We start from the raw sequence: 144,179 nt of genomic DNA on the forward strand, positions 1-144,179 counted from the left end.
TGCCTTATTGTAGAACCGTTGGGATCTGAAATCGTCTTGCTACGGTAAGTGTTTTTGGATAGAAATTTTCTTTTACTCATCGCCATAATTTGTGTACTAGTTGGGTTCCTACTTGGTGAATTTTCTCCTACCTCTATCATCTCAGAGGACTGAGTTGTTAAGCTCTGAATTCCAGATTTTGTTGATTTAGCTTTTCTTGTATGACATAAATGTGAATTTGTAGTTAGGTTGAACTCGAATTAAATGGATATTGGTAAGTGACAGAGAAGAAGTTAAATATGAAGAGAAGAAGAGAATGAAAGCGGGTTGGATTAGACGATGAAAGAATATAGACAAAATGAAGAATGATGTGACGAAGTAATAGAATAACGAAGAAGATTAGAGAAAGAAATATAGACTGATGATAAAAGAAGGGGCCGAAGCAGATGGACTTATAAGAAGATGAGGGGGGGATGGTGGAAGAGGAAGATGATGATGGAAGAGGAAGAAGATGATAGAAGAGGAAGAAGATGATAGAAGAAGATGATGATTATGATGATAGAAGAGGAAGAGGGTGTTGGAAGAGGAAGAGGATTATAGAAGAGGAAGAGTGTGTTGGAATAAGAAGAGGATTATGGATTAGGAAGATGATGATAAAGGGGAAGAGGGCGTTGGAAGACGAGAATAATAGAATAGGAAGAGGATGATGGAATAGGAAGATTATAGAAGAGGAAGAGGGTTTGTAATCAGAAGAGGATGATGGAAGATTATTATGGACTAGGAAGAGGCTGATAAAAGAGGAAGAGGGGAATGGAAGAAGAAGAGGATTATGGATTAGGAAGAGTATGTTGGAAGAGGAAAGGGATTATGAAAGAGAATGATTATGCAAGCGAAAGAGATGATGGAAAAGAAAAAATTTGATGATAAAGAAGATAATGGTAAAGGACGATGAAAGCGTGTGGGAATGATGAAATAAAATAGGAATAGAAGAGAAAGAGGATAATGGAAAGAAGAGGATGGTGAAAGAGGAGTAGGATAGGGGTGGAGGAAGGGGTGAGAAAAGAAGAGGTAATGGAAGAGGAAAAGGTTGATGAAAGAGGGTGGTATGATGAAAGGATAGGAGATGATGAAAGAGGTACAGCATGATGGAAGAAGAAGAGATGATGCAATAGGAAGAGTGTGATGAAACCGCAAGAGGGAGTTCAAAGAGGAAGATTATGGAGAAGAAAGATATGATGTAAGAGGAAAAGGATGATGAAAAGGAGATAGTGGAAGGGGATGATGGAATGGAACAGGACGATCTAGGAGGGTGACAATACAAGATGGGGATGATGGAAAGGAAGGGAATGATGGAAGGGAGAGGATATGAAAGCAGAAGAGGATGGTGAAAGAGGGAGCCAAAGATGTGTGAGAGAAGATATTAAAAGAGTAAGAAGTGGATTAAGAAAAACAGAGTGGAGAAGGAGAAGATATAGATGGTGAGGAGTATGATAGAAAAGAAAGATAAGAAGAAAGAATATGAGTTTAAAAATAGAAGAGGGAAAAGATATTAAGGAAAGGTGAATTAAAAAGAAAAAGAGGAGAAAAGAAGAGGTAGAGGCGAAAGGAGAGGAGAGGAAGATGTGAATGAAGGAAGAAGACTGAGAAAAGAAGAAGAGGAAGAGGATGAGAATTAAAAGAACGTGAATAAGAAGAAATGAGAGAAAGAATAAGAAAAGGAAAAAGAAAAGATGATATCGTAAGGCACAGAAGAGAAAGAGGAGGAAGATGGGCTAAACAGTAATGGGGAGAGGAATAAAGGAAGATAAGAAAGGTACTTAGAAAAGGGAAGAAAATAACATTAGTAAGAGAATTAGAGGAAAGATGAAGAGGAAGAGTGTACCGGTACAGTTTGAAAATGAACATTTGGAATCGCTAGAAAAATTATTCATGGTTATTTAATGAGGACTGTTCCGGTAACTGTTGCATGTTAGAAACTTGTTTTCGGTTGTAAGTGATAAATTCCTCTCTCCGACTGGTTCCTTCAAATCTAATCGTTCGGCGAGAAATATCACGTCGGTCGCACGACAGGCTTTTATTTGAGACCGCACTTGAATTCCTGTAGTGATTGATTCTGTTTGTGTTGAACAAGACTAACAGCACTTGAGCGAGGATCCACCCAGAGTTTGGCGACTTGGAGAATTACGATGATGGCTTCACGACGTAAACTATCGAATTAGTGAAATTTATTAAAGGAGTGATGGACGGCCGGCCGCTGCGAGGGATGTGCCAGCAAGTATTTAATAACCGGTTTGCTTGCACTAATTTCCAGAGCCCTCCCACAGTAATTAGGGAGCTACTGTATAATTTCATCGGCCATGATTTTAACAAATGGCGATGAGGAAGAAGTCAAGCAGGCATTCTTCTGCTTACGAGCGGGAATTCGCGTCTCGACGTGGTGTAATTCGTCTTCTAATCGTAGGCTACTCGGCATTAGTTACTGTGTAACGGTACAGACGCCTTTCATGCAGTGCTCTCTGAATTCTAAAGCCCAGATTCCCTCCACTCTGCTAGAAAATTCCCGCTCAGGCACAAAAAATCCCTCCCTCTTACCAAAATTAAATAGTTAGAACAGGTTGTAATAACAGAATAACGTCAATTTAGTAATTATAGCAAATGCGAGAGACAGTGCATATTACTATGGTCTCGTTGCTCTTATTTCCGGCAGTCAATCACGTTGCACGTCGGCTACATTTAAACGTGTGCGTCTTGTGATTCGCTACTGATGACGTTATGCACTTCCTAAGGCTCGATAAATACTTAATATAATCACCCGCCATTTTCGCTCTTTCGTTGGCGTTCGCAGAAAGCATACGTTATTTGCCACCCAATTATTTGCTGAATTACAGTGCGTTTGATTTATTATCAAAGGAGATACGACATGATAATGTTTAACGGTGTGTCAAATAGATTCCTCGTCTGGTAGCTCGGCAACGAAGGAACAAAAATAGCGAACGGTACTACCTACCTAGACTTTATAGAGCATACCTGCACAAACAGCGCTCAACGAGCACGCGCGCTCCTTCGGAGCGGGAGAGCCGTGTTTTCCGCTCGCCGAAACGGAGAGGAAGATACATCAGAATGACACATTTGCTATAGGTATAGGAGAGGGAAACGACCACTCAGCTATCTAGTGGAGTGCAGTGTGTAGGCCTATTCTCAGTAACTGTTTCACGTTGCTTACCTACTGCTACAGTACAGTATGGAGGAATCTCAAAGACGGAACATAACATTTAACGATTTACAGCTCGAACTTATTGATCTTCAATGTGACCTAAGGGCTAAAGATCGTTTGAATAATACTACTAGCCTGGTTGAGTATTACAGCAATATTATTAGCAATAATGTCCACGACTACACAGGCTGGCTGTGAAAATGATTGCTATATTTGGCTCAACATTTATATTTGTGAGCAACTGTTTTCCATAATCAACTTTAATGAAGGCAGGCATCGAACATCTGTAACTGATGTTTCATTACGATCAGTAGGCTACTGTTCCTTTCAGCTGCCAACAGCATAAACCCTCGTTTTGATGTACCGATAAATAAAAATATAACAAAATGATATTGTACATTTAAGTAACTATAGAATTTCTATTATTTCTGTAAAATAAAGTTTTCTTTATTAATTAATAATAGTCCAAGATAGTTTTGCAAACACTGAACGGGCATTCATTTCATGAACCTCGTAATAGTACTTCCTTTTGTGTGTATTTTGTACGAGATCACTCCTCCTTGCAGTCCACCCTTATACAGAACACAGCTAATATCTGCATTCCGCTCATGAGCTGTGAGCCGGCTCGGAGAGCGCAAACCTTGTGCAGGCCTGTTATAGAGCCTTCACTTCCTAAGACGTAAGCAAAGAGGAGGAGTCACGCCGGGAATAACAGCGTCGCAACTATAGTTATAGTACAGACCGATACCGTGTAACGGTACAGACGCCTTTCATGCAGTGCTCTCTGAATTCTAAAGCCCAGATTCTCTGCTAGAAAATTCCCTCATTCCAAAGTTAAATATTTAGAACAGGTTGTAATAACAGAATAACGTCAATTTAGTAATTATAGCAAGTGCGAAAGACAGTGAATATCGCTATAGTTCCGTCGCTCTTATTTCCGGCAGCCAATCACGTGTGTGTCTTGTGTTTCGCTGCTGATGATGTTATGCACTTCCTAAGGTTCGATAAATACTTAATATAATCGCCTGTCATTTTGGCTCTTTCGTTGACGTTCGCAAAAAGCACACGAGGACATTATTTGCCGCTCAATTATTTTCTGAATTGCAGTGCGTTTGATTTATTATCATAGGAGCTACGACATGACAATGTTTAACGGTGCGGCAAATAGCGTCTGGTAGCTCGGCAACGAAAGAACAAAAATGGCGAACGATACTACCTCCGTAGGCTTTATAGAGGCTTCATTTCCTAAGGCGTAAGCAAAGAGGAGGAGTCACGCCGGAAATAACAGCGACGCGACTAAAAGAGAAGTAGAGCCCGATCGCAAACTCGTGGCACTTGCGCGAAAGACGAATTGGCATCCACTTACATGGACTCTCCCAGAGTCTTGGGGGAGGGGGGGTTGAACAGTATGCTCTATGAGTAAGCAGTCGCCCGCAGACACAGAACCCTAAATAAATAGAAATAATTTCACATACTAGTACAGTAGAGTTTCTAGTATTTTTTTTTCCGAAATATTGGAGTCTTAAGAGCATTCTGGGTGGTTCATTAAATTTATCGCTTCGCCTTATACAAAACATTTTTAATTCGCTAGAATTGAATTTGAGTTTATCGCCATTTTGTGTTTCTGATTAAAAAAATCGTTCAATAGTTTAAGGGATAACGTTGTACACGGACAGATAGACAGGTGGTCGGACTCGTAGCAGTAATGCTTAAAACGCATATTTTCGCGAACAATAGTTTTGTCAACAATAGTTTTTACAGTATCACGATATTCTGTCTGAGGAAGGAAAAGTTTTATCCTTGTGTTATTAGTCCTAAATTATTTAGAACTTATTTTGTGTAGGATGCTTCAGATAACACATAAATCACAAATGAAATAGTATAGGATTTCATGCAACAATGCATAAACAAATTTGCAAAGTCAATTGAGATATGTTTATCTCGAATGTTATTCCTACATACGAAAAATAAGCAAAATTCTTTCCCAGTTACTGTCGCCGTTCATTATATTCTCCTGCAAGTAAATGGACTGCATCAAGATGTTGCGGTTGACATTTTCTGTTGATGTGAAGGCTACTTAAGCTCGTGGAGGTCGTAAGTTCTTCCCGGAACTTGTTGATACAAATATGCCAACTGCAATCGTTACAATCCGCGTTGTAAAATGGACTTGGCAATGTTCCAAATGTGTCTTTACCTGCACTACAACAAAAATCCTGGCATATTCTACCAGAATTCACGTCCATTTTTATGAATACGTTGGAAAAGTTCATATTATCTATCTGAATTGTATACATTAAAGTTTAGATTTTAAAAAATTCAATAAGTCATTGTTTAAAACTATATTACGACATAACAGCTGGAAATTTCCACATATAGGATTTATAAAATAAAACCATCTGCCCTTCAATAAGGGTGACCACCAGGATCCAGAAAACAAATACATATATAAAAGTTTACAATGGAAATACACACAATTAATTTCAAAAGAAAATTAAAGTGAATCATATTACTTGAAATACAGATGAAACTACAAAATTTGAATTGGTTCCTTTAGAATTTCTCTAAGGATTTTCTCAACATTGTAAAATGTGAATCCCTTTGATTTTAAAAGGTTATAGGTGTATTTGGAGATGGTACCACGAACTCCAAAAAGAAGTCCGTGTACTGACCAACGATTAGCCATGATGTTATACTGCGTGCTAAAATAAGGAATGCAAGGTTCATAGATGATTCTCTATTCATGATCAGTAAGTTTAGGCTGTTGTGCGTCTCTTTCAAACCTGATAGTCAGGTCTAATATTTTTTCTGTGTCCTTTTTTCTATCAATGACAACAATACCTGCTCGTCTTGTTGAATCATCTTCAGAGATACAATGCACTTCTTCATGGACTTCTAATCTTTGTTGTCTTAGATGTCAGCAAGCATTGTCCTCACCCTGTGATGGCGGTTGTTCAAATAATAAATAACATATTTTCTTTTTTGTAATAAAGTATGAAGCAATACAATATTATTAGAACAAAGATTAGAGAGTAGAGTGTATAGAAGGTTTAGAGCACCGGTCATCAGCACAGTACACCCTCGGGCTAGCGTCTCTTACCTGCGGATATGACATTGCACTAGCGTGCAGCCGCAGCTGCTGTCGAGTATGCTGTCTCCCTATCCCTTCTGCAAGACGGAGCAAATTTTCATTGCACTCCTTGCATTTTACCCATTTCAGCGAGTGCTGGCGACAACTGGTTTAGAGAGTAAGGATTAAAAGTTGAGGAACTATAAGGAAAGAGAATATAAATGTAAATAATGTGGTGATGAAGCATATACAGAAGTGTGAGGGTCATCACTACATGTAGATAGGTGTAATAATTTTTGACAATAAATATTCATATTCATAACATTTTTTTCTTCTATAAATCATTCTGTGCCATTATTTCGCCACAGTTTACTCTTAGTTTGTAAATATTAAAGATCTTGCAAATATGAGTTATTTGGCTAACAAGCATACATTCTGATGGGAGGAGATAAAAAATATTTTTTAATCTTTCACCATGTTAATGTCAAAAGAAGTGCTTACACAAATTTTGACCACTCGACTGCAATTACGAGGGCCGTAAAAAGTAAGTTCGCAGGGGCCGTTAACAGAAAGAAAATACAATTTAATTGGAAAAAAATGTTTTTGGAACACACAGTAATTGTTGAGCTATTTTTCAACATATTCCCCACCGAAATTGAGACATTTGTCATATCTTGGGATCGACAGAGAGGTGCAGACGTCTGTGGTATGACAAATGTCTCAATTCCAGTGGAAGATATGTTGACAAATAACGCACGAATTGCTGTATCTGTTTCCATAAATCTTTCCATGCAATTGTTCTTTTTGAACGGCGTCGTAATTACGGTGGTGTGACCAAAATTTGTATAAGCATTTCTTTTGACATTATTTATTTATTTATTTATTTATTTATTTATTTATTTATTTATTTTGCTAATAATTGTAACATAAAATACAATATATATAGAGAAAAACTTTGGCTCGCCCCTGAAAGAGAAGAATTCGTGCTCAGGGACGGATTACTGAATTGAAATTAAGAAGTATATAATACAATTTGTCTTATGTCTACTACGAAATAAGGATATATAAATCTGAATTTACCAGTTTTCAGTTTCATAAAATCCATACATAACTTTTTTTATTTAATACTAGAACTATTAGAATTGACAAGATTACTAAATTATTACTATGATTAAATATTGTAGCAGTGTTGCATTTTGGTTCAAACAATCATAAAGAATTCGTACTTTTTGTTTCATAACTATGAGAATACAATTCAAAATTATTTAGATTTTTATGTCTGAATTTTATTAATACAATATAATAAATTTGTCTTATTTTAAGAGCATTAAAGTCTAAAAACTATTTTTGAGATGGAAAATCAATAGGTTTATGAAGTCATATTTTATGTATTTTCTTACGTAATAAATGAAGTGGATTAAAATTGGATTTAAATAAGCTACCCCATCCTATAATTCCATACATAATTACCGATTGAAATAAAGTTAAGTATATTGTGCGTAAGAAACTGATTGACAAGTAATTCCTTAATAAAACAAAATAATATATTATGTTACGTAATTTATTACAAAGGTAATTAATGTGTTGGTTCCATTTTAAATGATAGCCGAAAATTATGTCTAAATACTTAACTTCAGAGGACTCCTTAATAATCGGACATTTACACCGTATAAGGCAACAATCAGAATTATGTAATTTAATACTTAATATAGATGTAGGAGGTTTGTTACATTTTTCAGATAATGAGAATGAAATAATTGGTTTTATTTTCGTTGATAGAAAGATAATTTATGTCAAACCATTTTTTTTATTAATTTAAGTGATTATTTGTATTATTATATACATCATACCAGTTTTTCCACTAAAAAGTAAAACTGTATCATCTGCATAAGAATAATGAACACCATTGTATTGTTGTAAGTCAATTTTTAATAAGTCATTAATATATATTAAAAATAAAATAGGACCTAGAACTGTGCCTTGGGGAACACCTAAATTAATAATTAAGGTTCACTTGAATAATTGTCAATTTAAAAACATGATGGAAGAGAAAAATTTAACTTTTTATCTGTCCCCATCAGAATGTTTGCTTGTAAGAGGGAAGAATCTATTGTTTGAATCTGTTGAGATTGCTTCTGCTACCTATAGTCACGTTTTATCACTTATCTTACAAGTGAACGACTGAATGACTAACTCTGTTGTTGCAAGGGAGCATTCTTGTTCTGGAAGCTACTGGAATTATCCACGGGCTCGGAGTCCACACATGCGTAATGGGTTGAGGCTGAATTATCCCGCGCCGGTGCAAGTGCTCTCCATCTCTTTCGTTCTATGTGCGTTACGCACATCGTGTCGTGTGGCAACAGGTTTAAGTGTCAAATTCTATCATTCTTAGAGGGCTCAGTTGGCTTTCTTGTTAGAAAGATTCGGATTTAGATAGCCTGGATTCCAGTTCAAGTGTGAGTGGATTTTCATCTCATTATAACTTCCAGAACTGCTCCAGTGCCCAGCGATAAATTGAATACCGTATCTGTTTGTGGGTGAACATAAAGGCTGTGGTATCACGACTTCGAGAACGGACCCGGGATCCACTCAATCATCTAAAAATTGAGTACGTATCATCATCGGTGTTTTAAAGTATGATAATTGTAATAGTAGGCCAAATAGCTGAGCTATTAAAGAAGAAACTATGTAGTTTAGCTCAGTGTTCCGCAAACTTTTCTACTCTCGGCACACCCTAGACAGGCCTAGATTCAACACGGCACACCAAAATGTTAAGCCGCTCAAAAATATATGTGACTCTCCTAATATAATTACGTAATGTAATCAAATTTACTATTATTATTATTATTATTATTATTATTATTATTATTATTATTATTATTATTATTATTATTATAAAACAAAAATCCACTCTTGCATTTATTAACAATTTATGCATTTTTGTTCACTGTATAAAATACACATTTCTATTACTAATATTAAAGTAAATAACTCTATTCATACTTTCAAAGCGATGCTTGGGCCTGTTTAGCTGCACACAGGTGGCTGATCCGCGGTAGAATCGTTGACAGTGCAAGCCTAATTTCTTCGTCGATGGATTTGAGTTTCTCCCTCTTTAATGTTTTAATTTCAGTTAACGTCGAGAAGCCCAGTTCACACATACAGTATATTATGTAGTTGAAAATGGCAATAACATATTAACTGTCATCTCAGACATAGCCGGGTATTCTTTCCTTATTGGCAACCATAATGTTTCCAAAGGCACTTCGACAAGTTCTACTTTCAATGTTCTTATGTCGGAGGAGTGTAGTGTGCTCTGATCCCATTTCCTGACATAAAACAGAAAAAACAGCATATTCAGGGACCGCGATTTGATTAATTTCACGACTTTTACTATTTTGTCCATCAGAATATTCAGAGGAGATGGAAAAACAATGGCTTCGCGGTGAATGAGACAATGGTTAGGATATAGGCTACTTCACGTACTTTAGCCATGAATTCTTTCACTCGGCCTGTCATAGAAGCGACTCCATCTCTAAAACACTAATGCAATCCTTCCATGTTAATTCATTACGGACCACATATTTCTTCACCGGTTGCTCGCTCGGGCAGTTTGCACAAAAAAAATTGCAGTTACATCCCCATCAATGTACCGAATGTAGGAAAGAAGTTGTGCGTGCATGACCGCCAATATCGGTGGACTCGTCGATCTGAAGTGAGACTTCTGACTGCTCTTTATTTTATCCTTCATAATACCTTGGATGTCATTGGCCATGTCATTAATTGGGCGGTTAATTGTGTCAGCAGAGAGAGGAATTTAATTTTAATTAATTTTATTAATTTCTTACAATAATAGTTAAAAGTTCGCGTCACACCTTTCAACTTGTGAAGGCACACCGGTTGCGGAATACTGTTAGCTACCGTCCACTTGGATCGCTGTTACGTTCTGTACCCTACTTGTCATTGTTTTGTCCGTATAATTGCATGAATAATGAACACTTTTCGACAAAATGTTAAATACAGTCATACGCTTTTATGTCAGACATTGTGTTTATTGATTACTGCTGTAGAAATGTTTCATTTCATATATATATATATATATATATATATATATATATATATATATATATATACATAACAATATTGAAAAAAAAACCAACAGTGTCTGTCAATAGACTTGAATTTTTCGCAATTTCATTAATGTGAAAAATCACCGTCATTGGCAATTTTCTGCGCATAGTTATCAAAGTGAGACTGAATAAGGTAGTAACTGTTATGCCTAATATTTGTAATTTTTTACTTCATCGCAGTAATGACAATTAAATTTTTCCGTGAACTTCGAGCTATTAGTTATTTTCAGTTTTCGCTGAAGGATTGTAGTTCCTAAATAGGTCTATCCTCAAAACCGTGCGCTTAAAGTCGCAATGATGATATAAGCTCTGTGGAGTAGAATGAAAAAAGTGAAAATCCTGCCGAAGTATTTTATTAGGCCTATTTCTTAGATGTGAATAGTCTGTGACACCATAATTTCTAATACAGTTTTTATGTCCACTAACATAGGCTACAGTATTATAAATGCAACTTTTTTCTATTGTTAGTCTGTGCTTTTCGTAACTGTATTAATAGATAAAATTATTCTTTTGTGCATATATGTATGTGTGTATGCAATGTATGTATGTATTAGTGCATCGTATACGTTAATTAACTTATAAGGATATTTTATTTTTATTTATTTAGCTATTAAGAAAAGTGAGTACAATTCAAAAGTACACAACAAAAAATGTTTCTAGGCACTATCGTAAGAGCCAGGTTCGTGTACGGTTGGTCTTAGCCAATAATATAACATAACATTTACAAGGACAGTTTACTAAATACAGTAATTAACTTAATTCAGGCTGACAAGTAACACACAAAAGATAAAAGAAAGAGAAAAAGACATTTAATATGAATTGGCAATCAGACAGAAGTCAGTGACACACACATTTGTTAATATTAATCATCGTGAATAATTATGTTCATATTTTAAAATATTTCAAATTTGGAAAATGATTTATAATTCTGGGGCCGAAACGAGCACCTTGTTTAAGTGCTGCACTTGTATGACATTTAACCTGAATCAATGGGAAAGTAGACTTTTGTCTTCGAATATGATATTCTTTCGATTAGATTCATGTTTTGATTTCTGTGGTAATAAGTTAGTAAACTATATTTATAAATTTCTTCAATAGATAATACTTTAATATCTATATAAATTAAAATTTTTTGGAAGATCCATATTTTAGGTTAGAAAAAAATTATTAATCTTCTGTATTATAAAATTAATGGATTAAGTACAGATGATGCTACTCCACCACAATTTATTATATCATATTATATTAAAGATGTACTAAAGCTAAAAATATTATTCTCAGTGTCTCCTTAGTGATAAAATTTCGAAGTACTATGAATTTATAAATTGTCTTTCTTATACTTGTACACATGAAATCAATTTATTTCGATGAAAATGCTGATCTTTAATAATTCCTAAATATTTAACCTGAATGGAAGATTTTAGATGTGGGCAATTGCAATAATTATTTCTTAATTCATTACATGAAGTACTGTGTGTTATTAAGTGATAATTATTCATAGGTGGAGGTAAGCCTTTCATATATTTTAATCTTGTTTCTTTTTCTATTTCAGGTAAGTACATCTACCAGTCATCACCGAGACCATCTTCGTTATGGCATGTAAGTTATTTTTTTTCTTCATATTACGTATCGGATGATACCTGGTCAGTGTTAAGTTACTGCACTTAGGCATATCCATCAAGATCTCTTACTGTCAGCAAATTCACATTTAACCTGTTGTTAAGAATATTATGAATATTAGACGCCCTTCATTGAAGGATACTGCCGTTGGCAAATATTCATGACTTCCTTCCTTTGTTCATAATAATAAGGTTCATTAAGCATGACTGTCAATACTTATTTTCGTCTGAACGGGTCAGCCGGTAATTTTTGGCATGTCATGTCGATACACCTGTATATCGCGTTCGTTGTCCAATATATCGCAATATTAGAGGACACTAGTCTTATATAAGAGTATATCGTCGATATGTTGCGTAGTTTCAGCAAACATGATGAAATGTTCAAAACTATTTTTAAGGTGTGATGTGTGTATGTATGTATGTAAAAAGAATCGCAAAACTTTATTGATCAGAAAGAACTGGAGTAATCTGGAAATAAACCAGCTTCGAAAGGGTTAGTTGATTAATATTTTCGTATCCTAGCAACAAGCGTAATTTTAAAAAAAGCTGTATAGAATGGCTGTAAGAAATAAGATTGCAAGACGACTTATTATACTCTCTAGACAGAAATTGCTTTACAAGTTACTGTTCTTGTCATCTACTAATTCTGAAAAATTGACTGTTCAAGTCAGTCCAAGTATGCTGCTTATTTAGGCCTAATATTTTCATTATCTGACATAGGGATGAGCCAGCTTCAACTTTCTTGAATATAGCATTCTGTCGATTCTTTATAAAATGCTATTGTATACAGAGTATTTCAGTAAAAGCGTGCACAAAAAATTAAACAGGAACTAGGGGATGTTCTACAGAACATTTTGAGATAGGAAACTTGTGGTCTGCGAAGCAGCTTAAGGAGATATAGGCTTAAACATGTGTGGGAAGAGCCTGAAGACTAGCTAATCCATGATGCTTTTTTCTGTTTTCCTATCCTCCACAAAGTGGCTCTGTCTTTTCGCATTTACATTGTGACATGACAGAACATGCTATGAATCAACGACAGACTTTTTCACACCATTTAAAGAGTCGAACAGTACGATGGCGCAGTACCTGTACATCTGAATGCTACATTTCCTGGTCGCTCGATTGGAAGGGGAGGCCCTATTCCATGGCCTGCGATGTCACCCGATCTGAATCCACTTCAGTTCCTATGGGAATATCTAAAATCGCTTGTGTAGAGTATGAGACTGCAGCGGACACGGACATAGAATTAGTTGACAGGATTGTAGTAGTCTGTGATTCAAAACACGCCAGGGATATTTGAAAAAGCGCGGCAGAATCTCGTACGCCGATGTCATGCTTTCATTGAGATTGGTAGCCGTCTTTTTGAGTAACTGTTGTGAGGTATAAAATGGTACGTTAATTGAGGTTTGTTAATGGCATGATACTATAGAGTAATAACTGTAAGTAATGTAAAAACTAAATTTAAATAAATAAATGTAATATTAGCTGTAAATAATCCGGAAAACAGTAATAGTGATAGATATGTTTCCAATATCTCCTTAAACTGACTCCTGTGAGTCAAGGTTCCCTATGTCAAAATGTTCAGTAGGGCATCCGCTATGTCCTGTTTAATTTTCACTCGTTTTTACTGAAACAGCCTGTATAAGTATTACTATCGTTCTGATATCTGTTAACAGTGGCGCCAACTTTTGGAAAACATTACATGGGCTCAAACACTTGAGGTATAAGTTAAAATAAATAAACCTCATAAATAATGATGATAATAACATCGACCACCTCTGGTCTCTTAACAGAGGGCCCGGGTTGGATTCCCGGTCGGGTTGAATTTCCTGGTTGAGGTTTTTCAGGGTTTTTCCAGAACCGTACAGCAAATGCCAGGAAATTCGGGCCACAAAATCCCTGAAAATCACCGGCCTCATTCATCACAGAAATCATATTCATAACAAATCAGTAATCTTAATATATAAAATTGAATGTATGTATGTATCTCTTAATTCATGTAAGTGACGTTAAGTAAAGATTCATCTTTATGGGCGAGGAAAGCTTAGTAAAGACAATTCGTTTTGGTTGTGTATAGTTAGGTTTCCGAGATTTCCGAAAATTTAATAACCAGTTTAATTAAAAATAGAAGCAGGAAGGAAAACCCGGGCAACGCCGGGTGCATTCAGCTAGTGTATATATTGTTGTGAACTAGATGGCGATTGTATATATATATATATATATATATATATATATATATATATATATATATATATACAATCGCCATCTAGTTCACAACAATAGAACCAGTCTCAACAATAGTACACAGGCCTTCAGATTCAACCAAAAGATTAACTCGCGATATGACCAAAGATGTTAAAAGCGAGTGTAAATAACAGCGAGGGGAAAAATAGTAGTAGTAGTAGTAATAATAATAATAATAATAATAATAATAATAATAATAATAATAATAAACGACAAATAATTGAGTGAGCTCGGGCACCATGGGCCCATATAAGTTGGTACCACTGTCTGTTGTCACTGCATATCACGTGATGTCCAATTCTAAGAAACGCAAAGATTACAAAGTTCTAGAAATCACAGAGTGAAAAGATATTCCGATCGAAGTTGATATCGATTTAAAGAACGATAAATGTTTTCAGATCTTAATACGCTGTGCTGTGCATTGAACTTCGGCGTAGCTGAATGGTTAGAGCGCTTGGTACATAGAACCAAGCACCCGGGTTAGATCCCTGGCGCCGGAGCGAATTTTTCTCCTCTAATATTAATTTATTGAAAATGAGCTTTAAGTGTAGGTAGTCATAGAGCCTGACGACATCATTCTATTAATTACGAGTATATTAACTCACTTCTTTGAATAATGACTGACCTGCGCCTATACGTTTGAGTCTGCTGTTGGCTTGGGTTCTCACAACCACTACTTCCTCTTGTTAGAAAGGTGGCATGGCGGATAAGCACTGTAGTATTTGAAGTCCGCTGTCGGAAACACCAGTTTGCACTCTTCTTGTTGTACGCCATCTCCGTGCGATGACCCGTGCGATCACCGGCAGCAAAAAGAAACTAAAGAGATTTGTTACATAAATGATATCTGGTGTCACGTACAGCAATCGATCACTTGCTCGTAATAAGGTAGCTCTACATCAGCCTTGTGGCTTTCTTTTAAGGGCTTATTCAGTAATTGCATGTTTGGTTCGCGACGGATTATAATTTTCTCGCATTATAAATATCTGCGTATTACAGTAGTGACGCCTTGAATTAACACACACAACTAAAAAGAAGAAAGGAGTCTGACTTTTTAATACACGAGTTAATTAATTTGCTGTGTTTGTTGCATTGAATTTACGGAAGCACTCTTTTCAGAACTGAATTATTTTTAATTCGCAAACTTCCACCATTTTTCTATCTCCCTTTTATCTTCCTCTTCTCTTCCTCTTCTTTTCTTTGCCTCTCCACTTCATCTCTTCCCCTCGCCTTAATTCTCTTCTCGCTCTCATCCTATTTTTTCTTTGTCTCTTCCTCTTTCCTTCTTCCTTTTCGACTTCGTCTTCAACTCTTGTAATAAGACATTTAAACCTTTCCTGTCTTCACATAATTGGCCAATGTGTATAAGGAGATCCAGTAAATACGAAAGTCATGAGCAGACCATTCTTATAAATCTAATTTTTATTTGTTTATACAAACCAGGTACATCATCTTAATCTACAGACTTTTCTGTCACTTGTCAACATAGTCCCTATTTATTTGCACACATTTTTCCCACCGTTCTGTAAGTTTGAAAAATTCCTTGCGGAAGAAGTCCGTTCCAGCTTCCCGAAGACAATGATGCACTGCTTTCTGGATGTCCTCCAGCATCTCGTGATGTTGGTCTTGCAGCTGTTCCTTTACAGAACCCCAAAGACGATAGCCGGTGGTTGCCATAACCGGAGGTTTCCAAGTCGGGAGTGTAGGGAGCATGCGAAAGGGTTTCTCACCCAAATATCCTGATTTTCTCCATGGTGACAAGAGCATGAGAGCCAATGTGTTACAGATGATCCTCTTCCCAGATCGTTTCTCGCACAATGCAAGACGGTACTTCAAAAGTGTCTGAATATAGTGGACAGCATTTATGGTCTGTTCAGGTTCAAGAAATTCACCAGAATGCATCCAGAAGTCATCAACTATTTCCTTGTTGCGTTCAGTGGACACAGTTCGAGGGCATCTGCTAAGAGACTTATCTTGGATGCTAATTTTTTTTAAAGGCATGTTGGGTCCGATAAGTATAGTATAAATCAAATAGTGTAAGTTCTTACTGTCAATTACTTAACAATATTGCATACATTGAACCTTTATATAACTACATGAAGTAGTATTTAAAAGTTATGACAAACGTTTTCACCAATAATTTGGCATCTTCAGGTCACATTAAAAGAACATAATAACATAAAATGAACACTTCAGATATTCCAGTTAAACTCAATCGTTAAAAAATTAAAACTGATATAATAGGCAATCTGAGCAATACGCCATTAAAATACATGTAGCAGGAAGATGATACTATGAAATCGTGGGATAGGCTGATAACATTGTATTAACTAATAGGTGTACAGAACGAAGAAAGAAGACATAACAATCTTCAAGTTTATGCGGATGCAGTTCCTAAAATGATGAAAATATGCTACAGTATACAGGTCGCTCGTGTAATTATATAAAGGTTCAATGTATGCAATATTGTTAAGTAATTGACTGTAAGAACTTACACTATTTGATTGGATGCTCATGTTCCCATCTTAGAAATGTTTCACCCTCTCCTAAGACGCTGGCGCCAATGCAGACATCTTAGTATCCACGCTGAAATCTGAGGTGAATTTCAGCAGCAGATTTTTCCTGTTTAACAAGGAATTCAATGACAGCACGCTGTCGAAGCGAAACATCGTTGTTGGCCATTTTGCAAACATTGCCTGTGCTCACGTCATAGCTAATGACGCCACAATACGTCAACATAGTGTAAAGTCTGTAGATTACGATCATGCAGTCGTTTTTGTTACAGTGTTTGAATTGGAATTATAACAATCGGTTGCTCATGACTTTCAGTACGACCCTCTGTAAGTTATAAATTAAAATAGCGACTTACATTTTTTAATGAGGCGTCTGAAATTATCACCGCTAGACGGCAGTATTATCTATGCTCACACAAGCAAAAAAATTATACTTCTTTAAAGCTTTTTAACTTTAATTATTTAAATTATCTCAAAATCTTATTATTATTGGGTGGATAATGTAATATAAGAAATATAAAACCGTTAAGATTTGTCCAGTGATAATATAAGGATCTTCTACTGGTCGTGCTCCAATTCATGTTTATTTCGTCTTGAAATTTAGTTGGTTCTTATATGCTATGTTGAGTCTTCTTCTGTGGCTCTTCCAGCCATTCAGCTATAGTTACTATAGTTACTAGCTTCAGAAGCAAGTGATGTTATAATCGGTCATTTATACGGCCTGCTCCGTTTTTCTTGGAATCTTTGCTCCGGTGTAGACTTGTCTCTATACTTCGTTCCATAATGTCTGACAGGGACGTAAATAGTTGTAGGCTTATGTTGAAGTTGGGCGGTCTGAAGCGCTCTACTTCCAACTTCAAGACAGGTGTAGAATGATACCTCTGCCATTGGTTCATTGAAAATCATCCTTTTCCCTCTCTCTGCCGGCACTGTTTACACCTCCTGTCAGACATCATGCAACGAAGTATAGCCTCTTCTTAATCATTAACCGGGGGACAAGTGTGAAGACTGTGTGGTCTGTCACTATCTCGAACCATTGACCCACCGATAGCCGGTCGACCAATTTGATCATCTTGCTATTGGGTGGCAGCTCAGAAATTGTCTTCGGATTCTTTATCTGTCTATTTTGTTGGCGTGGTTTATTCAACTCACTCTGTGTTCATGCGCGTCTTATTTTATTAGAGCTCTATCTTCATTCTACTCGTATTATTTCTTGATTTATTTTATGATTCCATCTTGATGTACGTCCATAAATGTCTTATCAACTGAATTTCTACGTATTATAGCGCTGTGCTCGAGGTTGCGGGTTCGATCTCGGTCGAGGTCGATGGTAATTAAGTGTGCTTAAATGCCACAGGGTCATGTCAGTAGATTTACTGACATGTAAAATCTCCTGCGGTACAGAATTTCGGCACACCGGCGATGTTAATATAAACTCGGTAGTTGCGATCGTCATTAAATAAACCATAATTTAATTTAATCAAATATTGTAGCTTATACATAGTGGAAGGAAATGTATTGCATTATTTTACAAGAGTTACAGATCAGGTTATTACGGGAAAAGTTTTGCAAATGTTTTAGTGCTATTGATAAGCTATTGAGTCTTTCTAGAAACTTAAGTGCAACAGAGCATAAATAGCATTACATACTTCTTCACTTTATCGAAGGAAAGACTAAAGAGCATCATTAAAGGTAGATCAAATAAGAAAAAATAAGTGAAATATGAAATGATTAAATAAAAAAATTAATAGGCCTAGTAATTGAAGAAACAATGTTCAACGATAGAACGACGCAAGATACCCAGCGGATGTTAAGAAGGATGACGCATTATTGGAAAATCACGTATTTTTTATCATTAATAATTGTATAACTTTATATTTAACAATCTATAATAATTTGCATTATGATGTTAAGAATAAAGGTTGGTAATACTGTGATACGAATAATATTGTTATAATTCTTTTTGAGAATTTATTACAAGTTTACTGAGTGAGAGAAGGACCGGTTTTGTGCAGAAACTTGTCCACGAACATTCCCTTAATACGTTGACGCTAAAAAACCATCTTCCTCTCGCTGAATAAAATTGTCATAAATTCTCAAACAGAACTATCACAGTATTATTCATATCACAATTTACCAACCTTTACCCTATATCGGGCTTTAATTTGAAAACTTCCCAGTTTAAATATTTTATTTCAATTAAATTAAATTTAAACAAAAACACGTCAGCGGGGGGGGGGATTTAATACCGTACTAGTGTTTATTGCATTTTAGATTTCATCCGCCTCAGCCCCCCCCCCCCCATTCTCTTTTGAAATTTCTAACGACATCCTTGTACTTAAATTTGAAAGAATATTCAATTGTTCTTATATATCGTTCATTTTTTTCTCACATATTTTGTTTTCTATCGTCGCCTGGCAACCTGGATCATTGTTATTGTCAGTTGGTTGTGATGAAAACACAGCGATGGCCTAGATCTAATAGGGCCTACCACGTATGCGATTTTTTCCAAAATTTTCAGGAGAGATATGAAACTGTTTATTATTTACTAGCCGTACCCGTGCGCTCCGCTGCACCCGTTAGAAATAAATATAAAGTAATTACATAACTAAAATAGGACATTTGATCCAGGGAACATTCGTGTTTGATAGAAGGATAAATCGTTTAATATGTTACTTAATTTAAATTGCATCCAAATAATTAAAATGCGATTATTTTGATCCAGAGACCATTCATTTGGTGCAATGACAATTCCTTTAACATGTTTCTTAATTGTTATTACCAATTATTTTTGGAAAAGCGAAAATTAACAGAAAAATTTTGGTTCCAGATTTATTATTATGTTTATATTATATTATATTATATTATATTATATTATATTATATTATATTATATTATATTATATTATATTATATTATATTATATTATATTATATTATATTATATTATATTATATTATATTATATTATATTATATTATATTATATTATATTATATTATATTATATTATATTATATTATATTATATTATATTATATTATATTATATTATATTATATTATATTATATTATATTATATTATATTATATTATATTATATTATATTATATTATATTATATTATATTATATTATATTATATTATATTATATTATATTATATTATATTATATTATATTATATTATATTATATTATATTATATTATATTATATTATATTATGAAAAAGTGTGTTCATAACGGATGTACTCGAATTAGAAAGTTTGTAATTTGTTGTGGGAGCTCTTGAATCTCAGGAGGAACAACTTTTACAACAGCGCAACATAATATGCTTGGCTCATTACCCAATTTTTTTGCATTGCATTTATTGCATATGTATTTTAACACGATTCAACTGAGCGTAGTTAAAATTTGAATTATAAAATAATAGATTGCTAAGCTAACGTACTATTACTGCATACTAAATCAATGCACTCTCGTTGTTCGTTAATTCTCTGAGATAAAAATGAATATGTTCATAAACATTATTATAAGAAATACAGGAAATGAATATACAGAATAACCTATCAAGTTTTCTGTCCATAAGAAGCTATTTTAATCTTACCTGTCCTCAATTCACTCACAAGTTACTGTAATAACATTATAGCATTATGTCCATCCAGAGAAACTACACTTTCCAATGATGAAATAATAATTAATTATACAAATCGGTTAATTTAGCTTCCGATATTACCATACAAACACAGAAACATTGTCTGTAGGCTATGTTTCATAACTTTCGATTGATGTGTCCAAGGCCCCTTATAGACGAAGTCATTTGTTTTTTATTTCAATACACCGCCTTAGATGGCAGTTATTTTAATTTTAAAACTCATTTATCTCATTAAATATCAGTCCTATCAAAATTTTTCGGAGAATAAATCTTATCGGAAATCAGTTTTAAAGAAACTTTTGTTATGTAACATATTTCACAAAAATCAATAATAAGCGAGATATTTCGATTTATTTAATTCAGGTCCCCTTATAAGCCCCCTTTTAAATAACGTATTTTGAATGCCATATAGCCTATAATCTAAGTTACAACGAACTTAATTTATATTCCAATTTTCATCGAAATCGGTTCAGCCATTATCGCGTGAAAAGGTAACAAACATAGACAGACAGACAGACATACAAACAAAAATTTCAAAAAAGCGATTTTCGGTTTCAGGGTGGTTAATTATATATGTTAGGACCAATTATTTTTGGAAAATCGAAAATTACCAGAAAAATTTCGGCTACAGATTTATTATTAGTATATATTATTGTGCTTTTCAGTGGTTCAAATAGATAAAATGTGTAAATAATACATTCATTCATTCATTCATTTATTTTATTCCATAGATCTTACATGAGCAATGAAGCTTTAAGATGTGGAACATGTCAACATTTTACAATATTACAATTACAATTTTTACAAATTTTTATAGTTTTACAATTTAGTAATTTTCTACAATTTTTACAATTTTGTACAATTTTTTTACATTTTTTTACATTTTTTTACATTTTGGCGAGATGTAGTGAGATGAGATGAGGTCCGAGGATTCGCCAAAATATTACCCGGCATTTGCCTTTTCGGTGGGGGAAACCTCGGAAAAACCCAACCAGGTAATCAAATCAAAGGGGGTAATCAAATCAAAGGGGTTGATGTCAAGGACTCGCCATAGACCATCCGGCTTCAGTCCCACGGCTGGGGAAAACCTCCGAAGAAACCAAAGTCCAAAGGGGGGTCCAACCCAAGCCCGAACGCAGCTCCGGATCAGCAGCCCAGCGAGTCTGTCGACTGACCAACATCGATGGCTCTACTAAAAGTATACAATACATAGCCAATCAGATTATTAAATTTACAAACGCAAACGATCATTCATAAGTTGAGCTATATTATAATACAAAACAATTTAATTAAATTTAAGGCATAAACAATTCAACCAGTTGTGATATACAAAAATTGATAATACATATCATGCAAACTACTTCAAATTACAAACACAAACAATTTATCAGTAGAGCTATATAGATTACTATTCAATTTAAAGCATATACAATTCATCGGCCAAATCTATACAAATATATACAATACAAAGTAGCATACTTTCATTAAGCTATACAAATTTGTGCAATTAATATCAAGTAGATTAATTCAATTTATAATCATAAACAATTCATCAGTTGAGCTATACATATTACCATTCAATTTACAGTAGGTCTGTATACAATTCATCAGTAGAGCTACACTGACTAGTAATCATTTAAGAACATATACAATTCATCAGCCAAACTATACAAACATATACAATCAAATTAGTTCAATTTACAAACTTATTTTCGTTAAGCTATACAATTCATATGAAGTAGATTAATTCAATTTATAAGCTTAACAATTCATCAGTTGACCTATACAGTATACTATTCAATTTACAGTACATACAATTCATCAGTTATGCTAAACAAAAAATACAATACATAGTAAACAGATTAAGTCAATATAAAAACATATTTTAGTTGAGCTATATAAAATTGTACATGTCATTTAAGTAGAATAATTCAATTCACAAGCATAAACAATTCATCAGTTGTGTAGAGGGTATGAGTATGTAGAAATTTGGTTAATTCTTTTCTGAACCTTTTCTCGTTGTTCTTCAAATCTTTAAGATAATTAGGCAGTGCATTGAAGACTGTTATACATGAATAGCGAACTCCTTTTTTAAAACAGCTTAGACTAACAGAGGGTAGATGAAGATCTGATTTATGTCTTGTATTAAAATGATGAATGTCTTCATTAGTACTGAATTTATCTTGGTTCTTAATATACAGCATCATTAGGGAAAGAATGTATTCACAAGGTAAAGTCAAGATTTCTAAGTTTCGGAAAATATTTTTACATGAGGTCCTTTTATGCACACCGGCCATTATTCTTATAGCTTTCTTTTGTAAAACAAAAACGTGTTTAGCTTCAGACGAGTTACCCCAGAGTATTAATCCATATTTCATTACAGAGTGAAAATATGCAAAGTATGACATTTTAAGTAAGTTTATATCACCAATAGTAGATAAGGATCTTAATGCATAACAGGCAGAGCTCAATTTACGAGTAATACATTCTATATGCGTTTTCCAGTTCAAGTGATTATCCAATTCTAAACCAAGAAACTTTGTGCTTATAGATTCTTTGAGATGAGTTCCATTTAATCGAATACTGTAGGAAACCTGAGCACTATTGTGTGTACTAAATTTGACTGCACTGGTTTTATCAACATTAAGTGCTAGTTTATTTGCATGGAACCATTCATTCATTAGATTCAGCACTGTATTAGAAGTGTTTATAAAATGATCGTATTGTTTGCTTGAAATAATTACACTTGTATCATCTGCAAATAAAATTACATGGGATGAATTGTTTATGGTCAAGGCTAAATCATTAATATAAACTAGAAACAACAATGGACCTAAAATTGACCCCTGCGGAACACCATGTTTAATATTTCTAAATTCTGAATAAGTAACTTTATGACTATTTGGTACATTTATTTCTACTTTTTGTTTTCTATTTGATAAGTACGATGTAAACCAACCCAACATCTCATCTTTAATGCCATAAAACTTCAATTTTTTTTACTAATATACTATGGTCTACACAATCAAATGCTTTAGCCAAGTCACAAGTCTCTCCTGAAAATTTTGGAAAAATCACATACGTAGTATTAGATCAAGGTCATCGCATATTTTATTTTTGGTATTTTCCAAAATTTAGTTAATTAAATTTACTAAAGTCTATGTCGAAATTTCCCACATAGCATTGCCACAGAATCAAAATTATAGCATAAATAACGTAAATCCAAACTTTGGCTTAGGTTATATCCTCTAGGCCAGCGGTCATCAGCACAGAGCACCCTGGGGCTAGCGTCTCTTACCCGTGAAGAATACACTGCACTATGGTGCATTCGTAGCTGCTGGCGGGTATGCTTCCTACCTCTTCCTGCGTCACGACGGGGCACAACATGTTGCTCCGCTTACCCTTTACACATTTCAGCGAGTGCTGACGACCACTGCTCTAGGTCTCTCCTGTTTTAAATTTAAGAAGTAATAGGTTTATAATACACAACCATAATTCTTTCGTCGGCGGGAAAAGGCACATAAGTAAAAAAATAATAATTTTTCAGGAGACACTTTTTTTTAATTTACTCTTAACTGAATATAAGTATGATAATGAAATTCATGTATGTTAAAGTAAGACCCTTTTCAATTTAATATAATATAGAAGAAAATTTATTATTTAAAACATTAGAAAAAATATTAGACTTATGTAATCAGGTACAACAGAAAAATCGACCTTTTTTTTACTTATGTGCCTTTTCCCACCGACCAAAGAATTGTTCTTAATATCAGTTTGTGTTGCTACCTGAAATAGCCTGTAATCAACAATAGTCTTTGTAGTTTTATTCTCTTTAACTGTAATCAATAATAACAAGAGTTCAGGGGTCCACACCTGTGGAGTAAAGGTTAGCACGTTTAGCCGCGAAACCAGGTGGCCCGGGTTCGATTCCCGGTCGGGGCAAGTTATCTGGTTGAGGTTTTTTCCGGGGTTTTCCCTTAACCCAATATGAGCAAATGCTAGGTAACTTTCGGTGTTGGACCCCGGACTCATTTCACCGGCATTATCACCTTCATCTCATTCAGACGCTAAATAACCTAAGATGTTGATAAAGCGTCGTAAAATAACCTACTAAAAAAGGGGGGGTTCAGGTTGGTTAAACGACGCTAGAAAACAGATGTGAGCACAAATGAATGAGATGTATAAACAATAAATTATTTATTAATTTTTCAAATTTAACTATCATAATGTAGGGGTGCCATATTTTGAAATTTCAAAGGCAGGTGAGAGCTAAGAGAGTGAAACCTAAAGTGTAATTAACACTGGTATTAAATTTCCCCCTCAATATCTAAGTTGACGTTTTTTTTTTTGGTTTAAATTAAATTTAATTGAAATAATTAGTTTTTTTTAGAATGGGAAGTTTTGAAATGAGAGTCCTATGTAGAGTTTATTTTAACAGTGACTAAGTTTTAACTGTCTCAACAAGCCGAAATAGGTTCTCAAGTTTAATGTTGGAGAGAGGCCTAGATAAACCTTTCATGAAATTAAAAACAAACATTTTATTTGTGCCTACCTAACACGTAAGTTGTTGCCATAGCGTCGCTGAAAGAGACATGGCGTTGCGGAATGTACAGAGAGCATTGCTCTTGCAGAACGGTTTGTTTTCAGAGCAGAACGGTCTCTCCTCGTTCAGGCGTTAGATGCTCGGAACGGAAATACGTCTTAACTTGTCAGTTATTTGTAATTTGTTTTTTCGACGTGCATCTGTAGGTTAATACATCTTCCGGAAATGTTTATTAGCGCTGTATATTTAGAAGCAACGCGCGGAATGCATTAGGAACACATTTTATTGCAGGTGCGAACCGAGCAAACAGTACAATCTATCACGCAAGCCCAAGTGTCAGCTTCTCTAATTGTGTGAAATATTACTACACGCATTAACAGCGCTTAACTCATTTCCGTTAGCATCGTTTATCAATACCATTATCTTCTTTCAGTGTTTAGAATCTTTCATCTGTTCTGTCTTTATTAAAGATTTTGAATCGACACCAGGATTCGTAATTAGAGTGACTTACTGACTATGTGGTTAGCATGAAAGAAACCTCCGCTTGAGAAAATACAGAACAAATACACCAAATCTGTTAAAGGAGGATAAATTTCCTTTAAAATTATTTATCTAATTTTCTTCAATGGAACGGTGACAAGCTAAGTTATAGGGTAACAACTTACAAAACTCCGTTGCTCTGCGCATGCGTCAATCTTAAAGAGTGACACAATATACTATTCACTTCCTCCTGCCTAATTGTCAGCCAATAGTAGCGCATACTAATAGCAGTGATGCGTTAGATGATTTGTCAGTCTGTAGCGAGAGTGGTTCAGATTAATGGAGGAAAACACTAGACTCCGCCTCCAACACAGGGGTAAGCTTTAGTAACCTCCTACAACGGAGTTTTACCAGTTGTAGGCCTATAGATAAGTAGCCAACACTCCTTTGTCGAACCTGTGTTCTCTATAGATAGTTACTGGACGTACTACATACATACATACATACATACATAAGTACGTACATATATACATTATACACAAACTCAGCGTACATACTGTACATACGTACATGCATACATATACATCGTGGACTTTATGAATGGACATTGTAGGAACTTTATAAAATTTGTTACATCGGTAGATTTTGAAAAATTGTAAAGAAAAAATAAAACAATTTATACAAGTTCACTATATTACGGTATATACAGGACTCCTACAAAAGAATTTTCCGGTTTCGAACACACACAAATCATAGCGAGTTATATTCTTTGTTCTCTGACGTATTCGCCCACATTAATCATTTATTGATTTTGTTGAAGTTTGTTTTCATTGATCTTGGATCACTTTGACGCTCTTGTACGTTAGATGTTATATTATGTCTTAATCTGACTATCAACGAATTTATAGACCTTCCTGTTTCTTAGTTTATTATTCATTCATTCTTTCTTATTGTTCTGCCCAAGGGCAAGTCTTTCACTGCAAACCCAGCTTTCTCCAATCTTTTCTATTTTCCGCCTTCCTCTTAGTCTCCGCATATGATCCATCCTATCTTAATGTCGTCTATCATCATCTGATATCTTCTTCTGCCCGATCTCTTCTCCCGTTCACCATTCTTTTCATTGTATCCTTCAGTAAACAGTTTCTTCTCAGCCAGTGACCCAGCCAATTCCTTTACCTCTTCCTGATCAGTTTGAGCATCACTCTTTATCCACCCACTCTTTCCAACACAGCTTCGTTGGTTTATTCTAAGTGCATATTTGAATACTCTTCGGCTTGACTTGTGTGTAGACACGGTGATATTTTCATTACACGTGATAACCACCTCGTTAGGTATCTAGCTAAGGCAGCACATTAATAACAATAATAATAATAATAATAATAATAATAATAATAATAATAATAATAATAATAATAATTACAGCATAATCATAACCATAAGTGTTCATAGAACCGGAGTTTGAATTCCTAAATCAAAGATTGTTCTGAATAGATTCTCCTTAGGCTTTAATTTGACGCTATAAAATACTGTTTCAGTTTCATAGACTAGCTTCTGCTTCTCTGATTGCAGAGAAAGCGAGTTCCATAATGTGAATTCATTGCCGCGATAATAGAATGATAGACGAGAGTGGTAATTATTGGTTTTTGAATTCTTACGTGAACCAGAAATTACTGAAAGTTTGTCAGAAGTTGTCTAATGTAGAAAGTGGAATTTTTTTTTCCTGCTTTAAATCTACGATAGGGTATTCCACGCCAAAGAATTTTATTACCCTTTACAATCTGCCCTTGGTGGGGTTTCAACCAGCGAAAATAGAATGAAATGGCAAGGCCTTAAGCACTTGACTGCTGAGAACGGAAGCAGTAAAATTTGTCGTTAATATGTGTAGCATTGCTCTCGGACCAAAATAGTGAACAAGTATAAAAGATGAACACTGAAGAATATCATTCAGTCATTCATAGTTATCTGCCCGAGGGCAGGACTTTCACTGCAAATCCAGCATTCTCCAATATTTTCTATTTTCTTCCTTTCTCTTAATGTCGTCTGTCATTTGATATCTTTTTCTGCCCCGAACTCTTCTCCCTTCCATCATTCCTTCCAGTACATCCTTCAATAGGCAATTTCTTCTCGTTCAGTGACCCAGCCAATTCCATTTTCCCTTCCTGGTTAGTTTCAGCATCATTATTTTAAGAATATCATATAAATGATATAATATGATAACCTGTTAAACTTGTAGTAAGGTGAGTTGGGGTAAGTGCATTTCTGGGGCAAGTGCAGCGGTCCATATCTTTGTAGTTCATTTGAGATTCGTCCTGCTATCTTGGGGGATATTAATCTTACTCCCTGAACACCTTTAATTGCCGAAATACGCAACTTATCAGATAAAATTAATAAAATAAATTTGAAACATCCGTTTGTAGCTCAAAGACGTGAGAATAGGCACTTGCCCTTTGATTATGTTCTATCCATTATCACGGAAAGTTACAGCCTGGAGATGCTCTTGCCCCATATCACGGGGCAATTGCATACCCTCAACATTATAATGGTATTTATTGTTTCATAAAACATGCTTCAATCATTTACGCAACTGACAAGATGAAAATAAACAGAATTAACCACTTAATATACCAATAAAATCTTATTTTAAGATTACAAAGGGCTCGGGTGTTACTATGCACCAAAGTTGAACTTTCATATTTAGGGGATGCACGTACCCTAACTTACCTTACCGTCATTTCCCATAACTATGTCCTGGAACACAACTATGGTCCACGATACAATTATTCAAAGAACATTGTAGAAGTAACATAGGCTAGATCGTTCTTAGATAGTTGCAGTGACTTGACTTCAAACTACAGTACAGCAAAAATATAGATAAACGAGGTACTATATTATGGAGTACAAAATTTGAATGGACCATAGTTATGAGGAATGACGGTAGCCCACAGTATTTTGTTGTACCGGCAGTTTTCTCGGATTGCTTTTGATTTATGAAATCGCAGTCCTTTCATGTTTAAAGGCTGGTTCACAATAAACCGGGAACGGAAACGGCAACGAGAACGAGAACAATGTTAAAATAAACGTATTTAATAATATTTCTGTTCTCGTTGTCGTTTCCGTTCCCGGTTGATTGTGAACCAGCCTTAAATGCATAATATTTCATCGATCACATTTGGTTGTATAGCTTACGATACCAAATAATTAGCTATAACAAGGAAGCGAATGACTGAGTTCTGCAGAAATGCAGCCTTGCAAGTGCAGTGGATCGAAGTTCCGTCGTTGGGACGCACCAAGGCCGCCGAACGTTCAATTGTTCCCATATCGACCACATGGGAGTACGAGAAGTTGCCGGTAATCGCTGCCTTTAAGCTCTGTATAATTCAGTAAACCTCAAAGTGGTATTTATGCCAACCCGCGGGGGAGAAAAACTGGGCGGCCGCATCTGGAGCGAGCCTGCCGTGTATCAATCTGAACATCCAGCTCTTGCTCATCTTACGGAAGAAGGGTGGGGCTAATCAGTCTAATCCTTCTTCCTTCCATCCCCGCCTTGTCTCCTTTACTTCTCGGTCTCTTCATGCTTGTCTTCTCCTTTCCCTCGTCTCTTCTCTTTCTTTTCTTTCATTTATTCTCCTTTTCATATCATTATCTTCCTCTTGTAGGCCTACTTATTACCTCTGACTCTTTCACTTTGTCTTCTCTCTCTCTTTATTTCGTCTTCTTGTCGTCCTGTTTCATTATATGACTCTTCTCTCTTACCTTATTTTTCTATATTCTTTTTTTCGCTTTCGACAGTCTTTTTTTCTTTTTCTTCTGTCGTTTTCATCTGATACGATTCCTCTTTTATTCACTTTCATGTTTTTGTTTTGTCATCTTTTCTGCTTAATCCGCCTTGTTTTCTTCCATCTCTTTCATTCTATTTTGTCGCTCTTTGATTTTTCTTTCTTGTCATTCGGCATTTCGTTCCTGGATTCGCCTTCTGTTCTCCCGATTTCTCTTTTTCTTTCACTTGTCTATCTCTTCTATCCCTTTCTAAGTTTATTTTTCACATAAATACGTCTATGCTAAAGACTCATTCGAGAGAAAATGTTACCGTACTTACAAATGAAGGGTTCAGAACCATAGTGGGCCAAGCGCCATTTACTAAAACCGTAGAAAGCAAGGGTTAAAATGAAGTTATTACCATAATTCAATGGAAACATATAGCAAGTAATATAAAGTATAGGCTACACATTAAAACTAAATGATATGTCATGTTCATTAATCTATAGTACTCACTTAACTTTAACCATTGCTTTCTCCGTTTTTAATAAAAGGCGCTTGGCCCACTATGGCTCTGAACCCTTCAAATGGCTTTTTGAGGAGCCGGAGGTTCATTGCCGCCCTCACACAAGCCCGTAATCGGTCTCTATCCTGAGCAAGATTAATTCAGTCCCTACCATCATATCCCACCTCCCTTATATTTATTTTAATATTATCCTCCCTTCTACTACGTTTCGGCCTCCCCAAAGGTCTTCTTCCCCTCTTTCAACTATAGTATGCATTTCTGGATTCACCCATACGTGCTACATGTCCTGTCCATCTCAAATGTGTGGATTTAATTTTCCTAATGATGTCAGGTGAAGAATACAATGCGTGCAGTTCTGCGTTGTGTAACTTTCTTCATTCTCATGTAACTTCATCCCTCTTAGTCCCAAATATTTTCCTAAGGAGCTTATTTTCGTGAGAAAGTGTAAGACACGAAAATGTTTTATGGGCCAGCGCTGCGCCAATTTGAATGAATGAATGGAGAAACATTTGAAAGGTAGGCCTATTTGAAAACGCGTCCTTGCGAGGGAAATTGGACTGAGAAGAAGTGTGTATGTGAGTTCCAAGTCTGTTGGCTACTTGTCTCACTCCGATTTTCGTCGTTTCATTTGATGAAACATTAGAGAATTTTGAAAGGAGGAAGCCGAAAATGGACGAAGCACTAAATTCAACTGTCAATAAGATTGGTGTGGAGTCAGAGTGAATTTTATTGTAATGGCAGGCATAATAACTATCTCTTACCTCCATGTAGACCTAGGCCTACGTTAATTTGAGAACCAGTGCGCTCATTAGAACCAGATAAACCTATACATTTCTGAATAACGGCTATAATTATTATCCTACATGTAACTGACCTCACAAAAAACGATTTGCTGAAGTGCTGAAAAAACTAGCGATAATTTAAAGTCAGTAAGGAAATGGTAATAAAAACTGTTGTGTTAAATAAAAACATTATTATTATTATTATTATTATTATTATTATTATTATTATTATTATTATTATTATATGAAAAATGGTCACGGAATAAAAATACATCGTCGGTTTACAAGCAAAACACATTAAGTCAAAAATATTATTTCTGAGAAAAGCATATACAATATACTCGTACATACATAATGTAGGACTATGTGTATAAACTTAAAATTTTGAAAATTAAATACACATAAGGAGAAAGAACTTACTAAAAATATTATTTCGAGGATTTAGTTTTGTCAAAAACTTTCAAAACACCTTTTTCTCTTATATAATATCTTTTACTTCATGTGTTTTACTTGTAAGCCGACGATACAAAACTGTATATTCCCTATGCAAACTTTTATAACAGTTAAAATTTTGTTGCCGTGTAATATTACAGTGTGCAAATAAAAAGTACGTGTTGAATCGCGTTTAAACGCGTGTCATTAAGTATTAGAGATGGATATATATTTATGCAATGTACAAAATACGTGAGAAGCCCCTTTTCAGATACCAATTAGATTCTAGCTTGGGCAAATAGTTTGTAAATTACAAGCATATAATTGTACAAGGAAAGACGTTTGTAGTTTGGTTTGAGTGTTGCATCAGCCTATCTAGAGATATCATCGTGACTTTCCTTGATAACAAATTATTTCCTTAAATTGTAAAGAAAAACGTATGTACTATTTTCTATTCCTATTTCGCTTTTTCTGTTCGTCTTATTCTTCTCTTCTTTCCTTTTCTATTCTTCTTGTTTTTCTTCCCCTCTTTTTTCTGTTCTTTTTCCGCTTTATTCTTTAGCTCCCTTCTTTTTCAGTTTATCTTCTCTCGTTTTCCTTTCATCTTCACTGTCTCTTTTTGTTGTACTGCTTATTGCTCACCTCCCTTATTTCAATTCCTTCTTTTTATGGCTTTGTTCCTCTTCTTATCTACATTTTTACCACAGTCTACTATATACAGTCATGAAGCTCGAGTTGTGAGGATGCTAGAAACAATAGACTGTGCCGGTACTATTTCGCATTGTCTGTAATGAGGCGATAGTAGCGATCCTAGTGGTTAGCAACTATCTATGGATGCATATTTACTAGGTATTGAGCTTCGTGACTGTGTAATATACTAGACTGTGTTTTTACTCTATCGTCTTTTCTTTTTACCTGCTCTATTTTCTTTTTAACTCTTTCTTCTTTTCTTCCAATGCTTTTATTTTCACTTTCTCTTTGTTATCTTTCCGTTCTCTGCAGGTCCCTCTTTTCTTCTCTCCTCTTTCCAGAATTCCTCTCTTTTCTCCATATTTCCGTTACGTAGTATTGGGTCAGATATCTGTTGTGTCTATTATACTAAAAATTTTGTTTGTTAGCCATATTACTCTACTTTTCGATGTATATTTGGCATTTGATATTTATTTGTCAGCCAAATTTACAATTCATACTTACGATGAACCTTTACATTTCTGCTTTTCGATCCACCATCACTTTAAAATCGACCCACATACCATTCTTGTTCATTATTCATTGATTATTATTATTATTATTATTATTATTATTATTATTATTATTAATTTAGTGTTGTGCCAAAGGGCAGGTCTTTCGCTGCAAATCCAGCTTTCTCCAATTTTTCCTATTTTCTGCTTTCCTCTTCGTTTCCTCATATGATTCATATGTCTTAATGTCGTCTATGATCTGATATCTTCTTCTACCCCGAACTCTTCTCCCGTTCACCATTCCTACCAGTGCATTCTTCAGTAGGAAGTTTCTTCTCAACCATTGACCCAACCAATTCCTTTTTCTCTTCCTGGTTAGTTTCAGCATCATTCTTTCTTCACCCACTCTTTCCAACACAGTTTCATTTCTTATTCTGCCTGTCCACTTCACACGTTCCAGTCTTCTCCATGTCCACATTTCAAATACATTTCAAATACTTCACTTTTCTTCATTTCGTCGTAATGTTCATATTTCTGCCCTATACAATGCCACACTCCATACAAAGCACTTCACTAGTCTCTTCCTTAGTTCTTTTTCCAGAGATCCGCAAAAGATGCTCCTTATTCTGTTAAAAGTTTCCTTCGACATTGCTATCCTCCTTTTGACTTCCTGGCAGCAGCTCCTGTTACTGCTTATAGTACACCGAGGGTGCGAAAGATTTCTGATGGGGGGGGGGGGTAGAATCCTATATAGAGAATACCATACAGAAAATAATTATATTCCTCTTTCGATACGGCTCAACTCTTGGTCGCACTGAATTGCTTGTCTTGCATCTTGATCTTAATAATAATTATATCCATGAGCAGGCTTAAGATAAGATGTGTAATTCCTAAGTTATTGATTGTTGTCAGCTTGCTAGTGATGATAATACAGAAATATTATTTTCTTTGCTTACTTTATATTTTATAAAGTACATATACTCATATTAAAACAATTATATTTTGTGAGGGGGGGATAGAAGTTATCCCTGGCAGGGATGTTAATATGAATATATGAGAGGGGAAAACTTTCAAACAGGGGGGAAACCCCTCCTCCCCGTTAATTCGCATTCTGAGTACACCCAAAGTACATGAAGCTGTCCACTTGCTTTACTGCTTCATTTAGAATTCGCAAGTTTGTGTTCTGTATTCGTCTTCCCATGATGATGATGATGATGATTATTATTATTATTATTATTATTATTATTATTATTATTATTATTATTTTTATTATTATTATTATTATCATCATCATCATCATCATCATTCTAGCCATTCTTAGCACCAGCATTTTGTGTAATTATATATTTGTACGCCATTGTTTTGTGTTAATATATTCATTTACGAAGTATTTTCCGTTTAATTCCTATCCCTTCGTTATAAATGCAGTGCTGTCTATCCTCTTCTATTCTCTCTCCTAACTAAGCGACATTTCATACAATTGAGAGGATGCGAAGGCATTTCTTTCCCCTTCTACTTGCTCTGAGTCCGTCAGTGACAGACTGGTAGCTGTTACCTCTTATACCTGCACTCCCCAAGTTGTATACACAAGAAAATAAAATATTAAATAAAGTACATAAGTGGATATAAAATACATTGACACAGATGTTTGACAATTACATGTTAGAGTATATTTTTGTGTCGTTCTTACAATATTTTCAACTAATAATAATTAATCAAATTAAGGGATGTTAGTTTGTATTATGAAGTCGGGGGGAGTGACACAGTGAAGATTGTCTCTCTGTGTGTGCTTAGAGTAGCAACTAGCTGTGAAGAAAACATTTATCTTCTAATATCAGTAGGTTTTTAATGTGCCAGTTGATACAAACAACAATAAAATGAAATACAAACGCTTAGTATAGATTTTCGAAATATAGATTGAATGAAATAGCCTATGAATTTCCCGTGAAGGGCTATGGCCTCCTAAAAAGGATAGCTCTTTAGAGATCATGCGATGAGCTAATTCTCATGACGGTAGGTTCTGTTCTATATAGGTTTTGTTCATCGTTCGTGTGTGTACACTTGCACTCTCACTCGATATTTGCAAACTGTAGCGATCTCCATTCTTCTCGGGTTTTGGCTGTTCTGGACCACAGGTACCGGTACACATTTTCAATAATAAGAATTTTCACTATGTTCAAAGTCAATTAGTCGAACGTTAGTAAGATAGCCAGTAGCATCTTCCCCTTCACAGATGGTAAAGAGTGTGAGTAGAGGCGAAAGCCTATCAACCAAACTGAAATGGGGATTAGACTGTCTTCCTTTACCCTCGTTCCTGTTCAAGTATTACATATTATTTTCCTTAATTATTTGCACTATTTTTTCTCGATTCTCAAATCCCCTATTCGTATTCCTTTTTTTCCAGCTATTTTCCCTAATTTTTGTATACATTTTCATTTTCTCTGTTTTACAACACATACATCATTTATTATTTCCATAGTATTCTCTTCTATATTGATTTACATGCTTATCTCTGTTTCTCCGTTTCTGCTCCCTAATTCCCTCTTTTATTGCTTCTTATTGCTTATATCTTGTAAGAGTTGGAAGCGCTACAATATGAGTCAATACGAAGAACTATGTTCATCGCATTGTTCACTTACAAACTTATTTAATCTCCGTGACATGGAATTCCGGACTTGGCGAAGAGATGCCACGACGCGACGAGGATGTTATGCAGCCGTGTGGGCCGCTCATTGATGTGGCCGCGGCGCGGCTTGTCGGCTGATAACCGAAGGCCTCTGTTTCACAACGCGCCTTGTTATCGCCGCAGAGACATCCTTGAATTACGACAAATGTCTGCAGAAGGAAGAAAAGGCCGCCAGTATCTGCTTATGCAATAGTTTCCACACTCTGAGTCTAATTCCTCACTTCGTGTTTTCAAATATTCTCGCACGTGTCAATACCTTGTAACTAAAATTCATCACAGCAATAAATATATTTTACATCTTGATTACACTATATTTAACACTATATCACTTCGGAAAACGTATTAGTTGTCTTTCTTGTGTTACATTTTATATTACCTCGTTAACATGTTTCAGCCTGCTAATGGCCATCTTCAGAACTGGTTGTTGCTGATCTTGGTGCCTTTTGTTTTGTTTCCTGTGGGGGTGTGTTTGTGTAGTGTAATGTGGAGTCAAAGAGTGTGTGTGTTCTGAAATTGAGTTGTGTGTTGAGATTTTCATTTGGATGTGTTTTTGTCTGTCTGTATATTTCCAACCAAAAAGTCAGAAACTAAAGACACTAGAACAATACGAAATATATAGACGCACAAAAACATTCAAATGAAATTCTCAACACAATTCAATTTCAGAACACACTCCTTGACTCCACATTACACTACACAAACACACCCGCAAAAGAAACAAAACAAAAGGCGCCAGGACCAGCAACAACTAGTTCTGAAGATGGCCAATAGTAGGCTGAAACATGTTAACGATGTAATATAAAATTTAACACAAGAAAGACAAATAATACGTTTTCCCAAATATATTTTGTTTATAATGATACATATTATGTACATAATACATGAGATATTTCAAAGAAAAAATTTAAATACGAATTAGCTCGTTTTTTGTTTCCGTTTCGAGATAAAAATTGTTTTATGTGAAACATTTCATATCGTGTTTTGAGAAAGCCATTGATTTAGTTCCCAATATGCCCAGCTAATTTAAGAGAACAATGCATTACAATGACTATTACACTCTTACTACGTCATACTACTTTTGACCAATAAAACTGTACGAAAGGACGTATTTCAACCAATCATGGCTGCTTATCGCACAATTTTATCGCGTCCCTAGCATTTGTTTAATTTTATCGCGTCCCTAGCATTTGTTTAATTTTATCGCGTCCCTAGCATTTGTTTCTTTGTTTGCCAACATTTGAAACTGCGCTGGTCTGGACGTCAAAAAAAAATATATAGGCCTATATATATAATTACAAACCTCTCCAGTCGATGCAGAGCAGTTTCAAATATGACTCGCATTGGCATTCAAGAACAAGAATTAATCAAAATCACTGATCATACCTATGCATCTTCTGAAATCCGATTTACAAATAAATGAAGAGCATCATTCGGAAATCCTGAATAAGATGAATACACCATGTAGTCCTAAATCAACGAGTTCCACTTCTATTACGCACACGTCCAAAATAATATCAATTGAACCACCAACCACATTCAAATTTTAAAATTGTACATTCAATAATTATTCCTTTCAAAATTATTCATTCGGAAATCCTGAATAAGTTGAATACACCATGTAGGCCTAAATCAACGAGTTCCACTTCTATTACGCACACGTCCAATATAACATCAATTGAACCACCAACCACATTCAAATTTTAAAATTGTACATTCAATAATTATTCCTTTTAAAATTATTCATTCGGAAATCCTGAATAAGTTGAATACATCATGTAGGCCTAAATCACCGAGTTCCACTTCTATTATGCACACGTCCAATATAACATCAATTGAACCACCAACCACATTCAAATTTGAAAATTGTGCATTCAATAATTATTCCTTTTAAAATTATTCATGTTTATTTTTTTATGTCATCGTCGTTAAATAAAACTTTTCTAGCACTTGTGTATATTAGTTAGGTTATGTTATAGCTTCTGCTATATGATATTATGGATAGTCACGTATCAGAGACTGTTTAATATTAAGATTTATTGAAAATCATCTATCAAGTGACGTTGATTACTGGGATTCGGATAATTGAAGTGGAATGCAACTGTCTTAATAAAAATGAAACTGAATCAACAAAGCCTTCTTGACTAGTAACAGGCCACAGAGTAAAATGATGATTCCATAGTTGGCACAACTGATACCGGTAACAAGAAAACATCATCATAAAACACTGCTGCCATCTAGCGTAATGCTGAGATGGTACAATAATACATTTGAAGACAGTTGTATTTTCGTAAGCCAATTAATATTTTATTGTACACTTTGTTACTTCTAATCTTTATATAGCCTACTTTCTTCTAATCGTGTAATAGTCAATTAAATCCCACTCGAGTTTTGATTTATCGATAAAATCAAAACCTCTAGTGAGATTACTGTTGATAAATTATTGAAATAATTATAGTTTTATCCTTTAAATGTGCAGAAATTTGATCCGAACAAGTGTAACTCTTTGTTCAGCAAAGAAATTTTACAATGTTACATTTGCTCCGATTAGATTTCTGCATATTTACAGGAGAAAACTAAAATTCTTTTTATCATTTGTTATAATAACACACTGCTCTCCTAAATTGACTGAGCATATTCGGATTGAAATCAAAGGCTTTCCGAAAACACGCTATGAAATGTTTCGTATATAACAATTTTTATCTCGAAATGGACACAAAAACGAGCAAATTTGTATTAAACTTTTTGTTTGAAATATCTAAGAGAATAACGCTTTGAAATTGATGACATTGCTTACGATTCATTCTGTATATAATTTAATCTGCATAGTCCGAACGTCCATTTAATACCCAGGTGGTGTCAAAGAGGGTGCTTCTTTTCAAGATATATGTCAAGAGTTTGTTTAATGATTAGGCGTGTTCAGATGCCGCTCCAATACAAGAAGCGGTAACATATGACTACCAATTATGCATTAGAAATTGTAATTGACGTTAATATAATTATGTACTCCACGTGGAGTAAAAACCAATGTTGTCATATCAGGAGTTGATTGATGACGAAAAAGTTAGTAATTTTAATTTCAGTTTTAATTAAAATAATCTTATAGCTTTAAATTTATTCACTGTATATGGTGGTGGTAGAAGTCAATGTAGGCCTATTGATGTCGGTATAAAAATAATAAGTAGCCAAGAATGATCTTTGGAATGAAAATGTGACAACACTGCTTCGCATTATAGAGTACTGATTCGTACAAGAAGATATATCCAACAGAAAGTCTTCTACGACTCTCTCCCAGGGTTACCATATGCACGACTATAGTCGTACGCATACGACTCTTTTGACTAATTGTATGAGGTACGACTAATTGTATGTCGTACTCAATTTTGTACGACTATTTCACTGAAGGAAACAATTGCTTTGGAACTTATAATGTTAGTTTATAATTATTGAAATAAAATTGATGGTTAATTAGTCTCTTTTAGACAAGTTTTCTTCATTCAGTATGTCCTTGCCTAATCCGAAAGAAACATACTTTTAAGGGGAAAAAATGGTTTGAAACTCGATCTGGTAACTATGCTTGCCATGCAAGTCATAATTTGTCATCTTGAGCTCTAGGTTTCACGTATACGTCGCGGTTATATCAAAGTTATGTTTAATTTTATTAACTTCCTTGTTTGTTCGACAAAGGAAGTCTTTTATCATGAAATAGTATCGCAATAGATTAATAAGTCTAAACGCGCCGACATTATATAGGTGTCGAGTTTGAGCCGACTGTAGATAAATTAATTTGATATAATTTTCAGCCGCCGCTGAAAATTATATATCTGCCACCGCGCCGGCCAAAGATCAAATTTCTGCTGACTTTAAATAACCAAGCGTCATCGTGCACGCCTTACGGCGATAAAAATTTTGATGATGAAGAAATGGGTGGATATTTGTTTCAATCCTGAACGTCATTGTGGATGTGAACATTAATTAGTAGTAAATTCTTAAAATTTGGAACTGAAATTGACTGGTAGATATATAATATATAGGTTATTTTATGATTCTTTATCAATTGCGTTGGTTATCTGGCGTCAGTGACATGAAGGTGATAATACCAGCGAAATGACTCCAGCGCCGAAAGTTACCCAGCATTTGCTTTTAATGGGTTGAGGGAAAACCCCGAAAACAACCTCAACTTGTCTCAACCAGGATTTGAATCACAGCCCGCTCGTTTCACAGTCAGACATACTAACCATTATTACACAGTAGTGGACTATAATTTAGTGTTAGTTGGGAGGCCGGTGGGAAAAAGACCTTTAGGGAGACCGAGATGTAGATGAGAGGATAATATTAAAATGGATTTGAGGGAGGTGGGATATGATGATAGAGAATGGATTAATCTTGCTCAGGATAGGGACCAATGGCGGGCTTATGTGAGGGCTTATGTGAGGGCGGCAATGAACCTCCGGGGTTCCTTAAAAGCCAGTAAGTAAGTAAGTGTATGTATATATATATATATATATATATATATTAGGAAGCTGAGATTTGTACGACAATTTTATGCTGAAATGCGACAATTTTCATAAGTTGATACGGTTGCGATTCCTTTATCTTGCAACCTGCTCTCTCCCCTTAATAAAAAAAGACATCGTTTGTTGATATTTAAATATGAGTTTTGCCACGTATCTATCATAGCTTATTTTCATCTATAATGCCTCGACACTTACGCACTGTGTATTATTTAAGGAATGTTATTCCAATATATCTATTATAAAACAGAATCCGATTATTATCGTCGTATTCAAAAGGTTAACGTCGGCAATCCTTTGATACGCAAGTTTACACGGCTCACCGCGTGTTTCTTATTTTACTCGTGTGTTTCTTACTCGCCGAGCCAAATATTATTCTTTTGGATCAGTGGAGGGAGAGGTCGAGGTCAGAAATCAGGTCTTATCTTCACCTCAGAAGCGTGTCGCGTATCAGATGACTTGTAATAAACAAAAACAATCATCCAGTGTTGCAAGGAAGATGTGCGAGTGTTTATTGTACAGCAAACATTGACTCTTTGACATGAGTTCTCTCGGCAGAAGGTTATTCGCCAGCTTCTTCGCATGGTACAGCATCTGCCAAGGCCGGAATAAAATTGGCATAGTTTCACACTGGTGTGTCGCGAAATTTTGGAATTGAAAAATAAATTTTATACCATCCAGGAAGTCTCTTACAACGCATTTTTTATTTACAACGAAGTCTTTGATATGGTACATTTTATTTTCAGACAGACTTTACCAGTGAAACTTGAACACCTGCAACAACGCTCAGTTTAATTTTTCTGCCATTTTTCGAATGAAAGTGAACACCTCCAACAATGCTTAGTAATTCGTTTGCACTTCCCACTTCCCTACGCTTTTATTTCCGGCGTGACTCCGCCTCTTTGCTTACGTTTTAGAAAGTAAAGGCTCTATAAACTTTAGGTAGGTAGTATCGTTCGCCATTTTTGTTCATACGATGCCGAGCTACCATACGAGGAATCTATTTGCCACACCGTTAAACATTATCATGTTGTAGCTCCTATGATAATAAATCAAACGCAATGTAATTCAGCAAATAATTGAGCGGCAAATAACGTCTTCGTGTGCTTTCTGCGAACGCCAACGGAAGAGCTAAAATGGCGGGCGATTATATTAAGTATTTATCGAGCCTTAAGAAATGAACCAGCGAATCACAAGACGCACACGTTTAAATGTAGCCGACCTGCAACCCGATTGGCTGCCGGAAATTAGAGCGACAGAGTTTAGAATCGATAGAACATATTGGTCAGTTTCAGTATAAAATATACATGTAAATGGGTGATATTGCGATTATTTTATCAAAAGTGGTATATTTAGATCTTTTATGGACAAATTTTTAATTAAAAAACTCAGTCTGAAAAAATCCCGAGTGTCTTATATGCGGACATGTTTTGTCACATCAGTCGATGGTGCCGAATAATCTAAAAAGACATTTAGAACTGCCGTTTTCAACGTCATACTTGTGTGTGAATCAGCATTTTCTACCATGCAAATAGTGAACTCTAAAAAAAGTAACAGACTGCTGCATCTTGAAGATGATTTATGTGTCCTGTGAATCATAAGGCCACATATAGTGAAATTCTGTGCAACCCACCAAGCGCAAACTTCACATTAATTTAAATAGGCCTAATGTGTTTCCAAAAACAATAATAAAAATCTTTTATCGGACATCCAGAATAAACATGTTGAGATTTTTTGCATATACCTTTGGTTTTTTTTTTTCTAATGCCACTCAAGTTGCTGCCTTTTTTTTTTTTTTTTTTTTTTTTTTTAAGATTGCGTGTTAACATTGACCGACTTTTTACAACACTGGACACGTTCGACACTACATAGAAATTGTTATTAGTGCTCTTCTAGCTAACCGATCTTAGGGCCTATATCTTCTGTCACCCGACTATAACTGATTTTATGGATCATATATATTATTTTAATAATTGCTCATGGTCCATGTTCTTCTGGTTTATTTTGTTTGGCTAATATTTCTTATGAGGGTGTCCCTCACTCCAGTTTCTTTCTCCTACAATAATAGACACGTGTAGCACAAACTTGTAGCAGTAAGATTTGAAAATATGAAAACAAACAATTGAAAATGCTACTTGACAACTTCTATGAGAACGAGCTTAATATTTAAAATGTTAAAGCTGATTGTTGGTATTGTGAAGACATAACATTATATTTTTGTCGATCATTATTCATATTACACTAATAGTATTAAAGCACGATTATTAGCAGATTAAGCACCAAAATAAATTACTTTTATTTACTATTATTACTAAGTGTGTCATTGTTTCATATGTTTAAATTTAATACACATTACATTACAATAAATTAGGAAATTGAAAATGAACAAGAAATACTGCTTTAAAATGACAAAAAAGGCATTTATTATTGAATTAGTAAGAAACACCTTAAAAAGGCAAAATTGGCTCTGTCACTTTCATTTACCCCAAATCACATTTATATCTATGAAAATAATGATTTAGGCCTACTTCCAGTCAGTAAAAAAGCCATTTTGCCTAACATCCGGGCTCTAGTAATAATGTTGCATAAAGTGGTCATATGGTTATTGCGCTGTCTCACTCATCCTTCCTGGTAGGTTTGTGTAGGAAGACTGTCGTGAGGCACAGCGTAATGAAGTGGGCACCGCAAAATGTTTATCCCGCCCGAAGCGGCGCAAACAACAAGACACTTTGCTTCAGAGAGCGCGTCCCGGTTTACAGACAGGCGAATGTGCAAAGTTCTCTATTCGTTTCAGGGCGTGATCTCATAAGGATTCAGTGTAAGTGCCTCTCTGTTTGAATGCTTCTGCAGTATTTACAAAGCCAAAACCATGACGATAGCTACCTTTAGTTGGAACTTGTGCAAACACAGGAATCAAAACTCATTGCGATTCATTTTCTTTCAAAGACGGAGCCGTGACATTCAGTTAGTTGATGACTTCTCGTCAAAGGAATCCAGGATTTCATCCTGAGTAGGTCCTGAAATAGTTCTTGGTGACGAACTAATACTACAGAAATAAATGTTCGGAAGAAATTATAAAGATCATGCTGAGCGCGCTCAACGGTTCAATTTGGAGTATATAGAAACATTAATTGCCACGTCGAATAATTTATTATTATTATTATTATTATTATTATTACTACTACTACTACTACTACTGCTACTGCTGCTGCTGCTAAGAAGTATGGGTTTCTATAATTCTTCTGTACGTGCATGAATATTGATGTTTTTAGATCTTCTCCCTAGAACAGGGCTGGGCGTCGAGAGCGGATCCAGACTCTAAATGGGGATGCTTAATATTCATCCGTGACTAAATCAACGCTGCGCGGTTTTCGGTGGGGAAGAAAGGGGATGAAGAGAAATCATATGGCTCCCCGTGAGAGAGTAGAATCTGCTCTTGCTGCCCAGCCCTGCCCTAGAAGGATAAAATTATTAGGTTTTATCTCAATTTTAATCTTCTTAATCTTTAGATGAGAGTAACTATTTATTAGTTATCCATTTAATAATAATATTGTAAAAAATCTGATTCAATATTATGTGCCAACGAACTGTTAAACGCCAGGAATTGACACGTCTTAAATCATAGCCAGGAAGGGAAAGATGATATAAATAAATGTAAGGAAGTTGGCTACCCAATGGGGTTTGAAATATCTCGTCTTTTAATACAACAGAATTTCTCAAAAGAGTAGTGATTAATAGCTTAAATAACTTGTCCATAAGAAGTTTTCAATTTTGAAAAACTGCAAATTTCTCGACCAAGTATCGAGAGAAGAATTTAGAAAATTCCTGATTATATTCAAGAGGAAGGTTAAAAAAAGAAGCAAGATAAATCATATATTATTCACTGGCTCTTGATGACAGCAGTGAAATTACTGATACAGCAAAGATTGAGATTTTTATCCGCGGGATTGATCAAGATGTTAGTACAGGAACCACCTCTGGTTGTAGTTTTAATGCCAAGTATCTTTCCTCCGTATCCTTATTTCAAGACTGTCTGTCTCATGTAATCACTGCAGCTCGAGTTTTGGTCACCGCTGAATTAAGACTTTTCTGCATCAACTCATGGATAAACGTTTTGGAGCCACGAGTGGACTTTTATCATCGGAAAGACAATGAAGTATAGGGAAACCTATTTATCTCTTCGTTCATTTGCTAAGTGGAATGACGATGCAGCCAAAACGTAGTTCAGAATAAAGAAGTTCAACCATTTGTGAAGATGTTAGTAACCTACCAACCAACATTTTGTAATTGAATCTGTAATATTCCTAATCTCGAGTTCTGTGTGGTGTCTATCAGCAGGCCGTGATGCTATTTAATTTAGCGGCAAAGATATCTACAACTCCATAGCAACCGATAATTGACATGCCTACATGACGATATCTATCTATTGGAGATAATCTTTATTCTCTGTTCATATCGCATGCTTTATGTAAAAAACAACTACCTGACATGTCAAACATTCTACTGGATATCGCAAGTTTATTTTACGGTTTAAGAGTTTTTTCCTTATACTGTAAAATATTTCAATAATTTTTTCTCATTTTATCTACACACTTTTCCTATTCAAATACTTAACAAATGCCTCATACACATTTTCATATCTTCTTTTAGACTTTTCCGGTATTAAGAGGTTAGGTACAGCTTACAGCAGTAAAATTTTGTAAACATTCAAGTTTTTTCCTCCTTTACTGTATCTTATACAATAATGAAATTTAGTATGTGTAAAACACTGTCCTTCTGCTATATGAAAAAAAAAATATATATATATATATATATATATATATATTATATTTACGATTTAAAAAATATTTACTTCCCCCCCCCCCCAAATTCAGTTCACTGTGCAGTGATGAAGCGTTTCCCAAATAACTCAAAACTATCTAACATTCTGTGATGAAATTTTGTGTGTGTATTTATGCATTTTATATCTACAATGTGATGCAAAATCACTTCTCTACCTTTGATAGATTGATAAAAATAAATTCATTTAAACAGTGGTTAAGTATCAGTAGTTTCTTCTAACAAAAAATTTAGAAAAATATATATTTATTAAGGAATGTAGTGGACAGACCATGATATTGTAAACATGAGTTTCAGCAATAAAATAAAAGAGAGAGAACATGAAAAAGTTAACACGTTTATGAGTTGTGAGGGAAATGCTTCATCACTGCACAGTGAACTGCCACCATTTTGAATTTTGAAAAAAATAGATAAATAATTTTTTTAACTGTAATTTTTTTTTTCATATAGCAGAAGGACAGTGTTTTACACATACCAATTTTCATTTTGTACAAGATACTGTAATGGAGGAAAAAATGTTGAATATTTCCAAAAATTTTACTGCTGTAAGCTGTACCTAACCCCTTAACTTAGCGCAGTCAATCTCTTCATCCATTAAATTTAATTCTCAACTAATTCTTCTGCCATAATCATTAAATGATTACAAAACTTCTAATTAAACTCATATATTAATCTAATACAGATTTCATTACCAGAAACGATGTTTACATTGAAACAAAATAATTTACATGCTGCATTGGCAACTACGTTCAAACTTTCTTATAGCAGAAATTTGTATTTATCAAGCGAATTTGTGCAATATTCAGAATTAAAAACAATTTTTTAATGACGATCGTCCAAAAATAATATGCAATACACATCCAGTAAGTGCTTAACAGAATCTCGGAAACGGAAAAAAAAACTGTTTCCTTTATTCTGTTGTAAGAATATTGGTGTGGATTGGAATGAGAGGAGGCTGTTCAATAACATTTATATGAAACAACGAGTCAAAAGTCAGGATAGGAGAAGAAATATCAGAAGGAAGCATTGTGCTTCGAAGATTTAGTGAAGAATTGTTTTCAGAAATGGGAGGAGTGATAGAGGAAGAGGAATAATGTGTGTAAGATTTGCTGATGATATGGCGTTGTTAGCAGAAGAGGAGCTCATACTAAGGAATATGCTACTGGAGCTAAATGACAGCTGTGAGCAGTATGCAACGAAGATAAATTGCAAACAATGTGAAGACCATGGTCATAGCATGTGTAATAAACCTTAATGACGTCTAAAAAAAGTTACAAACAGAAACTATACACACAAGAAGAGAAAATCTGTTAGCGAACTGGTAATAAACTTACAGATTTTAAAAACATTCGGGTAAAAGCTCACTTCATTGGGTTACACGCAAATAATGGACCTAAACACTTTCCAGTCCTATTAGTAGGGCTGCCCTGGTCACAAGTTCTGATTGTTTTCCTGTAATTTAATTGAGCTTAATGAATGTTTCGTATCATGATAATTACTTCGAGACCTCAGGTCGAGAAATAATTATCTCATGACAAGAAATATGTGTTTAAAAGCGAAATTGAATTACAGGTGAAAACTATTTTGCTCGTGTGAAATTCGACAAGATAATTTCAGTGCGAACTCAGAAAACATAGCACGACTACAAAAAATTCATATTTTTCGTTAATGCGCTCTCTAGTGTCTAAATTGCAAATTCTTGTCGCAGAGGTTTGTCGGTTGATTTGATACCTTGAACAGTCTGTAGGTTACCTCAGGCCCGGTCCAGAATGCAACAGCTTACTTGATGTTTTACTTGCGCATACAAAACGTTAAACCGTAAAACTAAGCGATTTTTAGAGCGGAACGATGACTTAACACTGAGTTGGAGGCATTCAGTTCTAAAAATCTCTCAGTTTTACAGTCCACTCGCTCTTTCTTACTTGCAACGTTTTGCATGTGCAAGTAAAACGTCTAGTAAATTGTTGCGTTTGGACGGGTTTTATAGATGTAGGAATCCTTATGGTGCATATTTTCCGCATAGAGAGACAATCACCACTGCCAATCAGTGACGAAAGTATTTTAGTTGAACTTCCGAATAAATAAGATTAAAATAATTTTCCTGCGCCTTTGGTCTTCCTTTCTTAGACAATCAAAATCAGAAAAGTTCGAGATGGCCACTGTTTCCGATCTCTGATAACGAATTTGAATGACATCATGTGCGTCAGGAATCACACCGACAGGTGAATTGCTGCGGGAGGTGACAGACCAGTAGTGAGTGATCTCATAGTCAGAGTGCACGGCGACTCACAGCAGAAATTCCTAAGAAAATCGAGCCCTTTTGGGAGGTGTACATAACAACTCTTTCCGATGCCAAGTACAGTTACGTGAAAATCATAGGAGCTTGCAAAAAACGTGGTTTCGTTATTTCCAAGAAAGGCATCTTGTGTGTACGTAATACGACTGGCATAGATCTGATGGGATTAATTCCAGAGTGGAAAAAGCAAGCAAATTCATCTCCCGTCACAAGTCGCCGCACCCCACGAGATGATGCAAATTAATTCCATTCGAGCTTTACCAATCGTATTAAGTACACAGAAGATGCCTTTCTTGGAAATAACGAAACCTCGTTTATTGGAGGCTTCTTTTATTTTCACTTAACTCTACTTGGCATTGGAAAGGGTCGTAATGTACTCCTCCCAAAAACGCTCGATTTTCTTGGGAATTTCTGCTGTGAGTCATCGTGCACTCTATGAGATCACTCACTACTTGTCTGTCACCTCGCGCCACAGTTCAGCTGTCGTGTGACTCCTGATGCACATGATGTCATTCAAATTCGTTATCAGAGAACGGAAACAACCCTGTAGTAGGCTGCATGTGTCGATTGTTTTACAATAATAATAATAATAATAATAATAATAATAATAATAATAATAATAATAATAATAATAATTCGAGGCGTGACAGCCTATAGAAGACGAAGGTCGACCATGCGACTGTTGGTCTCACATTCACAAGTCTCAGTAGAGATATACGATCATTCATCCAGAGTGGCGGTAACGTTGTTGTCAGCATGATGATACACCAGCCGTTATAGCTGGTTTCCGTAACCGGATTTCGCTACCTATCGTAGCTCCCCAAATTCATTACGATGCAGGGTGGACTTTGGTCTCATACACTGATGGAAATTTAATAATAAAATTCCCTCACCATGAGGACTCGAACCAACGTTCATTCCGTAACGTGAGTCAAGGTATGATGTCTTAAACCACGACGCTTCGGCGCGGGACTGGATATGATGTAGGACTGTATAAAACAGCTCTATGGAAAGCCTAAAAACTATTCACGGAGTTTGTTTCATTACCAGAAATCCTTCTTTTCGTCAATTACATTATAAGCATGTTCCTTATTTCGGGAAGAATCTTATTAATCTTTTTATTTGTCGGGTTTCTGCTTAACAATATCAGATCTTCATCTTCACATTCTATTTCAACAGAAATTTTAATACTGTCACGAACGCAATGTCCATTTTGAGTGATCTCTTTTTTACAAACCATCTCCATCGGTTTACGAACTGTCTGTGCAGTTAAACAGAATCAGCAGTGTTGCCAACAGTACAAACATCTTCAAACTAAAATCGCAGTCATAAACAACAAAAATCATACGTTAAATAACTAGAATCAGTTTTTGTCGTAATTATCCAAGGTCTATGTACTTATATTAAATGTATTTAAAGTCATTTTGTAAGCCTGAAAATCAATCATTAGCAAGTCTTCACCTATAATTCTATATTATCACTAGTACCTGTCACTGGTTGAGTTGGTAGAGCTGTAGAAGTTAAAATTGCAGCGGGAGTCGGCGTAGTTTGTAATTTCTATGCGCGAATTGTTCCTATCGTTTTTAAAATAATCCGTGTAGGAAATTCATAATTGCGGCAGCACTGATTTTATTAATTATGCGAATTCCAAAAATTGCATTCGCCATGTCTGTACTAATTCTGCTTATATAACTTATTTTGTTTTAATATGATTTAACTGCCTGAAAATTCTCTCAACTTCTCAATTCGACCAAGGAAGATCCAATCTCGACATTAAAAAATCTGCTTCTGTAAATTGGATAATTAAATACCTCACATCAAAAGAACTGACAAAATTGATAAAGACAAACACTTAAAAAGAAAAAAACCTTAGATTTCAACTAGAACGCATTTTAAAAAGACTGGTTTCTCACTGACAACTAAATGGCTATTTTCCCAACTGAACTGTGCGCCGCGCACTTACTTGAAAACCCTTGATTAATGTGGATATTAATGTTTTGTCAGTAAATTGATGGAGTGAAGAAATTTCCATCTGAATTGATTATACTCACAGAAATTTATTAATATCTTTGACCGCCAATTCAATCAATCTTTTTCGTCAGCATTGCATCACCCACAGTCGATTTCATTGGCAGTAACTGCCTGCCAGTAATAACTCCAATCTTATCAGTGCTTATTTTCCAGGCAGTCTGAGGAGGGAACTCAGATTGTTTGCGCTTCCGAAAGCTGTTGTATGTTTGTATGTATTTATTCACACTGGAAATGGGTAAATACCCGGTGGCAGTGGTAACTAATTACACTCAATAATGACAATTAATAATAAATTCAACTAATAATAATAATAAATACTAAAAATAGTTACTAACTTACAAATGGCTTTTAAGCAATCCGCAGGTTCATTGCCGCCCTCACATAAGCCCACCATCGGTCTCTATCCTGTGCTAGATTAATCCAGCTCTATCATCATATCCCACCTCCCACAAATCCATTTTAATATTATCCTCCCATCTATGTCTCGGCCTCCCCAAAGGTATTTTTCCCTCTGGTCTCCCAACTAGCACTCTATATTATACTGTATACATTTCTAGATTCGCCCATACGTGCTACATGCCCTGTCCATCTCAAACGTCTGGATTTAATGTTCCTAATTATGTCAGGTGAAGAATACAATGCGTGCAGTTCTGCGTTGTGTAACTTTCTCCATTCTCCTGTAACTTCATCCCTCTTAGCCCCAAATATTTTCCTAAGAACCTTATTCTCAAACACCCTTAATCTCGGTTCCTCTCTCAAAGTGAACGTCCGAGTTTCACAACCATACAGAACAACCGGTAATATAATTGTTTTATAAATTCTAACTTTCATATTTTTTTGACAGCAGACTAGATGACAAAAGGTTCTGAACCGAATAATAACAGGCATATCCCATATAGACATTCAGCTATCAGTTAAAAAAATTACAGCGCGATTGATTATCATAGGAGCTACGACATGATAATTGTTAACGGAGCGGGAAATACCGTCCTCGTGTCCTAGCTGCACACGGCAACGGATGAACCAAAATGGCGGTCGATTATTATATTATACTAATCCAGAACCTTCGGTCTGTGGCTTACGTATATATGCCTACATGGATATAAAATAAAATATACTACTATATTACAGAAAGTACGTGTTGTATTTTACTACTTTCATTCACTGCTAGTTTTTCATAAATATTCAATCATAATTTTTAACTAGTTTTCAATTTCTTCATCAACTTACTCTAAATTATGTCGGGGCCGAAGTATCCTGCGTCAATAATGATGCCACATGAAATGCAAAAGGCTTTCAGTTCGCCAAGATGTCCAGAGTAGCTACCACATAACAGTTGGGCGCCGAGGAACCACCGACACCTTGTGTGTCCATTGCAAGGTTATAGTAGTTAATACACGCTGCATGGTTTTACTGCAAGGGAGCAGGTGCTCTCACATATTCTGTATCGCTTTAACCCCCTCGGGTTAAGAAGACCAGGCCTAAACACCCGCCTCGATTCTTTAACCCCCCCTCCTCTACAGGATGTAGTGGATATGCGTCTTCTTATTTTCCATTGTTTGAATGTTCAAACCCTTTTTCGAAACTCAAGTGGTAGCGTTTCCGGTTACAAATCCGGCGGAACCGGGTTCGATTCCAGGCGGGACTGTAGAGGTCTGTCCTCCTATAGTAAATCAGTGAATGTTCTTCTTTGGTGCTCATCTCACTACTTCTATTGTGAATCTCTAAAGTTGCTTTAGAAAACCTCATATGCATGAGCACGGTACGTATTATACATAGTTCAGTCCTTGTTTTGAAGATTGATGAGGATATTATTATTATTATTATTATTATTATTATTATTATTATTATTATTATTATTATTATTATTAATGTTGTTGTTGTTGTAACTGCCTACTGAAGGATGCACTGGAGGGAATGTGAACGGGAAAAGAGTTCGGGGTGGAAGAAGATATCAGATGATCGACGACATTAAGATGGATCATATGAGGAGAAAAAAAGGCAGAAAATAGGAAGGATTGGAGAAAGCTAGGTTTATAGTGAAAGACCTGCCGTTGGGCAGAAAACTAAATGAATGAGTTATTATTATTATTATTATTATTATTATTATTATTATTATTATAACCGTCTACTGAAGGATGCACTGGAAGGAATGTGAACGGGAGAAGAGTTCGGGGTAGAAGAAGATATCAGATGATGGACGACATTAAGATAAATGGATCATATAAAGAAACAAAAAAGAAGGCAGAAAATAGAAAAGATTGGAGAAAACTGCAGTGAAAGACCTGCCCTTGGGCACAAGACTAAATAAATGAATTATTATTATTATTATTATTATTATTATTATTATTATTATTATTATTATTATTATTATTATTATTATTATTATTATCATCATCATCATCTTCATCATCATCACATCACTATATTTGGATTTGAATCAATGGTTAATCCGTTCCCGTCTCAATTGTCTAATAGCCGTTTTAGACGTGTTCCTTGTCTTATTCCTTTAGGTTGGTAATATCCCTGATCACATATAACAGATTGATCAGCCTAAAGCTGCATGTATACGGTTCAGTTTTCCATGCGCGTACGCATGCAATCTGGAGAGAATATTGAAAGAACTTAATTGTAAGCGCACGTACAATTAATATGCATGCAGATTTTGTGTCTACATGGTGCGCCGTGTTGAACGTCATCTTCACAACGTGATATATGTATGTGTGTGTATATGTGTATTGAACGTCATCTTCACTACGTGATAAATGTATGTGTATACAGGGTGTTTAAGAAATACTTTGAGAAACCTTGGGGGCATGTTCCTCATACCAAAACAAGAAAAAAAGTTCATATAAACATATGTCCGAAAATGCTTAGTTTTTTAGTTATTAATGAAAGAACATAATGAAACATCTTTTAGATATTGTCAGCTTGGTAGCAAGTGTTGCAACTTTAATCAATTCAGAAACTTATAACAAATGTTCAAATTGTTCTCCTGTAGTAAACAAGTCTCCTTGGTAACATAGCCATCTAGGATAGGCCTACAATGGGTACATCAGCAGACTTGTATCGATAACATCATTCGATTATCTTAAGGAAATGAATATTATTATCGGTTACAAACTTAAGTTATTGGATTGGACCTCGGAACGCGTTGAACGTAAACTTTCCTCTATTAAATGCCATGCGAATATCAGATAATTCCATGGCAAATACTTGATCTCATCTCGCTGTCTAATATTCCTATGATGCTAAATAGTAAGTAAGTAATAAAGCGTCATTAAACAACCGATTGGCATTGACATAAAGGTGACGATTATAATGATGCCAAGAACGACGATGGTGTTGAGATTATGAGAATTCGAAGCAAAATTTCACTAAATTCCGTTCTACAACTATTGTTGTATAGTATAAATTAATGATGTGGACAACTTCTCAGTTTATGATAGTTTTCATACAGACAACTTTTTTTTTTTAAGCATTGGACTGTTTTTATTCGCCAAAAGAGTTTTGTTTGAAAGTACAGTACACTGGACATATTTTCGAAGGAGGTTGAAAAATAGTTTTCAAGTTTTGGTGCTATTTATGATTTATTGAACGTGGAGGAGAGTTTTATGTATAACTTTCGGTGGAACTTGCAGAATTTTCACAAGTAACTTTCTTATTTGTCAGCAGACTAGTAATAGAACTTGAGAAATTCTAAGGCTGTGGTCCGTTATTAGAGTAAAATCCGGAGAGTTTAATCACTACAATATTTGTGTTCGTAGTCATCATCACCTCCTCTACCACCACCAGCACCACCACCACCACCACCACCACCACCACCACCACAACAGCTTTCGTAGATAGTAGATATACTTTCATGCTAAAATTGTTATTGTCTTCTTTCCTTGTATCCCTGTATTTCTTCGTCTGTTCTCTTGTCCTTTCTCTGGGATCATAAACTTGGCCCACTGTTAAGTGAACGGCTGCAACGTTGACTTTCCGTGCCGGACAACGCTATTCATATCCAGGTGAAGTCAATTGCCATTTAACTTTATTTCGAACACCTTCACTCATTTCTTATGGCAGCATACATAAATAGATACGTACATGCATACATTCATTCATTCATTCATAGTATTCTGCTCAAGGGCAGGTCATTCACTGAAAACCCAGCATTCTCCAGTCTTTCCTATATTCTGCCTTCCTCTTAGTCTCCGCATATGATCCATATATCTTAATGTCGTCTATCATCTGATATCTTCTTCTGCCCCGAACTCTTCTCCGTTTCAACATTCCTTTCAGTGCATCCATCCTTCAGTAGGCAGTTTCTTCTCAACCAGTGACCCAGGCAATTCCTTTTCCTCTTTCTGATCAGTTTCAGCATCATTCTTTCTTCACTCACTTTTTCCAACACAGCTTCGTTTCTTACTCTGTCCATTTCACACGCTCCATCCTTCTCCATATCCACATTTCAGATGCTTCTATTCGCTTCTCTCCACTTCGTCGTAATGTCCAGGTTTCTGCCCCATACAAACTACATTCCACACAAAGCACTTCACTAGTCTCTTCCTTAGTTCTTTCTCCAGAGGTCCGCACAACATGCATACATACAGTTTCTCCATTAATCATAATGCTTATACTGTATTTTGATGTAACGTAATTCCGCCTGCCATGTTGTTCACGATAATGCTGATGATGTCAAAACCACCGGCGTAGCTCATGCGGTAGGCGCGTTTATCTGCTGTTTCGGAGTTCCTGGAGCATAGGTTCGATTCCCGCTAGAACTCTCTACCTGGTTGGGGTTTTCCCGATATTTACCCCAATTATAAACAAATGTCAAGTAATTTTTGGTGAATCCTTGGTCATGCCAAATGCTATGTCGCATTATTACTTTCATCGATGCTAAGTAACCTAGTAGTTGATACGGTGTCGTTGAATAATTGAGTAAAAGAAAAATGGCAGAGGATTCAGAGGATGTTGTTCTGATATATAGATTTTTGATGTATTGGTTTTTATTTAATGCAAATTATGTGTTGTATTATTAATTTATCAATGGTTATTTTTCTTTTATTTCTTCATTGAATATAAATCATGTCTGTACAAGTATTTACAATGAAATTACTGTGTTTATTGGAGAACCGTTCGTATAGATCTGTGATAAGAGAAATATAATTCATGAAAGAAGTAATTCCATTCCTTTAGTTTCTAGCAAATACTATCATTGCAAAAATCTGATCCGTTGCTGAGCACGTAACGTTACAATAGTGTGATGTGACTCGCCATTGTTAAGGAAGTAACGTAAAATGTCGAAATTTCGCAACATTTTATCCAGTAATTGACCTTCAGACATAAACTTTTCACTTTAAAAAATGTGAAAGTAAGGATACATCATTGGAAATTAAAAGTATCCTTTGTTGGAATATGAAAGAAAATAAGCCATTGCCAGGAGAGACCAGATATGTCAAATGACAATCTGGTGGTATTGGAATATATATTACGAATATGAGTTCTACTGTGTAGATCTGAAAAGTGTTCTTTGTGACGTAGTACAGTGTAGTAATTGCCATTAGAACCGAAGTCCACATGTTCAGATCACATCGAGAGCGTGGAATTTTAAGGATAATAAAAATCCTTGGTATACCTTCCACTGGAAGGGAAGTAAAGTTGGAGGTACGTTAAAGTACTTAAAAGAATCCTGTATTTGTATAAGATAGGTACAAGCAAAAATTTTTATAATTTCGGTCAGTATATGGAATCATTGCCCATCCAACGTCGCGAGCTATGCTAGGTAGCAAAATCCTGTTTTGTAAATCAGGTATAACGGCTGAAACGATCACCGTGCTGACCACACGCTACCTTTGTTTTGGTTGGATGATCGTTCACCTCTGCTGAGGCGTTTGAGTCCGGCAGTCGGCTGATCGGCCTTGGGCCTTCACGTGCTAATGCGTCACGGGTTATTATTATTATTATTATTATTATTATTATTATTATTATTATTATTATTATTATACAGTTTGGGACTCGAAGCTCCAAGCCCTTAAATCCCATATCAGCATCAGAAACACATATTACCCCCAACACTTGACCCCATCCTATTCTGCACTATTGCAGAGCTATTATAGTTGAAATGAGGGGGTGGTGGAGTGTGTTGAAGGAGTAGGAAAGGGAAAAGAGAGTGTTCCGAGAAAACCTCTCTTCAACATCTGCTTTGCCCACCACAGATATCATCACGACCTGCCCTTTGATCGAACCCGGACACATGAATGGAAAACCAGTACGGTATCGCTGAGCTCATTGACAGGGCCCAAGGCTAGAGAAGAACAAGACTTATAGCTGTGTATTGAATTGTGTAAGCGGTGTAGGTTGCATATTTCACTCTATGTTTCATTGATAGAAACGAAGAAACAAACATTATTAAAGTAGACACACAGGTTTCCAAGAATAATTCTGCCATAGCTCAGTCTGCTGTCTGCTAATCGCCAAACTTAACCAGGCTTCGATGTCGGATAAGTCCTGTGAGAATTGTGATGGACAAAGGTACTATGAGATAGGTTGTCACTAAAACTATTCCCGAATAAAATGTTGAATCGGTATCAATCTACGCTACAGTTCCGATTACACGTTTCTCCTTAATGTATTATTATACACCTGTAGTTCAAAGGGTAGGCTACGATAAATGAAGGGTTCAGAGCCATAGTGGGCCAAGCTCCATTTAATAAAAACCGGAGAAAGTAAGGGTTAAAGGTAAGTGAATACCATTGCTTAATGAAGATTGACATATAATTTAGTTTTAATGTGCATACTTTATATTACTTGCTATATGTTTCCATTGAATTATGGTAATAACTTAATTTTAACCCTTATTTTCTACGTCTTTATTATATGGCGCTTGGCCCACTATGGTTCTGAACCCTTCAAATAAGAGACTACCATTTATCAGTAGTAGGCCTATCACCGACCGCGGTGTGACCAAATGATTCAGGCGCGCGCGCTGCTTTAATGTCTACAAAGTCTAAAGGTAACAATGTTGCCAAACATCCATTATTTAAAGTGATTTTTTAAATAATTTTTTTCTTTATCCTTGTTTGACTTCCTCCTTTCTAGGTTTTATATGCCATTGCCCGTAGGGTGTCGATAAATTCTTTTGGATCACACGCGAGACATGGACATTGAAGGAACGACGCAGGGACCACTCCTAGAGACAACACGAACTCATGAGGAGCTTGGTATCAAAGTTGAATAACTCCATTTTTGCTTTATTTTATATAGGAGAGACGAATAACTACCGGGTCATCATTTTATTTTTACTAACATTTCTAATATTAACCTGATTATACATTTGGATGTACGGTTGAGAATCAAACACTGTTTGCTACCCCCTTCCACGACTGGAGTTGGAGGGAAGAAACGTAATTCATATATTTACGTAAACTAGGAAATATTAACGATTTTCAGTTTAATAATTTTCATTAGGTTTTTGTTTAATGAAAATACAGTACAGTATTAACAATAAGTCTTTTTACTCACGAACTGAGCTATCGATGACGACGTATTCATTATGCATTGTATATTATACTGCCTACAGCACATTAACGTACAATATAGAGTGAATTTAAATTGAAAAATAATCATAATATGGATGTTGAAACACATTTTTGAAAATGGCGACAGTTTATTTCGATACAGGCTTCAGTTCTTTAATGCATATTGTCGCACTATAGACTATTGTACCTAATTCCAATTTTCAGTATCGTCCTTCATACCTGTAACTCATGTTGAAATATTTCTGTACCTACTATAAATTCAGTCTTCACTTCTGCCCGATCCGAAAAGATATAATTACTTAGATATACTATCTACTGTCCGTCCAAGTGGTTTTGTCTCAGGGTCGTACAAAGGAGGGGGGGCAGATCAATTATTAATTAACTTACCTACCGAGGCTCTTTTTTTAAGTTATTTTAAACAGCTGTATAATGTTACGTGGACGTCCAATTCATAATAGAAAAATATGTTTTCGGAAAAGAGCTAAGGCAGCCCACCCACCAGCCTTTACAGAGGGACGAGCAGAAGCGGGTGGGGGAAACTGAGATTCGACGTAAGCGAACGGACATGCAGTACCTGTGCGAAAATATGATTCAATATTGAATACCCTTTCTTCACTGGAAAACGCGACCATATTTCTGGGACTTACTATACTCACTCATTAATGTTTTCTATGACCGTAAGGCGACTTTGACTGCATATACGGCCTTGGTTCTGTGTGGAGGGCGATTGAAATTCATTAGTAGAACGTGTGGGAGTGTAGTACATTATAAATCTCAGGTACAATAAAAATTTAAGTAAAAATAAAATGATGTTCCAGTAGATCCTTGGAAACCAGTGTCACCGTTATACGTACATTTTTTTTTAATTGGGTTAGTTTACGACGCTGTATCAATATCGTTATACGTACATTTTTAAAACAATCTCATGAGTCATAGAAATATTTTTTCAGTCTCAAAATGTGATTAAAATTAATATTCAGGTCGAAATTTGAGTTTAAAAAGTGGAGTTGTCCATCTCTGAAACTAAGTCATGGATTTGTCTGTTTTTGAAACCAAACGAAGTCATATTTAAAATGAAATTATCTACTTTTGAATCTATGTCTCTCCTAAGTCCGGTTTCAAAGCAAATTTAAGTAAAACAGTACTTATTTATCCACAAACCGATTATATAAACAATCAGCCATGTTGGATTCGCGATGCGTGATTGGTAAAGGTGGTACGAATGTGGGCTTCTTATTGGTTACTGAAAGAATTGTCCTAATTTGAAACCAAGCCGCAGTGGAGTTGTCTACATTTTGATTCTAAAGCGCACAATTAACTGCTATTTTCGATCTGTTCTGTCCATTTTTGGAACTAAACAGTTCCAGAATCAGTACACAAAATTCTATGAGAAACAATCTATCTCGAAATCACAAAAACATGGAGTTGTCTAACTTTGATACTATGCTCCTCACCTATACGATATATTTGTCATCGGCACATTATTCTCCTATAATGGTGGCCACATTACATCATTTACATTCACACTGAACATTTTTCTGCTGTGTGTGTTTTATATATTATACGTTGGTCTACACTACACCCGCAATGAAATGATGATGATTGTTGGAGATTTGTTGGGATGTCATAAGGTAACCGAAGAAACCCTCTGTGTTACCTAGACCACGAGCATGCCCAATCGGGGATACGGCGGATATTGAACCTCGGTCCACAGGATCATATGTCCAGAACTCTAGCCAGTAGACCACCGTGGCTGATCGCTCATATATTTTTTTCACTTATGTAGGCTATATTAATTAATTTTACCTCTATTCGTTCTATTTTCAAGGGTAATCACTAATCAGCACTAATTTAAGGCGTATTAGACAAACTTACATTTGGACGAATAATAGACCAACCGACAATTTATATAGGCTGTTTATATTTGCACACTTTTATGATCCAGTCTGCTGTCAAAAAATCTGAAAGTTAGAATTTATAAAACTGTTATATTACCGGTTGTTCTTTATGGTTGTGAAACTTGGACTCTCACTTTGAGAGAGGAACATAGGTTAAGAGTGTTTGAGAATAAGGTGCTTAGGAAAATATTTGGGGCTAAGAGGGATGAAGTTACAGGAGAATGGAGAAAGTTACACAACACAGAACTGCACGCATTGTATTCTTCACCTGACATAATTAGGAACATTAAATCGAGGCGTTTGAGATGGGCAGGGCATGTAGCACGTAAGGGCGAATCCAGAAATGCATATAGAGTGTTAGTTGGGAGGCCGGAGGGGAAAAGACCTTTAGGGAGGCCGAGACGTAGATGGGAAGATAATATTGAAATGGATTTGAGGGAGATGGGATATGATGATAGAGAATGGATTAATCTTGCTCAGGATAGGGACCAATGGCGGGCTTATGTGAGGGCGGGAATGAACCTGCGGTTTCCTTAAAAGCCAGTAAGTAAGTATATATATATTTGCACATCTGTTGATGGCAGGCTAATTATTTAACTCTGAAAAATGAAGAATGCTATATCTGAATTTTGCTGCTATTTTTAAGCAAAAATTCGTCTATTGCATGAAGTTCATTTTTTTATTTTGCTTTTAAATATTAATTAAACTGCTGGTCTCTTATTAAAAATCGGTTAGCCTTTTTTGGTATTATTTGTGCTTTTTTTTTTTGTAATAGTATGAATGTCATAATACGTCTTGCATAAAATGTTTTATAAAAATACATTTATTTCAATGGCCAATATCTTGAAACAGGTTTTTGGCGCTTAGTCTCTTATTGAGTAACTCCGTCCGTTTAGGCCTACTGTTAGTGATCGATATGCAACATCAGAGAAAAGCTGCAGTGAGATGCATTAAATCTGCAAGCCTGTTGAGTTTAATGGACCTCAATTCATGAGTCACCAGACTTCCCGTGAAGGTAATCGGGTAACTGCATCTCGGAGAAAGTAGCAGAGCGTTCCACTGCAAAGTGACTGTGCATTTTGTTGCTTTTAACGCAAATGCGAAGCTTTTGTGCAGCGGGCTCCACGATGGGAACCAGTAATTGTGTTCTTCTAAACCGATCCACTCCGAGGATTGAATGAAAGGGGTTGGGATGTGATGAAGTTGGTGCCGTTTCATAAAATTGAGTCATGTGAGATTTTTTTTTTTTATGGAGTTGTCGTCGGAAAACCAGTTTCCATGACCGTAGCATTTCCCCGACTTTGCCTCGTCGGTTGTTACAAATGCAAATTGACTTGATATCTAAACAGAGTTATTTATACCCCATTTTCGAGGTGTAACATTTTCAATAACTGTTAAAATAACGAACATTGGAAGTTAGAGAGGGAAAATGTGTAGTGTGAAATGGAATTTACAGACGTTCCAGCACCAGCTTGAGTGAAAGATACGAGTCTGTATGTCGTGTTTAAAACAAATCATCGCCATGGTATGCCGTTAACCAAAATATCGTCATAATGTCCAGCATCATATCCTTGTTCTTCTTATTATTATTCAAGGATTGATTCTAAAATCGCCTGCGCCTCCAAATATTTTAAACTAGGCATCTCTTTTTGAGGTTATTACATTTTTCCTTTTAGTCTAGCCTACACATTTTTGTTTATCTGATCGCTTTGTACAGTAGTGGCAAAAAAACCAGATTTCAGAGCTGATTTCAGAGCCTTCTTCACTCCAGAGAGTGATAGACTGGTAACTAGGACTTTCGTGGTTTGAATCCTGCCTGGGAAGGAAACTTTTTTTTTGTTCCTTATTCAAGTTTATTCCCAATACTTTTCGATTGCAGCGATATTTTACCAGAACATGAATTTTACCAGCTTATTTCTAATGGCTTTCGAAATGGGCTACGTCAGCAGTCGAAACTACAAGAATTTCAATAGATTACTCGCTATCTTGTGAATGCGCAGTGGCTCATTTCGGGGATTTTGATTATTCCGTCGGTCCGGTTTTTTTTTTGCCACTACTGTACATAATTTTCCCTTTTGATCTACACATGTTTATCTGATCGCTTTGTACTTAATATATCCGTTATTGCTGAAAGATAATTTATTGTTCTAATCAAGAATTTAAACTAGGCGATCTTAACCTATCGGTTGCGTGGTTTTCAGGATGGATCGCTCTAGCTTCCCGAAAAAAAAATCAAATATAAACACGTTAATTAAATACTTAATTTAAAACTATGAGAACTACATTTTTATGATCAATAATAAGAGTAATAGCCAATATTCAGCTCCAGGTTTTTTGGTGAATCTTTTTCAAATTTATTGAATCTTTATTTGCAACACTAAAGTTCCATTGTGAATGATTAATTCATCATTAAATATTATTTGGAATAACCTAGTCCCCCAATAAGATTCTGTCGCCCTGTGACACTATAACATATTAAAGAAACGAAAGAGCTACAGGAGAAAGATAATATCGACAAACAAAAGACGAGATAAAAACGTTTAAATAACTCTAATCAGTGGAAATACGGCATATGTGAAACTCGTTTGATATAATTAATTGATGGGAAAATATTTCAGTATTCTAACAAACATAAAATATAACGAAATATGGCAAATTTTTAGAGCAAAATTCTGTAATTTAAACACACAAAAACTTTGGATTCAATGAATGTGAGACATTACAACATGGAATCAGCGCCCTTCATCTCTAGTCTGGAATGATTAAATACAGATTCTATATCGAATTGAAATAAAAATTTGACAAATCAGAGGTAATTAGAGTAATTTATTGGCTTAAATGTTGCCTAGTCCAAGCCAAGTTGGATAAAATATACAAGAGAGAGAATTTTATGCGAGTAAGAAATTCTTGGACTTCCAAGTTGACAGATGTTTTCAACAGAGCCTTAGAAACTTAAAAAATGCGGGCAATTATGATCTTAAACGTTATGAACAGTCCAAATTTCAACAGTCCAAGTAAAGAAAATTGTAAAAATTGATGTTTTTAATTTTGTCCACAAATAAGGACATTCTATCCCAGAGTGCGACGGTGTAAATGCGCCTGAACAATGTTGTCAACATGTTTCCAACATTTCTTTGATGTTAATTGCTCACTGACTGCAATAGTATAATAATTATTTTACGATACAAGTTGGGAAATGCTTTTTACAAAATCGATTAATTTTTTTTCAAATTCCGAGATTTTGTAATGCACTAAACAAACGTGTAAGCCTATTGTACAGTATTTTTTGCACGATAGTATATTTTCAAAATCATATTTTTAAAAATCTTACTCCTAATTTACAGTTCGAACGTTACACTATGAACAGCTGAGCGATGTTGGCAGTCTTACCAACGTACAAACTTCGCCATTAACTTCATTGTGTAGGAGTAAAAATGATACAGGTAGGCCTACTTGTAATATTTCGTGTTCAATTGGAATAATTTTTATTTCTTTTTGTTAAGTGAAGTTTGAATTGTTTTAATAATATAAAGTTCAGTACTTTTGAAATGCTGTGATTTGTTTCGTATAATGTATTATTAATTAATTCTGCCTTTTGCGTATGAATTTTACATGCACTGTAACATACATAGAAGGCAGTGGTTTGCATTACAAAACTAGAGCAGTTATTTGTAATATTTCAACATACTTATCTAGGTTGGCAACTCTGAATTCAGTAAAAACAAATTTTAATCGTGGCGGCCGTTTGCTGTAACGATGAGAAAAACACTATCGTACAAAAACTATTTTTTGTTGTCTATAGTTACAACTACTTTTTCACATTTTTCTTGATCTGTTGTGAACAATGTTACGTCGGTGTAAATGCACATGTAGAGTACCTATCTGAACAAGAGTTTGTTACTCCCGCACCATGCGGCGCCACGCGTCTGCAAAATTGAAGCTGCCAGCAGTTAACACGGTAGCAAAAGTACTGAAATATGATTTACTTACAAGATTTAATATCAAGGTCGGATTCCGACTACACCCAAATTGCTTCCCACTCAACTCCACACGTTCTCTGTTCTTTTCTGCCTTGATGTATCCTCCTTTACTTCCTAACCTGAGGTACACGAGACATACCATGGGCGTACTTATGCAACTTAAGGTCAGCTCGACGCGACGACAGGACTCCATGTAATACAACTCGGAACACCATATTGATAACGGACATACAGGGTCTTCCATATACTCATATAACACTTCCTTCACACTGTGAGCTCAATAATATTTTCTGTCTTAGGACTCGCCCAATTACCACGAAATCCCATTCTACGATAGAACTGAATCAGGGATTGCAGAAACAGCACATGTCACTATTTGTGGCGAACTGAGTTTATTCGAGTTTCATGGACTGTTGATATAGGGCTATCATTCCATGCAGAAACCACATATGTCAGTATAGCCGTCTCACAATTGGAGACCTGTGAAATCCTGGAAGCGCGCAGAAACAATTCATGTCAAAGACATGTGCCGACACATTGGTTCTGATTTCAGACGGCAGACATCTACGACACAAGGATACAAAAATTGATCCCACGGAATGACAAATGTCTCAATTCTGGTGGTGAATACGTTGAAAAATAACACAATTGCTATAATGTTCCAATGAAACTTTCCATGAAATTCTATTCTCTTTCTGTAAACGGCCCCAGGGAAAGTTATTTTTTACGGCCTTCGTAATTGCGCTCGAGTGGCCAAAATTTATGTAAGCACTTCTTTTGACATTAATTAAAATGATGGAAGAGAAAAGATTAATTTTTTTATCTGTCCCCATGAGAATGATTGCTTGTAAGTACAAAGGAGAATAATATCATATTTACCTTCTTCATTGGCATATCCAGAAAAAATCGTGCCAATTCAAAGGGAGAAGCTTGACGATATACGCAAACTAATGCGTTACATACCACATGAATATCAAGATTTTACAATAATATTCTTCAATGGCCTATTGTGGAAAAATAAGTTCATTTATATGCTGAACGTATGTATCAAGTACGCAGTATGCCTATGCATATATAATATCCCTAGTTTGACAAATAAACTTTTGTTGAAATGAAATTATTATAGTACAATTTTCATTCCTTGCAGAAACAGCACATGTCAAGGTAATATATATTGGTTTATTTCATTAACAATTCATTAGATTCCAATAAATTTGGTATAAAGCATCTATTAGGTTTCTGTCTGAAGAAGCCAGTACTATAACCTGTAATACCGTTTTTTGTCTACTGAAAAATTTAGTTTTCATGACATGTGCTGTTTCTGCAATCCCCGATTCAAACTGTAGTTCCTAAAATTTGTTTAGCGGGGAAAATATTTATAAAAAATTTATCAATCAATACAAATGCATCCTATCTGTGTCATAAGAGATATTAAAAGTGTCTTCTTTCTGCTTTAGAACACTTTTAACGTCTCCGAAGATTGTTGTGAAATACTAGATTAAGTTCTCCTTCCGAAATATTTGAAATTATTTATCGGATATTTTCTTCCACATCTTACATAACTTAAAACAACTGAAACGACTAGTAAAATATATAATACGTTGCACAACAACTACGCACGAATGAGTAATCCCTTCAGTAGCTACAAAGAGACTGACATGAATTGCACGCATGCAACGTCCGCGAAAATGCTCTTGATTTTTGACACGTATGACACGTACTGTGCGGGGCAACGTTTCTGTACATTCCGTGCGTCGTATACGGAGGTCTGTATATCCGTGCTCAAGATGCGTTTATAAGTCGTGTTGGTAGGCCTACATTCCACCTTAGCCGTTGATTACATCGCTGCCGGCTTATCAAAGTGTGATTATCAAACTTGGGAAACGACTGATTTTAAACTTTCTAGCGTTGTTAGCCCCCAAAATTTGTTTATGTCTTGTAAAGGGGCGTGGCGGAGAAAGTTTTGGCTGAGCTTTGAACCCCGTTAAAACATTTCACCTGCTCCCGCAGGCAGAGACACTGCAGCAGGATTCCATAGCGGTCGGTTTTTACCTCTCAGATTAAGTCTCAACGATTTGTCCTTTCGTGATAAAACAGTTGTAATCCCATTCACAGATTTTAATAAACCGAGGGACAATTTCCACCAACACTTCCAAAGGAAATAATCACTTTTTTTTTTTAATTAATGACTCTCGACCTTTCACTGTGGTCAGCCCCACGGCGATTTAAAACATGGCCGTGTACACACAGTATCTGACCCGCCTACTCTCTCTCTCTTTCTCTCTCCCTCTCTCTCGCCAATAAACTGCCCTCACCCACGTCTGTTCACCGATCCGTCCACTCCAGTTTTATATTAGAATAAGACTTTTCGTACTTGGCATTGTAGTCCAACCGTCGGCATGAACATTTCAGATCTTTTTAATGAACTAAAAGCGTATATAATGTCTCTGAGAGCGTTATAGGCTATACAAATATGTCAGTTTGTAGAATCAAATTTTCTTACAGTCAATAAAGCGACTGATGACCAGGTTTCGGATTTTAGGTGCTAAAAATTGGGAAAATATTTATTTTTTATATGTTAAAAATCAGAAAAATATGTGACAAAAAGAAGAATAATTATATTTCAATTGTTTTATGTGAATATAAACAATATGCAGTATAAATTATGCTGTCCTGCCAACTGCTGAAGAATTTCAGTACACAATGCGTTTCATCCTCAAGTTGTCCATCACAAATAATGAATTATCGCGGAACACTGTCTTGTACTAGGAAAAAGAGCGCCCTGGCCATTGTGAAACAACATGCATTCCCTAGAGACATGTTTATGATTTGAAACGTAAACAGAAAGAGCTGATATTTACGAAATTATAGTTGTTTCCTGAATCAGCGTTATGATAACTTACAAGGCACTCCTAAATGGGGTAAAATTGCCTATTCCCGTGATATCCCTAATCCCGTGATACTTTTAAAAAATTGAATGTCAGTCAAAGCTTTGCCGTTCGACCATAGCGCCAGACATCTTTCTCGAAAGACTACATCATTCGCCTACTTTTGAGACATGGGTGAACTTCCTAGCAAGATACCCAATCCTGTGACATTCAGTGAAGAAAACGTATCACGGAGTTAGTCAACTTTACCCTACATCAATGTTTATCTGTGTTAGGGTACAGTTTTTTAGTGGTGACAGCTCTTATCGCTTGTGGTGAGAGAGCAGACTGCAGTTCCAAAGATAGACAATTCCGAGAAACAGTTGCCAGCTGTCACGTCTAAGGAATTGCACTGATCATTTGGTTGATGATTAATCTGGAATGGGGGTTTTGTCGAAAATTATTTGATGAAAACTTAATTTTATGTGTTTTATGTGAATATTTAAAGATACGTATTTACATAAAATGTGTTTTTATATGAAATAAAATTTAAAATATATGCTCAGGTGATCTTCTCCAAAACACAATTACGAGTTTCTGTTACAGTCCAAATAAAGCATTTATTAACCTAAAAAACCTGGCCCACTTACAACCATCACATACCTAGGATGCACAAGGGCTAAAGCAAACCTATGGGTCCAGCCCTCGTAAAACCTAGCCAACTATAGAAACAAAAACGTTACAGATTGTAAATTAAAATCGATAAAATAAGGAATAAATATTCAGCTGTTTATGTATAACAGTAAAACATCATGTATAGTTTCCTTATTCCATACTATCATTGTATTCGGAATATTTATTCAGACATCTCTGTAAGTTGGACACATTGTGGAAAAATCAGCTTTGAGTGGTTTTACTGGTATAATATTGCTAAATAGCTTATTATTATTATTATTATTATTATTATTATTATTATTATTCCAGAATAACAGAGAGGATTTTGGAATTGAACGGGTCACACCAGTTGCTTGTCTTTGCAGATGACATGAATATGTTAGGAGAAAATCCACAAACGATTAGGGAAACAGAGGAATTTTACTTGAAGCAACCAAAGTGATAGTTTTGGAAGTAAATCCTGAAAAGACAAAGTATACGATTACGTTTCATGACCAGAACATAGTATGAAATGGAAATATGAAAATAGGAAATTTATCATTTGAAAAGGTGAAATAATTCAAATATCTTAGAGCAACAGTAACTAATATAAATGGCAATCGGGAGGAAATTAAACGCAGAAAAAATATGGGAAATGCCTGTTATTATTCGTGAGAGAAGCTTTTATCATCCACTCTGCTCTCAAAAAAGCTCAAAGTTAGAATCTATAAAACAGTTATATTACCGGTTGTTCTGTATGGCTGTGAAACTTGGACTTTCACTTTGAGAGAGGAACAGAGGTTAAGGATGTTTGAGAATAAGGTGCTTAGAAAAATATTTGGGGCTAAGAGGAATGAAGTTACAGGAGAATGGAGACAGTTACACAACGCAGAACTGCATGCATTGTATTCTTCACCGGACATAATTAGGAACATTAAATTCAGACGTTTGAAAGGGCAGGGCGTGTAGCACGTATGGGCGAATCCAGAAATACATATGAGTGTTGTATTGTATTATATTGTATTGTATTTATTAACATTCCATGGTATTCATACATTGCTTCACAGCTAGAATATGTAACAAGTCAAAAAAACTTAATACTATTATAGAGTCTTATTTTATAGTCACAGTGTAGATGAAATATATACAGACGAGATTTACAATATAGTCTACTAGTACAACACATAGCTTTATTGAATGTCATGAAGCGTTATTGAATGTCATGAATTCACCTATAGAATAGAAGGCGTGAGAAATTAGGTACTTATTTAATTTGGCCCTAAATAGTTTTATGTTTTGAGTTTCATTTTTATATCGATAGGGAAGCTATTAAAATGTTTACTGCCATATAACGCACTCCTTTTTGATAGGACGATAGACTTGCCAATGGAATATGAAAGTCATTTTTTTTTGTTAGTTTAGGATGCCGGAGGGGAAAAAAACCTTTGGGGAGACCGAGATGTAGATGAGAAGATAATATTAAAATGGATTTGAGGGAGGTGGCATATGATGATAGAGACTGGATTAATCTTGCACAGGATAGGGTCGAATGGCGGGCTTATGTGAGGGCGGCAATGAACCTGCGGGTTCCTTAAAAGCCATGTGTAAGTAAATTATTATTATTATTATTATTATTATTATTATTATTATTATTATTATTATCATCATCATCATCACCACCACCACCATCGTAGTTCGGAACTGTCTGCTAGTCTAAACTTGAACTTTATGTTACTATCCTTGTGGTGCCATGTTGTTAATAACGGATGAAAATTACTGTAAGAGCAACCGCATTATACTGGTCAGTGGTTAAGAACTTCACTGCAGTGAACATAAAAGCATGTGGATTGTAGAAGTATAATTTATCTACATGTTGGTACCTGCACAATGCAAATTTGAAGGAACGGCTCGCTTGCTTTGACATGTGGTTTTCAGGACGGAAGCTGTTGTACATTGTGTGGGCCGCGTGCACCGGCTGGCACGCGGGACCTTGCTCATCTCCATGGACACCGGCGATCCTTGATTTTCATATGTCGAATGTTATGGTTAGCCTCTCTGCCTTTAACAATGGTGACTCGAGTCCGAGCAACGTTTAGATCACGGTGAAATTTGTGGTGAACAAAGAGGGTTATGATGTGTTTTTCTCGGCGTTCTACTGTTTTCCCTTATCATTGCAACACCATTCTATAGTCGTTTTTCTGCGGGGCCCCGAGTCATTGCTCGAGAGCAAAATAATACGGTAATAGTCTGCAAAGTTGAAGAAGTTGTAGGCTATTTACACATTATGTTCAAGCCTAATAAAAATAATTACTTCGTGGATTTGTTTGCTGTTGCAACCTGATTGATTGAGGTGAAATGTCAGTATCATTGAAAGACGTAATCGAAACTAAAACTCAATCAGTGAGTCCCCATGTTTGTTCCTGTGAATTACAGCAATTAACACAAAAAATCTGCATTATTTTGAGGAACACATCGGGAATGTAACTGCAATTCTGGTGTTTCAATGTTTTATTTTCGTTTCAGTTTACAAATGCAGTCTATAGCAGGTATTTCCAACTGCTGGCTCTGTAACGTCACATGTCTCTGCTCTCGAGCACCTTGAAAGGTGAAGCATAGCTATAAGAGCAAAGTAGGAAAAGTGACTGTGGAAGAGTTGCAGATGTTTAAATAGCGGAGACACAACATTACCTTCCCTCCCGTGCTCTACTAGCTCTGCTCCGAGAGGGGAAACGCTTTCCGACGTCACAGGTTGGCCAGTTTTAAATGACGAAGAGCATGCAATATCTTTTCTCTTGACATCAAGCAACATTCCGAAATTAGTCAAGCTCACAACAAATTTTCACTTTGGTACACTCAAAGGGTATCGGGGTCTAGGGCATTTCGTAATTGGAAATTTCGTTACCGTTATAGTTTGTCACCTATTTTTCGTCATTAGTTTTTTGGTCATCAAATGCATTTTGTCATCGAAGATGTTTCGCCATCATATAAATGTTGTCATCTTTTGTATTTGAGAGGATTCGTCACCGAAATAATACAGAAAAAAAAATTACATTTAGGCAAAATGGCAAAATCGACTCTCCATCCTTTAAATTTGCTCCAAAAAAGAATTGTCAAAATTTGTCTATATAAACCTTTTGATTACCCAACAAAATTAATTTTTCAGGAATTTGGTGTATCAAATCTAGAACAAATTTATAAACAAACATTGCTGATTTACTTCAATAAAAACCACAATAAATTTAAATTAGATCCTCACGAATACCATACGAGACAAAATCACAGTTTCTTTTCAAATACTCCGAAATGCCACACAACGGCTGGATTAAAACACAGCAGAAGTTTTGGACCCAAAATGTATAATATTAGAGCTTACCCTGAGCTAAGTACACTTAACACACAGATTTAAGAAACAAATCAGATTAATTATTTAATTGTTTAAGCTAATTGAGTTAAAACTTGATACTCTAATATTTATGTACTTTTGTATTTTCTATTTGTATATAGATCCTATTATTACATCCTGTATTATTTTACCATTTATTAATGTTATTGTGCTCAGTGAACTCTCTTAATTTTGTGATATATTTTGTATAACTGATCTGAACTGCGCCCGAGCACGAGCTTTTGCTCTTACGGGCTGCAATGCCTAATGTAACTCAAGTGTAAATAAAAAAACGCTGTTTTTATTATGAGTCCAAAACCATCACTATTTAATTTTAATACTCTGTATTAACATGGATTTTGAAATTGCATACATTAATCCTGTTTTTGTGGAATTTAAACCAAAATTTCCACTGAAGTTGTGACCTATGGCACGTAGGTAACCAAGGATGTTATCTTCTGTTCTGTAGGCTTCATACCTATGGACAATTCGTGCAGTTCTGAATTAAGGACCTGCATTTCTTTTTTTCTGGGTGGAGACTGACCTGCTTCTAATTTCTCAATATCCTGGTGTATCCTAACAGTCTCCTCCTGTAGCAACTGAAGGACGTGGTAAAAGGAGGGATGTGCTTTGCCCATTAAAGTATTGAGACGTCTGTGTCACGCTTCGCAAGTATTTGTTGTTCTGGGCAGGGCTTTCCTTGTACGAATGTAACAATTTCATGTATTTGGAGGGAACATGGGCTGCTGTCTATCTCTGCCACGTCTACGACACATGACATAGTTATCCTCAAAGTAATCGAAGATTGGGGTTAGCTCATCCATATCATTTTCTTGGAGAATATCGAAGTCGTGAACTACATCAATCGCTGGTACAAAGTCCACTGCAACCAGGGAATGAAACTGGCTTCTTAGTTCGGTGTGTTCTTCTTCAAGATATTCTCCTGATAGTTCCTCTATTTGAATTAGTCTCCATAATGTTTGACCTAAATGGAAGAAGGGGAAAAATTGTGGTAACGAATAGTGATGAGTAAGGCTAGCATTTTGATGAAATTGCATCTTTTTTCTAGCAAGCCAGAAACATTGCTACTTTAGTACTTATGTGGTATGTGATAAATTGAGTGTTTTAAGACATATTTGTTAGGGCATTTTTTGCCTGTTTCAACTCATAAGAGCATTTTTTGTTTTATTCGGTCATTTTTTAGGCATTTTCATTTAATTTTGGCCATAAATCCCCATTATTAATGTAAAATAATGTTTATTTCCTTCGATATTTTCTCTACATATTTTATCCATTAATACCCAATATTTTGTATAATATTTTAATCGTTTTTCTACACAAATATTGTCATTTTAACGTAGTATATCCCATGTAATGGATCAGTTCAACTACCCCTTCAATATAGACTCCTCTATACCTGCTAGTTTCGGATAAGAGTGGCCTTGTGGTAGACTTCATGGGAACTACATCAGGTAAAATAATTAATTAAAGTATACTACTTAGAAAAAATTATGTAAAATTAAATAAACTTGAATGTTGGTACTAGAATTTAATTTAATTACTAGTCTAAATATTAAGCAGCACAAAACCTCTTTTACTACTAAGCCAATTTTAGGATGTAAGATCAATTTTCAGGGAATTTTTAAGGGCATTTTTGAAAGATTTTAGGTCATAAATGCATTGTTTTTAGGACATTTTTTCATGTTTCATAGGTCATCAAAATCCTAGCCCTTGTGATGAGGAAATTAAATTGATGACAAAATTCGGTGGTGACAGAAGTGATTAGGTGGTGACAAAATGTTGCAGTGGCAAAATGTAATATATAACGAAATCACCGGGTGACGAAAAATCGGTGACGAAAATTCCGGATCCGAGTCTATCGCACGTGTCTGTTATACTTTAATAAGGCGTAATTACAAAACTTGCTATTACAAATCAAACGAGTAATCGCTAAGATTTGTAGCTGCTCTCGATGCCGAGATATCACTAAGAGAGCTTGCGCGTCACTACTAATTTATACGCAAATTCGGCGCTCTCAAGCCTATAACGAGGGAAAGTGACATCATTGGGCGTGGTCGCGCAAGTTACATTGGTTTATGGCCTAACTACTATTAACAATAGCATTAATTGTCTGTGGCTCTTTATCTTACATTAAGTTACCTTTTAATGAAAATACTGTAGATGGAAGAGATACAGAAAGGAAAAGAAAGGAAAGATATACTTGTAGGGAAGAAAGAATTATAGAAGGGAAATAAAAATTGAAATAACTGATTAAAGGAAACAGAAAAAAGTTCAGCACAGTGAAGTTGTGGGAGACAGGAAGAAACAAAAAAAAAGGAAGAATATGTGATCAATAAAAGTAAAGAATGAGGAAAGGAAAATAATTCAAGCAATGATGTGGCTCAAAAGAAAGGAAAAGTAAAATAGCAATGAGAAGAAAGAGACTGAAGGATATAAAATAAGGCTGAAGTAAGGGGGAGGAAGAGAAGTGGGAAATGAAAAAAAGAACAAAAAAATGAAGGAAGGTAAAGTGAAGATGAAATTTAAAATAATGAAAAGAAATTAATAAAAAATTAGGTTAGGTGAAGATAGGAAGTACTTAACAAACAAGCATAGACACCTCTACCCTCGTAACTGCGTGGCGGGAGAAGGAATTTATGAAACAAGGAAACAAAAGTGTTAATTAATGAAAGGGTTGGGTTAATTTATGCCAAGTTAACCTCTTCCGTCTGACATTTTAAATATCATATAAACTCAACAGTCATTGCAATATTAATTTTATTTTCCTCTACAAGAGAGCCTGTCATCTTGCTTATAGAATACAGTAAGAGCAAGCAATATTATGCAAGGACACACGTGCCGGCTGCTGCCGCGAAATAAGGAAGAACTAACTCTTATGCAGTGGAATGCAAACCTCTCGGCGACCTTTAACTTGGTTATCTGGTCGTGGTCCAGGTAGTAAGCGCTATGGATCATTCGAAGTTGTGTTTGTACGCTGACCAACAAGTAGCTGATAACTTCTTATCTGAGTAGATCGGTAGTGGACGTGGATTTGGCATCACGCCGGCTCTTCCTCTAAAACATACATGGACATCGTGCCTCACTTGAGAATTTGTGCCTCACTGACCTTCACAGAGCTTATCGCTCTGAGTGACATCATCTTCACAGCCCCCGTTCCTCCCTCACGTAGCTCCTAGGCGTGGGCAGGTTCTATATCAGTTTCATAAGCAATATCAGTGGTGGCATAATGGCATTATCAAAGCAGTGTGTACGCGTTAGAAAACGATTATTTCATGAGAATTGGGAGGAAGAGTTTTTTTGCTATTTAGAAGAGGAGAACATACGATGTATGTTATGATCGAAAATCCTATTAGACATTAATAAATTTAATATACAACGACATTACTCCTTATGTCATAAAGATCATTCTGAATTAGAAGATAAGACAAATTAAATGTTATTTTTCGTACTATTCCGTAGAAAATTTATGATCTTAACATTTGCATAGTATATTAAATACGACATTATATCTTAAACACGCTGCATTAAAAGGTACCAAGGAATTAAAAGTTGTTTGTACGTATTATTTCCAAAAGAAATTTATAAAAAAATATCAAATGTGCGTAGAAAACGAAATATGATTTTCTGAAATTATTTTAGGTCGAGAACGTGCAAATCTATTAAGTAATCCTGAGAAACGCCAGAATATTCAAGAAAATAAACGTAGACAACGTAATGGAATATTATTGGCTACTTACACAATTTCTCGCCTGTGATTTAAATCAATTCAATGATGGAGAAATAGTAAAGAGGTTTATGATTAAAGCTGCCGAATTAATTTGCCAAATTGAATAAAAGTTTTCGAGTTTCTCACGTTAACCAAGCGCTTTCCTAATAGTTCGCCACTGACCGCCTTAGCGATTACGATAAGGTGACGCAGGTCACAGCAGTTTATATTTCCCATCCTACTCTGCAGTCTCCTCTCCTAGTAAACAAACTATTTCAAATCGAGTGCCTCACGTAACCGAAAATTGTGCCCATGTATGCTCTAAAACATTGGTCGTCAGCACTCGCTGAAATTGGTAAAGGGTAAGCGGTGCAACATAATATGGCCCGTCGTGCAGCAGGAAGAGGGAGAGAGCGTACTCGCCAGCAGCCACGGATGCACCATAGTGCGTTTTCGTATCCGCGAATAAGAGACGCTAGCCCAAGGGTGCTCTGTGCTGATGACATCAGAGTGATAGTGACAAGTATGGTAAAATCGTTCAATTAGTACCCTAGCAGCAGGTTTTACGTTGGATATATCGTTTTTGCACACATCATTACTTGTAATATAAGCGGTGTTGTCATATTTTCGTTGTAAAGATAATCCCCATCCCTAGTTACAATATTATTTTTGTACCGACGTTAATACGAGTACATTGATTTCTACCATCACCGTCTACGCGTTATGAGGTGTTTATTGTAAGCGAGGGTTATTTAAACAAGGAGCAATACTTCATAATTCGGGAAGAGGTTGGAGCGTCTATTTTCCAGGCAGAAGATCCGTAATGAGTAATGTAAATTTATGTTCCATTCACGGGACTGAGTGTTCTTCCGTTGTCTTCTGATTGTCCTGTAATATCTCTGCGAGGGCTCTGCGTCATGCCGACCCCATGATCAGTGAAACCCGCATTTGTGGGATGTCTAGTGTCCGATGGAAAAAAATGTGCCTCCCTACCCGCTGTGTTGTTTAAGTAGAATAAAATGGAAGATTAAGTCACAGTCTAGTCCAGTCATGTCAATTGATGCCCATAGGCGCAAGCGCGCGCTTTAGAGCCTACGAGAGCCTGAGCGCTTTACAGCGGAAAGGAAAGAGACAGACGAGTGACGTATTATATGTCTCTTGGTCGAGCTATATACAGGGATGGCCAGCACTGATTGAATGGACAAGTCGACCTGTTGGCGAGTTGGTATTGCGCTGGCCTTCTATGCCCAAGGTTGCGGGTTCGATCCCGGGCCAGGTCGATGGAATTTAAGTGTGCTTAAATGCGACAGGCTCATGTCGGTAGATTTACTGGCATGTAAAAGAACTCCTGCGGGACAAAATTCCGGCACATCCGGCGACGCTGATATAACCTCTGCAGTTGCGAGCGTCGTTAAATAAAAAGTTAAAAGTTCAATGGACAAAAGGAAGAGAACTTATTAAAACTGTATCCATTTTAATTTTTAGATTTGTCTGAGAAGTATAATTGCATTATAAGAATTTTAATGCTCATTTTTCACAAGTTTGTTTTTTTTTTTTATATATATATATTCAAAAGGAATATTTTTTCAACTTTTTTTACAGGTTCTGAAATGTTTTCGTAAATCTAATATACCGTAAATACGTATTACTGAAGATAGTGTATTACAAATTTTGAAAATATTCACATGGAAAATTAATGTTTGTAAGGGAATGAAATAAAGTAACTACTATCACATCGTAAGCAAAAGATATGTGCCCATGTGTTGTAAAAACGTCAGTCCTATATCTTCAGCAGATTTCGAGAAAATAATTTAATATTTGATGATAGGAAGTTACTCACCAGTGTCATCTTAAAAACATAATGAGACAAGAGTTTTGTTATGTAATAGTATTAGTTACACTTAAAACATAGACAGTATCTAGGTAACTTTGCTTTGTACTAATATTATTTTGATTAGTTCATTGATTACTTTTATAAGGCTAAAGATACCATCAAGATCAATTCCAACTTATCAGGTCATGCTCAATCTCTTTTTTTGGGGGGGGGGGATATCGCTTTCTTAATGAATGATTTGTTTCATTCACCTAGTACAGTATAGTTGTAGGTACTATGAAATTTATGTGAATATTCTTTCTTAACTCTTTATTATGCTATTAACGTTTAAAACACAACTGCAATATTAAGAAATTGGTGTAAATACTTTTATTTTACATACAATATAGATAATATCAAATAGACGCCATGTAAAAATAACGACAGAAAATTTCACGTTCCGTTTGAAGTTTGTGCACCACTGTTTTCTTAAGCCAGCAGGCTGCTTATTCATCCTTCCATTCCTAGCGCTTGATGCCCGCGCACGACGTCAAGGTCAGAAAAATGCGCTTGCTTTGATATCACTGGTCTAGTCTATACAGTCACGAAGCTTGAGTTGTGAGGGTGCTAGGAAAAATTGACTGTGCCGGTACTATGTCGCATTGTCTGTAATGAGGCGATATTAGCGATTCTAGTGGTTAGCAACTATGTATGGATGCACATTTACTACATATTAAGCTTCGTAGCTGTATATACTAGACTGTGGTTAAGCAGAGTGAGAAAGAAATAAAGGAGGAAGTATTGTACTAGTTGAATAAAATTTTGTTGCCACTGTTATGTTGACCAAGTGTAGTAATTTGCTGTAGTGCACAGATGTAGAAACGTTCTTCTGAGTGACTCTCTTATCCTGACTGAGAGCTATTGGATACAGAAACGACTGTCCTCGACAGCTGGGCTAATGATAACTTGATTGATATATTTGTGTGGTGACCCCTTACCGCCAAGGTGACAAGCGAGTCGCCCTCATCAAAGGGAAAACCATAATTTACTGTAAAATAGATTAGGGGGGGGAAACAGTCTCATCATCTAAGAGAGTGATTTTTATTAGCCAGATTCTACCTCGAACGTGATTATTTCTTATTATTATGGCCCAGTTCGAGTGTTCAGTTTGGAGCGTTTCTAGAACGCAGTACAAAAAAATGTAAGATCTAAAGGCACAGACTTCTAAGAGTCTAAAGAGATTATGTAACCCAGTATTTTATGAATTTTATTGCCTACCCAGCTAATAATTTTTATCATATGCGTAAGTTATCAGAGAAGTATGTTTAAAATATATAATTAGGTTTATAAAATAAGGCCTTGATCTCGTAACGCTTACATTTAATGTCATACAACGGTCAAAATATGACCATTTCTTGTGGCTTCTGAAATATATTACCAATTCTTTTGTTTGGTTTAAGGGATAGTAAATAAAGAAGCGTCATATCAGCAGCATTATGAACCAGTTGTATGCTATCGGTCTTACTAATAAACCGTGTATAGTTTTATACGACACTTATGCAGAGTTGAGAGAGAAAACGTAACTAATAAACCATGCATAAGCGCTGGATGTATAAACAATCTGTAACTATACAATGGGAATTGCTTTGCAGTAGTTATACACACTAAACACCTTGTTTAAGCGTTGTATAGGCTATAAAGAAAAAATGACCGCCCCTCTAACAGCTGTTCGTATCGACTGTCATTTTATGGTGATGGTTGCCTTGTAACCACTAAAGAACAAACCAAAGAGCACAGAATAATTAGAATAATATTGCTGTAGCTTATACTCTTTGACCAAAATGTAGTATGGTAATCGATCAGAGCCAGTTGTACTATCGATGCTTAACATGGCACACTAGTGCGCTTTACCTCAGATTTTCTATTACCTTTCGTAATGAAGTAATGACGAAACTATGACGTAGCTGTGTAACAGTTATACTGTTATACACGACGAAGAAATTTACACACGACTTATAAACGAGCTACTCATTGTATAAGTATAAGACAATTAAACGTCTGTATATAGAGATTTTATTAGTAAGACCGTAAATGCTTTCAAACTTAAGTAGGCCTATATCTCAGATTGAAATTAACATTTTTCAAGTTGAGAGATCGAAGTTTTATTTTAACTGAATGTGCAGTCAACCCTCTATTTAGATAGTGCTACGTCTATGAGCCAGAAATAATTCTGCGGCCTCTATCTACTACCTTATAATGGCCATAAAGTCATCTAAATATGCTCTTCTGCATACAAGGCTAATATGTCTAAAATAAAGGTAGTAGTAGGCCATTGATGTTGCAAAGGAGAAAAGTTCGACCGGCACCGTGAATCGGATCTCGGCATAGCTCAGATGGAAAGAGCTCTCAGCGCGCATAGCTGAGAGGTCCTGGGTTCTATTCCCGGTGCCGGAACGAATTTTCCTCCAATAATAGGTATCTACATGTAGACTACATATACATTTAGTCTTGATTATTCATTGAGGATGGTGATTTATATATCGCCAACGCAACACATTTCAGTAAGAGTGACTAATCAAATCAGAGTAGGAATATTGTCTTTAATTAATTTTCATGCTGGTTGCAGTGTATCCAAATTTCAAGGTAGGAACATTAAATAGACCTACATACTGATCTTCATCAACAATATAACACAATAATAGCAACAAAATTAATAATTGAGGTAACAAGTCAGTGGTTGAATGTTTTTCTTCTTCCATTGTTATTAGCAAACACGTTAATCACCAGGGAAAGGAAGTTCATGCCCTAAAAACGTGAAGAATATGTATACATTTATGTCATAAAAATAGATAAATATGCTACAAAATATGCATTATCAGTCTGAGATTATTGTAACAGAATAATAAGGTATAGGTAACTTACGTTTAGTCTATGGATTTTGAAGTGCTTGCCTCATTGCTGAATGCTCCATTTATGCTGTTACAGTTCACAACTAAGCAGTGACGTATGTTTTCTGTTATTCTTCGCCTGTTGTCTCTCAGCATAGCTCTGTAGCGCGAAAAACTTCGTTCTACGTCACAAGAAATAAGAGGGGCTTGCACAAAAGCTGTGAGCTGTTCTATAGAAAATGTTGTTGGTTTTTGGGGTGTTTTTCCTTCGAGAATATCTTGAATTTCTTTAAGTTGATAATAGCCAGGGTTTTTGGAAAGAATATTTGCTGTTTTCTCATTCACTTTATCTCCTACATTTCCTGGAACTGATGTTAAACTGGATATTGTTTTATTGAAATCTGCTGAAGATTGCAGTAAAGGAATACCAATTGCTAACTTGGGGGGCTCCCTATGAGGGCTTCATCGTTACATTCAAAATTCATAAACATATTATTCGTGTTTACGAGGTTACACACTTAAAAATGAGGGAAAAACAAATAAACATACATCATGTGCAGTTCCCCTGCATTAATGTTAAAATATGATGCTTTTATAAATAAAGGCAAAATATGCACTTTTATGCACAATAAAAGTAATAAAATTGTATTCAGAAATTTGTGATTCATGTAGATAATCTTTCAGCATATTCACACAACGATAGAGAACAAAATATGCAAATGCATGAACTTCCTTTCCTTATTAATCACAATCTCAAAGTCCACTTTGACAGTCAGATCATTTTCTATTGGTAGTACAGCGGGTGATTCAAACGATTCTGAGTCTGGCTCGATTTTTTCCTCAAAATTTTGCCGTCCTTATTAATTTTCCGCCCTGTGCCCGGGTGTGTCCACAGTACTAAGTACAACGATTTTCAACTTAAAATAGAGATTTTAATATGTTACAACCACTGGTTTCGCTCTCGAAGTCGCATATACGAGGACGCTTAAAAAAACTAATGTAACAAAGGCTGTCATGGACAAACTTTATTTCACAGGCAGATATACTGATACACAGCAGTAGGACACTGGTGCGCATTACTTCTAAACATAGTCACCATGCTTGTCAGAACACTTGTTACAACGGTAGACCAAGGCATCGATGAATAAGCTCTGGTACTGAGTGCTTAAAGATTGTCTAAAAATTCCTTTATCTCAACCTTATTAGTTCCACTCTCTTTAAACAAGTAATCTTTTTCCAAACTTTCTCGTAACGCATAGTTTTCAGATTTCCTAGCCGCTTTAGACAGTCATTTCTCTACGGACGCTAACGGAAAGCAATGTGTGCAAGTGACCGAGTCGATCTGTTCATATTACGCAATGTTTAACGTCACTGTCACCAACATACCCGAACATTTATCTATAATCTTTTCGCTGTAAGAAAAATCCTAATGTAAACAATAGCACTTGACTGAAGTGAGGCTTCATTGGCCGCTGTTTGGCGCCATAGATTCTCAGTACATGTTCCCGCCCACTGTTGTACATTCTGTTTCATATTAAACATTTCCCGTTACTCGTCAAGTAGGCCTAACCTCACTACTATGCATTCGTTTACTTAGGATACATTTACTTTATAATTATTGCAATTAAATTATTTTTAAGTCTTACGTCTTCACAATGGGCAGTTGAGGGTACAGAAGCCATACTTCAGTACCACGTGCTTACGTGAACAACTACGAGCTCAAGTGACGCCAGCTTGTTACAAGAACAGACTACCTCGGTATTACTGCTGGTATTCATCCGCGTTCATAGTAAATAACATAATATGAAAGTAGCTTTTGTTTTACATAGCGTTTTACATATAAGTGAAGTTAAATATTTCATCGTATTTAACAACTAGAATTCAATTTTTTGTTTTCAAATAATACAAGATTGTGGTTTCCAAATACGAACTATATTTTCCTGCGTCATGTGAGTGCTTCGACTGGGAGCCAATCACGGGTATGACAGCAACGTGCTTATGTTTGCATTAGGATTTTTCTTACAGCGAAAACAGTATAGCTGCCCTCGTGGGGGCAGCGTTATTCCGGAAGGGGCGAGGTCTGCCCGATTAGCTGATGTTTGAGACCGCTGTTATAGTGCATGCTGCTATTCTGAATTGTTATGTTTTAATTCCCTGTGACGTCTTGTGCTTCTCGGGCGGCATTTACCGAACACCCTGTATAAAACTTAAAGTGGGGTCTCCTTTCTAATTATATCTTTCATTGTTCCATTTACTATGTTCTTTCTATTACACCATTTTTCCATTACCACATTTCATAGTGTAGTGGATTTTTAAATGCCTCGTATAGTTTAAAAGAGTCATTAAACAAAGAAATACGTGTCTGGGACTGTGTCATGAATTTATCTTTAACGATAGGACGATAAATGTGTGAAAGGTGGGCGGAGGGTCGTGGAGATCATACGAATTCCATGGTGAAAATCGTCGAGGTGATTCAAAACGCGGGCGGGGCACTGGATGCTGATTTAAAATGTGTTCCATGGCAAGCAAGGCTTCCTACCGTGTAACATTTACAGCTTCACGGACTCCGTAGTAAATTGAATTACCATAACAACCATATCACATCCATAACAAGCGAGCAAGGCTCTGATTCCGAGTGATATGCTTAAACTTTGGTGCTGTCTGCTAGTATCTCTTCCTGTTTTATTGACAATCAAAATTACATTTGTAATAAATTTTCACCACTAAAGAAGAATGATGTATTCTTTTCTATTTTTATTTACTCTCGGGAAATATAAGTGCTTTCTTTTCAAGAGCCGAAGTCTTCGTCGAAAATGTCTTCTCCCGCCACATCTGCTTCGTCATTTTAGTCCCTTTCATTGGAAGCTTGCCAAATGAGTATGACTATTGTTGCCCTTGTTTTTGATGTCTCTTTCACATATTTCCCCTTTGAAATAAATCCCTTTTATATTTATCACAATCTATCTCATGCAAGAAATGTTTCACGAGGCTTTCACCACTTCTATTTGTCGCACATATTTCTTTGGCGTAAATATTACTACCGTTTCAGAAGATACATGTTCTCTTTGACTCAAGTCCTAGCGTTTCGGATCCATGCTTGATTTCGAGCTGAGAAGTAGGGATATATTTCTTTTCCGCTGAGAGTGGATATATGTAATTTGTGTTTGTTCTATATCAAAACTCCATAAAGAATGTAGCTTTTAGGTTTGTGGATGAATACTGAATTCTTTGAAATTACATGGTGGAGGGAAATTTTGTGATTTAGCTAAAACATGTAACCCTTTAGACCATAATATGTTGATAAAGAAATTAAAATTTAATGATATTAAAGATCACAACTTACGTTGGTTTTCATCTTATCAAATAAAAAACAAAGAGTGGAAATAAATATAGAAAATAGTCACAAAGTGATTCACTCGGAATCTATTGAACCAAATATAGTTCCCGAGGGGTCAATTTTAGGTCCGTTATTGTTTCTAATTTTTATTAATGATTTACCCTTAGCCTTAAGTAATTTAAGCCGGGTAAAAAAATATAAATGACACTTGAGAGAAAATTAACTGCAGAGTAAATATGGGAAATACCTGTTATTATTCGGTTGATAAGCTTTTGTCGTCCAATCTGTTTTCAAAAAGCTGAAAGTTAGAATTTATTAAACAGTTATATTACCGGTTGTTTTCTAGGTTGCTAAATTTGGACTCGCACTTCGAGAAAGAAACAGAGGTTACGAGTGTTCGAGATTAAGATTCTTATCAAAATATTTGGAGCTAAGAGGGATGAAGTTACAGGAGAATGGAGAAAGTTATACAGGGACATCATTTTGTTTTTACTAATATTTTTAATATTAACCTGTCTATATCTTTGGATTAAAGGTCTAGAACCGGAAACACCGCTTGCTCCCCCTTCCAAGACTGGAGTTAGATGATACTGGTGTAAAATACAAATCACTTTACTAGGTACAGGAGGGAAGAAAAGTAGTTGATCCATTTATGTAAACTAGGAAATATCGTAATTTTGAGTTTGATAATTTTCATTAAGTTTTTGTTAATCAAAATACAGTACTGTATTAACACTTGGTGTTTTTACTCACGCATTGAGCTATCCATTCGGACTTATTAATTATGCAGTGTATATTATACTGTTACAGCACATTAGCATACAATATAGAGAATGAAGTTAAATTGAAAAATAATCATAATATGGATATTTAAACACATTTTTGAAAATGGTGGCCGTTCATTTCGATACAGGCTTCAGTTCTTTTGTGCATAGGCTATTCCAATTACCAGTTTCGTCCTTCGTACGAGTAACTCATGTTGAAATACTTCTGTACCTACTCTATAAAAGAGTACCTTACGTACTGTAAATTTAATCTTCACTTCTGCCCGATCCGAAAACATAAAATTACTCAGAAATGCTATCTACTGTCCGTTCAAGTGGTTTTGTCGCAGGGTCGTAGAAAGGGGGGGGGGGTCACGTGACAGTTAATTACTTAACGAGGCCCTTTTAGTTAAGTTATTTTAAACAGTTGTGTAATATTACGTAGACGTCCAATTCCTTTCATAAATTAATGTTCTCAGAAAAGAGCTAAGACAGCCATCTACTAGACTTTACAGAGGGGCGATCAGAAGCAGGTGGGGGAAACCGGGATGCGACGTAGGCAAACGGACGACAGTACCTGTGCGAAAATATGATTCAATATTCAAAGCTCTTTCGTCACTGGAAAACGCGAACATATTTCTGGAACGTTCTATACTCACTAGCTCAGTACTGCATACGCGGCCTCGGTTCTGTGTGGAGAACGGTTGGAAGTTTAGTAGTAGAGGGGGTGGGAGTGAAGTACATTCAAAAACTCAGGTACAATAAAAATTGAAGTAAAAATAAAATGATGTCCCAGTACAACGCAGAACTGCACTCATTGCATTCTTCACCTAACAATTAGGAGCATTAAATACAGACGTTTGAGATGGGCAGGGCAAGTAGCATGTATGGGCGAATCAAGAAACGCATATAGAATGCTAGTTGGAAGACCTCAGGGAAAAAGACCTTGGGATGAGATGTAGACGAGAGGACAATATTATAATGGGTTTGAGGGAGGTGGGATATGATGCTAGGAATTGGATTAATTGTGCTCAGGAAAGAGACCGATGGGGGCTTATGTGAGGGCGGCAATGAACCTCCTGGTTACTTAAATCCATAAATAAGTAATGTTGTTTGCAAATCATAGAAATGCGATTATCTCAAATAAACAATACTGTCACTTTCCTATAAACACTGTTAATAGACCTACAGGTTAAATGTATTGAATGAATGGTTCAGTTCAAATAAACTAGCATTTAATATTAATGAAACGAGTGTAATCAAATTTAGCACACATGATAGTGCTCAGTTTTCCTGAAACAGAAATTTGGTACTTCTTTATTTTGGCCCTAAATAATCTTACGTTTTGAGTTTCATTTTTTATATCCCTAGGGAGGCTATTAAAATTTTTTACTGCCATATAACGCACTCCTTTTTGCTAGCACGATAAACTTGCCGATGGAGTATGAAAGTCATTTTTGACGCATATTTATGTTATGAACCAGTGTAACCAAATGTAGTACACATAATAGTGCTCAGTTTTCCTACAAAATTAGATTAAATTAAACTGATTTAAATGCATTTCTATCCACAAAATTTCTTGGTTTCGAATTGGATCTTTACTTTTACTGGAAAATACACACATAATATTGTATATTACTCCTAAATTGATTTCTACCTGTAATCGATTTGTAAGCCAGAAATTTGGTTGTTGTTGTTTCTATAGAGTATTCCACCTTAAGAAAACAGCATTGGTCTTATGGATCTTGGGTAGTACACTGTTGCCGCAAGATGCCTCCGTTAGTAGAACGAGTGAGGTATAGTATCTCTATCTCACTCTCTTCCTAATACGTACAGCGTTCTAGCAAGTTTATCGCACAAGATAGGTACGTTGAGTCCGTTGAAATGATAAAACACCTATTAATGCTACAATGATGCACGCAAAAACATACATTATACAGGGATATCATTTTATTTTTACTAACATTTTTAATATTAACCTGGCTATACCTTTAGAGAACCGGAAACTCAGTTTGCTACCCCCTTCCACGACTGTAGTTCGATGATACTGGCGTAGAACACAAACAAATCACTCTACTAGGTATATGAGGGAAGAAAAGTAGTTCTTCCATTTACGTAAAGTAGGAAATATCGCGATTTTGAGTTCGATAATTTTCATTTGGTTTTTGTTTAATCAAAATACAGTACTGTATTAAGAATAAGTGTTTTTACTCACGAATTGAGCTATCCATACGAACGTATTCATTATGCAGTGTACCTATATTATATATTATCGCACTATAAACTATTGCATCTAATTCTAATTACCAGTTTCGTCCTTCGTACTAGTAACTCATGTTGAAATAATTCTGTACCTACTCTATAAAAGAGTACCTTACGTACTGTAAATTCAATCTTCACTTCTGCTCGACCCGCACAGATAGAATTACTCGGACATGCTATCTACTGTCCGTCCAAATGGTTATGCCGCAGGATCGTAGAAAAGGGGGAAATCACGTAACAGTTAATTTCTTAAGGAGGCCCTTTTATTAAAGTTATTTTAAACAGTTGTATAATATTACGTAAACGTCCAATTCCTAACAGAAATTAATGTTTTCAGAAAAGAGCTAAGACAGCCCAGCTTTTACAGAGGGGCGAGCTGAAGCAGGTGGGGGAAATCGGGATGCGACGTAGGCAAAGGGACAGTACCTGTGCGAAAATATGAGTCAATATTAAAATCTCTTTCGTCACTGGAAAACGCGAACATATTTCTGGAACGTACTATACTCACTAACTCAGTGCTGTTTACTATATGCGGCCTTGATTCTGCGTGGAGGACAGTTGGATCTTCATTAATAGAAGGGGTGGGAGTGAAGTACATTAAAAAACTCAGGTACAATAAAAATTGAAGTAAAAATAAAATGATGTCCCTGCATTTTATATACATTGTAACTAGACTTCGGTTATATAGGCCTATATAGGCTATTAACCAATTTTCAGACGCCTCAACTAGGCTCCATAATGATCGAAAGTAGGCATTGAAATACAGTTTTAGGGACCTAAAATGTGACTACAATTACAAATAATAATAATAATAATAATAATAATAATAATAATAATAATAATAATAATAATAATAACTCATCATAGTGTTCTGCCCAAGGGCAAGTATTTCACTGCAAAACCCGCAATCTCCAATCTTTCGTAATTTTTTTCTGCCTTCCTTTTGTCTCCGCATATGATCCATAAATCTTAATGTCGTCTATCATCTGATTTATTCTGCCCCGAACTGTTCTCCCGTTCACTATTCCTTTCAGTGCATCCTTCAGAAGGCACTTTGTTCTCAACCAGTGACCCAGCCAATTCCTTTTCCACTTTCTGATCAGTTTCAGTATCATTCTTTCTTCATCCAATTTTTCCAATACAGCTTCCTTTCTTACTCTGTCCATTTCACACGCTCCATCCTTCTCCATATCCACATTTCAAATGCTTCTATTGGCTTCCCTTCACTTCGTCATAATATCCATGTTTCTGCCCCATACAATGCTACACTCCACACAAAGCACATCACTAGTCTCGTCTTTAGTTCTTTCTCCAGAGGTCCTTTTTCTATTAAAAGCTTCCTTTGCCATTGCTGTTCTCCTTTTGACTTCTTGACAGCAGCTCATGTTACTGCATATAGTACATCCCAAGTATTTGAATAATAATAATAATAATAATAATAATAATAATAATAATAATAATAATAATAATAACAATAATAATAATAATAACAATAATAATAATAATAATAATAATAATAATAATAATAATAATAAAACTGTTATTTTATTAGGTTAAGAAGTGCTTATAATACAGAGTTAAGATTATGTGCAGCACACGTTTATCGTTATTAAATGTTAAGAAGCGTTTATAATACAATTTTAAAATTATTTGTAGCACACGTTTTCCGTTATTAAATGTTACGGGGCGCTTGTAATACAAGATTAAGGTTATGTTTGGCGTTATTAAAAATGTTAAGAAGTGTTTATAATACAAATTTAGGATTATGTACAGCACACATTTTCCATTATTAACTTCACACTATAATCAAACAAGAACATAAGATTCATACCTAATGCCTTTATTGTTTTGCTGACAGTTAAATTTTGTGTACTTCTTCAAATAACATTGTGAAATCTTAGCCTTAACTGTACCACCCCTACTTGTCTATTATGTGTTTTTTTTTTTTTCAGCGGAGATGTTCGGCAAGAGAGCAGAAGGCTATTCCATCAATTTAGCTGTTACCATGTTTATTTTATTTAGTTATTTTAGTAGGTTATTTTACGACGTTTTGTCAACAGCTTAGGTTATTTAGCGTCTGAATGAGATAAAGGTGATAATGCCGGTGAAATGAGTCCGGGGTCCAGCACGGAAAGTTACCCAGCATTTGCTCATCTTGGGTTGAGGAAAACCCCGGAACAAACCTCAACCAGGTAAAGGCTGGTTCACAATAAACCGGGAACGTAAACGACAACGAGAACGAGAACGGAAATAATGTTAAAATATGTGGTTTTGAATGTGAGCATTCACAATAGTTAATTGTGAATGCTCGCATTTAAATACTTTTCTTTTAACATTATTTTCGTTTTCGTTCTCGTTGTCGTTTCCGTTCCCGGTTTATTGTGAACCAGCCTTAACTTGCCCCGACCGAGAATCGAACCCGGGCCACCTGGTTTCGCGGCCAGACGCGCTGACCGCGTTACCATGTTATTCGTAAATTAAATATATGGTAATTTTAGAGGTGTAACACAGTTTTAGCACACGAAATAGATCTAGTTCTCAATCAAATTATGTTCTGTGAATTAAACGAAACTAATTAATCCCCAGTTCTCAAGAAAAAAACTTATAAATAGTTGCTGGAACAGCCTCATATGTTCAGTGCTATTTTCTTAAAGTGGAATCCTCTATATTAGGGGCCTATTGTTAATTATTGCGCTTGAAATTTTCGAGACTGAATTTCACGTATTTAGAGAAGAATTGCCTCTACAGCCCTGAATGAAATGTGTATTGAATAGATAAATGAAAGAACATATTTCTCGTCACAGCTTGCGTTCGTTTTACTTGAACATAATCTGTATCTGAAATCGTTCAAATGTTTTGAATTTCTTCTGATGAGAACTGACGTATCGAATACAAAGGTAAAACATACAACAGATATATTTTTGTAAGAATTCGGTAATTGAGCCATGTGGTGGGCATTATTTCCGAGTATACCTCATTCGAAGAATTTCGTGCCACCGCTGTTGTGGAAAATCACGCTAGGTCACAGAGTGCTTCTGCCAATAAAATTGTTCTGAATGAAAGCGTGCATGTTTCGGAACAGACAGCAGACAGACAGAACTTGACAAGCAGATTGCCGTTGTCCTCACTACTTGAGGGCATCCGTGTAAGAGGCGGATTATTGGACGTATATACATGAGCAGTTATCGAACCAGAACCAAACGAGTCCTGAATCACCGCCGAGCGACCCGCTTTTTTTACACACAGGTGAGGCATCACGTTCTCAGTGCACCGTGTTCTCGTCTTAGCGTAGCAAGAAAAGTAAATTACGTCTTTTTTATATAGATTCGCTACAAGAAAATTCTAGGAGGTGGATTTTTAGACATGTTCTTTGCCTTAACAGGTTTATGCGTTCGTTTTCAAGTTGTGATTAATTTCTAAAATAAATTTGTTGTAACTTGAAGGAAACGAAGAAAATAGTTTTTAGCAAAAACTCTACAGAATTGCACGGTTTTCGACAAAAATTTGGCGCACATATACAGTGGATAACAGTTATATTTGTACAAGCTGAAATTTTGTAAATAAATAACTTGGTTTGTCTTATAAATTGATTTAAACTTTAAAATACTTTAATATATTATTAAAATCCTTATACTAAACAGGTACAATGTAACAAAATGATGACAGTGTTATTTATAAACAGTGGGAAGTAAATGCATCACAATAAGACAACGTATCATGCAACACTCTTATTTATACACTTTACAAAGATGCTTTACATTTACTGTGTGCATAGATGGTTAACTGCGTTTCCGTAACTATTGGGGTGGGGGAGTAGCGATGTTGTCTGTTATGTATTATATCAGTCGTGTCCAACATGAAGAAAGGGAAGGAGCTAACCACAGAACTTAAACATACGATAATCAGTCTTGCTTTGAGGGGCTATTCACTCAGGAAAATTGGTAATATTGTGAAAAAACCTCACTCAACAGTAAGTTATATAGTAAATAAGTTCAAATATAATGGTTCCATTAAGAATATTCCGAGAAGAAGTAGAGAATCGTTCCTGAATGAGAGAGAAAAACGTTTCATTGTTAACAAAGTTAAAGTGAACCCACGTGTAACTGCACCAGAAATTGTGCAGATGTTGCAACAGGCATCGGGTAAGAAGGTATCCAGTCAGACCATTCGACGAGTACTATGGCAGCATGGGTATCGCGGCAGAATCCCAAGAAAAAGTCCATGTGTAAGTAAAAAGAATCGTGCAGCAAGACTGGCATTTGCTAAAGAGCACCAGGACAAACCTCAAACCTTCTGGAATACTGTGATTTGGTCTGATGAGACTAAAATAAATCTATTTGGATCTGATGGAATACAGACGGTATGGAGGAAAGCCAATACGGCCGATAATGTGGAGAATACTTTACCAACAATCAAGCACGGAGGTGGATCAATTAAATTGTGGGGGTGTATGTCATAAGAAGGAGTGGGTACGATTCATTTCATTGATGACAACTTAAACAAATGGGGTTATTTGAACATTTTAAAAAATAATGTCAAACAAAGTGTGGAAAAAATGGGACTATCAGCTTACATGTTTCAGCAAGATAACGACCCCAAGCATACAGCAGAAATTAACAAACTGTGGCTCATCTGGAATGTTCCTAAACAGCTTAGAACACCTGCCCAATCCGCGGACCTTAATCCTATTGAGCATCTATGGCCAATTCTCAAGAGAAGAGTTCGTAAATGTAAAGTAACATCTAAAGAAGATCTAAAGGTAATTATTTTGAAGACGTGGGAAGAAATTAAACCTGCCACTTGTCTTAGGCTTGTACAGTCAATGCAAAGAAGGTGCAGAGCTGTATTGAAGGCTAGGGGCTATTCAACAAAATATTAGAACTTCCCGTCTGTGCCATAAATGTAAAAACAAAGAAAAATTTATAATTTATTTTTGTAATTGTACAAATAAGAATGTTGCAGGGAAAAGGCTGTGTTTTTGTTTAAATAGAGGAAGTTGTTATGTTAAAGTATTTGAAAAATTATTTTTATAATGTTATTATTGTTAAGTATGTAAATAATTTATAATGCAACATAAAACAGAAGAATGCAATATTTATTTCTGCAGAAAAAACGTTGTTTTAAATATTAAATACAGCTGTACAAATATAACTGTTATCCACTGTAGTTTTTTTTTGTATTAGATTTTTAATTCTAACATTCCTTCCTTCATGATCAAGTCCTTTTATTGCGTGTATCTCTGTTGTTAACCTAAATCAATGGCATTTTGATGTATAATTTTTACTTTTTCTCTTGCCATAAATATAATTTTATGATAATACCCATTTGAAATCCGTATTATACTGCCTTTGTGATTTCCAATATTAGCTTCTGTATTATTGCCGTGGCTCTTTTAAATTGAAGTAAATAATTTTAACTTTAGTAGGTAATAAACATTTATTAAATAATGGCTCTCAAAAGCCAAAAACATCTACGTCAGGAGTCGTCATCTCAGTGCACTATGGTGCAGGGACAGTTTGCTCGCTGCTCATTCCTATCCCTTAGACATCAACTGTGCAGCAGGAGGTGGGGGGGAAGGAATCGGATGATGGCAGTGGCGTCCTTTCACTTGTTCAACCCTTTTAATCAGTCTCTAATAATCATAATAAACACGGAAGAAACTTGTACTTAATCTATTTTAAGAGGAACTGTGTAATAAGTAAACCACTTTTCAGTTCAAGACTAGAAACAATTTGTATTTTTCCGTTATGTATTGTATCGGTTTTGAAAGTAAATAGTTCTTTTTTTATAATAAAGTAATTGAGAACTTACAGACCTATGGACGTAATGCATTTTCACTATTACGAAATATTAAACAAATCGAATCCATTAGTAATATTTAAATCATGTCATCCTATTCCTTTGTTCAAGTGTCGTCAATAAAATAAAATAAAATAAAATAAATTATCCATTTTTTATCTGACACTATATATCACAAAACCAATTATTTATTATTTTGTATAACATATGAAACATATTGTCGTTTCTGTTACAAGACTGAAGTAGGCCTAAATTATTTTATTACAATGTAAATAACAAACGATAAAAATTATTTTCGCCGGTCATTAGCATTGGTTTTCGTGGATTTTTAATTGATTTTTCCCTCACTAACTGGTCAATGTTAGGTGTCAATGCTCGTGTAGAACACAATCGAAAAAGACATTGTAAATTATGGTCAGAAAGTTGGCTTCTGTGATGAGATACGTTGGCTTGGCTCGACACACTGCACACTACTACCTCCTCAGCCAGCGTGTCGGCGCTCCGAACTAGTATGCAGGCCAGTTGACGATGGCTGATCTACGTGACTAAATCATGGGAAATTAAATCTTTAAACAAGTCAATGTTTTCTGGTATTTAGGTTGTAAAATATCATAATGTAGGTCCGTGTGTATGGTCATATTTAAAAAAATAACTATGTAGAAAAATAAGAAAACTTAGTAGGCCTATAAGTTAGTACTGACGTTGATTTATGGTTCGGATATATGGGCTCTAACTACAAGAGAAAAACAAAGAATTGAAAATCAGAAATTAGATTTCTCAGATCACTAGCGGGATACAATGAAAATGATCGTAGATAATTATTATAGTCATGCTATACGGGAGGAATCTTAACTAAAAATCTCAATTATTTAATAAAAGGGCACAAGAATAAATGGAAAAAACACGTAGAACCAATGTAACCACATAAGATACCATATAAACTGCTTCGTTACAAACAGATGGAAGGAGAAACAGGAGGCCCAAGAAAGCGCTGATCGCAAGAAATATTAAAAATACTTTGAAACCGAACAGAAATTCAGGTTTATTTCCAGTAGTTAATGATGAATATAGATAGGCTATATAGGCCTATATTAAAACAACATATAAAATATATGTATTGATTTAAAATAAGTTGACAGTTAATGCTTGCAGTAGATGAATCTTAAATCACAAGGTCTTTTGATCAACATAACCTATTCGAAATCTTGTTTTAGAACTCCATCTTTTCCATGTCTATCTATGAATTGCTATGGAAGAGAGAGAGAGAGAGAGAGAGTAAAGTATTTGAAAAATTTAAAAAAAAATCTACCGCTTAGTAAGTTGTTCAATATCGAGTAATTAACAGATTGTTTCTATTAATGTAGGTGAGATTCATGCTTGTGAATGAAACAAAGCCCAGAAATTGCTGTGTACCTTTTTCAACGCGCTAAATAATACAAGTATTTACTTTGTCAGAAATACTCAAACGTGAACGTGTTTGTGACTTGATGCCTTATCTGTATGCTGGGACTTGAATTCTCGTCACATACGTTGTACTGTCTCGCTGCTTTCTTTAGACTCATAAACGCATTCTACTAAATCGGCGGAGCAGTGTAATCGATATAAGAGTAACTTGAATGAGTTTGATTTCGAAACAGGCATCATTAAAGCAACTTATTGTCTATTTGAAAAATTGAAAATAAGTATCTTATCTTCAAGTTATTCACTCGTGAATTATATATTTTTATGTTCGACCATGCCGAAATGTAGTAATTATACACTTGGTAGCAGCCCTTTAATAGACCTCATTAAAGTACACCTATTCATTAAAGTTCAGGTGTTCCACCAATCAGAAAATACCATTGTAGCAATATGAAAGCGCAAGTATCGATTATTCTCGGATATGCAATCGAAAGACAACTAGTTCTGTTACTATAATAATTAGCGTTAATTGTAAATAATAATCAAATAAATTCAATTTGTCATCTCGTTTTTCAATGTCTAATTCAATTTCAAGATTTTATTAAGATTAATGTTTATTTTACTCTCTAGATTATATCAAGGTCAGTGTAGACATTTGTTTCTCGGAAAATATCAATACTTTCGCGTCTGCGCACATCTCAAAATTTACGAGGTATTGCACAAGGTCAGTTCCACTCCTCAGTCAGATAAGAATAACATGAATACTTATGAATAATTTCAAGTTAGAAATATGGTCGAGCATAAAAACTCGTATGAAATTTGACTATAATGGTAATTAAGACGCTCGTATGAAAATTATGAAACTCGTTTGCGCTTGTTTCATAAACATACTCGCGTCCTAATTACTACCATTATAGGCTCGTTGCATAATGTACTATTATTTTTCTGTTAACTCTTTCAGATCTTCCTGCCGTCTGTTGTTACAGATACCTAATATCCTAGCAACCAGTCAATTCCTCTTTCGTGTCCACTGAGATTTCGTATTTCGTATACCTTCTTTCGGACAGTACACTGAGACTTTGCGCGTCAAAAATGTGTTAAGATGGAATTGGTATTCATGAATACCCAGTCTCGTGATAGGCTATTGATCTATGGTCCTCCAGAACCTGTATCATTTTGACACCGTTGACCTGAGGCACGCTATAAATAAAGAGAGAGATGCAGCGGTGGCAGGTATAGGAAGGGATGCTGATATGATGAATTCTGAACAGGTTCCAGCAACCTAATTCAAGAAAGTATGGACGTGATGTTTTACTAGACGTCAGCAGATATTTTGCTAGTTCGATTTGAGACTGTTTCTCGCCTCTCAACAAGGACGTGTGAACACCTACAACAAATCAACACGTTGATAGTGAATGAAGAGGCTGTCTTTGTTATATCGACGCCGCACCGCAAGTTATGGTAATGTAAAGGCGAAGGGGTAGAAGTCAAGCTGTGACAGTCCACAAGGAAGTTCTCAAAGGAAACCCGTTCGGGTCGCCCCCAAAGGCCTGACAGTAACGCCCAAGAACAAAATTTTGGTCGAGATATCTTTATTATGTAAATCTTGACCTTTTGTGTTAAAAAGCGTCGAGAAATTCTAGTAGGAAATATAATCATGAGAAAGTGGGGTTGTAACTGCCCAGTCAGACGAAACCGATTCTGTCGGAACATCCGGGTTTGTCACATTGTGATTGTCTTATTTGTTCCATTCCTTCCCACCTCTGACCGCCGTTTTGGAAGTCAGTTACCCGTAGGGGTGAACAGTGGACGATACACTACAATATGATTCTTTGAACGGAGTTCATAGTCCTTGATGGTGAAGAAATTTGTACACGATGTAGTTTGAAATTAATACGTGTGGTTCATAAAGCTTTTGAAACGGTTTTCTGTGAGTTCCAAGTATCGTACCGTACGATTTGATATGTTACAGAATTCAGTATGAAATTCCTCATTATCTCTTTACGTTTTTCTTCCTCTTCTACAGATCGTCGTTCTTCGTTGTCCTCTTCGTAAGTGAGGCCCAATTCTACGTCTCGTCTTTAACTACTTCACTTTCTTCTCTTTATCCTTATGTACATTTTTCATTTATATACTTCCCATCCTTGTTTTTTCCTTCTCATTGTTTCCTCTTATCCACGTCCTTCTCCTATTTCTTTTCCTTATATGCTACCTTCTTGTCCTTCTAATTTTTCTTCACGCCTTTCTCCTTTACATTCTCCTCTTACTTTCCTTCGCCATCTTCTAGTCTTCTTTATTTTCCCATCTTAGTTTTCCTTATCTGCGTCCTTCTGCTTGTCTTTACCATTCCCTTTTTTATTTTTACATCATCCTCATCTGTATACTTTTCTTCCTTATTTTCCTTTAATTTTTTTCTCTTCGTCTCCTCTTCCTTTATTTTATCGTTTTCTCATCATTATCTTAATTTACTTTCTCTTTGTTTTCGTCTCCATTTTTATTTTCCTTTGCCTTCTTGTGTACGTCTGTTCTTCCTTATCTTCCTTCACCTCCTCTTGTCCTTGATGTCCCTTTCTTATTTTCCTTTACCTTCTTTTGCCTCCTCCACTTAGGGGAGAGTCGGGTAGTATCGGACATCGGGTAATATCGGACAGTGAGTTTCTTTCATCCACCACACGATGATAGTACCTGATTGACATGGTTACGTTTCTGTTGCATAGAGAAACGTAACCATGTCATTCAGGTACTACCATATGGTGGTAGATGAAAAAAAAACGCACTGTCCGATACTACCCGATGTCCGATACTAGCCGACTCTCCCCTATCTTCCTTCACCTCCTCTTGTCTTCATCTCCACTTATCTTCGTTTATCTCTTCCTTATCTTCCTTTACCTCTTGTCTTCGCCCTATCTTCTTTATCTAATTTTATTTCCTCTTGTCTTTGTCTTCACTTACCTTCCTTTATCTCTTCATGTCTTCTTCCCCTCTTCCTTACCTGCCTTTACCTCCTCTTGTCTTCTTCCCCTTCTCCATTTCTTTTTGTACCTCCTCTAGTCTTTGTCTCCACTTATCTTCCATTGTCTATTCCTTATTTTCCTTTACCTCATATCTTTGCCCCCTCTTCTTTATCTACCTTTATCTCCTCTTGTTTTCGTCTCCACTTACCTTCCTTTACCTCTTTTTGTCTCCTTCCTCTGTTTCTTATCTCTATTTACCTCCTCTTCCTTATCTTTCTTTACCTCCTCTTGGTTTCTTCCCATTTTCCTTATCTTCCTTTATCTCCTCTTGTCTTTGTCTCCACTTACCTTCCTTTACCTCTTCTTGTCTTCTTCCTCTCTTCCTTATCTTCATTTACCTCCTCTTATCTTCCTGAACCTCCTCTTGTCTTTGTCTCCATTTATCTTCCTTTAACTCCTCATGTCTTCGTCTCTCTTAACTCCTTTTACTTCTCTTGTCTTCATCTTCTCTTCCTTATCTTTTCCTTCTCGTTTTTCTTATCTATTTTCTTCTTCGCTTCTCACCTTTCTTATTTTACTTTTTCTTGTACACTTCCTCCTTGTCCTTTTCTTTTGTTTTCTACTTTCTTCGTCTTCTCGTTTTCAATTTTGTATTCATATCCTGTTTCTTCTTTGCTCTTTAGTTTCCTTTATTTGTTGTCTCTCTTACATCTTCTGTATTCTCTTTCATCTTTCTTCTTATCATTTATTTTCCCTTTAACTTCCTTTCTTTTCCTCCTCGTCTTTATTATTCTTCTCCTTCGTGTTCTCTCTCTTTTCTTTCCCCTTTTCTTCCTCAAACTGCCTTATCCCGTTCGTTTATCTGATAATCTTTTCTTTTCATCCTTCTACGTTTTTGTTGTCTTATTTGTCACTCCCTTTCTTCTGCTGCTTTTCCTTCGTCACCTGGTTGAGCTATAACTTTGTTAGTCTGTTTTGTAAAGTAAGATAGGGGAGACTCGGCTAATTACACAATATTAAGAAGTAAACGTGTCAAATTTTTAACAAAATATTTATTGAAAAATATTATCGAAGTATGTAGACATGGACGAAACCTTTCATTACCAAATGAGATAAAGAGACCTACTAAAATGCAAATATATTTAGTTGTCGGCTACATACATTACAGTTGAAAAAGAACAACTCGGGTAATTCCACAACAGTGCGAATAAATCTGCAATAGGACTTGGCTAATTCCGCAGTAGTAAATAATTACTAAATACATTATGAAAGTAACATAAAAGGAACAATTCATATGTAGGCTAACGATGCTCACTTTCTTCACAGCTGTGTACCAAAACACGAAAAACAGCGAACTTCCGATGTTTCACTGTATTGCCAACAGAGGTGTCGACCAATATCTTGATTTTTTTCTATAGCACTGCAGAGGACATGCCTCCTGTAGACAGCCTCACAAAACTTACGTTCACGCTATTGTAAAGCCGCAGTAAAATCATATATGCAATACTGCGGAATTAGCCGAGTTTCCCCTACTGTAATCCATTATACAGTAGATCTGCATATTTGTCAGTAACTGGTCTATGTTTGAACTTCCTTTTTCGTTTATACCATTCAAAGTAACCCGTAAGTCGATTCGGTATTCATTAAAATACATACTTTATGTTACTCTCACATTTTTGCTGCTCTTCCTCACAGAAAGCGACACTGAATGACAACTGGTGTACAAGCTGGATTGTTGAGATGTAAGTGACGATTAGAAAATATTTCTTCCGGGCTTAGAATCCTGATTATCCAGTTCGTATTGAGCCTTTCTACAGAATACTATGAAGCATTTCTTAAAACTACTTTTCTTTTCCTGCAGAAGAAGCATTGGATCTGAACGCGTGTTATAATTTTTATGTCGACATGAACGCGAAGACCGCCGGAGGCGAGCTTGGGGCGGCTGCTACTTCGATTTAACCAGATGAATTTAAGAGAGAGACAGCTGCATAAACACAAGTAGGGAGATTAAACTAGTCGTACAAAGTATAAATAAAAAGTTAGAGTGAAATGTTGTAAGAGAATAAAAAGGAGGAGACTGGAACAAAAAGCATTTGAAGTAATACGTCAGTCGAAACGAAGTAAGGAAGTTGTCTCCGCTTCATCGCATTCCTCCGTGCACAGTAGTTCAGAAGAATACACGAGCTGGATCTTACCGCTCTGTAACCCCGGACTCGATGGCCGAGGTCAGATTTGTCTGTAACTCTGTCTCCTATCAGCAGCTCTGATCTTCTGCGTGCTTGGTCACTCGATAACTTGCACACATAAACTTTTCAAGCGATCGTTGCCTTCCATATCCGCTGTAAAGTCTGTTCCCTTTACTTTTAATCCAGATGTCAACAAAACAAATTGCAGTCATGCGCAATTTGATGGCTATGATTGGAGCAATAATGAGGGATAGAGCTGAGAAGAGATGTTATGGCACCAACATGCGCGAAGTTTTAAATTGCCGGCCAGTAGGGTAGAGGAGTGGGGGTTGTTTGGGTTACGGTTCTCAAGCTCAGAGCGGCAGGCATATCCGTTTCATCTCTTTCCAAAAACATTCGTCCTACCTTACTATCACCACTTTCCTACTCAAGAGTCCAAAGGTACCTAATGGAATTACGCCCGCTATTCCATCTTTATATTCTTATTCTCTGTCCGAATCAGACGGCTGATCTGTGCTGGAATCGGATGTCCCTAAGTCTACGGAAATGCTCTCAAAAATACTGTCCATCACGTGCTCAATTTCAATGTAATTATTCTCTACTTTCTTCACATAATCATACACTGATATCCATTTTTGGAAGAAGCGATTGCAGAGTCGGCCTCTGCTTATGCGTAGCGTAGAAATTATAAATGAGTCTTCTTATGACTTCCTCATCAAAACTGTCTACAGCTGCAACAATCTTCTTCTTCGGCTGTGATTTTTCCGGACTGGAGAAAGAATCTGCTGTTCCTGCCTCAATATTTTCCCCTTCTTTCCTGATTTTTACCAAGGTTCGCTTTGAAATACCAATGGCAGCCAGTACTCTTGCACACACGCTTTTCAATGGAATTGGTATTTCATTTACAACCTCTTCTGACATGAATTTCCATACATTGTATGCTATTTCATGTCCTTGACTATGAGCTACTCTATGATTTCACACCTTAGACAATGCCATAATGAGGGCGCTCAGAAGGACAATGTTTTCAGTATTAGCAATAGCGGTAGTAGCAGAACGATCTGAACACTCGGAATGGTAGTAACCAACTAACCCAACACCCCTCCAGTTGAGTGTGAGGGCGAGTCCAAGCAAACGAACTAAAATGCGTCCCTCGCGCTGGTGCCATAACTTCTCGTCCGGGCTCTACTTATATTATTTTCAAATGTCATGTGGCAAAGTGCATATACCGGGACTGCATTTTAATTTCGTTTATGCTCGACCATGCCGAAATGTAGTAATTATACACCTGGTAGTAGCCCTTTAATGCACCTCATTAAAGTACATCTATTCATTAAAGTTCAGGTATTCAGCCAATGACAAGTCACCTTTGTACCGTTATAAAACCGCAAGTATCGATTATTCTCTGATATGCAATCGAAAGACAATTAGCGAAAAGTCACAGAGGCTGGAAATCCAATACTGTCGCAGAAGGTTATGTTCTGTTACTATAATAATTAGCGTTAATTGTAAATAATATTCAAATAAATTCAATTTGTCATCTCGTTTTTCAATTCTAAATCAATTTCCAGGTTATATCAGACTAATGTTCATCTTATTCTCTATCAAGGTCAATGACATTCGGCCTCGGAAAAAATGAATACTTTCGCGTCTGCGCACATCTCACAATTCAGGTCAGTTCGCACATAACCATAACATGACCTAATTTTGAATAATTTCACGTTAGAAATATGGTCGAGCATAAAAAGTCGTATGAAACTTGCCTATAATGGTACCGTAATTAAGAAGCTCGTATGAAAATTATGAAACTTGCTTGCGCTCGTTTCATAAACAAACATACTTGCGTCTTAATTACTACCATTATAGGCTCGTTGCATAATGTATTATTATTGCATTCCACAGATCTGAGAACAGCATTGTAGCTAGAAGAGTGATACAATTAGGGTTACCAACTCTCCCGTATTTCCCGGGATCTCCCGTATTTTTCCCTAATTTTTAACAGTCTCCCGGTTCCCATATTATTCTTCTCTTCAAGCATTTTTCTCCCTTATTTTTGCATAATGTAAATTTATTATTCTAAACATTTGATTTTGCCGTGAATGATGATTTATATGATGAATTTTGTTGTTCAAGAGATGCATTAAAACGTGCAGTGTTTATAGAAAGTAGTACTTCCCAAAAATGGGTTTTAGTGCTCACACGTTTAAAATCAAACAAAGTTAATGTTATCAATTTGAAAAGAGAGAGAGAGAGAGAGAGAGAGAGAGAGAGAGAGAGAGAGAGAGAGAAAACTGACCACTTTTGTTCTAAGCACATCAAGTACTGTTGAAGAATCTTGGAACTTGCGGGGTAAGGTAATGCAGTGAAGAGGGGAATCAAAAACAGATAACGTACTGAGGCTTGTGTATTATCATTGCACGTGTTCAATATTACAAGACGTTCTGAAAATAATCCCATCCATCGTAGACTGGAGATCGAGGTACAGTATCTGGTGCAAATTAATGAATTCCGGAGCAAGGGACAATCAGTTTTTATATAGACGAGACCTGGGTGAATAGCAATATGATATTTCGAAAATGTTGGCAAAATGAGTGTGTAAGAGTCCACACGAACTGAGAAGAATTCTGTTGACACATTGAAAATACAGAAAAACAATAGGGTACTGTGAAAAACATGGACTCCATTCATACAATATATGATTAATAAAATTATTAGGCTTGTAATGTTGGGGACCGATTATAGAAGTTGACTGCAGTATGGTACATAGGCCGGGGACGTGAGATAGTACGAGGACAATGACTTGGTTCTGCGATCGATTACATGAATAACAGAGTGCACATAAATCTGCACAGGTTTAAAAGTAAACATACGCTACATAGATATATTTGTACTTACCTTTCGTTATGTGCAGAAGAACTGTCATAGAATTATTCGTGGGTTTGAGTTTCCTCCTTTATTTTGTTGTGCTACAATGTCTCTGTATATAATAACGCTTGTAACCTCGTATATTTGTATTGCATAATTTACATATAATATTCCCGTCATTTACTTCAAAACTCTCATCAAATTCCGCTGCAAAAATATGCGCCTGAGAACCTTCAACCTTCGGCATTATTATTCAGCAGGTACAATGTTTACGCATGCTACGGTAGTGACTGGCGAACGAAGTATTCAGCAGGTACATTGTTTATGCATGACTGGTGAACGGATAGTGAACTTGAAACCACTGTAATGCATCCTTTCGGTCCCCAACATTACAAGCCTAATTATTATAAATTTAAGGGGGCTTACGACAGTGGTAGTGATAACATTAGTAATACTGATGACGGCGATGGCAGTAGGGGTAGTGAGAACAGTGACACCCCACCTGAATTTGATGCTGACATGGGACTTGCTCAACAGCTTCCGCTAGGAAGTAGGAAGAGAATACAATGTTTAGACATCTGGTAGCAGGCTTTCATTACTAATAGAGGCCACTATCGCGACCTGTAGGGTCGCGTCGCATTCCTGTCAGGTTCCAAGATTAGAGTCTTCAATAGTAGTAATGCTCTTACAAAAAAGGGTGTTTCATCAAATGAACAATAATAATTGGACAAATGTTCGAAACATGAGCACGACACACTTAACCAAATCAGAGCTGAAAACTGCAGTGGACTTCAACTATTACGCAAGATAAAATCTGTCTCAAAATACTTTTAATTTAAGCCTAGCTGCCGAAGTGTAGAATAAAGTTGTTTTTTAGTAACTCAACCGAATAATTTGTCTATATTCTATGTGAAATTTTGTCGATTCCCTAGTCTCCGTATTTTGTTAAAAAAGTTGGCAACCCTAGATACAAGTCAAAAGTTATACAAAATATACTAGGCATAGCTAGCAGATTAATTCAATTTACAAGCATAAAAATCATCAGGTGAGTGCAAGTTATGAGTATGAAGAAATATGGTCAATTCTTTTCTGAAACTTTTTTCTTGGCCCTTCAAAACTTCAAAAAAGTGAGGCAGTGCATTGAAGACAGTACGTATGAATGGTGAACTTTTTTTATAATAGCTGAGACTGATTGACAGGGTCGTCTTAGGAGTTGCGGGGCCCATTTGGGTACATTATTTAGGAGGCCCATGCTCACAGACCGGTATATAAAATTTATTATTGTTTCATATCTCTATTATACATTGAAAGTCAATTAAAATATGAATTTAGAAAGTGCATGCGACTTAATTGAATGTAAACATATAAGCGAACAAACAAAATAATGTGTTGATTGTCTTAAGATAGTTCAGGTAGAAAATCGCCTGTTTTTTGACGAAGAAATGATTTGAATGAAAATATTACATTTACTTTCAACCAAAATATAGGAAAAATAAGAACAGCAGGATTAGAAAATAATAATGTGTTGATTGTCTTAAGATAGTTCAAGTAGAAAATCACCTGTTTTTTACGAAATGATTTGAATGAAAATATTACATTTACTTTCAACCAAAATATAGGAAAAATAACAACAGCAGCATTATAAAATAATAATGTGTTGATTGTCTTAAGATAGTTTAATTAGAAAATTACCTGTTTTTTGACGAAGAAATGATTTGAATGAAAATATTACATTTACTTTCAACCAAAATATAGGAAAAATAAGAACAGCAGCATTAGAAAATAATAATGTGTTGATTGTCTTAAGATAGTTTAATTAGAAAATCATCTGTTTTTTGACGAAGAAATGATTTGAATGAAAATATTACATTTACTTTCAACCAAAATGTAGGAAAAATAAGAACAGCAGCATTAGAAAATAATAATGTGTTGATTGTCTTAAGATAGTTCAAGTAGAAAATCACCTGTTTTTTGACGAAATGATTTGAATGAAAATATTACATTTACTTTCAACCAAAATATAGGAAAAATAAGAACAGCAGCGTTATAAAATAATAATGTGTTGATTGTCTTAAGATAGTTTAATTAGAAAATTTCCTGTTTTTTGACGAAGAAATGATTTGAATGAAAATATTACATTTACTTTCAACCAAAATATAGGAAAAATAAGAACAGCAGCATTAGAAAATAATAATGTGTTGATTGTCTTAAGATAGTTTAATTAGAAAATCATCTGTTTTTTGACGAAGAAATGATTTGAATGAAAATATTACATTTACTTTCAACCAAAATGTAGGAAAAATAAGAACAGCAGCATTAGAAAATAATAATGTGTTGATTGTCTTAAGATAGTTCAAGTAGAAAATCACCTGTTTTTTGACGAAATGATTTGAATGAAAATATTACATTTACTTTCAACCAAAATATAGGAAAAATAAGAACAGCAGCGTTATAAAATAATAATGTGTTGATTGTCTTAAGATAGTTTAATTAGAAAATTTCCTGTTTTTTGACGAAGAAATGATTTTAATGAAAATACTGTATTACATTTACTTTCAACTAAAATATAGGAAAAATAACAGCAGCATTAGAGAATAATAATGTGTTGATTGTCTTAAAATAGTTTAATTAGAAAATATTTTTTTACGAGAAATTTGGACATACAGTAGATTTATTTTTGCAAATAAGGAACTCTAGCATTTTCATGAGGATTTTTAATCTCTGTTGACAGAAATGGCTTCAGTGCCTCGTTTTTTTTTTCACGAAGCGTATAACCATCTGTATTAGCGACTTTTATTATATTCACTTGTTCTTCTTCCTGTCACGGCTTGGCATCTGTCGGTATAACTTCCAGGTATACTGCACATTTTCTTATAGTATTCTTAGATGAGGGACCCCCTTAGATACGGGGCCCGTTTGGAATAAATCGATTCAATCGACTTAAAGTCGGTCCTGGTTAAGACAGTACGGAACTAAGTAAATTTTTCTTCCTTGAAATGTGTGCTCTGTGAATCAATGTGTAATGCATGTTTCAGTTACTGCTTAAAAATTCAGAAGCTGATACTTTTTTCATATTACATCATAACAAGCAGCACTCTGCGTACTACATATATTTGGGTCACAAGTTTTAATCGATCTGTTTCGAAGAAAAGCTTATGTAAATTCTGGTTTGTATACCTCCTAAATTTGTAGAACTGCAGTATACTATCCTATATAATTAAATGAGCAATTCCTGTATACAGTATGTCTATATTTGAATATCTGTCTTTACAAAGAGGCTAAGTGCCAGTTTTTCAGATGCCATATTTGCGTCAAGAGACGTAGCCTACATCCATATGGAAATATCATTGTAAATGGGCTCTGTCTTAGCTCCACTGTGACTCCTTCGTGAGCCAAATGACTGAAATATGTCAACATGTATTCTACATTGTGTTTTTAATCACTATCTATTAGTTGTTTTTGGCGCTTAGCCCCTTTCGAATATTAGGTTTTCGTTTGTATATTTTATTTTGACTACGATCCTAAAAACCGGGATTCATGTACCGATTTCGCTAGGTCTCGAATCTTGTGGTTTACAGTTAGTGTTCAGAGAGAAAAAATCTGCAGTGAGAGGAATTTTTCAGAGGTTTCTAAAGCTTTGTGCAGAGTTTTTTTATCTCCTTATGCGACGTCGCTGAACAGAATGTCAGTAAATAAATAACAATAATAATTGACAATTGTACCTCCGTTTGAAAATTGTCGTCTACTTTGTTTTGCGCTTCTGTTCAATTTTCCAGTCGCAAAAAAAGAGAAAATATGTTGAAAGTTTGTGTGAATTGACAGCGAGTCCTGGACCCGATGGCCCGTAAAGAGTTCCAATTAATTAGCAATTGCAGTAACATTATAGTCCTCTGTCTTTTAAAGATTAATAGTCGCTGTGTTTTGACTATGGTGACTGTCCTTAAACATGGCAAAACATAAAGAGTCGTTCATTTAGACGTTTAGAAAAGAGTGGCTAGAACATTTCTGTTTAAAAGACTGATAAAATGGAAGCATAATTTTAATGTTTGTGTCATCTTTTGCACAGTGACAGAGACTATCTGCAAGTGAAAAAGTTGAGTAACAATGAACGATATACTGCTGGTGAATGAACGCACACAAATGTATTAGGAAGCAGAGATTCCTGTAGGCTAATATTACATGTAGGCTATGCAGTTTTCCGTAAAGTTATTTCCAGGGAACGGATTTCTAGTTCTGTACCTATTTTGTTTTCTACGTCCTAGACGTACGTTATTCAGATATTATCATTATTATTATTATTATTATTATTATTATTATTATTATTATTATTATTATTATTATTATTAGTTTGTTGTTTAACGACGCTGTATCAACTACTAGGTTATTTAGCGTCGATGAGATTGGTGATAGCGAGATGGTATTTGGCGAGATGAGACCGAGGATTCGCTATAGATTACCTGGCATTGACCCTACGGTTGAGTAAAACCTCAGAAAAATCCACCCGGTAATCAGCCTAAGCGGAGATGGAACCCGCGCCCGAACCGGCAGGCAAGGGCCTTAACCGACTGAGGAACGCCGATGGATTTATTCAGATATCTTTACGTTTCATGTACATAGGATCCCCCAATAAAATTCTATAGAATCTGACTGACTGACTTATGGCTTTTAGAGAATCCGGAGGTTCATTGCCGCCCTCATACTGTCATCCTCTGAGGAGTTTAGTGCTGAGAGGAATGCGGTTCCGACTAGCCTAGCGCGGTACTGGAGTGGGAGGGAACAGTGACAGCGGCAGTCTGGAAGGAATTACAATCATACTGAAAACATTTCACTCGTATATAGAGTACCTAACACGTGCACACAGTCACACACTAGTACAAACTGAAGACTGCATATTTTTGGACGATTAATACTTCCCACTCCGCTCGGCTCGGCTTGGCTATAGTAACAAAAGAATCTACCTGCAACCCCCCCCCCCGCACCGATGGCAAGAATACCTCAGGTCCCAGCGCTAAACTCGTCGGAGGAAGACAGTATAAGCCCGCCATCGGTCCCTATCCTGAGCAAGATTAATCCAGTCTCTACCATAATATCCCACCTCCCTCCCACCTACGTTTCGGCCTCCCAGCAAAAACTTTATATACATTTTTGAATTCGCCCATACGTGCTACGTGCCGTGCCCATCTCAGACGTCTGGGTTATTCTATTTGATCGGAAAGTCCAAAATGAACTAGAACTCCTATAGGTCTAAATGCCTAAAAACTGTGTTTGTGTCTGAAAAGCGCCTTTTCGTTATTTTTCGTATATTTAAAATAAAAATGCTCATATATTACAAAAATGATATTTAAATTATGAAAAATTCTCTTACAAACAAACATTGGTCTGATAAATACGTAGGCTTCCGCGGTCAGTGTACATGGTCTGTGGATAAATTTCCCAGCTTATACCGCGTTGTTTTGGTGCTAGTAACTGACGGTCGAAACGTCACCAAAACAACGCGGTATAAGCCCGGAAATTTATCCACAGACCATTGGTCTGATGAGTTCCTTCCATACTTGTCTTAGAAAGGGAGAGGAGAAGATTTTACCTAATTTCCTGGAACCGAAATTTGTTTGGAAAAGTCAGTCCAGCTAAAAGGGGTGGAAGGTTGTTCAGGTTAGGAGAAAGTTTACAAATTAGTTTTCGCGTCAATACACCCCGTTATGCGAAATGAAACTGACCAATCAGGAATCCGTTTCTTTCGCTGACAGAATTTTAGTCTTCAATTCAGTAGCACTCATTGTCAGCACCAGTTCTCTGTACATAAATTCCACCTAAAATGGAATATTTATTAAAATTAAAGTTATTAATTGTTAATAAACTTCTAAAGATCTAAATTGGATTTTATAAAGTCATAAATCTCTCATTTTTAGCACCTAGAAATCCGTTGCCTGGTCATTTTCGAATGTAAAAAAATGAAAGTTACGTTCTGATCACTTGAGAATATTGGAGACAAGTCGTCGTTTTCATACTACAGAATGCCCCGCGGGCGATATAACAGTTAGGGACAACATGAACGAACTTCATAACAAGCTCCCTCTTTGCTGTAAATGTGTTAGCACACGGAAAACTAATCTGAGAATGCAAGTAACTTCCTGAGTGTTCCATGCATGCAATAAACAAACAATAAAAGAAATCTGAGGTTCTCAATAAACTATAATGTTATGCAATTTCGTAAAAGGGCTCCAAAATAATGTCATGTAGGATATATGATATTATAATCCATGCACGAGGCGATATTTTAGTTCTTAGTCACATGAAAAGTCACTACAACTCAAAACAAATTTATATTTGTTCATCATAATTACCTTTTAAATATATAGTCTGTACTTAGCACAGCGTTCATAAAGCAATTCTGATCTAATAGCTACTTTTTTCACTTAAAATTGCTCATCATGCGCATCATTGCCGTAACGCTAGTTCAAGGCATGACGCCCTAGATCACGAAGCTATGGCGCGGGACAAAAAGCAGGCGGGTAGGCTGTATTCGCAACACAACTGCTATTTTTACGTAAAATAGTCTTGCTGAATGAATGAATGAATGAATGAATGAAATGACAGTAGCTGTTTGTAATGAAAGTTTGACAAGATACATACATACATACATACATACATACATACATACATACATACATACATACATACATATACATACATACATAGTGTCCAGCCCAAGGGCAGGTATTTCACTGCAAACTCAACATTCTTCTGTCTTTACTATTTTCTGCCTTCCTCTTAGTCTTCGCATATGATTCTGTATCTTAATGATGTCATTTGATATCTTCTTCTGCCCCGAACTCTTCTCTCGTTCACCATTCCTTCCAGTGCGTCCTTCAGTAGGCAGTTTCTTCTCAGTCAGTGACCCAGCGAATTCTTTTATATCTTTTTGATCAGTTTCAGCATCATTCTTTCTTCACCCATTCTTTCCAACACAGCTTCATTTCTTATTCTGTCTGGATTTGTGGATGTGTGGTTTTGTTGGTTGATCGGTCGGTGGGCAGGTTGGTTTTGGTCGGTCGTTGGTTCGTTCGATAGATCGGATAATTGGGTCAGAGGGAGGGTGGGTGGGTTGGTTGGTCGGTCGGCCGTTTGGTTTGTTGGTGGATCGGTAGGTTGGTTTGATGGATTGTGGGTTTGGTTAGTTGAACTGTTGGTGAACTGGTTGAATGGTTGGTTGGTTTGTTGGTTGATTGATTGATGGGTCGGTCGGTGAATTGGTGGGTCACTCGATAGTTCGATTGAGTTGGTTGGTCAGTAGGTTGGTAGATTGGTCGGTCAGTGGGCTGGTAGGTAGATCGATTAAGTAACCAACCGACTGATCAACCAAACTGCTGACCCACTCAATATACCGATCAAACAACGAACCGATCAACCAATCCATCGACCGGCCGATCTACCAATCCATCAAACGACCGATCATGCAACCAACCAATAAACCCAACGATCGACGAATCAACCAACCAACTGACCAACCACGATGGTGGCGATTGTGATGGTGTTGGTATTGATCGTGATTGTGATGGTGGTTCTAATGATGGTGATGGTGGTAGTAATAATGATAGTGGTGAAGATGATGTCGGTAATCTTAGTGTTGATGACGCTATCGGTCGGTCGGTGGATTGATCAAATGGTTAATAGTTGGTAGGTTGGTCTATGGATGGTTAATGGTTGATTGGTTGGTTGGTTGGTTTCTTTGTTTCTTTGTCTGGTTCGTTATCAGCCGTTTAGTTAGTTGATTTTAAGAAACGTGCAATGTACATCATTGTAAGTGAGCCAAAGGGTCCTTGCGGGTACCGCTTTCTTCATTGTAATCCTATTTATTTTGTAAGCCCCAGTTTTTTCCCTACAAAGTAACAAACAACAGTTTAATTCTTAAGGATGAACTAATTTAAAAGCTAATAATATAATTCGCTCATTCCAAGGCTTCGCGCTGCAGAAGGTTATGTTTCGAAGTCTTCTCAACCTGACGACATAGGCAATGTATGGGATCTTGGCGAAAGAAACCTTTAGGTCTAGTTATCTTTCGATCATTAGTTGTTCCGATAGTTCTTTCAATCTTCCTTCCGCTCCAATGCATCAAGTCTTTGTACAAAGTTTTTCTGTGCAATTTGACTCAGTATTTGCATGTGTGGTGTCCTCAACTGTTACCGAAATGATAGTATTCGTAACTACAAGTCCAGCGTATCCGGTTCTGTTTCCGTCAAGTAAGTGAAGGTTTATGTTCCTCCCGAAGAAACGGGGTGCATGGCCCTTGTTTTTATTTACAGTCTGTATTATTTAAGCAGTGACCTTGCGTCATGAACACCACATTACTAAGAAGTTCCAATATTTGTGAGTTTATACAGTATTGTTTAGAATCCTCATCATAATCTGTTTCAAGATTTCACCTCTTTGGTTCTTTCCACTATTATTATTATTATTATTATTATTATTATTATTATTATGCTCTAGAGTATGCCATTAGAAAAGGCCAGGATAACAGAGAGAGTTTGGAATTAAACGGGTTACATCAGCTGCTTGTCTATGCGGATGACGTGAATAAGTTGGGAGAAAATCCACAAACGACTAGGGAAAATACGGGAATTTTACTTGAAGCAAGTAAAGATATAGGTTTGGAAGTAAATCCCGAAAAGACAAAGTATATGATTATGTCTCGTGACGAGAATATTGTACGAAATGGAAATATAAAAATTAGAAATTTATCCTTTGAATAGGTGGAAAAATTCAAATACAGTACCTAGTAGCAACAGTAACAAATATAAATGATACTCGGGAGGAAATTAAACACAGAATAAATATGAGAAATGTCTGTTATTATTCGGTTGAGAAGCTTTTATCATCCAGTCTGCTGTCAAAAAATCTGAAAGTTAGAATTTATAAAACAGTTATATTACCTGTTGTTCTTTATTGTTGAGAAAATTGGACTCTCACTTTGAGAAAGGAACATAGGTTAAGGGTGTTTGAGAATAAAATGCTTAGGAAATATTTGAGACTAAGAGGGATGAAGTTACAGAAGAATGGAGAAAGTTACACAACACAGAACTGCACTCAGTGTATTCTTCACTTGACATAATTAGGAACATTAAATCTAGACGTTTGAGATGGGCAGGGCATTTAGCAGTATAGGCGAATCCAGAAATGCATATAAAGCGTTACTTGGGAGGCCGGACGGAAAAAGACCTTTGGGAAGACCGAGACGTAGATGGGAAGATAATATTAAAATAGATCTAAGGGAGGTGGGATATGATGGTAGAGGCTGGATTAATCTTGAATAATTTCGAGGGAAAAATTGTTCCGGGGCCGGGTATCGAACCCGGGACCTTTGGTTAAACGTACCAACTGAGCTACCCGGGAACTCTACACGACACCGATCCAATTTTTCCCTCTATATCCACAGACCTCAAAGTGGGCTAACAACCGTCAAGCAACCAACATTGAGTGCACACTAACTCTGTGTGACTTAATTTGTGGTTTTCTGTTAACCAACACTGATGTATATTATGCAAATCAAGCTTTTCATGTATAACTCCCTGTGAAGTTGATTTGAATAATTTCGAGGGAAAAATTGTTCCGGGGCCGGATTAATCTTGCTCTGGATAGGGACCAATTGCGGGTTTATGTGAAGGCGGCAATGAACCTCCGGGTTCCTTAAAAGCCAGTAAGTAAGTAAGTATTATTATTATTATTATTACTACTACTAATATTATTATTATTATCATCATCATCTTGGTATAAAACATATGGTTTGGAACCACGAAGAATTTCTTTCCGCTGAATGACGTACTTTCTTCTTTTATTTTTATGATATTTTTCCCAAATATAATAATAATGATGATGATGATAATAATAATAATAATTATTATTATTATTATTATTATTATTCTTTATTTATACTGGCAGAGTTAAGGCCATAGGGCCTTCTCTTACACTCTACCAGGTCACAAAGTATACAAGCAATTAAATATACCATATCACTCACACAATAACAAGGAGAATGCAAGTAGAATAATGAGATAGATATTTTATATGGGCATTTTAATTGCTTTGGTGCAAATTGTAGCTCGTCTTGGGACAAACAGAACCAGACATGTCAAAAATCACTTTTTTGGTAGGTATCAGGAATGTTGCAAACATGTAGTCTATTCCAGTAGTGCCTCGTCTGCATATGTGGCAGCATAACATTTATTTCCCTCTATGCTTGTAGCATATAATGAGAAAGTAAAGGAGCGGGCCAGCAGCGCTCTCATTAGGCGCGGGCGCATTCAAGAGGCACACTTCCTACTTGTGGCATGATGCGTTCGTTTCGGCTGCAGAGGGGCCAAGTGACAGCAGGCAGCGGGAGTCTCGCCTGTCCTGACCTCGTTCTCGGCTGCTTTCATAACGATGGAAACATTTCACTACGCACACAACGAGCTCACGCTCTCCACGAACGACTTTATTCTGTTTGGCTCAGGTTTTTGTTCTCCAATCAGGGCTGCTACTTACCGCGCATTACATAAATGTTTCAACGACTGTGTGGAATCCTGGTTTCTGGACACTATTATAACTCTGAATCTCTGTCTCCTACGACATATTACGTTTATGTTATTTATTTAATTAATCTTTATTTGGATCATCGTCATTATCATAGATCTACTTTTCCCATGTCACCGTCCTCCTCCTCCTCCTCCTCCTCCTCCTTCTTCTTCTTCTTCTTCTTCTTCTTCATCTCATCAATTGACTTTTCATATTTCACCGTCCATTTCTGTTTCAACTCATCAATTTACTTTCCATGTTTCACCGTCCTCCACATTTTCATCTCGTTTTACTCTTCATATTTCACCGTTCTCCTCCACTTCATCTCATCAATTTAGTTTTCATAGTTTACCGTCTTTCTACACTTCTTCATTTAATCGATTTACTATTCGTACTTCACCGTCCTTGTCCTCCACTTCTTTATCTCATCAATATACTTTTAATAGTTTATCGTCTTCCTCCACTACTTCATTTCATCCATTTACTATTAGTATTTCACATCCCTCCTCCACTTCTTCATCTCATCGATTTACATATCATATTTCAACATCCCCCTCCACTTCTAGATCTCATCCATTTAATTTGTATGTTTCACCATCCTCCTTCACTTCATCTCATCGATTTACTTTTCATATTTCACCGTCCTCCTCCTCCTCCTCGACTTCTTCATCTCAGCAATTTACTTTTCGTATTTCACCGTCCCCCACTTCTTTTTCATCTCATCAATTTACTTTCCATATTTCACCGTCTTTCTCCACGTCTTCATCTCATTGAAGTACTTTTCATATTTCACCGTCCTCCACTTCTTCATCTCAGCTATTTACTTTTCGTATTTTACCGTTCCCCACTTCTTTTTCATCTCATCAATTTACTTTCCATATTTCACCGTCTTTCTTCGCGTCTTCATCTTATTGAAATACATTTCATATTTCACCGTCCTCCACTTCTTCATCTCATTAATTTACTTTTCATAGTTTACCGTCCTCCTCAACTTCTTCATCTCATCGATTTACTTTTCGTATTTCACCGTCCTCCTCAACTTCTTTATCTCATCAATTAATTTTCATATTTCACCGTCTTCCTCCATTTCTTTTTCAGCTCATCAATTTACTTTTCATATTTCACCGTCTTCTTCTTCTCATCGATTTACTTTTCATATTTCACCGTCCTCCTCTATTTCTTCATCTCATCAGTTTACTTTCCATACTTCACCATCCACTTCTTTTCCTTATCAATTTACTTTTCATATTTCACCGTCCTCATTCACTTCTTCATCTTATTGATTTATTTTTCATATTTCACCATCTTCCTCTACTTTTTTTCATCTCATCAATTTATTTTTCATATTTCACCGTTCTTCTCCATTTCTTTTTCTTCTCATAAATATATTTTTCATATTTCATCGTCCTCCTCCTCCACTTCTTCATCTCACCGATTTACTTTTCATATTTCACCGTCCTCCACTTCTTCAGCTCATCAATTTACTTTTCATATTTCATCGTCCTCCTCCACTTCTTCATTTCATCAGTTTACTTTTCATATTTCACCATCTTCTTCATCTCATCGATTTACTTTCCATATTTCACCGTCCTCCATTTCTTCATCTCATCAGTTTACTTTCCATATTTCACCATCCACTTCTTCTCCTCATCATTTACTTTTCATATTTCACCGTCTTCTTCTTATCGATTTACTTTTCATATTTCACCGTCCTCCACTTCTTCAACTCATCAATTTAGTTTTGATATTTCACCGTTCTCCTCCACTTCTTCATCTCATCAGTTTACTTTCCATACTTCACCATCCACTTTTTCTTCTTCTCCTCATCAATTTATTTTTTATATTTCACTGTTCTCCGCCACTTATTCATCATCTTACTTTTCATATGCCACCGTACTCCTTGTCTATTTTTTCATCTTCTTCTTAACCCATTTTAGATTTCTGGGATGTCCACATCATGTTCATTGAAGACGAACTCTCTCCACTGAAGCATTACTTCCAGGAAGGCACAGAGATTTGTGCACAGGGAATCATATTCTCATATACGACATAAAAAAATAAATAAATCACTCCATTTTGTACAAAGAGTAACATTTTCTGTATTCTACTTTGCTGTTTTCTCTGAAATCACATAGTTTCAACCAAGAAATTTCGTCAAATAAAGTATTCATCTAGATCAAGTTCGAGTACATTTGAAGAGAAAATAATGTACTGTCTTCAATGTTTTCTCTTTGTAGGGGAGATCTCAGCCGCTCATTCTATATACTATCTTATCTTGTGAATGAATGACCCACGCACTGAGATATTTAACAAGATTTTCATAAAATTCACAAGAGGGACTGAGAATTCAGTTGTGGAATAAAAACCACTTATTCTAAAGATGCCAAAAGTTACTTGATTGATGATGGAATAAATTCCTCTTCTTTCTTGGAGTTCAGTTTTTCTATTAACCTTGATAAGAATATAGAGGACTCAACTGCAGTTACGTCCTCACTTTGAGTTTGATTATGGCATCATGAAAAAGCAGCAAAGTTGCATTAGCAAAATTCAACCACAACAACGTGAAAGGATTATTAAACCATATTAATAATAATTAACACTGAAAATCTAAGGATCTCTGGGGACAAATTATTAAATCCGAGAATATTCCAGGATTGAATTTTGACCGGTGAAAAAAAGTATAATTTGGGGATTGTCCCCGGAAAACGGGGACGCCTGGTGACAGATAAGAACACCCCCTGCAATCGTGCAAGCAGAGCAAGAGAATTGAACATCGTCAAACGTCAGGATCCGTGCTGGGCAGTTTGCATGTGTGAGCCGATATTTTTGTGATGCTGGTGTAACAATAAACATTAATGTGGTTTCGTGATCGATTGCAGCTGTGCTCCCCGACCCCTGGCGCAGTTGCGGAGGTGTACAAAGATGGGATTGAGCTCTGTGATTCTGCTCTGACGTGAATGTATGACGGGGGTGTGTTTCGCTTGTATGTGTTGGCAGAGATGTGATATTTCAACAAACTTATAAATATCAGTGAACGCGTAGTAAAGTTAAATGTGGCTTTAGAATAAGCAATATACGAGTAAGAAATGCAAATTTAAGTTTGCAGCGGTATGCTTCTTTGACTTTCAACATTTGACTGCGAAATTTTTACTTCAACAATGGTATTCCTAGATAGTTTTCTGGATACGGTACTTCTCTCTGCACCCAGGTATCATGGTTTCACATACCCTCTTGAGTCCTGAGACATTTGTTGTTATATTTTTAAAGTTCAATATCTCTGTCCCCATACAATGCCACACTCCAGAAGTGCTTTGTATGGAGTGTGGCATTGTATGGGGAAGAAACATGGACATTACGACGAAGTGAAGAGAAACGACTAGAAGCATTTGAAATGTGGATATGGAGAAGAATGGAACATGTGAAGTAGACAGACAGAATAAGAAATGAAGCTGTGTTGGAAAGAGTGGTTCAAGAAAGAATGATGCTGAAACTAATCAGGAAGTGGAAAAAGAATTGGTTGGGTCACTGGTTGGGAAACTGCCTATTGATGAATGCACTGGAGGAATGGTGAACGGGAGAAGAGTTCGGGGTAGAAGAAGATCATAGACGACATTAAGATATATGGATCATATTAGGAAACGAAGAGGAAGGCAGAAAATAAGAAAGATTGGAGAAAGCTGAGTTTGCAGTGAAAGACCTGCCCTTGGGCCGAACACTAAGTGAACTGAGTGAATATAATTTATATATTAAAAAAAAAAGTAACTGAAATTAGGAAAATTGTTGAAAAAATTCTGCAGGTTACAGTTCGGGCATAAATGCAGGTAAATTATATTAGTCTTCGGATCTCTGCACATAATATATCTTATATCATAATCATGTACGAAGTGTAGTATAGTTCACTGATATTGAAGTCCATTGGAGTACGAACCGGACGTCTAGCGGACTATGGGATGGATCCATTTCTGTCCATCCATCGGTCTGGAAATCGATGATTTAACTCTTGTTGGACATGGTTGGCGAAATGGCACGGTGCTCTATCTTGTTGAAAAACGATTTGCAACTTCATTTCCATTTGCTAGATTTGAGAAAATAGGAAATTCTGTAGCATGTCCATGTGCAATGGAGTTGATGTTTGTTTTAACAAAAAAGAATTAACCAAAAATCTTGTTGTCCATTAGGCCGTACCAAACGTTAACCTTAGAAGAATCTCGAATGTGTTCGTGTGTCATATGTGAATTTACCGAGCCCCAAATTACACAATTATGCCAATTAACACAACGATTTAAATACAATGTAGCCTCATCGAAGAAATCATGGTTCGTCATCAATTCTCTGTGTCATGGTAGCAGCGAATTCAGCCCTAAGCAATTTGCGTTTTTGGACACTGTGCGCCGTGGCTAACAGACCTCAGTACACAGAGATACAAAGATAGACCGTAAAGGTTACAACGAACAATGCAATAATCAAACTTTGTGATTTCAGAAGATAACTGATATTGTAATCTTTTTTTTTTTGTCTGCAACTGTAAAAATAATCGAAAACATATGCGTCACATAGCGTCATAGCAATTTCTATTAATCTGGTGTATGTACAAAATCTACTTTCCGCTCACTGCTTTAACAGAATTGACCATTTTTAACAGATCTGATGTTCACTGCAAAGCGTACACGTGTAATCACTCCTGTAGGCCTATGGTGCATTATGTTTAATTGCTGCCTGCTGTCCTGAATTGACTGGATAAATAATTAAATGTTCTGTACAAACCCGACTGTCGATCTGTCTCAAATTTACCCCATTGAATTACTGATGTTCCTTTTCACTACTTCATTTAAAATACAGTAGTGCTGGAAGTTCTGTGGCTTTATTTTTGTATTTTTCTTAACAATTACAATCTGTAATAGACTACAGTATAATCAAAATTTCGTATTTTCAAGTATAATATTTAACATCACTATCAATTACTAGCTTATGTAGCGTCAAAAGAATTGGTGATATCGATATAGATATCTGGTTGAATGGAAGAAAAAGCCTTATGGCCTTAACTCCGCCATTAGAAATAAATATATTAAATAAAGAAATAGTATTTGGCGAAACGAGGCTGAGGATTCGCCATATGAATATCTGGCATTCTCCTTACAGTTGGGGAAAACCTTATAAGAAATCCATTTACGTCATCAACACAAGCGGGAATCAAACTCATGCCCGAGCGCAGATCTGGTTCAGCAGGTAAACGCGCTTACCGCCTGAGCTACACCAGTGGCCACAATTTGGTATTTAATCAGAAAAAACATAATTTACGTATCACATAGGAATCCCTTTTTAAATTTTCACCTTTCGAGCATTAGAACCAAGAATAGCTTGGCCTAAAACACAGAAGGAATTATGAATGTGATGGTGACAATAACAGATGAAAGAAAATGGGATCAAAACTTACCTAGAAGATCTGTAAGTTAGCTTATCCTCGCGAGAAGTATCGGGGCTCTAGCAACACTATGTAAAACTCACAACGGGAAATACCTTTAGTTATGACGTCCAATCTTTCTAGCTGTTTTTCACTTCAGTTTTACAATGTTAGCTATTTCGTTAATGGACCCTTCCTCCAGTTCTTTTTGGCTACAAAAAGACATTAACATTTAACACCATATTTTGAAACTGTTTAGATTAACCCTGGGCACAACAGGGAAGTGAAAGGGAACGCAGAAACCCTTGCCCATGTCCTTTTCGCTTACAGCGCCTTATAGACAAACGCACGGTACAGCTCGTGCATTTTGTCAAGACACTTCCCACTCTTCCTACAGAGCTGCGCACGAGATCGGATGAGTCTACTACTTATGAATTATAGGGGAATGGGTTAGTTTTTGCCTTGAACTCGGTAAACACACGCCCGACCTTCCCTTATATTCCTACCCCCTCGACAGAAACGTTGTTCCCGTACTGCACATCGCGAGTGTCTTGACAAAATGCATGAGCTGTAGCGCACTATGTATGAGTGGTGGATTTCAGGCGACCAAAGAGAGCCTAAAGTTCGTAAAAGCTATGATGGCTACCTTATAGTAATGTTTACCTTTCTGTCTACTTGTATTGGACCAAAACATTACTATCTCAGCCGGGGAAGGTGGAGTCGGGAGTTAAGGGGTAGTCTACAGTGACACGATTGAGGTATTAGTGCCCAAGCCTGATTTGGATGAAGCAGTAATACGGATTTATTTTTTTTACATAGGTTTCTTGATGTTTCATTATCGATAGAGCCTATATTTATAATTTATTCGTTTTAATATTTTGTATTGTCATTGTCTTCAAAGATTGGAACTGCAGAATTTAAGCGTGAAATATGCGCAGGAACTGGCAACACTCCACATTCCACGTGGTCTTGAAAATTTGCTGTCACATTTTGCACTCACCTCTGACTGTCCGGCATGAATTAGTCATTACTGACTACTGTAGATAGTGTATCAGTGTCAAAGAAATCCCGCATCAGTATGTAGGCCTATGTTTATAGAAGAAACCGTGTAGCCAATGGGTGCGATGAAATCCTGTTCACTATAAATAGGGTGACCAGACGTCCTCTTTTGTCCGGACATGTCCTCATTTTCAGGCCTTTGTCCGGGGTCCGAGCGGATTTTGTAAAAAACCGAGAAATGTCCTCCTTTTCGTAATTTGTATGCAGGATATTTTGAAATTATCAGATTTGGCGCCTTTTTCAAGTAACTGGCCTGAAGGTGGCAGCAGCATCGACGGAATATACTCTTTGTCAACGATCATGATAACTCTCTTTGCTCCCCCTTGTTATGGTTGTTGCTTGCGGGTGGGTAGTAAATCGAGAGATCGAGGTGCGAATATAAATCTAAAAGAGATTTTCTGTCCTCTTTAATAATTAGGCCTATAGTTCCCTTGACTTTCGTATGTAGCTAACAGTAAAAGCATTATTATTATTATTATTATTATTATTATTATTATTATTATTATTATTAAGTTTTTCGTAATTAATTCTTGTAATTAAATAGATATTAACATACTTTTAAGTATGATATAAGCATAAATGTATACTCTAAATATTTTGTTATAAAATAGATATTGACGTAATTTAAAGTATAATATAGACCTAAGCCTAAATCTGCAATGCTTGGGAAAAGTGGCATAAGTCAGTTTCCACAAACATTTTTTTTTTAAATTTATTGACAACTTACTCGCTCGCTTGGAAAAAGACATAAGTATTTCTCCCATTACAATAATTCATACAGAAGAAAATCAAATCTACATAAACCAGTGTGAAGACAGTTTTTTTCCTTCTAGCACTACAGAAATCTAAGTACGTACTTTCTGTCCTCTTTTTTCGAACAGTGCCCTCCGTTTTGAAGGTTTTTATCCTCTTTTTTTTTTTTTTTTTCGAGGTGAATCTGGTTACCCTAACTATAAGCAGTATTGTGGCGGATCATTTCCAAGCAGCCTCACCAACGTTCGTACATCTTACCCTTAAATGCTGTTTTTAAGACGTGAAATGATATGAATTCAACAGAAGAATAGGATGTAATGGAGAGTGTTCATGGAATGAAATTTATAATGTTGAAGAACCTAGAGAAATTCGGTAATGGTGCTCATCTATCTTGTTCACCACAAGTAGGTCTATCACTCCAGCCAACTTCGGAACTCGAATTCGTTTTCGCCGATTGAAATGCCCGCGCTGTATCCCGGAGTTACCGAAGGAGCATTAAATTACAGTGACTTAAAAGCAAAAAATTTGATTGTTCATTGCAAAATGAGCGTAACTGCCGTAAGTAAATCAAGGTAATCGGTAGTCAGTATGGAGTATTAAGTTTCTCTGAGGGAGAAATCACGACAGCATGGGTCTCGTACTTGACAGGCCCACATAATATCGGATCGCAAGGTCGACTCTGTCCTTGCAGGAGGTTTTTTCTTGCTAATTCAAGGAGTGACTGGGGGCTATTCCGGACCGGTTTCTGGTATTGATAAACTGAGGCGTTAATCTCATTCAATGCGAAAGAAGCTGAAACAACGAGATCCGCGCTCGTTAGCCTAGATTCAAAACCCTGAGGCCAAAATAAGAGGCGTCGACTGTACAAGAAGGTTTAAATTATAATTCATTTGATGCTGAGATTGCTACATTATACAAGCATATGAGCATTTCCTCTTTCTTTGAGTGTTTTACGACATGGAATCAGAGATATAATGTACATCGTTGTCACTGAACTCACCTGATGTTTTGAGGTAGCTACTTGGGCGTGTGCATGCTTGTGATTTTGCTTCCTCATTAGGCGTAATCGCTGATACTCAGGACGTTTTGCCCATGTCTGTCTGTATGCAGCGATTTCTCATACATTCTTTTATTGAATGTATTTCCTTCATAATCGTTTTATGTGGGAATGATGCACATGGAATATAATTATATTGTCCAGCTTGGGTGCAGTTGCACCGTAAAAATCAGTTTCTTACGAAACTTTCAAATAAGCCTCGGAATGGGACTGATTCTCTGGCACGACCACAGCAAAGACAGCAGAGTCCGTATAGGTCAGTTTCTGTCAGATGCGTTTCCAATTCACTGTGGGCTAAAGCAGGGAGATGCACTATCGCCTTTGCTTTTTAACTTTGCTTTAGACTATGCCATTAGGAAAGTCCAGAATAACAGAGAGGGTTTGGAATTGAACGGGTTACATCAGCAACTTGTATATGCGGATGACGTGAATATTTTAGGAGAAAATCCACAAACGATTAGGGAAAACACTGGAATTTTACTTGAAGCAAGTAAAGAGATAGGTTTGGAAGTAAATCCCGAAAAGACAAAGTATATGATTACGTATTGTGACGAGAATATTGTACGAAATGGAAATATAAAAATTGGTAATTTATCCTTTGAAGAGGTTGAAAAATTCATATACCGGAGCAACAGTAACAAATATAAATGATACTCGGGAGGAAATTAAACATAGAATAAATATGGGAAATGCCTGTTATTATTCGGTTGAGAAGCTTTTATCATCCAGTCTGCTGTCGAAAAATCTGAAAGTTAGAATTTATAAAACAGTTATAATACCGGTTGTTCTTTATGGTTGTGAAACTTGGACTCTCACTTTGAGAGAGGAACATAGGTTAAGGGTGTTTGAGAATAAGCTGCTTAGGAAAATATTTGGGGCTAAGAGAGATGAAGTTACAGGAGAACGGAGAAAGTTACACAATGCAGAACTTCACGCATTGTATTTTTCACCTGACATAATTAGGAACATTAAATTCAGACTTTGAGATGGGCAGGGCATGTAGCACGTATGGGCGAATCCAGAAATGCATATAGAGTGTTAGTTGGGAGGCTGGTGGGAAAAAGACCTTTGGGGAGGCCGAGACGTAGGTGGGAAGATAATATTGAAATGGATTTGAGGGAGGTGGGATATGATGATAGAGACTGGATTGATCTTGCTCAGGATTAGGACCAATGGCGGGCTTATGTGAGGGTGGCAATGAACCTCCGAGTTCCTTAAAAGCCAGTAACTAAGTAAGTAAGTTAATAAGTAAGTCAGTAAGTTGCATAAGCCTAATTATTAGAGGGTGGAACCGGGATACTTTAGCAATCAATGTACGCAAGCATTGACTATAGCTGTTACATATTCGGTACTGGGCACACACTGCGGACATAAACAAAGGTAGTACAGTCTGGTTATGATTGAAAATAAAGTACATAAATACATACTTTATAAATGCAAGGTTCCGTCTTCTTCGGTTTCGTTGCCGGCATTACAATGAACAACAAAATACATCCGAAGATTTTCGAACTGAAACGTCCTGCGGCGATCATTCAAACAGTTTTTATATTTTGAGAACGACCGTTCAACATCACAGGATGTCAATGGTGAATGCAAATAATACGACTGGTATTTCGACATTGCACTTGTACACTTTACCAAATACAGTAGAGCGTCTCGTTTAGGCACAGTGAAAAAGTAAACAAAGTGCAGGTAACGTGTGGGGTAAGGACGAGCCGTACGATGAACACGAGGGATGCACAAGTTTTAGTTATAACATTTATGGCAGAGCATTAATTGAAATTATATTAAATTATACCCAAATGAAATTCTCAACACACAACTCAATTTCAGAACACACACGCTCTTTTACTCCACATTACACTACACAAACACACCCCCACAGGAAACAAAACAAAAGGCGCCAAGACCAACAGCCAGTTCTGAAGAAGGTCGATAACAGACCGAAACATGTTAACCAAGTACGGTAGAATTTAACACGAGAAAGACATATAATACATATTCCGAAGTGATATAGTGTTAAAAGTTATGTAATCAAGATGTATATTAGATTTTGTTAAGTACGAGTGTTTTGGATAGCACTGAGTGAAAAAACTGTGATCGCCCATGGAGTGCAGATATGTGACCAGTGTTTTTCAACATAGCTATAACGTACGTCAGCATGCATGCAGTTCTCCTCCTTCCCCCTCCTGTCCGACTAAATACGCTGAGAAACTGACTTACTCCACTTTACCTCTACTCATATATATCATTTTAATGTACCGAAGTACATATGATATTTCCATGCAGATATTCTGCGCTTATTCCGTCTCCCGGCCAACTAGTCACTCATATCGAGTGCACCTAAGCACATGTGTGGACTTCGGTCCTGCGTTCATAGACATCTATGACGTAGTGCAGAGGGCGGCCACTAGAGGGAACCCAAGAGTTGGAGCTTAATCTGAGACGATTCTAACCGGCGTCGGAGTTGTATCCGGTGTGGCTTAGTGGATAAAGCATCAGCACGTAGAGCTGAAAACCCGGGTTCAAATCCCGGCGCCGGAGAGAATTTTTCTCCGTTCCATTACTCTTTCATCTACTCATATGTTCGCGCATAACACCGGCCAAGCTATATAAACACAACAGTAGCTTAGGTTAGAAGATGAATGGAAGATAAATGATTGGAAGAATAGATTGGGAAGACTGAATACAATGGAAAATAAAAATTAAAGTTTACCATAAATTTTCGATGGAGAAATATGCGTATACTTTGCAAACCTGTGATAGTGGTGATTATTTGAAGACTGTAATAGTGACTGTAGCTCGATAATTGGTTTGAGTGCAAGACAAAATGTAGAGTATATCTAGAAATTACACATTTTAAAATGGACACATGATTGAACTTCCCGTCACGAATATTTAAACACAACTCCCGGCTTTTCAACTAAAAAACACATCATATAACATTGACAACGGTTCAACAACAACTCAAGTGGGCTGACTTGAGTTGTGTGGATATAAATGCAAAAATTGAGACGGTGTCGGGTGTAGTTCTTGGGTAGCTCAGTCGGTAGAGCATTCGTGCACTAAGCGAAGGGTCTCGGTATCGATACTCGGCCTCGGAACAATTTTTCCTTTGAAATTATTCAAGCCTGCTTCACAGGGAGCTTTATCTGAAAGCCAGATTTGGACAACAACAACTCTTTTATAGGAATTCGAATCCACTACAACTATGACTGAGGCTGCATATTATCATTAATCCATATTTTTCAACGAAATTCATTGTGACTGTGTAATGAATAGTATTTAACATGTGCTTCACTCATTTCAGTTTTATTGACGAATATGGCCTTCCGTTTTGGTTTGGACATCCCTAATATAGATTATAGGTTCAAGTATATTCCGCTGCAGAGAATAATAAAAAACTCCTTATACAAGTATTGATTAGAAAGAGGCAATTACAAAGACCACATTATGTAAGAGCCTGACACGTTTTGCGTAACACGCGCTGACTTCCCCATATCCGTGTATTTCCACACGGGAACTATGTATGGCCTTCGCCATTTAATTGTCTCTTTTGCACGATTAGCAAGTCAGTTTTTGATGCAGGCATATGAAAACAATAATGCACGTATACAGAGTCGCATCGTCATTCGAGCAATTATGGCGTCGGTTTTTCTCGTCGAAGCCGCAGGTTCAGCTTTTGGCGTGTCAGAAAGGAAAACTGTGGCGAAGAAAGTAGGGTTCCGAAGTCTGTACACAAGACTGCTAACTCAGACGTTGTCATAAAATTTTGTTATGTATTAATAATTGAGGTCCTCAAACAACGGCCCAAATTCAGAAAAGTAAATTTTATAGGAGAAGATTTTACTTGAATTATTCATATCTGGGATACATTTTATTAATAAGTTGTAGGTTATAGTTTTACATAATCAAACTGCATATAGCATCAAGTTTTAATGTTTGCGCGCTTCTTGGATAAAAATAATTATGGCTCGTTTAAGCTTGACTTGGCACGTTGTTTTATTTTAGCTCTTCTGTGCTTTCTGAATTAAACTTTGCTTCGTTATAAATATATTAAATGAGCTAAAAAATTACATAAACAAATAAAAATATCTGCACAGAAACATATTTTAGACAAAAACAGCAAATTAGCCTACATCTAAACATCACTGACCAATGTGTTGTGTAGGTCGAGGGTAATGGGAGATTGAGAGTGCAGTTAGGCCTATATTACTCTATCAAATTTCTGTGTCACAGAAGTTTGATGAAATATATGTGATAAAATCTTTTACAGTGTAATATAGCATCTTTGATCACATCTAGTTGTGACATACTTGTGTGATAAAAGTTGAGGTCATCATCATACCTTTGATAAAATCTTTGACTAAGAAAAAAAAATGGCGGACATTAAGTACATATGGTCTGTGTGACAGAAATGTGAAAAGTCATCAACCGCTTGGGATGTTGTGCTTAATGACATAAATCGTAGATCATAGCATATCATATCATATATCGTATAATATCATATCATATCATATCATATCATATCATATCATAGCATATCATATCATATCATATCATATATCATATCATATCAAGCCCGAGCACGAGCTTCTGTTCTTTCGGGCTGCAATGCCTAATGTAGCTCAAGTGTAAAGTATTAAATAAATAAATAAAAATTAAAAAATATATATATATCATATATCATATCATATCATATCATATCAAATCAAGCCCGAGCACGAGCTTCTGTTCTTTCGGGCTGCAATGCCTAATGTAGCTCAAGTGTAAAGTATTAAATAAATAAATAAACATTTAAAATATATATATATATATATCATATCATATCATATCAAGCCCGAGCACGAGCTTCTGCTCTTTCGGGCTGCAATGCCTAATGTAGCTCAACTGTAAAGTATTAAATAAATAAATAAAAATTAAAAAATATATATATCATATCATATCATATATCAAATCAAGCCCGAGCACGAGCTTCTGCTCTTTCGGGCTGCAATGCCTAATGTAGCTCAACTGTAAAGTATTAAATAAATAAATAAAAATTAAAAACTATATATATATATATATATCATATTATATATCATATATCATATCATATCATATCATATATCATATCATATCATATCAAGCCCGAGCACGAGCTTCTGCTCTTTCGGGCTGCAATGCCTAATGTAGCTCAAGTGTAAAGTATTAAATAAATAAATAAAAATTAAAAAATATATATATCATATATCATATCATATCAAGCCCGAGCACGAGCTTCTGCTCTTTCGGGCTGCAATGCCTAATGTAGCTCAAGTGTAAAGTATTAAATAAATAAATAAAAATTAAAAAATATATATATCATATCATATGATCTGTGAAACCGCATGACTTTTAACATCACATTATGAGTCACATCAAATGTTACGTCATCCATTCTTAAATACTGAGTATAGGATTTTACATCTTCACACTGAAATTCTCTCAATAGAGTTTGATGGATTCCTTTTGTATCTCTTCTCCCTGCCCAATCTCTAACTCAAATACTTTTTTTTTTTCTTTTAATTCTTCTCCACTATAAATGCAATAACCATTACTGCACTTACAGTTGCAACATGCATAGAACTGTCGTGGATTGATAGTTAGAACTGTGATGAAAGATGTGATAAATGCTCTGATATAGTGTAATATACCTAAAATCTGACATTTGATCATATATATTTGATAAAAAATGTTATATTCTGAGACACAGAAATTTGATAGTGTAACATGGGTCTTACTCCTTGCCTCAACATGTAAACATCCAGTCACAGTAGAACACAAAATAAATGTTCACGTTTACAAATATAACATACAGTGCATTTCTAGTATACAAAAATTAATTGCCTAACATTACATGTTTTAATTTACATTATAGTGTACAAGCTTTAACAATATAAAATAACCATTTGTGTGTGAGCAGAAATGAAAAAATATACAGTACTTATATAAAATACATTTCTTCACAATTCAATATACCGAATTACAAGATTCATACGCAACGTATCAAAAGAAAACTTTTTTCAAGAAACGCTTTGAAATATTGTTGAAAGGGATGTTGGCACGCACCAACATTATACACAAATCTCGATTAAATTCTTTTTAATGTTTTATGTCTGATTTTGATGTTGAATACCAGTTTTGGCTGTATAATTAAATATCTTCCATGTGCATTAATGACAGAAGGAACGTCAGTCCTACTTGCCTGCCGCGTTTACTCCCAAGGAAATATCCTAGCACTCATTTCTGGTAGAGGTTGAGTAAATCCCACGGCCGTAGTGCGGCCGAAAGATTAGATCAATGGTGAAAATCATTTACCCTACCGGGAATCGAACCCACAACCTACCGGTACCGGCTTTACAACGTTACGCCTTAATCTTGACTTTACCGCCGCCCCCGGTCTTTAAAAATCCATCATGCTCTGCTGATTGTAACCCGAGAACTTCTGAGTTCTAAGGCACACAGAATGAAAGCTAGTCCACTTATGATTGTTACACGTGTTCGCCAGAATATTTCCTAATATCGTTTAAATTTATTATCTTAGTTCCGGAAATAATGTAGGCCCTAATGGAACTGTAGCTGCAGCAATTACAAACAAATCGCCTCCACATCCGCTCCCTGCCACCACCACAACAACCATCATATCGTCGTCATCAACATCATCATCATCATCATGTTTTCAACGTTTGAGCCCTTTGATTCATTCGTTTCCACAAGTGTAAGGGTTATGGGTCAACTACAGAAGTTGGAAAACAGTATGGACCGATAATTTAGTCCTGACAGCTCGGCGACGCGAAGAAGGGGAAGTAATACGATTAGTGGGGAGAGCTACGGAGTAGAGATAGGGCGAGCGGTCGGTAAAGAAATGCAGCGCAGCTTAACTGTACTGGAAACACATCGCCGTATCACACGCGTGACATCCGATCGCTCTGAATACAAGAGACTGACTAACCCTAACACCTCTTAGCGTAACTTAATGGACTCGCCTGACCCAGGCGCACATTGTCGGCGACTGCCAGGATTAAATAATCTTACTGTAAGACTCTTTGATGTAATATTACCACGACGCATAGTCACAGCCTCAAACTGTAGGGTTGACTGGGGCAAAAGTAAAAAAGTGCGCACTTAACACTTTTTTGTTTTCTTCCCTGCTACACGAGAATGAAAATTGTACACAGCACACGTAGAAACATTCTACATGATGGCATAAGTTCAAGAGTGATTGTATGATGTGCTAAAATTATATTTAAAATATTGTCACAAGGCTTGGAGTAAACATCCTATTGCTATGGGGCAAAATTCCACACATGCAGAAACTATAATAATGATAATAGACTAAAGTTGAATTATAGTATTTATTTGTCAGGTAGTGGCATTCGTAACTTGTATAATGTTTAATTATAACATCAACAACAACATCGTCTCCATCATATGACAAAAATGACACTAGCATAACACTAATTAAGTGCAAAAACACTAGGAAAGACATGACAAATAAAAAAAAGGCACAAACAAATTAAACATAAAAATCAAGTGTCAATAAAAATATCTGATACTAAAGCAACACTGATTTAAATAAATGTACGTAACCATAACACTTTAAAACTTAAAGCACATGACAATTTCAGTAAATAGCCCTAACTGTAAGAAATACAAAAAACTTTCGTTTTCAGTAAAAAAAAAAGGACGAAATAGAAACTTTCTGGGGTGAAGGTACGCCTAGTTCGTAGGACCTTTGCCACATGGCGCTGATTTCTAAACTGCTGCCATTTATAGCAATTTCTTCCACTAACAACTAAGCTTAAAGCGTGAGTTAGGTTAACTTATCTACTTACAAGTGAGGTATTGATAATTCTTTGGGATTATGTTTTAGCAAGCCATATAGTAAATATTTAGATCGAAAGTTCCAAAGAAGTAACTCATCTCATCTCCAAAGCTGGAAAGCACAAATCACAGACATAACACGTCTGACTTTTCCACCATAAGACCTCTGAACTGGAGATGCAGGACTGCAACATCACACTTAGAAGTAGGAAAAAAACTAGGTTCGGATCTTTGCCCCTGGTTACCCTAAATATAAGGGAAGCACACGCAGATCGAATTACATGGAGACAGGTAAATCTGTTTGAGGAAGGAGGAACCCGGAGTCATTGGGTTTATTGCGCAGGACGCCTCAAACTAATAATAATAATAATAATAATAATAATAATAATAATAATAAATCCCTAGAGAGCGCGTCCCAAGTATCGGCGAGGAGAATGCCCCCTCAGATATGAGAGGTAGAAGGGAGATTAAATACCTCCCGTGGACCAAAGAGGCCGGACAGAACAGGCTCGTTGATAATAGTGGAAATAACTTTTCTAAGGATAAGTAACTGCGAAATAAAATTCCAGGCTGGGCCAGTTCTAAGCTGAAGTGAAAGTAACTGGTCTATGATTGACTACTGGAAAAGGTTCTCCAAGTTGGGGGTTAATGCATCAGTCCAGCTTCGTCTCCATCAGTGAAAACAATCATTGCTGAAAAGCCTAAAGATTAAAAGGTCTTGCAATCGTGGGAGAAAAGATAAATTAATAATCCCACAATTTGGGACATCTGGTCGACATCTACAGCTGACCACTAGGATCCAGAATACAAAGCAGAGGTTAACTTAAAAATAAAATACAATATGACTTACGGAGAGAATACAGAACATGATAAATTTAAAAGTAAAGTACAATTTGATTTCGGAGAAACATGAGATGAAAGTACAGTGAAGAATAATGAAATGAAGTGAATATATATTACGTACTATTATAGCCTACAAGTGATTGTGTAAAATGGGTAATGAATCTCTCATTACCATTAGACAGATTTTGTTAATGTCCTCATTAGAAAATTTAAGAGAAAGAATGGCTTTGGTTAACTTAAATAAGTTCCCCTAGCGCCAAAAAGTAGTCTTTTCACTTCCCATGTATTAATATTCTTTTTTTTTTGTCTCCCACTGAAGTAAGGAATACATGGATTGTGAATAGACTTCTTTTCACCGTTAACGTTATTGGCTTGTTGATCATCCTTCTCAAAACGGACAGTGGGGGCCTAGAATGAGGCTTCTTTTATTCCAGCGATCGATGGCTATAATGCCTGCTCTTCTCGTTGACCCATTCTCAGTCAAGCAGTGCACTTCTTCGTAAACCTCCCACTTTGCCTTCCGAAGAGTGGTTGCGATGGAGCTTCTCACTTTATGGTGGCGATTGTTCCCCAGTAGTTCTCCTTTAGGGCAGTAACCCAAAACATGTTCAAGGGTTTCTAGTCCTCGAATCTCATAGATGCAAGAGATCAGAACAAAGGATGAGAGGAAAGAGGACTGTAATAATTGGACTGGATGGATAAGGCCGAGTAGTGAAGAAAATTAAAACTTTAGACACAGAAAAATGTATTTACATTGTAATTCTGTAAATAAATAAAGTAAAGATAGGTCTGAATTCTACTGTAAATGCGTGCGCTTATTTTCTACGTCTCTGGGAGTGGATATGGTTACCTCAGTCGCTCCACATATCGTCAACCTTTGCTTCGATTATTCGTCGCGATAGCTCGTTTGAGAAATTCATGCTTTTTTCTAGCCCCGATTGGGATAATTATGCGAGTTTTATTCTTTATTTGGACAGTTTGCCTTGAATCCACTCTAAAAGGGATCTACGTGCATAATAAATCCGTTATTTCTCGGAGTTGGGCGGACAACAGACGCCGCTCGCGCGTTCCGCCGCACGCCCAACCTTGATTGTGATCAGGAATTGCTGAAAGCGGACTGTTTGACATCATCGATGCTAATAAAAGGAGAATACATGCTTCCAAATTGATTTTCGACCTACTGAGATCAACTTTTAAAATGTGGTAGGCAATGAAGTCGTGCCTGTGTTGGAAGTATTTTGGATGTTGTCAAAATGATTTACCGATGATAGGAAAACGACTGAGATTTGCGCACAACGTAGGCGAACTTTTCTCCCGTTCACTATTCTTTACATTCTTCACCTCTTTCTAGCACAGCTCCATTTCTTATTCTTTGTGTCTATTTCACACATTCTTCTCCATATCCACATTTCAGTTTTATTGTCCTTCGTACAGATCGGTTATTTAGTCTTGACAACTCAGCGACGCGAAAGAGGGGAAGTAATAGGAGTAGTGGGGAGAGTTCTGGAGTAAGATAAGGGCGAGCGGTCGGTAAAGGAATGTAGTACAGCTTAATTGTACTAGAAACATACCGCTCTACCGCACGCATGACATCCGATCGCTCCGACGGCAAGCGAGAGACTAACCCAACCACCTCTTGGTGAAACTAAATGGACTCGCCTGACCCAGGCGCACATCGCCGGGGACTGTCAGGACTAAATAATCGTACTGTACGCTGCCATAAAAAGTGTGGTTTAGAATTAAAATAGGAAGAGGTGATTTTGGGGGATCGATTAATTGGACTCAAACGTACGTATATCAGAGACTTTCAAAATGTTGTATGACCGTGTATTTCACATCGTAGATCATGATTTGGTTATGACAAAATGATCTGCTAAATTGATACAACTAAACGCCGATCACAGGGCCTCGAAGTTTTAGTTTCTAAAAATCGGGCAAATATTTATTTTTATGTGCTAAAAATTGGAAAATATGTGACAAAAATGGAAAAATATTTAATTATGTTTAAATTATTTTATGTGAACATAAACAATATGCAGTAATCACCTGTATAAATTATGCATCTTGATTAAACAACTTGTAACACTATTATGTCACTTGAATACAATATATAACTTTCACGTGTTAATTAGAACTAAGTTATGGATACCTAGTTGAGACTAGTTTCGGCCTGGGAGCCATCTTCAGAACTGCTGTGGTCCTGGGCCTTGTGTCTTCCGGTGTCTTCTAATTAACATGTGAAAGTTATATACTGTATTCAAGTGAAAAATTATGCTGTTTTACCAACTGCTGACGAATTAGCAGTACACAGTGAGATTCATCCCCAAGTTGTCCATCACAAATGACTAACGATTATTGCGGAACACTGCCTTGTACCGGGAAAAAGAGCGCCCTGGCCATTAAGAGACAACATGCACTCCCTAGAGACATGTTTATGATTGGAAACGAAAACAGAGGCAGCTGATGTTTAAGAAATTATAATTGGTTTCTAAATCAGCGATATGATAACTTACAAGGCAATCCTAAATGACATAGAAATGTTTGTGTGTTTTAGTTACAGTACAGATTTTTATAGTAGTGACAGCTCATCGCTTTGGTGAGAGAACAGACTGCAGTTCCAAGCTGCGCAGATAGACAATTCCGAGAAACAGTTGTCAGCTGTCACGTCCAAGCAACTGCACTGAATATTCGGGTCGTGATTAATCTGAAATGAGGCTTCTGTCAAAAATTATTTGATGAAAACTTAATTTGTATGTGTTTTTATGTGATTGAAAATATGTATTTACATAAGAAAATCAAAATATGTGTTTTATGTGAAATAAAATTTAAAATAATATGCTTAGGTGACCTTGTCCGAAACTTAGAACATAATTACGAGTTTCTATTACAATGCAAAAAAAAATATTTATTTACTTTAGAATCCTAGTTCTACCGATCACTGATCAGTACGGTTCGGATAAAATAGCTGTATCAGGATAGGCATCCTTGGTCCGTGCGTTTTGTTTACAAACATTAACTTGTGGGAAGAGCGTTCCTCACCCTCTAGCTAAAACGTCAGTGAATGGACAGTACAGGAACGACAGAGTGGGATTTTCCAAATCCCATTTCCCCCTTTTTTGAAGGTGATTATTACCACTTTTTGAATCATATTGTAACTATGAATGAAACATGGACCCACCATTACGATCCAGAAAGAAACGAGCAATTGGAAGAATGTGAACACACTGGTTCTGCCCGGCCAAAGTGATTTCGCGTGCTAAAATCGGCAAGAATTTTTTTTTTTTTTTTTTTTTTTTATATATAGAAAAATGGTATAATTTATAGCAGACTACTTACAATAAGATAAATCTCTGACAGGGGAGTATTATTCCCAAGCTTCGGGGGAAAGAATATGGAAAAATGTCGCGGTGAACTTTCCAAAGTTGTGCTGTTCTTGGAGGACAATGCACCAGATCACAAGTTAGTGATTACTTTGCAGAAAATTAATGAATTTGGCTTTGAATTAATTACTATCCCCCTATATTCGCCAGATAACCCCCTCAGACTATCACCTATTTTCGAAACAAAATAATAACAGTATTATTATTATTATTATTATTATTATTATTATTATTATTATTGAGCTTTTGCCAGGAAGTCAAAGGGAGCAATGGCGAAAGAAGCTTTTATACAAAATGGAGCATTTTGTGCGGGTCTCTGAAGTAAGAAATAAGGAAGATAACTAAGTGCTTTGTGTGGAGTGTGGCATTATATGGAGCAGAAACATGGACATTACAATGAAATGAATAGAAACGACTAGAAACATTTGAAATGTGGATATGGAGAAGAATGGAGTGTGTGAAATGGACAGATAGAATAAGAAATGAAGCTGTGTTAGAAAGAAGGGGTGAAAAAAAAATGATGCTGAAACTTATCAGGAAGAGAAAATGGAATTGGCTGGGTCACTGGCTGAGAAGAAATTGCCTACTGAAAGATGCACTGGAAGGAGTGATGTACGGGAGAAAGTTCGGTGTAGAAGAAGATACCAGTTGATAGACGACATTAAGATATGAGGCGTTCAGAGCTAAATTGAATCAAGTCCATGAGACGTAGTTGTGAGATAATAGGACTTAAAGTTAATTGCTCTAGTGGATTATCTAATTTGACTAGCAATAATTTTATTGCTCCATTCTCAAATTCTAGATTTGTAAAATATAAATTGTGATGTTAATTGATTCAACGCTTTGGTGACTTGTTCCACTATGGCTCAGAACATCGTGAACAAATAATCTGAGCCAAAAGTGTCACCTACCGGCGAATGTTTGGAATTAAGACTTGATCCATTACTGCTCGGAAAAGATCCAACTTCAGATAATCAGAAAATGAATTAAACTCAATTTATGAAAATTTGTGACTTGATCCACTTTAGCTTTGAACGCCTCATATATGGATCATATGCGGAGACATAAAAGGAGGCAGAAAATAGAAAATACTGGAGAATCCTGGGTTTGCAGTGAAATATCTGCCCTTGGGCAGAACATTATGAATGAATGAATAAAGGAAAGAAGTTTGCATCGAATGAAACAATAGTATGCAGATACTTACTATGAAAGTGTGATTTACTGACCAAGACAGTTTTTTAAGGGTTTAGATTTACTTTATGGCATACGCTAGTGTATACAGTTTAAAGGTGATTGTGTTGATTAAATACAAATTTGTTTTGAGATACATTAAGTTTTTCTATGTTAGATTAAGAGTGTTATGTATTAATGCCGCGTCGTATACGCCTAACATCGTATGTCATCTATTTAGCAATTAATTTCTTCTCTTTCACCTGGGCCTTTGAGTCTTATCTATCATCTTGCTTTATCTTATCGAAGAATGAAGAAAATGTACACAGAATGCAGTAGCTGCTAACCTTGTTTGGTACATAACGAGTATAGGCTAATGTTCCTTCCTTTCAGTTTAACGTTATCGAGTGACAGGCAAGGGGAAATGTAATATTTAGTCACTTTATACTTGGGGTTCTAATTGCAGCATAGGTTGGAATTCATGAATGTGTCGCAAGTTTAAGAACCTACTCGATCCTCAGCGCTGACTGAAGTTGATAATATTGTGGTTACCAAGAGGGAAATGAAAGTTTCCTTGGATTTCTTCAGTTTCCCTCAACATAAATTTCATTCCATCGACACGTTTTTTCCACCTTAATCTCCTCTTATTTCATATCACGTGATAAAGTATGGTTTCACAATAAGATGTGTGAGTTTTGGTAATGTAGAGTGAAACTCTGATGAACGTGCACCGATACCAAACGGTAATGCTCACTGTTCTAGAACTGTTCACATATGGAAATATTCCTTGTGTGGTGTTAAAGACGCCTTGCGGCGAGACTCGATAGCATTGCTGGTTTGGTCGTAGTGTCCATCCGAGTTGCGTCCCACTGGTGATTGTATAGTGACCGTACAAATGGCTTTTAAGGAACCTGGAGGTTCATTGCCGCTCTCGCATACGCCCACCATCGGTCCCTATCCTGTGCAAGATTAATCCACTCTCTATCATCATATCCCATCTCCCTCAAATCCATTTTAATATTATCCTCCCATCTACGTCTCGGCCTCCCCAAAGGTATTCTTCCCTCCGGTCTCCCAACTAACACTCTATATGCATTTCTGGATTCGCCCATATGTGCTACATGCCCTGCCCATTTCAAACGTCTGCATTTAATGTTCCTAATTATGTAAGGTGGAGAATACAATACGTGCAGTTCTGTGTTGTGTAACTTTCTCCATTCTCCTGTAACTTCATCCCTCTTACAAGCAAACGTTCTGATGGGGGGCAGATAAAAAAGCTAAATTGTTTTTTTTCACCATGTTAATAATGTCAAAAAGGTGCTTATACAAATTTTGGCCACTCGACCACAATAACTAGGGCCGTAAAAAATAAGTTCGCCAGGAGCCGTTAACAGAAAAAAACACAATTTCATTGGACAAATTTATTGGAACAGACACAGCAATTGTTGAGCTATTTTTCAACATATTTTTCATTGGAATTGAGACATTTCTCATCATGGGATCGACAGAGAGAGGTGCTGACGCAATCAAACGCTGGTTCCGATCTGAGGCGGCTGACTTCTACGACACAAAAATTGATCCTGTGGTATGACAAATGTCTCAATTCCAGTGGGGGATATGTTGACAAATAGCACAACAATTGCTGTATCTGTTTCAATAAATATTACCATGCAATTGTGGTTTTTCCTATACACGGCCCCAGGGAAAATCACTTTGTGGACGGCCTCGTAATTGCGGTCGAGTGGCCAAAATTTGTATAAGCACTTCTTTTGACGTTATTAACATAATGGAAGAAAAAAATTAACTTTTTCATCTGCCCCCATCAGAATGTTTGCTTGTTAGCCCCAAATATTTTCCTTTGAACCTTATTTTCAAACAACCTTAATCTCTGTTCTTCTCTCAAAGTGAGAGTCCAAGTCTCACAACCATACAGAACAACCGGTAATATAACTGTTTTATAAATTCTAACTTTCACATTTTTTGACAGCAGACTAGATGACAAAAGCTTCTCAACCGAATAATAACAGGCATTTCCCATATTTATTCTGCATTTCATTTCCTCCCGAGTGTCATTTATATTTGTTACTCTTTCTCCAAGATATTTGAAGTTTTCCACATTTTCAAAGGATAAATCTCCAATTTTTATGTGCCTAAGTATCTCATCTATATTCTCGGGAATTTCGAAAGTTATACTGAGTTAAAATTTCAGATAAGTTGGAGTTTATATAGGCCTAGTAATAATTATTTTATAGTTTCAGTCTACAACTTATCAATTAATACAGAAACAATTTTCTGTTATTTCACATCATATAATTTCACTAATATTTTCGATTTTTTAAAAATCATCTTAATGTGGAGAGACATACAGTAAATTAACAAATTGAGCATAGTTGAATAACGTATGAAGAAACGTATGTGCTTATTATAAACTAAGTTAAAAGCTTATATAAAAACAATGTAAAATTATATACGATGTGGTTCAAAGTCATTATAACATGTAACGAAACATTCGTAAGGTTTATAAACTAATAGTCTTTTAAAGATGACCACACTATTTGAATCATTTTTTGATTAATTTCAGATGTCATATACACCTCATCGATACGAGTGTCTGATTAACACATATATGGAATGCCAATACTTGCGTTCTTTTAAAGACGTCTCTTCTGAACATGGTATCACTCATGGATTTAGGTTTAAATTTAAAACTTTTGATTGTCAGTATGTTCATTTTACGATTGAATCTGGTTATGTAACATCAAAAGATTCAAGTAATACGCATCGTCTTCCCTATATAACATTTGGTGTTTCAGATATCGAATTGAAAGTTAAACTGTAAAAGAAAACAATACCTAATTCTTTCAGCGGCGTTCAAGAGGATCATGGTTATTATTATTATTATTATTATTATTATTATTATTATTATTATTATTATTATGCGCCTAAATGCAATGCGTATCTAATTGATAATTACGTTTCTTAAACTTGAGTGGGTATTGCGTGTTTGTCATTGTTCTATTTATCTGACTATCGTCTGCAGACATGTCTATAGCGTCCTATTTAAATTCTGTGTTGGTCTCTCTTTGTATTGAGGATGCGCAACGTGATATTGACTTTCTTTTCTCTTTGTTGCAGGTAAGTGATGGATGTTCTGCCCGACCTGAAGAGGTGTTATTGGTAAGCTGCTATTGTCTCTATATCCCATCTTTGCTTTTAAGAAATGACAGCCAAGAATTTAATGTTTGGCTTCAAAATACATCCTTTGCACTTCTCTCTTACACTACGAACCATAATACATATTATTAAACCCAAAGTGAGCTTCTATGTACGCTGGATTCCATTAATGCCATCTCGTTCTTTAGTCGTACCCGTAACGAAACTACGTCTTCTACTCCCATCCCTGCCGTTTACGTGTGGCTTGACTCGCCTTTATTGTGTATTCCGGTTTTCAGTGGTGTTCATGCTTGAGTAACAGCTGCGCCGTTATCACAAATTAGAACACGTTTGCGATGTATGCAGACATATCAGAGGTGCAAATTCACGCTACAGCTCATAGGAAAGGTTATCTCTAGGGACCGGATTTTTATGTAATATCAAGGTGTGAAATATGTACATATTTATGTAAGAAAAATAAGCTGAATATGTACCAAAATATGTAAAATCATGAATATTTAATATCAATATCTGGCAGGTATAGGATAGGTAAGACTCTCCAGTTGTGATTTCATAGAGCACCCGACTTGTTTTACCGCACACTTGACACATTACTATTTTTCCATCTGTAGTGAAAGCTTCCATTGCAATCCATGATTTTATTTTTATCGTTAGGGTTGAAGATACAGGGGCCATTTTAGTTAGTTAAAAGCAGTAGATAAACTCACTTGCACTTTATACTGTAAGCACTAAAACTAGAGAACTGAGTGAAATGAATGACACAACAGTACTGCAAGCACTGTTTCGCTTTACTGGATTAGGAGAAAATAAAAGGAGATGTGGGACCCATGCATTTTAGCTGCTCCCTATAAGAAACAAAGTACCTACTAAAACCTGGAACTATAGGCATTTACAAACTGTTGTTTGAAAAGTGACATTCCTGTCTCATTCAGAAGGGTGGGATTATTCCAGCCGAGAACCATACTTTCTAATTGCTCCCATTTCCGTATAAATCTGCAAATTTAAAGTAAAAAGGTCAAGCAATAACCTGAAAAGCTATTTATTTTAAACTTTCAACATCTTTCCAGTTTGTTCCTTTACTTCAGCTTCTTTTCAAAAGTCGGCTACTTTATTGCGGCTTATGTCAGACACGACATGGGTTTTCCCTGGAAGGATTACGAAGAGGGTGGTTAAGGTCGGAAATTGCATGGGAACGGCTTATTAAGACATGTGCAGAACAATTACAGTTCGAGATAAATCATGTCGTTCTCGTCCCACTCCACCGCAAGAAGGCAACGCTACTTTCTGAGTGATTTTTACAATACAAGGTAGTTGTTTGAGAAACGTTGCCTTTTGTTCACTCATATGTACAGTGGGCGGTATGGGGTGAGTGCCTCTATTACTAAGGAGTTATGTTTAGTCCCGAAATATATCCTTTCTTGGATAGGTAAAAAGGCTTTCTAATCTGTGTAATTATTTCAAATTGTAAACTTCCCCGCAGAAGTTTTTTCTTTTCTTTTAGAGAAGTAAAAATGATTAGAACCCCTAAATATGTAGATTTATGTTATACCAAGCCATAATATGTAATGTGGGGTAAATATGTAAAAATATGTAGTATCAAATTTTAATATATTAATGCTAATTATAAGAATCACAAAATTTATTTATATGCCTTAGGTGAAAGGAATATAATATGTAATTACGTAAAAATCCGGTCCCTAGCTATCTCTGTATCTTGTATACATACTTCAGTTGGAGGGGAATGAAGTATTGAAAGTAAACACAACTTCAAAATGTGACGGCATTAATGGAATAGATTGTACAAGGTTTCTGGAACCTGCGCAAATTATTTTACAGTATGAAAGATAGACAGGATGCAATGTTATCATAATCTGGATAGTGTGTATTTACAAACGATGAAATGTATACGTTAAATGCTATTGGATTCGAATGCAGTGGTTTTAAATCCTCTCAAAGCGATAAAATTCTTTAGAAAGACAAAATGTGGGGAGTGGGGCGTGTAATAGATTCGCGGGACGTAAATGTATTCTGTTCTTGATTGATAGGACTGCGGGCAAAACATATCGGTCATTTCTCACCCACATTAAGATATGGACGTAGCACATTGGTTCCATTTGAGAATTGCTGTTTGTTTGGCTTTGCGCTCAAGAGAAAGCATTGCTTGTTGTCAATGAAACTGTAAAATGATAGTGTCTCATATATTTGTAATTTGCTTACAAAGCGATGCCGTCCCGATCGTTGGCTTTTGTTAAAGTGTTGGTCGACTTCCCTTCTCAATTCGCAAACAGCCTTCCGCCTAGGAGCGGCTTTCTTTTACTAAATGGCCTTTCTAAGCGAAATTGTAGCCGGGGACGTTAAATCATAAACGAGTGCATATTCACAATCAAATTTGAGTGACTTCACGTACCTCTCTATAAGAAACGTGACAGGAGATTTATGAGTAAAATCCGTTAGTTTGCTTGAAATGTCATTATCCTTGCTTTATTAAATTCATAGGTTTCAAGTCTTGTCGTACATAGGCGTATCACAAATATAACCATTCGTTAATAAAATGATATTGAAATAACTAAAAGGTTCTTTATAACATTCTCTTTCTTTAACATCGATCACATTAAATACTTTACTCTGGGTGAAGTGGATGTCTCTAGTCCATTGATGATTGAGTATATAGTAAGTAAATTAAATAATACAATTCAGGTGTTCAGTAGAAATATAAGTGAGAAGATAGAGGTAATGAAAATATACGACAAGGATAGTGGAAGACCCTTGCTAGGATAATGAAGCATAACATGGAGAAAGTAAGTGAGATAGAAAATGTAATACACTTAAGAAATAGACATAATAACTATCCGATTGGATAATGGCGTAGTAAGAATTAGCAAAAAGTATTATTAGAAACAGAGTGTGTTCGATATAACTGAACTGGAAATCAAGAAAAGAGTTGTAAAAGTGTTAATTTTGAAGGATCTAAATTAAATCGTTAGGTTTTAAAGGTGGGAATAGTGATCAATTTAGACAGGGACAAAAGAGATTATAGTAAATAGTGAATGAGTGTAAGGGAAAGAGGAGGATACAATAATGAGGGAATGTAAGGAAGAGGTACGAATCTAAATTAGAAGAGCGTCTACAAAAAAAAAAAAAGTCGCTAAACTGGAGAATTAGCACTGTAGCTTTGAACCGTGCCGTTACGGTTACGACCAAATTTAACTAAATACACAATGTTGCCAACATAAGAACATGACTTTGGTCTGTGGTGTCGTTAGAAGGGGAAATTTGTTTCTTTTTCTCTCTACCTCCTTCGTTCTGAACATTACTGAGAGATAGCGCACTGTTACTCTCATCTATTTCAATGATTTTTCCCTGGACCACCAATTTGTTTGGACGATATTTCTACATAGACGATTAAGACAGATCTTACAAGCTACCTCCAATTACTAACAGTATGGTCATCAAAATTGTGTGTCCATTTATCTCGAACTAAAATCTCTCTCGCATTTTCTTTTGATCCATCACCGCCAAATGGGTTTATCGATGTTTCTAGTCGGTCATGGCCTTTATGACAGTTTTTGTTTCGCAATATCGATAAACAATAATATAATTAAAGCCATGAATAACTTCATGGCCCCTAAAAGCTTTTTTTTTTTTTTTTTTCGTAAAAGGCTAGGTATTTTTAGGCCATAAATAAAACTGCAACACGGTCATAATTCCGTTCTTAATGCTTTGGCGAACATTGACTGAAAATTTACTTTCCGTGATTTAAATGATATTCCGTGAAACACACCTTCCCCCCCCCCCCTCTATTTCGTTGTCATAACCTTACACATCTTACTACACATGCATTTTCTATTGGTGCATTCAAAACTTCGTCGTTGTACTGCATAAACCTTGCACTTGACTAATGGAGTGATTTATTTAAGAATATAGTCACGAATTTTACTACCACCATTTCGATTGTCTTTTGTTTGACAGGGCTCGGTACGGCCCGGTGATTAGTGGCCAGCGAGTAACGTCGACTATCGACATTGCTCTACCGTGCATATTACCCAGTTGTTCCAAAAATGTGTATGTAATGAATGTGACCCGGATACAAAATTGTGAGATCCACATTACATGAATGTAAATGTTGACATCAGATATATATCATAACTTATATCATATCATAAATAGTTCAGTCATTTACAGCTGATGTAGATGATATATAATTTATAGCTTCCCCATCTTATGAAATTGTCCTTATTTTTGTGTTCTCTAAACTCTCTTAGACTTTTTAGCACGCTTTGGTTTTACAGGTACTCTATTTTTACTTACTTTGTTACCTTGCCTTTTTTGCATGTGATAAGCACGAATGTATTCTCACGATTTTTTCGTTTTCATAACTAAGTAATACTGATTTGTAAAAGATCAATTTCAAACTTCACATGTAGATGAATAATGGATTTTTCCTTTTTTTAAATTTTGAGTAGACTTGCCGAACTTCAGTTGTTATAAATGGATTCGTCTAGCTTTCACTTGCACTGCCTAATATTATCTTATCAGCGTATAACGTTACAATTTTCTTTTATACAGATTTCATTTGTAAACTGCAATCTGTCTACTGATTCAGTAACGACAGTGATGGTGCTTCCCCTATAGGAATTTCTAGAAATTTCATCTTACAAGAAAATGTTAACATTTTTTGCCAGTTTCTAGGTCGAATATAGACGTTTCATGTAAAAAAAAAATACGGATTTTATGAAGATAGACGTAATGAAATCATTGTTGAAAGTGATATTTATAAAGATATCAACTTGGAATGTTTCGGGACTCATTAGGTAATGCATTGCTGTATTCTTTAATAAAATACTTTGTCCCAAATTGTGCTGTGAAACTGGTCCAGTGTAATCATAACTGTTTGTTTCACTTGGTTTTCAAACAGTAAGTAACCTTACATGTCAGGAGAAACGTAATTGTTTCTTAGATCAATGCATGTTAATGTAAAAATAGGAAGGAAACGAGTTAGAAATTGCTTCATTTCTTTTCGGAGTCCTAATGCATGTTTACATACGTACATACAGTGTGTCCCGTAGAATCACTACCACAAAGAAAGCTGAATATCTCCTAAACTAATAGTGACAGAATAACCGGACTTAATTTTATGTTAGAAAAACTCGCCAAGTTTCAGTAGACCTCCACATGTGTGCATCTGGTGGCCCGAAAAATATCAAGACGGTATTCTATCTCCCTCCATGTGTTCCGCAGCATTACATTTATCATTTCGCTGCAGCCTTTCCACAAGTTGGGTTTTGTATGCTCTAAGTCGCAATATTTTATGGACAATGTTATAAACAGTCGACCTCGGAATACCCAGCTCTGAACTGGCCCGTCGAATTGATTCCCTTGTGCTGCGCTGAAATGCTTGCCTAACATCTTCAACTTCAGCTCCGGACACTGCTTTTTTGCCGCTTCCCTTCTTCCTTAACACAGAGCCTGTTTCGAACAGCTGATTATACTATTTCACAATGGTATGACGCTCTATGGTACTCGAGTTCTGTCTTTGTATCCTTCAAAAAAAGGCAGAAGAAAAAATAAAATTCAAACGAATTGCGTATTACACTATAGCTGAAAATCTCAGAGTTTGAAAATGACACATGGTAATCGCCTTTCGCTTTTTCTCTCAGTACTAATATTTTATGAAATTTCTTACCCTACCCACTTCCCATTCTACTCTCAGCAACAAAAGCGGGATTTAAAGCACTATGAACGTGGCGTTTCTCGCCATCTTCTCCTGCATATCTGGTGCCGAGCCTGTAATCCAGCCAGGGACCACCCGAATTCATAACAGAGGACCAAAGTAACGTAGGAACCTTTTAATGTATTGATGACTTTCTTAATAGCTTTGCCGACACCCAATATGCACATTGAAATGTGCACGTACTGTACTTCACCAATAATAGAAAGTGCCAAATTGCATCTTTACTTGTTGAAAATCGGGCATGTTTCTGCATTATTTTTTTTAATTTATTTTTTCAGATGACTATATAAGAAATTTTAGACTCCGCCTATTTTAAAATCCGACAGGGTTACTTTTTACACTTGCGTGTTTCATCTCTAAGTGCCGTTACAATTTCGCGGGTTTTATACACTCGTTTGAAAGCACTTCGTAACAAACAACGCATCGAGGTTTTGGTTCACTCTCATTGACACACCAATTACATCCAAGTTCCAAATAACTCTTGTCATATTTACGAAAGTATTTTTTCTTTGAATAGCTACAACTAGGACTAGATATTTCTTTAATGGCACTATAATCACTGATATTAATATATTTCTTCATACACAGCTTCTGAACTATTAGCACTGCCTAAATGAAGCGTATCATCATCATGTTCCTTTCTTTTCAAAGATCCGGATCGAAGCCAGTTTTCCATTATTTATAATGGGCACTATTTAACAGACATGGACACAACTTCTAGCGTAAGAAGGATTTCAAACAATTAACTGCTAAAAGGCAAGCGATGAATCAACAATGCACAGAATTTGTTATAAGTTACTTGCGATTGGCTACAAAAAATATAATTAGGAAAGTATTATAATTAATTAATTCTATTTTTAAATATAAGTATACTGGTATTAAAATATGCTACAAAAATGATAAATTTGCTTTCGAAGGGAACAAGAGTAAGGTGGTCCGCGGAATTGTTCTGACTTAAAAAAAGAGGTCCCCACTTCAAAAAAGTTTGAGGAACGTTGCTCTGGAGCATTTGCACCATATTCCTGCCTAAATCGTCTTTGCACTGCAATTGGGAACTTCAATTCGGTTAACCAATAACAACATTTCACTTTCTGCTGTACCGTGAATTCCACCATTTTAACTGTATGTGTTGTCATACCCCGCGCATGCGCACTGAAGTCATAATTTTCATTGTTACCAAACTTGGAGAGTTTCTACATAAGACAAGATGAGAAACATATTTCTAAATTCACTGAGTAACGAGATATTTATATTTCTCTGTGGTAGTGATTGTACGGGACACAGTGTATTTCAGAGCTATGTACTAACATATTCAGATTCTATTAATAATATTTCAACCTTCTACAGGGACATCATTTTATTTTTACTTCAATTTTTATTGTACCTGAGTTTTGGAATGTACTTCACTCCCACCCCTTCTACTAGTAAACTTCCAACCGTTCACGACGCAGAGCCGAGGGCGCGTAAGCAGTACTGAGTTACTGAGTATAGTACGTTTCAGAAATATGTTCGCGTTTTCCAGTGACGAAAGAGCTTTCAATATTGAATCATATTTTCGTACGGGTACTGTCGTCCTTTTCCCTATGTCGCATCCCGGTTTCCCCCACCTGCTTCTGTTCGCCCCTTTGTGAAGTCTAGTAGCTGGGCTATCTTAGCTCTTTTCTGAAAACATTAATTTCTGTTAGGAATTGGACGTCTACGTAATATTATTCAAGTGTTTAAAATAACTTAAATAAAAGGGCCTCCTTAAGTAATTAACTGTCACGTGATTTCCCCTCCCCTTTCTACTACCCTGCGACAAAATCACTTGAACGGACAGTAGATAGCATTTCTGAGTAATTTTATCTTTTCGGATCGGGCAGAAGTGAAGATTGAACTTACAGTGCGTAAGGTACTCTTTTATAGAGTAGGTACAGAATTATTTCAACATGAGTTACTCGTACGAAGGACGAAACTGGTAATTGGAATTAGGTACAATAGTCTATAGTGCGATAATATGGACAAAAGAACTGAAGCCTGTATCGAAATGAACGGCCACCATTTTCTAAAATGTGTTTAAATATCCATATTATAATTATTTTTCAATTTAACTTCATTCTCTATATAGTACGCTAATGTGCTGTAACAGTACAATATACACTGCATAATTAATACTTCCGAATGGATAGCTCAATTCGTGTGAAAACACTAAGTGTTAATACAGTACTGTATTTTGATTAAGCAAAAACCTAATGAAAATTATCAAACTCAAAATTGCGATATTTCCTAGTTTACATAAATGGATGAACTACTTTTCTTCCCTCCTATACCTAGTAAAGTGATTTGTATTTTACGCCAGTATCATCGAACTCCGTCGTGGAAAGGGTAGCAAACGGTGTTTCCTGTTTCAATCGTTAATAGAAAGGTATAGACAGGTTAATATTAAAAATGTTAGTAAAAATAAAATGATGTCCCTGTATATTCCACTATTAAAATCTGTGCAGGTTGCAGAATTCTTGTAGGCCTGCATATAAGCATTATAGACAGCTATGCAAAGAGTTACGCTGCTCTCGCGATGAGATGTTTTAACTACTAGGTACTTCATTAGAAGGTAATTGCGATTGACGGTAGTACAATAAAATTTTCAGAGAGGTTTAATTGTTAAAGGGTTTCTATGGAATAGAATGAGTGAAACCAATTAAGCCTTCCAAATAAAGTATTAAAAAGCAAAAAGCAAGACTCCGCTTTACATTAGCTCATCACTAGTGCCATGAAACTTTAATTCGACGACTGTACACGAGCTTGTAAAGCCTTGTATCGTTGGAGTCACTCACTCACTTTTTACTTCGTTTTAGTACCAACATGTTTAAAATTAACACAACATCCACTCCATACTAGATTACACCATGCTTTCGTTACTTTCACGTGGTTTGAATAATTACTTCCACGTAGACGGCTTTATGAGCCGTACTTGCTAATTTCTCGGCCACTGTGTACTCAGTGTCTAAGGATCAGCTTTTTTGGTTTGAATACTACCGAGGGCATTGATGTTTTTCCTTTCTTGCAGTCAAACTAGGTTTTACTCTGCTTATCATTATCTTGTCTTAAATCTTTAATTGAAACTTTAAATTGTTTTGTTTGAAACTGGTATTTTAATTGCTTATTTTACTACGCCTTATCAACTGTTATGATTACACTGAACAACAAGAATTTTGCTCCGACTTAAAACAATGTTTCCCTTATGGTTTGATGTGCGCTGAATCCGAAAATGCATCTCTTTTCTTCGTATCACGTAAGGTTTTTAAGATATACTATGATTGCACTTTTCGATAAGCGCTCCCCCAGGAAACATCTGGCGGGTGTTGGGGGTGTAAATCAAAACAAAAGCTATGAGTTTATGACTTATTTATGGTTTATTATGGTTGTTGGCATGTTATTTTGTACTTCTAATAAATAAACAGAAATTGGTCCCTTCTATTAAGTAAATTTCATAACAGTTCAAAGTGAGGTCTATGCAATGAACAAACAAGGGTGTGGTTTTCATTATTTAAAGGAAACGTGTCCACACCTGTGGAGTAACGGTCAGCGCGTCTGGCCGCGAAACCAGGTGGCCCGGGTTCGAATCCCGGTCGGGGCGAGTTACCTGGTTGAGGTTTTTTTCCGGGGTTTTCCCTCAACCCAATACGAGCAAATGCTGGGTAACTTTCGGTGCTGGATCCCGGACTCATTTCACCGGCATTATCACCTTCATTTCATTCAGACGCTAAATAACCTTGATGTTGATACAGCGTCGTAAAATAACCCGATAAAATAAAAAATAAAGGAAACGTTTACCACTTTGAGTGAAGAAAAATTAAAAGAGGGCATTGTCAATGGTCCAAAAATTCACAAAGTTATGGCTGACCCTTTGTTTGAGGAAAAACTATCCGTTATAGAAATAATGGCATGGCGCGCTTTCAAAGACGTTTGCTCAAATTTCCTTGGAAATTCTAGGGCAGAGAACTACATAGAACTTGTTGTGGAAAGCATATTAAGTGCATATGACAAAATGGAGTGTAAAATGTCTCTCAAAATACAGTTCTTACATTCTCATTTGGATTTCTTTCCTCCTCGAAAAGTATTGGGAATAAATTTGAATAAGGAACAAAATATTGTTTCCTTCCCAGGCACGAAAGTCTTAGTTACCAGTTTATCGTGCTCTGGAGTGAACAAGTCTCAGAAATCAGCTACAAGGGTCGGTCCGGTTTTTTTGTCACTACTATACAATTATACAGTACGTACAACTTATTTTAACAATAACGAATTAATGTTTCCTCTGCTGTTACGATAAAATCTGTCTGGGCTAGGGCTAGGGCTAGGTTTCTCTGCTTGCATTGCTGTCCCCTGCTTAAGGGGAGTTTGTACTTCCATATCTTATAATATTAAATTCTTCAATTTTGGATACACTTTTTCCAGAAGTTA

This window comes from Periplaneta americana, chromosome 7, assembly GCF_040183065.1.
Source record: "Periplaneta americana isolate PAMFEO1 chromosome 7, P.americana_PAMFEO1_priV1, whole genome shotgun sequence".
Classification (NCBI taxonomy): domain Eukaryota; kingdom Metazoa; phylum Arthropoda; class Insecta; order Blattodea; family Blattidae; genus Periplaneta; species Periplaneta americana.